Source organism: Petromyzon marinus, chromosome 7, assembly GCF_048934315.1.
Source record: "Petromyzon marinus isolate PM22_M1 ecotype Great Lakes invasive population chromosome 7, UKy_Petmar_22M1.pri1.0, whole genome shotgun sequence".
Lineage (NCBI taxonomy): Eukaryota > Metazoa > Chordata > Hyperoartia > Petromyzontiformes > Petromyzontidae > Petromyzon > Petromyzon marinus.
This window is the reverse complement of record NC_133673.1, coordinates 17,350,363-17,492,173: the sequence shown is the minus strand read 5'-3', so window position 1 is coordinate 17,492,173 and position 141,811 is coordinate 17,350,363. Positions and strand designations below refer to the sequence as shown.

Below are 141,811 nucleotides of genomic sequence, written 5' to 3'. Positions count from 1 at the left end.
ACACAAAAAGCAGAAGAGATTGCCCCATGTATATTGAGGGGGAGAGTCAGTGGTGTCTCATTATGTAGAGCTTGGTGTCATTTTCCAAGTTTCAGTTGATTGTAAAAACCAATGGGAAACCTCATGGGACACCGGGGCAGAGAGATTGCTGCAAAAAGGACAGCACTTAAATGAAGGTGTAGGAGCAGTTTGAGAATTAAGTCCTGAACTAGGAGATGCATACATAGTTATGGAGACGCTTAAGGAGGCTGCAGTGGCCAACAGTGTTGAAAGCAACAATGAGCTTAATGAGAACTGGGAGTGAGAGGGGCAAGCGGTCAGAAGAGAGGTAATTTACCACCTAGGAGAGCAGTTTCAGGTGAATGAACTTTAAATAATCCAAATTGGACTGGGTTGTAAAGAACATGGAAAAATATATGTTCAGTGGGGCGTGAAAATATAAATCTTCACGAGGGATTCTCCAAGGGAGGTTGGTGATTGGACAGTGATGTGTGGAAATGTTGGGTTTCACGTGGTTTTATTGGGGAAGGGAACGACTAAAGGAACTCCCTGTGATGTAGGGTCCTTTTTCTGTCCTCTCAGACTAATGTCCCTGGTCGCCCGTGTCTCCCATGGCTTCCGCCTCTCCGTGGTTCCACAGAGCCCCCGCCTCCTGCTGCTGCTATCCTTGTCGCTGGGCCTGTGCGCCACAGTGGGCGCCGCGCCCGAGACGCTGTGCGGTGCCGAGCTGGTGGACGCGCTGCAGTTCGTATGCGGCCCGAGGGGTTTCCACTTCTGTGAGTACCTGGGGCACGGGTCCCTCTGGAAAAGGGTCGCTGTGCTAGCTGGAATCTCTGTGTGCATGCAAGGGTCCCCATGTGTGTGTGGGGATTCCCGAGTGTAAGGGTCTGCATGTGTGTCCCAAACCATCGAGCTCATGAAGCAGACCGTCCCACTCAAACGTCAAAGTGCTCAAATTCGCATTAAGGAATTACAGCCCTGAGTCAGTGGTGGAAATTCCGCATTCCTATGACGGGGGTGAGTCTCTATATGGGACTCCCCCAAAAAAGGGTTACTCATTTTATAGACCCCCAGAAGCATGATGGGCTAAATCAACCTCCAACCCAGATATGGACTCGCAACTTTCCTATTGAGAACCACTCGCTCTACCGCTGAGCCCCTTGGCTGCGTTCCCCACCATGCGTGTATCTGATAAATTATTAAATAAAAAACATGAAAATGCTAAGAAAATTATGTTATAATATATGTTTAGGTCAGTCCAATGAAAAAGACAATATATTTATGTATGTTGAACTTATTTCGCATCGTACATAGCCAACCGTGCTAATTAGAGGTCCAGGTGAAGGACAACAAACTAAACAAGAAAAAGCAGTTCTAAAAAAATTAGTTTTCAATCTAGATTATAAAGTGCATAGCTCCAGTCACTTCCTAATATCGGAAGGAAGAGCGTTACAAACAGCCATAGAAGCGCATCTGAAAGCTCGCGATGCAGTGACCGTCTTTGTTCGATGGCTCGCCAAGCGCTTTGTGTGTAATGAGTGCAACATTAAAATGTATTCGTTCGGCAACCGGAAAAATCCAGCTCAGCGAGCACTGGGCGGACATGATCAGATCTTGCAGTACAACACGTGTCAAGGAATTTTGTACATGCTGCAGATTGGTCATATTTTCGCCAGACATCCCTTAGAGTAGTGAGTTGCAATAATTTAGCCTTGTCGATACGATGCTGCACACCACCGTATTGGCGATGTAACGACTCAATAGTGGTCGAATGTGTCGTAGAGCCCTGATATGAAAATTGCAGGAGCTGACTATTTTGCACATGGTGATTAAACAGCATTCTGGTCAAGTATGGTACAGAATCGGTCCGGAAACAAAAATATTTGATTCTTGAATTAAAACGTGAAACGTGAATGGCGGTAGTTTCTACAGCTTCATGCTTTAGGCCTCAACGGAATAGTGACCCTACAGGAGGCCTTGTGGTCCCTTCCCATATCCAGCTTCAACTAATTTACACGAGCCTGGAATTGAGACACCTCCCTGGGATCAAGTGCCTTCCTTGCAAGTGAGCCTTGAACCCATGACCAGGTTTGCATAAAAACAACTTCAGTAAAAAATGTTCATCAATTTTACATGAAATGTTTAGATTGGAAAGTAAACCCACGCTGTTTTATGCAACCTGGCCCAGATCCATATTCCCAGGGCGACTCCCATGTGCTACTCGGGGACTGTTGCTTCAACAGAGCAAGTATGAGGGTCAGGGTGAGAGTAAAGGACAGGGTCAGATCTGCAACTGTAGCCCTGACCCCAACCGGCTCCCTAAGCCCAACGCAGTAACCCCCCCCCACCCCCCGGGCCCCACGAGCAGCGTCTCACGGCCATCGCCGCCTCCGCCTGTTCCCAGTGAAGCAGAACGGGCAGAAGAGCGGAGGGGGAGGGGGTGGAGGCGGAGGAGGAGGCCGGAGAGTGCAGCGCGGTATCGTGGAGGAGTGCTGCTTCCGTCGATGCACGCTGCGCTTGCTGGAGTCCTACTGCGCCGACTCCAGCAAACTCGAGCGCGACTACTCGGGCATCAAAATCGCATCACTCAAGCGCCTAATTCGGGTGAGACCCTCCACCAGATCGCTCACTCGGTGTCGTGGGCAGCGGTGACTTCGCTCCGCCCTAGTACAGAACTATAAATAAATGTTCGTGTTTCTGTAACCTAATTTAAATATGAACCGTTTTAGAAGTAATTTGTCAGTCAACTTTCATAACAGGAAACTGATTTTATTTCATTACTGAGCCTCTCTTCTCTCCCTTCTTTTTACCACTCTCCCCTACTCCTCTCTCCACTTCTCCCCACTTTCCCCTGCTCCTCTCTTCCCTCCTCTACTCTCCCCTCCTCCACCCTCCCCTCCTCCTCTCTTCCCCTCCTCTCTCCCCTCCTCCTCTTCCTTCCTCTTTCCCCTCCTCCTCTCCCATAGAAATCCAAGGGCTCCGTGCCCGGGAAGGAGGAGTCCGGGACGCGGCAGAGCAAGAAATCCTGGCAGCGGCGTCAGGAGCAAGGTCAAGGGCAGGGTCAAGGTCAGGGTCGTGGGCGAGGTCGGGGTCGGGGCCGCACCGAGCGGAGACTCAGGAAAGCGGCGAGGCTGCGTCCTTTCGACCCTACGAGCCCAACACCACCCTGAGTGTACACAGGGGGGCCCAGGACCCAGGGGCCCAGAGCGGAGCGGCCTGTGGACCCCGCGCTTCCCATGGAGCCCCTGTGGAGCCCAGTGGGAACCCGTGGGACGCCGAACCCCCCGGGCGCCGAGGGGCGGTTTCACGGTTACGCGACACGGGCCGTATTTTACCATCTCAGTGAATTCTGTGAATTCTGCTGTTATTGCCGTTATCGTCGCTACTGCTATAACTATTGTCGTATACGGACGCGGTAATGAGCACCACCACCCTGTGCTGCTCGCCCCGCATGGGAATTGAACCCTGACCCTTGGCCACAGAGGCAAGTAGAGCTGAACTTCAGCCTCCAGGGAGGTGGAGGTTCCCTGAAAGGCTCATCCTCCTCTCATCACGGGCCTGGCCGATCCCTCCACGCTGCGTGTTACCGACTGGGGCCCCGCACTGCCTTGTGGACTCGTCGTGTGTGCTCACCGCTGTAGGCCGCTCGTCTCTATAAGGTGCATTGTATGGGTGTATATGCAGCTGTTAGTTCCTTGTATATACAGTACGTAAATATGTGTGCGTTGTGCGTGTGGACTGATGGCACTTTGAGCGCGTGGCGCACACTCGTGGCGTGCGTCCCGCCACCTGTAGACCCTTTATAAGAGCACTAAATGCACCGCGCCCCAAGAGGGACGGACAGGGGCCTCCTCGGGGATTCACGCCAATCGCGCCGCCGCCCACTGCGGCCACGACCTTGCGTGGCCTCCATGCCCCTCCCGCTTCACGGAACCTGGGGGGCAGGATGCGGCACTGCGCGCTCGGTGGCACGGGACTCGGCTCAAGTGTGGAGTCTCGGAGATGAAGAAACTTGAAAGGGTGCTGGCGACCCCACTCTGACCCCACCCCGACCGCAACTCTCCCCAAAAAAACCCAAATGACCCCACCTAACCCCACTCTGACCCCACCTAACCCCAACATCACCCCCTGAGTGCACCAGTAGTGTCTGGAAAGCTGGTCTCATATTTAAATACGGTGGTGTGTAAACGTATGTAAGCTTATACACGCCGTTGTCTGTGGAGGTTAGCAACAGCATGTTTCATTATCTTTGCATGACAGCTGCAGAGATGGTTGGCTTGAGCCATCGTGACTCTGCAAACTATCAACCAATCTCAAACCTTAAAACGATTTCAAAGGTCACAGAGTGTCTTTGTCTGAAGCGGTTACTTCCCCACGTCGCTGTGACGGGCAGATTCAACCCGTTGCAGTCATGTACCAAAAGTTCCACAGCACTGAGACGACTCTACTAAAGATCACTGATCACCTCTACAAGATCATGGATGACCAGTGTGCTGCAGCGTTGGTTGGCCTCAATCTCTCAGCCGCCTTCGATACCATCGACCATGAGATACTCATTGGGTGGCTAAGGTCAAGGTTCAGTGTATCCGGTACATTACTGGGGTGGATTGAGTTATACATACATGGTCGATCATAGTTCGTCAACCTGGGTGACGAACAGTCATCACCTATGCCGTGCCGAGTTGACGTACCACAGGGGTCCATCCTCGGACCCTTCCTATTTTCAACATACATCTCTCCGATCGCCAATGTCATCTCATTGTTCTATCAATATGCTGATGATACACAATTGTACACTGCAGTGAAGTCAAAGTTAGACATGGAGAGCCTCGGTAACCTCGAAGATTGAACCCGAGCGGTGCACGTGTGGTTTACACGAAATAAAATGCTGCTTAATCCAGAAAAATCGGAGGTTCGGTTGGTTGGCACTCGGGCTGAGGTAAAAAATTGTGGGAGGATCAGGTGTGGTGGTCACAGACTCCAGGATTCAGTTTTCTACTCGTATAAAGAGCCTCGGCACCATACTCGACCAAAATATGTCGTTCGATCACAACCTGTAAAAGTCATATCCTGCAATTTTCATATTAGGGCTCTACAACATATTCGAGCACGATTGAGTCATGACATAGCCAACATGGTGGCGTGTAGCATTGCAACTCACTACTCTACGGGACGTCTGGCAAAAACATTACCAAGCTGCAGTATGTACAACATTTTTTGGCACATGTCCCGACGGGTACTGCAAGATTTGACCATGTCTGTCCAATGCTCGCCGAGCTGCATTGGCTTCCAGTTGCTCAACGAATATATTATAAGGTCGCATTCATTACACACAAAGCGCTTGCCACAAATGAACTACAATACCTTGCTGATCTCGTCAAGGAGCATAAACCATCACGCGTACTCCGGTCATCCTCACAGCGGCTTTTGGCTAGCCAACGAACAAAGACTGTCACTGCATCGTGAGATTTCAGATGCGCTTCTCTGGTCGTCGAGAATGCTCTTCCTTCCGATATTAGGAAGCCACTGGAGCTATGCACTTTTAAAATCTAGATTGAAAACTAATTTCTTTAGAACTGCTTTTTGTGTTTAGTTTGTTGTTCTTCCTCCACACCTCCGATCAACATGGTTGGCTACGTACGGTGCGAAATAAGTTCAAGATAAATACAATCATCAAACGTAAATAAAATATTTCACAAAGGGTAGCACTGTTGCCTCCATTGCTTCCATTGTGTCCGGAGTCCCCGTTCCCCTAACCCCCCAGGGTGTGTGCTGCAAGGAGATGAGGCAGACAGCATTAACCAGGCCAAGGATCTCAAACTTGACCCTGACCATGGCCCTAACCCCATCGAGCACAAACTCTGCCTAAGTCGCTTTCCCTGACATTAACCATTAAAGCCTCTAAACATCGATGTAAAACCCTAAATTATCAGCACATCATGATATGAAACATTGACTCCAACCTGACGATGTCAAAGTGATGTCCTGCTCATATTGGCATTGAGACAGCACTCTGCATTTACAGCCCTTAGGCATCACAAGACGCTCTACCGCAAAGCCATCTGGATGATTAAATTAGGATCCTCAATTATAACCCCCAAATCTGAGTCTGCTCTTGCTAAGTGCCTCGGACGCAAAGCAGTAGGGGTTGTGACACTCACTGCACCATCTGTAAATCCCTCAGTCCCTCTTCCTGCTCTCACCTGCACTGACACTACCCTCTCTCCAACAAAGGCCTTAAGGCTGCACTCTCTCCAATCAACCCTCCCTACAACTGCGCTGCCAGCACAGGCAGAGCTCAGGGAGACTCCACGTGCAGTGATCACCTTCCCTGCCCCTCCCTCCGCTCCCTAAACGCACCGCGAGGCCACATTGCACCCAAGGGTTTTATCAAAATAAAACCATGCAGAGCTGTGCGGCTCGCAAACGGCAGGCAGGGAGGCCCGACTCCTATACGCCTTGCGTGCATGTCGCGTGACTACCGCACTGCAGGCACAGTGCCCTCTCCGATTTAGAGCACGGTTGGAGAAGCGTCGAGCATTCATGACGCCGTGGAGGCCAGGTTTCCACATCGACCCAGAGGTGGTGGCCACGGCCAAGCTAAGACCCCTAGCAGCCGGCACTCACATGCGGAAGAAGCTGGTCAGCCTCATCTGGCCTGAGAGCAGCTTGGCCTTCGTAGGTTGCCTCGCCCGACCTCGCGCCTGCCTGGACGTTGGTGCCACGGCCCGTTTCTCAACTTCGAGCCCCCGAGGATGTTTGAGTTGCGGTTCAGAGCCTGTGTTGCAACGCCTGGGTGAGGGAGGCGGCCTCTTGCCACGGACGAGCGTTCGGCTGCTTGACCCTTGGTCCACAGATGCGGCCTGCAGCTCGGCCAGCCCCACCGACAGCTCTGTCCACACAACAGCAACATTGACGGCACGCATGTCCTACCACTGAGCTTGGCACGTAATTAACAAGCCCCAGAGCGCAGCAACTTCCGTGGGCTCGTGGTGCTGGTTACCACTGCACACACATTGTCATCCACACGCTCTGTAATTTGCAAACATTCACAGCGAACCCAAATTTTGATACCAGTAGTTCCCAACCTTTCTGGACCTGTGGGCCAATGTCAACCCTGAAAGAAATGTCACGGACCACCATGCACCGTGGCGGTGGCAGATTGGGGAGGATTTCATCTAGTAGTGGATTGATTATAGCTGATGAGGATGACAGTAACCAATGCCAGCAATCAGGTTCAGTAAATAGCCAGATGTGTTGATGAGTCACGAATACAATCTAATTATCTGTGCAACAGGCAGTAAACATTACGGTGCTTTGTGAAATAAATTGTATCTGCAGTAGACCCGTGGACCGCCTCCCACAGCCTTTCAGACAACCATTGGTTTGCAGACCACTGGTTGGGAACAACTCATTTAGTTGTCCTCAGAAGTGTCTTTCTTTCTCTCTCGGCCTCTGTGTTTATTTGTCTGACCTCTCTGTGTATCTGTGTGCCTGTCTCTGTACATGTGTCCCTCCCGGTGTATGTCTGGCTTTTTGTCTGACCCTTGCCATATCTGTGTGTGCCTGAACCTCCCTGTGCCTCCCCGTGTCTGTCTCCGTCTCTCTGTCTTTTTCACTGTCTCCAGGAATCAGTGCATTAAATCCCATCCACACAGAGCTTCTCTTATCACCAACACAGTTTTGTCCGATGGTCATTGTGAGGGCCACGGTGAAGTCACCGCTCACCCCACCCGCTCAGCCACAACAATCGCACGCCGGGGGGGGGGGGGGGGTGTTAATGTGGCGAAGCGTGCGGGCATGTCCGGGGGGATGTCGAAGGCAGTCGTGTGCGCTGACCTGGGCACGACGACAACGCGGGCTCGGAGGCGCACAGGATGCGTCGTGAGGCAGATCCACAGGGCCGGGGAGGGCGCTGCTCCCCCCCTCCCCCCTCCCCTCCTTCAACCTCCTCGTCCCTCAGAGCCAGGTCAAGGCCACAGGGGAACTCCTCCCTGTACGTGCAGGCAAACTGGGAACGCACCCATCCGGGCTGGGCGGGATACACACACGCACGCACAAAGATCCTCCATGTAGCTTACATAGACTGTTGGGGTAAGTGCAGTTAGTAAGCACCTAGAGACCGGCATAGTGCATGAGGGCAGGCCGCCGCTGCCTCCCCTTGATTACACATAGCACCGGGTCATCATTTAAGGCTGACTCAACTTAGGGGAAGCCTTAGACTGTTTCAGATATGTGTTACTAACGTTGGCCGAGAGCGGGAATCAAACTTGGGTCACCGGGTTCGTAGTGCAGTACACTCACCACTGTGCTACCGCTCCAAAGACAAAGATCCTCCGTATAGCATCAGCAGACTGTTGGCGCAAATAATATTAGTGAGTATCTATGAATGCCGGCATGGCACACAAGGAGGTGGGTGGCCAGCAACATTATGGCGATGTTTACACACTACCCCAGGTACTCATTTGAGGCTGAGTAAACTTAGGGGAAGCCTTAGACTTGTGTGACTAATGTTGGCCGTGAACGGGAATGCAACTTGGGTCACCGGGTTCCTAGTCCAGTGCACTAACCACTACACAGCGGCTCCCCTCACGCACACACATGCCTATATATTGGAAACCCTCTAAAAGTCCTGCATTTTCAGAATTTGCAAATACAGGAACCTTGATTCAATGGGAAAAAAGGGTTACGTTCCTGGTACGAGTGAACATAAGAGGGAAATGATGAATGCTTAATAACAATGACTACAATAAATAAAACATTAAAAAGAAAAATGTGTTTTGTTAATTACCTTTGATGATGATGATGATTTAATGATGATGGAGGTGTTGGTGAGGAATTCAGGAGGATGACTCCTCGAGAGATGCAGGTGTTTGATAACAACAAAGAGCTATCATTTTAGCACTGTGGGGAGCGCTACCCGCAATACTTTGCCCGATTGCATTGCTGTTCTTTTTAATGGACCTCACAGTCGACTCGTTTATACCAAAATGCATAAACGAGTCGACTGTAAGAACCTATAAAGTAAATATGCACAAAAGCAAGTTCAGAGCGGGATTACTGCAAGACTTAAGGACTAAACAGGCAGCTGCCGGGGTGTGCCTAATCTTCGCAGACAGTTTCAAATCTTAAATTCTGCGTGCACCTCCCTGGTGTCGGTGGTCTGGCACATACACTCGCGAATAATGGAGTCCAGTGGGTCGCAAATAGGGAATTAGTATACATTTAATAACTAGCGGATATGTGAAACTCGCGAATCCAGAACTTGCGCAGAGCAAGAATTTATTGTATACACACAAGCATGCAATAAGGGAGGCTGTTCGGGGTCATGCGCTCGCATCCCATGCCCCCTCACGTGCTGTTACGCAAAGCTCAGTGATGTCCCGATTTCATGCACTGCAGACACGGGGGTCTGGGCAGACAGAAGCGTCCAATCTCCTCCATGCCACATGCACACACGCACACATGCCGGGTGACGCCGTCCCAACAACCAGTCAAGCACGGACCGCTGGGCTCGACTTTTGCACACCGCTCGCCCCGGCAGCACCATGGGAGGGGCGGCCAACAGTGCTGCCTCAGGGTTTCTGCCCGGCCGCTGCCTGATGCTGGCATGAACCCTGTGGGGCCGAGCGTCTGGCCGCAGCCGCTGCTGCGAGAAACAGGGCTGGGACAACGGTGCCGGGGCCCCCGTGGACGCTGCCTTTGATGCCGCTCGCGCACATTGTGAGTTACGTCCTCGTTTTTACCGCAGACCGTGAACGCGGTCCAAGCGCGGCACAGTGAATTCCATAGCTTGGGCTATTATTCATCCCCCGAGACGACCTGCTTCATAATTCTCTGCTTAAATCTCTTTCACACAAAGACGAAGATACCCCTGTATAGTCTTAACAGACTGTTGGGGCAAGTGCTATCAGCAAGTAGCCATTTGCCACTAAGTAATGGTGACAAAGCACTTGCACCAGGCTAGGGGCACATCAGGCCACGTAAAGTGTTGAAGACACACTGACAGGTCGCAAAACAATCCTATTGGGTTATGGGTTGACTGACCAAGATAACTGTCAGATGGACCACATGTGCTGCCCACTGTCCCACCTTTTATTGTTTGAGCCATCAGGTACTCTGTTCATTGCTGTATCGCTCCTCCATCCTCTACTGTTTCTGGAGGTTGAAAACCTCCAAACACCAAATAGCGTCCTTTACAAGCTTTCTCCATAGTGGCCAATCTTGGCATCACTGGTACCAGTCATCGGCAAGTCCATTCAGCTCTAAGTCCTGGTATCAGCCGTGTCAAGATCATCCACACCCATTGCACCTCCTTGGCAGATGGCACATCAGTGAGCCACTCAAAGGGAGAGGCTACTTCCTCCAATATTTATGGACCACAGAAAAAAAACCCGTATGTACATCCACACACACCCACCCTTTTCTCACACACACAAAGACACAAAAATCCCCTTTTTATAGCCTAAATAGACTGTTGGGGCAAGTTCTGTTCGTGAGTAGCACCTACGAGGGGGTGGATGGCTAGCACCATGCCCGCCCACCTTTGTCTCCTCAGTATTGATATTTACACGATGTACCGGGTACTCATTTGAAGCTGAGTCGACCAAGGGGAGGCCCAGAACCATGTTCAGATATTTGTCACGATGTTAGTCGTGAGTGGGAATCTGACTTGGGTCACCAAATTCATAGGGAAGTGCGCTAACCACTGCGCCACCGCTTCCCACAAACGTAAACACGAGACAAAGACCTCCCATCATATAGACTTTTTTGGGCAAGTGCTGTAGCGAACACCTATGAAGGCCTGCATGGGACACGAGGCGGTGGTGTGGCCAGAACCACACCCGGCCATCTTTGTCTCCCTATTGGCGATGTTTATACAGATCCGAAGCTTTCGTGACTGCAGGAATTACTCTTTGGTTCTTTCGTTAAAGTGACGTAGAAAATAAAATCAAATAGTAATAGAATACGACGTTTCGGTTGCAACACAAGCAACCATCATCAGGTAAGAATGAATGATAAAACACAGACATGGAAGCAGCATAGGCAGACACATGCAGAGAGATACACAAAGACACACCGAGCGAGACACACACCAAGGAAATACAGACACGGAAACAGCATAGGCAGACCCACAAGCAGAAAGAGACACACAACACAAAGACACAAACTTTCTATTTCCTGCTCGGTGTGTCTTTGTGTTGTGTCTCTTTCTGCTTGTGGGTCTGCCTATGCTGTTTCCGTGTCTGTGTTTTATCATACTTTACTTCTAATTTAGCAATCTTTGGAAGAACGTTAATCAACCAGGCTATGTGTTAACTGTGTGTTAACCGACCCTCTGTGTTGCATTGTATTACACTTCTTAATTTTACTAAATTTGCTTTCTCCAACTTTCGATTTTCTTGCTCTAAACCATTGTCTCTCCTCCGGCCACTGTGGTCCGGAATTCCACACTGCTCCCCTCGTCTGCCTACTGGTCCCTCGTTTTGGTCCGCCTCCGCAGTCCTCTCTCTGCCCCGGCCCCTCTTCCCTCTCTCTATTTAAGGCCTCGGCACAGAGTTGTTGTCCTTCTGTTTGTCTTGGTGTGTGTCTCGCTCGGTGTGTCTTTATGTTTGTCTCTCTCTACATGTGTGTCTGCCTATGTTGTTTCCGTGTCTGTGTTTTATCATTCATTCTTACCTGATGATGGTTGCTTGTGTTGCAACCGAAACGTCGTATTCTATTATTATTTGATTTTATTTTCTACGTGACTTTACCGAAAAAAACAAAGAGTGATGTTTATACATTGTACCAGGTACTCATTTGATGCTGAGTCGACCTAAGGGAGGCCCAGAACCAGGTTCACATATTCGTAACTGATGTTGGACGTGAGCGCAGTACGCTAACCAATGCGCGACCGCTACTCACATACACACCCATGTACACACACCCACGTGCACACACCCATGTACACACACCCACGTGCACACACTCGGGTTTGGGGTGAGGGACGCACCCGTGTGGGAGTCTGCACGCGATTGCACCGCCTGTGCACACGCTGCACCAGAGGCTCTGGGGACGGCTCGCTCGCCTGCTCAGGAGACCTGCAACACAAAGGCAAAAATCACCCGTGTAGTCTCCCCAGGCTGTTGGGGCAAGTGCTGTCAGAGAGCCCCATGAATTGCCAGCACAGCACACCAGGAGGTAGTGCAGCCAGCACCATGGTCAGCTTTGTCTTCTTCGTGCTAATATATACACTGCATCAGATACTCATTAACGGCTAAGTTGACTTAGGGGAGGCCAGAATCATTTAAGATATTCATCACTGATGTTGGCAGTGAATGGGAAACAAGACCAGTTTCTGGGTTCAGAGTGCAGGGTGATAACCGCTACACTACCGTTGCCCACACATAAAAATACCCCTTATAGCCTTAACAGACTGTTGGGGCAAGTGCTTTTAGTGAGCAACTATGAAGGCCGGCACGGCACACGAGGTGGTGGGTTGCCAGCACCACACCCGGCCGCCTTTGTCTCCTGAGTGGAAATGTTAACAAATCGCACCAGTAAAGTCACGTTGAAGGGAAAGAATAATATATATATAAAACAATAAAATATTTTATTATTTTATTGTTTCCCTTCAACGTGACTTTACCGAAAGAGCTAAGAATATGAATTACTGCAGTCACGAAAGCTTTAAATCAAAATTTAAATCGCACCAGGTACTTTTTTGAGGTTGAGTCGACCTAGGGGAGGCCCAACACTAGTTCAGATAATCGTAACTGGTGTTGTCTGTGAACTGGAATCGAACTCGGGTTGCCAGGTTCGTAGCACAGTACGTTATCCGCTACGCTGCACCTTCACAAACACACATTAACCAGCATGTTAAAAGTAAAGTCAACCCCCAAGTAAAGTCACGTAGGTAAAAAATAAAACAAAAATCACGACGTTTCGGCCACAACACAAGTGGCCTTCATCAGGTGAAGGGACCAGACTGTCTCGAGGACAGCGCTGGAGTGAACACAGCCAAGCTCAGACCGTGACCTTTAAGCTGTGTGAAAGGAATGAAGGTGCCTTGACAAAGGAATTAGCATAAAAATTAGCATTTAATTGGCAGACTTAGCATGATGAACGGTGTAGAGGGGGTGAACATGTGCAGGTCGGCGAGGGGGGGAGGGGGAGTTTACATATTGATGGTGTGAAAAGGGAATTTTAAGAGCTGCGAAAGTTTGGGGTACCACTACTTGAAAAAATATACTGTACCATTGAAAATTAGTTTAATGTTTGGTTCGATTTAGAACATCTTTCCAATGGTTGCTTAATTTGAAACCATCTTCTCGGTTGAAATTGTGTCTGTGTTTGTAAATCTGAATTAAAAATGACCCTACTAATAGCCTAACTATAAAAACCAACAAGTTCATCACAAGTTCGACCTCACTAATCGAACCAACTAAACGTCCCTCCCTAAAACCTTCTGCTGCAAGACCCCCTAGATTATGTCTACAGGAAACCCACCCACACAGATTCCTACTTGAAGCCTGATTCCCACCACCACCCAGCTCAAAATAATTCTCTCATCCAAACTTTATACCATAGGGCTCATTGCATTTCGGACCAACACCACCTGACCAGTGAATTAAAACATGTACACCTGGCCCTCAAAAGGAATGGATACTCTGACCGTACCATCCGCCAAGCTGTTTCTCCCTCCATACAGAAACAACCACTTTATACTCCGGTCAAAACCATCACACTACCATATATAGCAGGCGTTACTAAAAAGATTTCCAAAATTCTAAACAAACACAAGATCCAGGTCCGGTTCAATAGTACACAAAATTCGTGATATGATCCCATCCGTGAAGGATGTCATTCCTGACTTACAGTACCCCGGGGTTTACAAATTGAGTTGTACCTGCGGTGATTGCTATATTGGGGAGACGAAGCGACATGTCTCTGACCGAATTCGCGAGCACAAATCAGATTTGAAACACGGCAGAACGAACTCTTCTGCTGTAGCTGATCACTGTTACAACGCTGTGGGTGATCACGATATAATTTTCTCCGATACCAAGGTTCTTTGCAAACCCACGGGTTTTTATCAGAGATTTGTTCACGAGGCAATTCAGATTTACAAACACAGACACAATTTCAACCGAGAAGATGGTTTCAAATTAAGCAACCATTGGAAAGATGTTCTAAATCGAACCAAACAATAAACTAATTTTCAATGGTACAGTATATTTTTTCAAGTAGTGGTACCCCAAACTTTCGCAGCTCTTAAAATTCCCTTTTCACACCATCAATATGTAAACTCCCCCTCCCCCCCTCGCCGACCTGCACATGTTCACCCCCTCTACACCGTTCATCATGCTAAGTCCGCCAATTAAATGCTATTTTTTATGCTAATTCTTTTGTCAAGGCACCTTAATTCCTCTCACACAGCTTAAAGGTCACGGTCTGAGCTTGGCTGTGTTCACTCCAGCGCTGTCCTCGAGACAGTCTGGTCCCTTCACCTGATGAAGGCCACTTGTGTTGTGGCCAAAACGTCGTGATTTTTGCTGTTTTATTTTTTACCTACGTGACTTTACCGAATAGAACCAAAGATTATGGATCCTTGCAGTCACGAAAGCTTCAAATCTAGAATCAACCCCCAAGACTGAAATAGCGTGGGAAGGTCTTCATCCAGTGGTGGATTGACCAAGGGCACTGCACCGTTACTTGCTTGTTGTATTTTGGGCCATGTGGGATGGTCACCCGATGCTGCTTCCTCTATACGTGTGTGGCTGGAGCAGAGCATTCAGGTAGCGTCTGGATTTCACAGTGTATATGTGCATGCGTGAGGAGTGCAGGTGTACGTGTGTGCATGCGTAAGAGCAAGCGAGCAGGCGCCTTTGAGAACGAGTGAAGGAGACCAAGTGGGACCACTCTCAATCTCTACTGTCCCTCACTGTGCCTCCCTCGCCCCGCGCCCAGTCATGCTCGTTCCTTTTCCCTTCTTGCTCCCATTCACTGGAATGAACTCTGACTGCACCTAAATCAATCTTCATTTACATGCTCCCGCTCCTCCCTTGAAACCCATCTCTTCTCCCTTGCCCATCTTACTGCTACCCCCACCCCCCAGCTACGACCAGGTTTACCCTAACTCCCACCTGTCCAAACTGTCACTGAACTACACCACCACTTTGAATAACATCACTATTTATTTTAACTACTATCATCTTATGTGCAATGTTATACTTGTTGCAAAGCGCCTTGGATTAAGGCGCTATATAAATCTACATTAGATAAGAAACGAGCGAGTGTGCATCTGAGCGTGTCCCGCTTGGCTGCTCTTGTCCATCAAACTGGTTTTCGTTAGGCCCGCATGGATGTGACCCAGGAATACTCGTCTCTCACCCTCTGGTCACAACCGATAACTATTCTGTGCAGAAGTGACATCGCCACGGCTGGCGCTGGCTGGGCTCACGGTGGTGGCAACATCCTCCGGTTCGTGTGAATATTTAACAGCATCCTCGCACGAATCACCCCGTGCAGGTGAAATCTGCGTGGGCGTGGCAGCACCAGCGCTAGTTGTAGCGATGGTAGTGGTAATGGCTGCAGTGATGGTGGTGTTACAGGCAGACTTTGCTCAGCCCGCAGATGCGTACCTGGTGAATCGAATCAGCATTAATAAGGGTCATTATAGTATATTGTATATGTAGTGGGTTCTACAGAGGCACACACTTGAACTTGGAGGCAACCCAAAAGGGTAACTACATACACGTACACTGGTTAACTAGACCATAATAGGGTAACTACATAACCGGGTCAGTCAGCTAACACACTGTGTGACCCACGATGCCGAGCGTAAAGACCAAAGAGACGTAGCACCGACGGGTTCCATTTCAGCAGACAGCCACGATTGCTCTCGGGACTTCCCTTTTACGCTCCCGAGCGTGGCCTCGCTCCGCCTCACCAAAAGATTCTCGACCAAGCATCACGTGTCCCTCAAGCCACCCTTTGGGCCCCCTCACTACCCTGTCCCGGTCACGTTCCCCCTCGGGTTCACTCAGACTGTCACGTCCTTACTTGCCCTCTCTCTGACCGTCACCGGAACCATGCCCCCGAGGGCCCACTTCTATGCCATACCCACTCTGGTGCCAGAGAGGGTCAAGATGCACAATTCCACTCTAGTGACAGTAGCTGGCGCTAAACGCCATAGTGACTCCATTAACGTCACTACATATATATGTGGATGCATTCTGGACGGCGTTATTTGTTTCCTATGAGCAATATATGAGGGCTTTATTGGAGTATCAGTAATCGTGCTAATAATAATACAGGTGGAAAACATTATTTCACAAATAAAAATAATAATTTAAAACATCAGTATTATGTACTGTACTCACAAGTGCATTCTACTGCACTCCTCCTACAAGGCAGTGGTGGGAAACGAGGTTGTAGGAGCTGCTGCGCTCCCAATCCGGGTCATTCTCAGAGAAGAGCTCCAGGAAATCCATGATCTTAGTGATGCCCTCAGTCTAAATGTATGTGGTGAGGTTTCTTTTAGGTGGAGCCTGAGACTCTATCCTGATCTCGTGATTTATCACGAGACCAGGATAGAATATATAATCATGACTACGAATCATGATAATCGATTTGCGGGGATTAGGGTCTGGTTGGCTCAGAGCTGGCGTGGCTCTCATTAGCTGAGCGAATGATGGGGGTGGGTACGTTTCCTTGGCCAGCACTGCTGCGTGTTCTCACTCATAAGCACTTTGCAGATATTTGATTTTCTTAAGTTTTTTTGTAAAAGTTTCTACCGAACAAAGAGCGCGATAACGAGTGAGTGTTCTTCGGAGTCGCATTAAGTGAGGTCTGCCTGTATGTATGGGGCTGTGGTGTATGCTCCCACGACCCCCCCCAGCCCACAGGGGCCCCTGACCTGAAGAGAGCAAGGCAGGGCAGAGGTCCCAGGCCACCTCCATCCACGGGGTCCCAGCCACCATCCCTCCCATGCAGCCCCCCTGCCAGCGCAGCCTCGTAGTCCAGAAGGCTACGCAGCAGCGCCAGGGCGGCACGCCCACTCATGGCCGTGCCGTGGTTGATGGCGTGAAGTCGGGGCTATGGCAGATGGCGGCATCAGTGGTGCACACACACACATACACATGCTTTGAAAGTCAAAGGGATATTCTGCTCAATTGAGCATTGAGGCAGCTCGTATCTCCTCTTCGAGGTTCTGAGCCAGCGGTGGAAATTCCACATTCCTACGACAGAGGCAAGTCTATGCATAGAACAACCATTGTTAACTTTCCCACAAAGTGGTATCACGTTTCTCGACCACAGAAAGGTAATGAGTCAACCCCCAAATGGGATGTGAGCTCACAACCTTTCGATTGTGAGCTGCTCGCCCTGCTGTTGAGCCACTTCACCAGTTAAGGACTATAGGGCTTCAATGACAGTGGATTATTTTGGCTCGGCATAGTCTACATTCTAGCGGTAGTGATTTGTGCTGATAATGCCTATGCCAAGCCAGTCTAGCAGTGTTCTGGAGGGAGAAATTAACCCCTGGAGTAAGTAATCAACAAGGAGAAGAGACAAAACAAAGCCTTGCGGAACGCCAGAGTGAACAGCGAAGGTGCGAGTCCGTTTACCTGAGCGGGGCTGGCGCTGCCGTGCACAGCAGGCATCACCTCTGCCTCCCTGAGTCGCTCACTCAACTCCTCGGCCGCTTCGTCGAGCGCGGGACCCACGGCGTGACCCATCACGCGCAGCCGCAGTAGGCGCAGCCGCACAGCGGTGAGCACACGCTCACACGCCCGCCTGCCGCCAGAGCCGCACGTTACTCAGTGAAAGCGAGCAACGCCACTCAGTAAAATTAGCAGCTCTTATCTAGAAGCTACGCAGCCGTTTGTCTTCCAGGCTGTTGGATGCGTCGTCAGAAATTCCTCCCATGATTAACAAACAAATACTCTGAAATAATGTTCACGTCCTCTTTAGTGATGTCACTGTGGTGTGAATGTTGTGTTTTTATGTTGCTTCTGTGATGTCACCTCAGCACAAATAACGTCACTTTAAAACTTTTTTTTCATAATAAGAAAGCTTTGAGCTCTTGTGGCATGGCCATGGCACCCAGCCTGAGTGTGGATCTGCAAGAGCCGAGTGTGTTTAGGTTCTGCATCTGCCACTGCTACCACTGCTCACTCACGTCACTATTAATGCGCATCCACTCGACGGAGCTCTACATGGCCCCTCTAAAGGGTTTTTGGCCTACTCTTCCACATCTTGGAAAAAGTTAGAGTGCCCACATTTTACCTCACCATTCGTGACCCTCCAATTTACGAACTGCCGTGAACCCATATAAAACACGGGGTGAACAGAGGATGAAGAATTTAAGAAACTTGCACCGTTGTTTAAAATCAGCAACCTCTGGCTTTCAAGTCCAGGGTGTTACTCAATACATGACGGCAGCGTCCCATATTACAAATTACAATGAGAGTTATTTAAAAATTATGTTTTAATAATACCAACTGGATGTAATATTGGGCATCCAGCTCACCATTGCAACACAAAGACAAGGCTATGCGTCAATTCAACTTTAGCCATTTGGTGGATTGGTATTATTAGGGGTCATGAGTCATTTTAACAATCAATTCTCTTTTGTCAGCTTTCATGGTCGCATCTGCACCATGTCTCTCTTTTAAAGTCTCAACGGTAACCTTTGCTCATCTGGCCAGCCCAAATATAATGCTATTATCATTGTTACACTAGTTTACCCAGGAAGGCCTCACCTAGCCTCAAGGATATTTTAAGGACGGTCACCTCCTTTTGCAAACTATTGCGCTAGGGGGCGACAATTTCTACCTGTTTCCCATTCAAGCAATATTTATTTTTTCTGAAAATTTAGACCATGACGCCAGCACACAATGGCCTACACTTCTTTGAACAATGTCACAGGATCCTTAATGTGCACTGGGAAGCAGATGGTGTAGAGTGTTTTAACGTTTCTACACTATCAGTAGTAATTAGGGTGACTATTGTGGGTGATGGTGCTGTGGTTGTTGATATAGTGTGTATGATGATGCTGTGGTTATTGATACAGTATGTGTGATAATGTTGTGGTTGTTGATGGAGTGTGTGTGACAATTCGATGTTTGTGGGTGTGAATGATGACAATTCCAGTATTAACCGGGACGACCTGCTGGATTTGAACTGCAAAAGTCTGCAACAAGTGGTGTAAAACACCACCCTTGGGCCATGTCATCACCCTATCAGCATATGATTTGCACGTAATTTGCATTCGATGTAAACAATGAATTCTCACGCGTGCGATTCGACGGGTGCATTATACGGGAATGAATTGATTTGTAGTGATGAATCGACGTTACCATGTGCCAAATAAATTCCGCACATGGCCTCACTCAAGGTTGAGCAAGTGAGGCCGCGATTCTGCTGCCTCTGCGTAACGCACGAGCGATAGTGGTGCGTACATAGGTGCATGCATAGGTGCGTGCCGCTGGTCGTGACCGCAGTACCGGGGCTCAGTGTCGTGCGCTGCCAGCAGCTCCACCAGCTGGTCCAGGAACTGCACGAGGTCCCCGAACCCCTGGGCGTAGCGGAGCAGGGGGTTGTCCAGTTCCACTGCGCGACTGCGTCCGCCCAGCTCCAGGCGACGCACGAACGATGTGGCGGCCTGGAACGGCACCATGGTGCATCTGCAGTCTCCGTCCGGCTGCCCAGCCAGAACCCTTAAACGGGCTCCCTCCTGCCCCCCAGCTCCCCATTCAGCTACCAACTCAGCTTCATGCCCAGCCAGCCACAGTCACCCGCCCAGCTAACCACCCAGTCACCAATTCCAGAGCAAAACACCTACAGGCATGCGAGAGTGCGCGAGTGAATGTGCGAGCTTATGGAGCAACTGGAAGCTGAGCCACGTATGAGCAGTAGCGTGGCCGAGTATGCTAAGTTGCATTTCAGAACCCAGTACTAAGGTCCATGTTTTAGAAGTGTTCAAGGCCAATGGATCTATTGCAACTGGCCCTAAATGTTACTGGATCAAGGGTCCTTGGATATATGAGCCACTGGATCCACGGTTTGTGCCAGAAGGACCTGTAGACCTGTACGCCACTGGGACTGTGTGCCACTGCACCCACGTGTCACTGACTCGGCGGTGCAGGCATCTACATCGAATTTTCCTCCGTGCGGCCATGGCTGCGTGGTCCCGCGTGGCCACCTTGGCCCCGCTTCACCGCGCCCCGGGTAAGACCTTTAACCAGAAGCAGCTGCAGTCGAAAGGAAAATAAATGAATAAACATTTTTGTAGGGGAGAGGAACACGCGAGGTGCGTTGTGAGGTGAGCTCTGGGGCTGCCCGTGAGCTCCCGGCAGCACCGGTGAACGCACGACATTCGCTGCCAGCATCGTTCGGCCCGCAGTTCTGTCCTGGGACTGGTTTCCCAGCCACGCCGCCGCCGTGCTCCGGTGAATAATGCGCCACTATAACTTTAACCATTTCATTATTATTATGCATTTCTTTTCAAACTAAAGCTAACGTCTGCTCACTCGGCACTTTGCATATTGACACAGGCGGTGGGGCCGGTAATCCCTCCACACTCGCGCACTTCAAACCCGCGTTTCGCGCTGCCCCGGGAGCCCGCATAACACTGGGTAAACACACAACGCTCACATCTGGAAAACAATATTTTCACTCCTTAATGAATTACAGACCTTCTGGCTGGGCCGCGCATTACACCAAGAGGGACAAGCTGAGAGAGGGGTGGGGGGGGAGGGCCTGGGATGGAGGAGGGCCTGCGTGCGGGGTGGCGGTTGAATGAAGAACGTGAGGGAGAGGTTTGGAAGGAGCGGAGGAGAGCATGCGAGAGAGAGCGTGTGAGAGAGAGTGCAGGGTTCAGCAGGAGTGCAGATGTGTGATCTGTATCGAGCCCCGTACGATGCAGAGCACACACACACACCGTGCGTCATGATCACCGGCCCGTGCTTGCGTTTGCAAAAGGCAGCGTATACGGGAGTAGCAGCGCACCAAGCAAGAAATCCTACAAAATATTCATGGGAAAAGGGCAGCCACGTTTGCAGCTTGACTTAAAAACTTAAACACCAGCCATGTTATCAGCCAAGCCAGATTGGGTGGCTAAAGAGCACACGGTCTTGTTGGAAAAACAATCCACCCACACGCATCAGCCAGGGAACTCCAGAGACTCAGCCCCTCTCTGTGTACTTGGGGATGGCCTATGATGTCTGTGTGTCTGTGAGTCTCTGTGTTTGTGGGGTCTGTGTGTGTCTGTAGGGTCTGTGTCTGTCCGGTCTATTAGTCTGTGGAGTCTGTGTGTTTATGGAGTGTGTGTGTGGGGCGGGGGGGGGGTCTGTGTGTTCGTGTGACCAGTGATTTGCCGCTCTGCAAGACCTCACCAGCAGAAGAGATGTATGCTTCGCCCTAGCTGCGCGCTTGAGCGCCGTGAAGGCGTCATGGTCCAGGCCGCGTTCGGGCAGATTGAGCACCAGCGACAGGGAGAGGTCATCCTTGGTGTTGACAAGGAGGCTCAGGTAAGAGCATAGGGCACTGCGCAGGCCGGCCTAGGCGCACATCCACAAATAATAACAACTGCCACTCTTCGCCACGGGGCAATGGTCAAGTCATCACGGTGCTTATTATTTTAAACAGAGTTGCTAAGCACAGGCCCAAAAGGCCCAACAATTTTCAAGCAGCTAGCACAAAGAGTTCAGAACAAATTGAGTAACATTATTATCAGGGCTTGGGAAGAGAGAAGATGGGAGCGACATATAAAGTGCAGCAGTGTGCAGAAAGAAGCAGAAAGCGGAGTGAGGTGACCTGCGGTGTGATGAGTGGGTGAGTAAGAGGGTGTGTGTTGTTGTAACCTGCAGTATGGTTGTTCAGTTTAACACGTAGGCTTTCGCGACCAATATTATTCATAATAAAGGTTTTTGGGTTAGATCGCGTTATTTAGAAATGTGTCGTAACCCTCCATGAGTATGGTTGTTGAATAGTGTGGACGAGATGAAACAGTCAATGTGAGATGGGAAATCAACAAGTGAAGTTCACGGGAATTGAACAGTGAAAGAAGAGTGGTAAGGAGGAGACTGACCACCAGCAGCAGAGTGACTGGAGTGAATCAGTGAGTACTAGGTGCATTTAATGACAAGTGAATGATCAAAAGCTCACCGACAGGGGGTCACGGGACAGATAGAGGTGTTATCAGTCAACTGAGATGACTGGAAGATGCACCACTGTTACTCCCCACTGTACCACCTCATGTAATTTAATCCACCTGATGCTCTGCTTGTTGTTGCTGGAGGACAACTGCCTCCAACTGCCCAGTAGCATCCTGCACGAGCATCCTCCAGAGAAGCTAATCTTTGCACCGCTGGTACCAGTCATCAACAAGTGCACTCAGCTCTGCATCCTCCCATGCATATTCGTCTTTCTTCTTTCGCTCATGTCGTATCAATTTAACCCCCTCTATCTGGCCAAACAGATATTGTTTGGGCATGCGGTGACTGAGCATGACACAACAGTTGTATCCTCACATGTCAGGGGAGAGCTTACCGACAGAACTGTTACCATTTCTTTTAACAATCTGTGACTTCCTTATACAAACCAGTCTCGTTAAACTCAGGATCGATCGCAAGCAGGACAACGTAAAAAATTCAAGCCAGCTCAGGTGTTCTTGTAAGAGGGTCAGTGTTTCGCAATCATAGAAAAATGGGGTAAATATTGCAGCTGAGAAGACCCAGAGACTTGCGTGGAAAGATAGATTCGGCAGCTTTCACACAGAATTATGCAGCTAATTAAAATATCGTGGTGCTCCAATGATTTGGGGTGAGACCTCTGCTGACAAATCAGAGCAGGTCATGAGCATACCACCCAGGTATGGGAGCCTCCACAAATACCCCACTAGTTATAGACAATAAGGAGCAGGTGTTTTATTTTAGTGGGGCTGATGGCAAGGGCCCACATCTTTGTGCTAAGCTCCCATGTTCAGCGGCAGTTACACACACGAATATACATATAAACGTGCACACACATATACACGAGACTCAGTTATGGCCTCATTGACTGCGTGTGCACCTGGGTGATGTTAATGGCTCGTAGCGGGACGCATTTTTAATTTATACGCTATGTAAGTGCACATTCAGGTTTGCAACTTTTTTAGGCATGGCCTGGAAACACCTCAGTTGCTCTTCCACATGTAGAATAATCATCCGATGTTTAACTTCACGAGAGCGGTGTATGATCTGCTGTGCGTGCTCTAACAACACATGACAGCCTTTCTATTTTTAACAGTAATAGTTTTCCTGTGTGCGCTCGCACGGATTTTACACTCTCATTCCACAGGAAGCGTTAAAGATTCCCGCAGATCACTGTGTCGTGAAGACAGCTCGACTTGCCACTGCTCCAGTGGTTGATTTAGCTCCCAGTACAGTCACTACAACCCGGAGAGGAGGCCAAGCCGTCGCTACTATAAGATTTGGGTGGTGGCATGGCCAAGTGGTACCTACCGCATTTGTCACTTGTTGAAGAGGTTCGTGGTCGGAATCTGGCATGCCGCTCTGGTCAATACTACAAGTGTATTAATCATAAAATACTACAGTTGACGATACATTTCCCGTGAGTTTATTCTAAAAGAGTAGGCCATTGTGTGTGCTTCACAGTCCAACTTTTAATTTGGTTTTAATTAAACCGCATTTGGGATTACACACAGTAACATAGCCGCCTACTCCCAAACTACTGTCGACAATGTCTGAGACAAAAAGCCTTTGTGATAACCTTGTTTCTATTAGAATGGCATAAAACACCAAATGTATTTATAATTTGATTTTAAACAGTAGCCCTTGTAAGTGATAAAAGTTTTGAGATGATCCCGCTAATAAACGCCCCTCCGAGCAGATCCAACAACACTCAAATCAACCCAGTGCATGAGTTGTTGGCAATGATTCAGACAGATAACACTCCGTCTCTCCACATAAAGAACAATATTTGTTTCAGTCCATCAGCTTATTATTGGTCTTCCAGACAAATCAGAATCAGAATCTTTATTTAGACTGGAAGGATCCAATGAGCTATGAGGCTCTTTTTCACAGATTACCAGTAGGGGCGGGTCAGAAAGTTGAAACAACAAACAATACAAAAAACGATAAGATTGGAAAGTAAAGGAAAACTCAGCCAATGTAAAACAGTAGCATTTATTTAAGTTGGTAAACTCTTTACCCAGTATAAAACTTCTGGGTCTCATCAACAGGCCTGTTAAACGCTGCTGTTTGCCAGATGGTACTGGCAAGGGTCACTGGGCCTACACAATGGCTAATAAAGAGTTGGAGTGTGCACACAGAGAGACACAGCCCAACTCCAAAAGGGGGCTCAGCCAGTGTTCTCAGCGCAGGCGTGGCGGCCACCACTCTCAAATCTTGGCTTCACTACCCCCGGCAACGCTGTCATCACGTAGCACGCTCTTGACCGTGGCACGGTGAAGATCAAATCCAACTGGAGACCATGATGACAGTAAGAACAAAAACAGAATCGGATCTGGACAAAATACCAAACGGGGCAGTGAGCGATGCAAGTGGAGACACCTTGAGTCTGGAGTAGGAGAGAAGCTGGGACCCGGGGGTGGAAGGGAGAGGTCGTGAGGTCATGGCTGCTCCGCTTACAATCTCCAGGAGCTCCGTCTAAGTCACACACACACACAAATATATCCAGTATAGCTTCTAAAGGGTGATGGGGAAAGTGCTGTTAGCGAGCACCTATCATTTCAGATTACTCTTTCCTGAGGGGCCACTTTTGCCAACACCTGGAACAGGAGGGCATAGAAAGCATCTTACTCATTAGCTGTGTCTGGAGATCACGGAACAGACATGGGAGTTATGGGTTGACTGAGGTGACTGGTAGTTGCACCACCTAGTTTTCCCCCACTTTACCAACTTGTTTGTTTAATGTGAATATTGCCCAGTGCGTTTTCTTGACTCGTCTAGTGGTTCCTAACTTGTAATCCGAGGACCATTGGTGGTCGACAAGGCCATGAGAAATGGTCATAGAAATATTGCTGAGTGATTTTAATTCAGAAAAAAATGTTGGTGCATGGTGGTTGTAACTTTGTTTTGAAGGTTGACAGTCGTGCGCGGGTCCAGAAAGGTTGGGAGCCTCTGGACGAGGGAAATAGAATGCTGCAGGGTCAGCGATGTTGGCATTCAACTAAACCTGCAACTGTTCCAATTTCTGCAATGCGTATACAATATATGCACATATTCACATCCACACGCATGCACACGAGCACACACGCGTACACATGCATACATGTGCATACAAACACACAAGTCCACATTCACGTGTATGCAGGTACACGCGCACATGTATACATGCACAAAAATACACATCTCGTACACATTCCCATACTCACAGACTCGCATTCACATGTACTTGCACGCATTCACACCCACTCACGAGCCCACCAGCCACGTAGATACATTAATCACAAGCTCATGGGGGCCTCTTCAGTCTTAATATCGTTTACAAATCCCACAGTGACCCACGTCAACTGTAATTATACAAGATTAATCTTTTACACGGTTAACACTGTGATATTAATAAATAACACGAGAAAAGTTTTTGGGGGGAATGCTGACGCAGCACAAACAATAACTTCATAATCTATGGGACTTGGGTGGCATAGGGCCCACTTAAAATCCAAACACCCAATTGCGAACTATCACACCACCGGGTCTGCACTACTACACCACAGAGCCTGCATTACCACACCATTAAGCCTACACTATGGCACCAGAGACTGCACTACCATACCACCGAACCTGCACTACCACACCATTGGGCCTGCACTATCACACCACCGATCATACACTACCACACCATTGAGCCTGCAATATAGCACCACCAAGAAGCCAGTTCAGGCCACAACCAGGTAGAGGCAGTTACCACCATCCTCCCACCCCCTTCACACAAACAGCTGTGAAAACACTACAATGTTCACCCCCTCCAACCATCAGCTGAGCCAAGTGACCAAAGCGCAATAAGACCGGGTGCAGTGGCCAGTGGTGAATGGGAGAGGCGACCGCATCACGATCAGCATCATCAAACACATCAGTATCACCTTCAGAATTATTTTGTTGCTGATATACTCCACAACAGGGTAAATGATGCGATGCATATCATATGGTTTTCCATCGAAATAGGACCAATATCTAAGAGAGGGTCTTACCTTTGAACATCTCAGGGCATTTTATGAGCATTGGTGTCATAATTTTTACTCTGCTGATGACGTATGCCGAAAAGAATGCAGAATTTGTATTAAACCTAAGCTGCTGAAAAATGGCACTCCCAGGCCTGTGGCCTCCATGATGAGTAAAAATTACTTACATATTTTATGCATAGGGGCCGATATGGGAAGGAGGCAAATCGCCCACTCATTTATTTTCTCGCTATCATTGTTGGGTTTGTGCAGAACCGATGACGGCTTTGCTCTACAATTCCACCACTCTGCAGGGGGCAGCTTCGGTGACACGATCGCTGCACCGGCCCTGCACTGCATCAAATCACGGGCCTCGCCTCCGCAGGTCCACGCGGCATGGCCGTGCACACGGGAACATAGGATTAACTGCCGATACGAGACCCCCACTCGACTGCGCTCTCCGCAGGAATTCCTCTGGCAGGGGGGGGGGGCTGCCTTGGCCATGAGACGTGGGTGAGCACCTCACGCGCCCGCACCCAGTCAAGCGCCGCAACGGGCGCGCACGAAGGAGCCATCGGGCCGCACGTCAAAATGTGCGGCGTTGCTGTTCCCACGCCCAGTGGGAGAAGCAAGTGGGGGGGGTGGGGGGCGGGGGGGTTTGGTGGGGGGAGTTGGAAGCACTAATTGGAAGCCAGAACGCGAAAAGGTACGGAGCTGAAACTTGACGAGGGCGCGCACCGCTTCCAGCAGCACCATTTCCTGCATGGGGAAGGCGAGGGGCCAAGTCGCGCTCTCCAAAGAAAATGCAGCAAGAACAGGGAAACTTAAAGTGTCAAAATGTTGCTGCAATCAGCACTATATTTTTTCATCCGTTTAGTGTCCAATTTTCTTTCCAAAGGTTACAAATGTGTACCTCGTTTTGCAAAGGCCAAGATTTTCGTCAGCTGTCGTAAAACGGTTCTTTGTGGTGCTAAGCACTCCATTAAGTTTGTGTTCTCGGCAAACATTTCATTGTGCTGGCGGTGCGCGATTTATGCAGAGTCAGGGCTAAATTCTGGCTCTACGGTCAAATGTATCAAATGCTCGCACAACACCGCACATAGAATGCATGCCAAGCCAGGCCGGCTACTTACGTCAGCAGCTACCTCGCCCTGCTTGCCAGAGCACGCGGAGGCCACTCATCCACGCAGAGGCTGTGCTGCACTCTCGTATGCTGTGCTATGCAGCACTATGCAGTGCAGATCCACACGTTGCTGTGCTGTCCGATTCTAGCATACACTACTGTACTGTACTGCGATATTCTACCACACCAAATTAAGCTGCTGTCGCACTGTGCCTTTATGAAGCCCTGGACTGGTGGGCACCTAATGGGGAGGCTATGGATAGTGGTCATGCACAGGGAAGGGTAGAGCTGGTGGTCACTCACAGCGAAGGATAGGGTTGGTGGTCACTCACAGGCAAGGGTAGGGTTGGTGGTCACTACCAGGGAAGGGTAGGGTTGGTGGTCACACACAGGGAAGGGTAGGGTTGGTGGTCACTCACAGGGGAGGGTAGGGCTGGTGGTCACTCACAGGGGAAGGTAAGGTTGGTGGTCACTCACAGGGAAGGGTAGGGTTGGTGGTCACTCACAGGCAAGGGTAGGGCTGGTGGTCACACACAGGGAAGGGTAGATCTGGTGGTCACTCACAGGGAAGGGTAGGGCTGGTGGTCACTCACAGGGAAGGGTAGGGTTGGTGGTCACTCACAGGGAAGGGTAGGGTTGGTGGTCACTCACAGGGAAGGGTAGGGTTGGTGGTTACTCACAGGGAAGGGTAGGGCTGGTGGTCACTCAAGGGGAGGGTAGGGTTGGTAGTCACTCAGAGGGAAAGGTAGGGCTGGTGGTCACTCACAGGGAAGGGTAGGGTTCTTGGTCACTCAAAGGGAAGGGTAGGGTTGGTGGTCACTCACAGGGGAGGGTAGGGCTGGTGGTAACTCACAGGTAAGGGTAGGGTTCTTGGTCACTCAAGGGGAAGGGTAGGGTTGGTGGTCACTCACAGGGAAGGGTAGGGTTGGTGGTCACTCACAGGGTAGGGTGGGTTGGTGATTACTCACAGGGTAGGGTAGATCTGGTGGTCCCTCACAGGGGAGGGTAGGGTTGGTGGTCACTCACAGGGAAGGGGAGGGCTGGTGGTCACTCACAGGGGAGGGTAGGGTTGATGGTCACTCACAGCGAAGTGTAGGGCTGGTGGTCACTCACAGGGAAGGGTAGGGCTGGTGGTCACTGCCAGGGAAGGGTAGGGTTGGTGGTTACTCACAGGGAAGGGTAGGGCTGGTGGTCACGCACAGACAAGGGTAGGACTGGTGGTCACTCACAAGGGAGGGACCTGGCTGGTGGTCTTGCACAGAGTAGGATACTGGCTGGTGGTTACTCACAGGGGAGGGTACGGGCTGGCCTATGTGGCGGTCTCCTTGCTTGGCGTTTCCCTTCTGGTAGGCCAATAGCACGTCTGCAAGGTCGAGGAGGTTGCCGCCCTTCAGAAGGGCCATGTACTCCTGCCGAACGGTGCCAAAGCGCTCCGGGGGGGTCTCTGCCCCCCATTTGGCCAGCCCCCCCAGTGCTAGCTTATCCTGGAAGATCCAGCGCCGCAGCAACAATGCTTCCCCCAGTGGTGCCTCAAACTCCCCTCCAGCCTTGAGACACAGGGACACAAGAGGCACAGAGACAGGGAGATAGTGAGTGAGACATGAAAACAGAGGGACATCGGGCATGGTTCACAGGCAAACTTATAATCACCAACACACCCACCACATTATACACCCCGATACATTTACTCACACATACTCACTCTCACATAGAGAAACCATCTACACATATGCACACACCTACCAACAACCGCCATTCGCCACTAAGTAGCGGTGACGTCCCCACGGCGCTTGTGCCAGGCTATGTGCACGTTGAAGCCACGTGAAGCCTCGAACGCCCGCTGGCAGGAGGTCACGGGGCAGACCCAGGTGCCACGGGTCGACTGACTGAAATGGCTGGCCGATGCGCCACCTGTGCCCCATCCTGTACCAACTTGCTGTGCTTTAGCCACCCGGCGCTCCGCTCATTATTATGAGCGTCGCTCCTCCACTCTCTGTTGTTGGAGGGCGACTGCCTCCAACTGCCCAGCGTCCTTCACGAGCCTCCTCCACAGAGGCCGATCTTGACACCGCTGGTACCAGTCATCGGCAAGTCCACTCATCCTTCACATCCTACTAGACACACATCTACAGACAACCATACACCCCTACACACAAACCACACTACACATACATCAAATTGTTGTTGTCCACGGGGTGGTGATGATGGTATCAGTAAGAGGCTGTCATGGTGGTGGTGTCAGTAGAAATATCTTGTAGAAGTGTCAGTTGGCTCTCATGGTTGTGCTGGCTGTATTGGCCACATCTGGTCCCGTTGGCCAGCTACCTGCTTGCTGAGTTGTGCCATCGCGAGCTGCACTGCCACGAGTGTGAGCGGCGGCCCAAGCAGCGTGCAGCGTTCCCACGCGCTGCGGCCCGGGCAGCATTGACGGAACCACGTGAGAAGCGCACGCACAGACTCCTCCGGCGAACACATGCTGCTCCTCCACACTGCACGCGTGAACACGCTGAGTTCAACACGTCCATTACACCAACACTATTGCACCCGTTTAGAATTTCTGCCACAGTTGCTTGATCTTGCAGTATCATTGTAATTTCAAATTCACTTTTGTCTTTGCATCCTCGGAGGACAAAATAACAGTTCGTTGCACTTCTAATATGCAGATGCACAAGGGCATCACCATTTGTTATCGCGTGATAAGTCTGCCATCTAGTGGCATGATCTGGAAATAACACTGGTATAAATTCTTTGGGTCTTTCGGTAAAGTGACGTCGATGGTTCAAAGAAAATAACAAAAACTAGTTCCAAAACCTCGTACACATGCTGGGATTTAGGAATCGGTGAGGCTCTCTTTTATAAATAACAAAAACGTCGTAGTTTTTTGTTATTTTCTTTGAACCATCTACGTGACTTTACCGAAAGACCCAAAGAATATGAATTCCTGCAGTCGCGAAAGCTTTAAGTCAACATTGGTACAAGTATCATGGTCATGCACATTCGCTTCAACATGTTGTCCAAAATCACATTGAGACCGGTTGCAGAATCACGAAGCCTCTCCTCATTCAAGTAGATTGAAATTCGGCCAGGTGGCTTAGCAGATGGGCGTACAGCTCGCAGTCGGAAGGATGCGAGTTAAAATTCTGTTTGGGAGCTGACGCAGCCCCATCATCCCACGGGAGGTTTGTGGAATTCCAAAACCTCGTACACATGCTGGGATTTAGGAATCGGTGAGGCTCTCTTTTATAAATAAATGCCATCGTAATTATCGTGGTTTATCCATTTCTCTTTGTCACTGATCCCATGTATGCCTTTGTCTCTGTCATCTCAGCCTCCAGTTCCAATGCCTGTCTCCCTCTGTCCCCACGTCCCAAGCTGTGTCACTGTCTCTCTTGCTCTTGAAGCTCGTCACCTCCCCTCGTGCTCTCTCCTTTCACCCTTCTCGAGCTCCCTTTGTGACTGTGCAAAGTGACTATGCACAGTCAACACACAGTCACTTTAAGATGTTTTTCTTGTTCGTGTTTTTGTTGTTTTTGTTTAGTTGCGATTGCACCCGATTCAAGAGCCGAATGGCTCACCAGGGCTATACCAAAATAAAAAAAAACTGAAAACTGTCTATCCGTCTGTGTCCACATGTTCCTCTGTACCTTTTTCTCTCGTGTCTCTCAGTCACTGGGTGTCTCTAACCGCGTGTCTATGTCTCTTGTGTATTTTTCATGTCTGTATCTCGCCTTATTTTTGTCTGTGTTCCCGTGTCCGTCTCTCCTTCTGTTCGTCTCCGTAACCCCGTGTTTGTCTCCCTGTACCTGTCTCCCACCGTGTGTCTCTCTGTGTCCTCATATGTCTGTCTATCTGGACCCGTCTCTCCTTGTGTCTCTGAGCCATATCTCCCTATACCTCTGTATATCTCATTCTCCCTGTATTTGTCCTTGTCTCTCTGCGTGCCCGTCTGTCACCGTGTCGATGTAGTAGCCTTGACCCCGTGTCTCTCTGTACCTGGATCCTCTCTCTGTCTCCGTGCTTTCGGCTGCATTCGGTTCTTGGATTCAAACGCCGGCGGCTCGAGCCCTGGCAGCCAATCGCGGCGCGTCTTGCCGTCCCACGTGACCCTTTCAACCATTGTGGAGTCATATTCTTGGTTCTTTCGGTAAAGTCACGTAGAAGGGAAACAATAAATATTTTATATATTTTATTATTTTATTGTTTCCGTTCTACGTGACTTTACCGAAAGAACCAAGAATATGAATCCCTGCAGTCACGAAAGCTTTAAATCAAAATTCATTGTGGAGTCGTGGAGGAGAGGCACGTTGCCGGTCCTCGTCGCTCATTGGACAACGTGGAGGTCACGTGGCACGTACAGGGAGGAGCCTCTTGATGTCATCAGAACGCGTTTGATGCGGGGAGCGAGCACGTGAGTCTGCTGGGTTAGTTTCTCCGCGTAACCGGTAATCGATTGAGAAAACCGGTTTGCCAGGCAAGGTAAACGTTTAAAGCAATACGCATACTGTATACGGTTAAATCTTGACTTGAAGCCTTCGTGACTGCAGGAATTCATATTCTTTGGGCCTTTCGGTAAAGTCACGTAGATTCAAAGAAAATAACAAAAAACTACGACGTTTCGATCGCAACGCAAGCGATCGTCATCAGGAGGATGCGACTTTACCGAAAGACCCAGAGAATATCAATACTGTATACGGTGTTTAACGTTATAACTGAGAAACGAAGGCAGCTGCCGTGGTGCATTGTTCAGCGCGCTAGCATTGCGATCCAGAGCGCGCCGGTTCGATCCATCCTCCCGGCACGGCAGGTGAAACGATGGGGGCGCGAGTTTCTTAAACTCCCTGGCACCGCTGGCTCTGCCCATCCAACAGCATAGATGGGTTCACTGCAGGTCACGTGGAAGAGTAGGCAGAGTACCCCCAGCCCAGCAAAACGCCCTCTAGTGCAGCTCCTCCGCCAGCAGTGGCGTGAGCGACTCGAGGAAGGTGTTTTACGAATTTGTATTTCACAGAAGCGTAAACATCAACAGGAGACTAAATTTTGATTTAAAGCTTTCGTGACTGCAGTAATTCATATTCTTAGCTCTTTCGGTAAAGTCACGTTGAAGGGAAATAATAAAATATATATAAAACAATAAAAATTCTCACGACGTTTCGACCATAACACAAACGTTGGTTTTCACACCTGATGATGACCGTTTGTGTTATGGTCGAAACGTCGTGAGAATTTTTTTATTTTATATATTTTATTGTTTCCCTTCAACGTGATTTTACCGAAAGAGCTAAGAATATCAACAGGAGACGTCATCCCTGTTGCGGCGCGATCATTGCTAACAACTTGGGGTGGGTGCCAGTTCACGACAGTGACACGACTGGACGTGTTAGAAGTTGGCCAAGTGGGGTGCAGAAGTGCCTTGTTCAGGATGGCACCGAGAGACGGGAAGAGGGACGTGTGCCTTAGACATATGCAAGGCACGTTTACAGTTCTGCTAAGAAGAGTGAGGTGGGCTTGGGCAGGACGTGTCACGGCTGGAAGGGGCGATGGCCGTGGCCGAGACTAACGACGAAGTGGCAGGCAATAGAACATCCACCGGGGAGGTGGAGCAATGAAAGGATGTTTAACACGTAGCAGGTTTTCGCAACGAATATCAATCGTAATATAGGATTTTTTGGGTTAGATCGCGTAAATAAAAATGCGTTGTGAAACCCGCCACAACTAGACAGCCAATTAGTAAGGGGGGGGGGGGGGGGTCAGACATTTGTGACGAGGGGGGGGAGGTTGACAAATTTGACGTCACATCAAAATGCGCAACTTTAAAAAAATATAGACAACACGTTCTACTTAATTAAATAGACTTTTTAATAAATGTTTTCTCCTACAACATCAGAATGCAGCGCCACATTAAATACGAACTACAATGACAATAGTTTAAAGCGATTTGAAGCATGTTTGATTTTTTTTTGGGGGGGGGGGGGGTAGAGCTTTGTGACGTCATTTGAGGGGAGTCTGACTTTTTGTGACGCCGTGTGACGAGAGGGGGTCAAAAATCTGCCCAAATCACGTGACGTCATTTATGGAAGGCCCATAATTGCACTTGTAACAAATGCTATATTGGGCAGACAGGACGAATGATCAGCATGAGACTAAAAGAACACAACATAAATATGAAATACTCCCAAATACAACTGTCGGCAGTGGCGGAACACAACAGGGACACTCGATTTTGATAATGTTGAATTTCTGTCCAAAACTATCGAAATTGGGAGAATTACAAATAATTGTAACTGTTCGGACAGCTACAGGCTTAGTGCTACTTGGAAGCGAATCGTCAAATAATACATTGTTAAAATGTATGCCTATATAGGTCACCATACATCAATGGGGATTACGTGTCCGCAGCAGGGACGTGCGGTCAGGCGAAACAAGGGAGGCAGAGCCTCACCTGTCATACTCCAATGAAAACAGCTGTTACGAAAAGAAAATAATATAATAAATCTTAAGATTGTGCCACTGATCTGTGTTATAAATGTCATTTCTGTACGATTCAAATAATTTTTATTGTTAAAATCGCCAAATTTGTAGAGCTCCGCTGCAAATACAGGAAGAGACGAGAGGTGAGGCAGCGACGAGCTCAGCCTCCCCTCTGATTGTGCAACCCCTCAGTAACTGGATGGAGCGCGGGCAATAAGCCTGTTACTATCTCAGTATGTCACCAATGTAATGTTTGTAGACCCCTTCATTTCATGTCCTCGCCTTCCATACTCCAGGTAACAAGCATTTACGGCCTTCGGCCAGGAAAGTCCCGAACAACGCATTCACGCAAGCACCCGATGCTCCATTTTGAAGTTTTAAAAATAAACATCTTTGAATTGTATTATGTTTTGAATTAGATAATTGTACTTCTTCATTAAAAGCTTATATCATTTTACATCTGGAAGACTTAATTGGAAACGACATTTCGCGTGAATTTTCTCTCGTCGTTAAGTAGATGGCCTTGCTGGGGGGTTCGGTTCGATGCGGACTTTCACCTGTTTGGGATTGCGGGATCGAGATAAGGTGACATAGAGCTGGCCGTGCGAGAAGACCGCCGTCTGTACATAGATTCTAACGTGATCGAACGTCTGTCCCTGCGCCTCCGTCGTTCATGCAGGGGGCGCTTAGGTTTGCAGCGCCCCCTGCATGAAAACGACTGAAAGTGCAGCGTTCATCACAGATAAAGTTGTGCGCTATTCACGCAGCGGTGAATTAGCAAAAAAGTGGAAATTAGTTTTTAATAATGTATAATTTAACCACTTTAGGACATTTTTCGTTGCTTACCTGCCTCCTTCCCTTGCCCGTCTCTCTCCCTCGTCTGCGTGACCTGCCCTGCCGTGGGGGCGCGGCCGCAGGATGCCTGTCGGGGCAGGCGGTGCGTCCTGCGTGGTGCAGCTGGAGGAGCGCGTTCACGTCGTGGAGTTCAGTCCGTTCCCCCGCAGCGCTGGGCTCATCGCCGTGGGCTGCGGCGCTCTTATCACCCTCGGAGCATGCTCGCTGCAGGTGAACCACTGGGACGGCCTCCTCGTGAGGTGCAGCCTCTAATGGAGAGTTGGGTACAGTAGGGTACAGTATTGTTTTTTTTACAAAGTTGCTGGGCACAGTCACAAAGGCCCAATATGTCAAGTGATCAGCCACAAACGGCATGATCGCGTTCGTAATAGAAAAGAGTGTAATGCATTTTTTTAACTGATCAAGATTTTATATAAGAGTCTGTGAAGAGAGATGGTAGGAGGGGATTCACAAGTTGAGCAGTGCGAGGGAAGAAGCAGAAAGTGAGGTGACCTGCAGTCTGGTGAGTGGGTGAGCAAGTAGGTGAGTGAGTGTATAGTTGTGACCTACAGTTTCGTGAGTGAACACTTGACAAGTTATTTCCTGCTCAAATAAGCAATGAGGCAGTCCTCATCCCCGATTACATATGGTGGGGATGAGTCAATCCAGAGAACACCACAGTTGACTGCATTTTATTAACGCCCGGCTCAGAGCATGGCACGCTTCTCTAAGCGGCGAGTAGTGACCACGGGCATTAGGCTGTGTCACCCTCCCACGAACGTTCATGTCATCTTTCCCACACTCTACTTTGTGCACCCGCCCTCATACTCGCATTCATGCCCTCACACCCACGCTCACACCAGCATCCCCGGTCACAGCAGCATCCACGCTCTCCAAGTCTCACCCACGCTTCCAGACCCACGCTTCCACACCCACGCTCTCGCACCCGCACTTGCGCTCCGATAGCCACACCCGCACTCTCACACCCGCACCCATGCTCTTGCACTCTCACCTGCATGCTCACACCTGTGCTCTCACACCCGCACCTGCGTTTTCACACCCTCACCCACACTCATGCACCCGTGATTAACTTTTCCATGACCAGTGAACTGCTGAGAAGAGGGTGATTGGGCAGCGAGTCTCGTGTGTGACCTACATTTTTTTTAGTCCTGCGTTTTCTGTTATGAATTACATGCGTTTTGCGTTCGCCTGTATCCCTCGTGTGATGAGGTCATTGCTGTGGCCAAGGGGTGGTGCTTTGTGATTGGCTGGATGTGTGTGCTGTGCACGTCTCGTGTGGCTAACTGGTTTTGCGTACAGTGTGTTTCGTGTAGTTGGCTGGTTGTACGTATTGTGCGGTTGGCAGGTTGTGTATATTTTGTGTGTATTTTTTAGATCCGGCCGGGTGGCGCAGCGGAAGAGCGGGCGGCTTGCAATCGAATTGTTGTGAGTTCGTATCCTGGTTGGGGGTTTACTCGGCCCACTATTCCTCTGGGGTCACTAAAAGTGGGGAAGCAAACAGAGGTTGCCCTATGGATAGGTTCACCCCCGCCATAGGAATGTGCAATTTCCACCATGGGATCAGGGATTTAAGCAGGAAATGAGCACCAGTCCCATTCAAAGAGGAAATCACTTTTACTTTTGACTTTGATTGTATGGTTGGGTAGTTGTGTGTATTGTGCATGTTTATTTGTCTGGTTTGCATGGTGTGTGTATGACGTGTGGATTGTGTGGTGCTGCAGGAGGAAGAGGGTCTTGTGTTCACCCGCATGAAGTCCTACGAGGGTGGCGCTCGCGTGCACGCGCTCGCGTGGAGCCCTGACACGCACCTGGGTCCCCACCCCCAAATGATCAGGTACGGTGTCATTGCTCATCCTCTACCACCTCCATCGCAGTGACACTCAGACGGTGAGCAGGGTGCGTTGTGCGATGTGTGTGCCTTGTGCGATGTGGGGTGCGTCTTGCAGTGTCTGCAGTGTGTGAGTTGTGCGGTGTGCGTGCGTTGTGGGTGTGGTGAGTGTGCGGGATGTGCGGAGTTGGTGCGAGCATGGGGCCTGACAGCTGTGTTTGTGTTGGGGCGCTGCCGCCGCACTGCAAACTAATAAGGAGGGGGCGTGGTGGGAACGGGAGGGGGTGGGGGTCGACTGCAGTAACATGTGGTTTCTTCGGCTCCTCTTGATCTGGTGGCTGGTGAGGCAATAGCGATAGTGGGTGACACGGTGCGTTCATGTGTGTCCCGGAAACACCGCCGCCCTGGATATGGCATTAGTCAAGTGAGACTTGTCATAACTGATTCAGTAAGGGAGTTAAAGAAATGAAGCGGCATTAGTTAGAAGAGAGCTTGCGGGTGATCAGGACCACTCACTCTTAAGTCGATAGTAAAAGTAAAAATGTAACCGATAAGTAATAACATAACGTAATGAATACCAATAATGTAAAAATGTTTTTAATCAACATCAAAAGCAGAAATATACTTGCCTCAACGACAGACTGAAGTGCACCGAGCAATGAGAGTGATGATGTCATGCCTCGTAACCGTTGCCACGCCCACAGCGCTGCGGTCTCACAGGGACGTCCATCTTGCCTTTGAATTTTGACAATTTTTCTCTTTTTGTTTACTCTCGGATTTTACTACAATTGGAGCTGCCGGACTCATGATTAATTTTACGAACATCTGTACACGAGTTCCTGGATGTGGCATTGCCAGGGTGGGGCCTCGTAATGGTACCACCGGCACGTGGAGGCCTTGTGTGAGATCACTACACTGCTGCGGTGGTGCTTGTGATGCAGATGGACGCGTGGTCGTGTCTCTTGGTTCTCGTGGTGTCTCCTATGCCTCCTATGTTTCCATGACCAATGGGCAGAGCCTGCCATCTCCAGCACCAATGGAACATTCAGGGTAGCCCAATTGCGACTGTAGTCACCAAATCTCAAACCCTGGACTACACAGTAACGCCACTGCCGACTTTCATTGGGTGGCTGGGTGGCGAGGTGGTAACACTTGTGCCTTAGAGGAAGATATACCTGGGTTCGACTCATGCGCCTTTCTGTTGAGTTTTTATGTTATCTCCCAGTTCTGTATAGGTTTCCTCTGGATTTTCCGGTTTCTTCTCATAGTTAATAAAAGCATGCAATGTAGCTGCAGTATAACTGGTAGGGTGAAACACACAAAAGTAACTGGGCTCTTGCAGACTAGGAACGGCCCAGTTCTGGCCCGCAAACAGTACCAGGGCCCGGGCTGTAAGTTCCTTTGCTGCATGGCCCATGAGAGCCCATGGTGTTGGGACCTCCCGTCCCATCCATCTAGCCCCCTCCCCACCCTCCCTACGATCTGTATTTCACCTTCAAATACATTAATGTTGTAATATAATTGATTTTAAGCTTTCGTGACTGCAGGAATCCATACTCTTTGGTTCTTTCGGTAAAGTCACGTAGGTCGAAAAAATAATAGATAACGACGTTTCGATCGCAACACAAGCAACCGTCTTCAGGTGAAAAAGAAGGGGAATCTGCTGAGGCAGGCTGTTTATAAAGGTTTAAAAATGGGCGGGGCAGCTAATGTTAATGTAGGAGCGAGTAGGAGAGAGCGAGTAGGAGAGAGAAATTTGCTTGTAAATGTGAGCTCGGCGAGGGGCCGGAAATTTGCTTGTAAATGTGAGCTCGGCGAGGGCCGAGCTCGGCTAGGGCTCGTAAATTTGGGAGTCGGCTAATTATGGCAGGTAGAGAGGGAACATCAAAGCAGTTAAAACTTTACCTGGTTGATCACGTCCTTCCAATGATTGCTTAATTGGTATCCATTTTCTCGGTTGAAGTTATGTCTGTGTTTATGAATATGGATGGCTTCATGGACAAATCTTTGATGGTAGCCCGAAGGTTTGCAGAGTACCTTGGTCTTGGAAAAGACAATATCGTGCTTGAAGGTGGTCAGAGATGGTAGCATCGATAAACCCACATTATTTTCTCAGTTGATCCAAAACACAGATGCTGCACGCAACAATGTTTTTGAGTCTCATTGTAACGCAGCTCCCGGCTCGTTAGACGCATGCGCATCGTTCCGGACACTGGGACGCGGTCACCGTAGGAGGCGGTCAGAGGCATCGGCAAGATTGGTGCGTCATGCAGGTGATCCATCCAGAACGATCCGACTCATAAGGTTCAATGCATTTTCCATTCTCCAGCTCGGTGCATGAACCCAGTTGTCTGGAGCCCTGCGCATGCACAGATGGTCATGTGCAGACGTATGGATGTACACACACTACAACAACAACGAGCAGAGCACTGGGTGGCTAAACCACAGCAAGTTGGTACAGTAGGGGCACAGGTGGTCACGGGGCAGACTGAATGAGATGACTGGCCGATGCACCACCTGTGCCCCTACTGTGCCAACTTGCTGTGGTTTAGCCACCCGGTGCTCCGCTCGTTGTTGTGAGCGTCGCTCCTCTGCCCTCCGTTGTTATTGGAAGGCGACTGCCTCCAACTGCCCAGTAGCGTCCTTCACGAGACTCCTCCACAGAGGCCGATCTTGACACCGCTGGTACCAGTCATCGGCAAGTCCACTCACCTCCACATCATCTTGTACCACATCACGCCATCTCTTCTTTTTCCTGTGCTGGGCCCGTTTAGCCCCCTCTATCCGGCCGAACAAAAGCTGTTTAGGCATCCAGCCTAGTTAAACCCAGGATGAATCAAAGGCAGGCCAGCCTGAATGTTTATAACCAGCGCAGATGTCCCTTTAGTGGGGTCTACAGACACACACCGACACACACAGTATTACACTCACAGTCAGACACATACAGATATATTCAGAAACATGGACACAAAGACAGCACCCCACAACAACTGACTGCCAATTGGCGACGGAGAAGTCACAACAGCTCTACAGCTCTTGTGCCAGGCTAGATGCACTTTGAGGCCACTTTGAGAGATGCCTGCACACGAACGCCCACTTGTTCACCTCCGCGTGGCATGGCATTGCCGCCTTCCCAACGTAACCCTAGCCTGGCTAGCGGTCCGGAGCGCCCGTAATCCCACAGAGAATATCTTTGCTGGCCTACGAAGGACATAATAAACTTGGAATATACTGCCGCGGAGGATAAACGTGCACTGTGCATATGTAATAGCTCTTTCCCCCGCCCTTTCTAAAAGCACAATGTGCCTTTGTGAGCCATATGAAAAAGGTGCGAGTATTTTATAACTCCGGTGATTAATTTATTCAAAGCAAACACATCTGTTACACGATGGAGCCCGAACTAAACTTTTGTTTCTCCAAAGAAAACACTTTTTTTCTTGTGTTATTTTATTTTTTTATCCAGCATTAGCAACCACCGGGCCTGTGTTGTGGCCGCGTGGCGGGTGGCGTGGCACCTGCGGGAGAGGTCGGCAGGGTCAGGTGGCGCTGGTGGGAGTAGGGGGCGTGCAGGTGCGCGCCGTGGCTCCCCCGAGTGTGCACGGTTCCCAGGCTCGGAGGCCGAGCAGCACGACCTTGGGGCCAACGGCAGTGGCATTTGGGTGGCACGTTGGGAGGGTTGGGTGTGGACGTCCTTTGTGGGTGGTGGGTGATGGTAGGTGGTTGTGGTGGTCCCCATGTAGGTGGTTGTGGTAGTTCTCATTTGGGTGGTGGGTCGTGTGCGTGTGGTTGGGGGAGTTCTCATTTGGGTGATGGGTAGCGTGTCCGTGGTTGGGGTAGTTGTCATTTGTGTTGTGGGTAGCGTGTGTGTGGTTGGGGTAGTTCTCATTTGGGTGGTGGGTAGCGTGTGTGTGGTTGGGGTAGTTCTCATTCGGGTGGTGGGTAGTGTGTGTGTGGTTAGAGTAGTTCTCATTTGGGTGGTGGGTAGCGTGTGTGTGGTTGGGGTAGTTCTCATTCGGTTGATGGGGGGTGTGTGTGTGGTTGCAGTAGTTCTCATTTGGGTGGTGGGTAGTGTGCGTGTGGTTGCAGTAGTTCTCATGTGGGTGGTGGGTAGTATCTGTGTGGTTGGAGTAGTTCTCATTTGTGTGGTGGGTAGCGTGTGTGTGGTTGGGGTAGTTCTCATTTGTGTGGTGGGTAGCGTGTGTGTGGTTGGGGTAGTTCTCATTCGGGTGGTGGGTAGTGTGTGTGTGGTTGGAGTACTCATTTGTGTGGTGGGTAGCATGTGTGTGGTTGGGGTAGTTCTCATTTGGGTGGTGGGTAGCGTGTGTGTGGTTGGGGTAGTTCTCATTCGGGTGGTGGGTAGTGTGCGTGTGGTTGGGGTAGTTCTCATTCGGGTGGTGGGTAGTGTGTGTGTGGTTGGAGTAGTTCTCATTTGGGTGGTGGGTAGTGTGTGTGGTTGGAGTAGTTCTCATTTGTGTGGTGGGTAGCGTGTGCGTGGTTGGGGTAGTTCTCATTTGTGTGGTGGGTAGCGTGTGTGTGGTTGGGGTAGTTCTCATTTGGGTGGTGGGTAGCGTGTGTGTGGTTGGGGTAGTTCTCATTCGGGTGGTGGGTAGTGTGCGTGTGGTTGGGGTAGTTCTCATTCGGGTGGTGGGTAGTGTGTGTGTGGTTGGAGTAGTTCTCATTTGGGTGGTGGGTAGTGTGTGTGGTTGGGGTAGTTCTCATTTGGGTGGTGGGTAGTGTGTGTGTGGTTGGGGTAGTTGCCATTTGGGTGGTGGGTAGTATGTGTGTGGTTGGGGTAGTTCTCATTTGTGTGGTGGGTAGCGTGTGTGTGGTTGGGGTAGTTCTCATTCGGGTGGTGGGTAGTGTGCGCGTGGTTGTGGAAGTCCCTGCGCGGGTGGCACTTGGTTGGGGTAGCGGTGCCGTGGGCCCTCGCCTGCCCCCGTGCTCCCTGGCATGCTAAGCAGCCGCTAAGCTGAACCAGGTGTGCTTACAGTACGGAACTCGGCAAACAATCGTGCGCCTTCCAGCTGCCGTGTCAGCGTTTTTTAATAGTCGCAAACGTACGGGGGAATTATAGTGACGCAGGGAAGCGACGTCACGAACAGTCGATGTTTCGGCCAAGAAGCCTCCGTCAGGATGTGGAGGGAGGTGCGGGGAGCGAGAGAAGGGGGTGCTGGAAGCCGGAGTGGATGAATATTGGGCAGGGCGGGTGCATGGGATGTTAGGATTGAGGACGGGAAGGGAGTGAAAGGGAGCGTGAGCCGAGACCAGCCGAGCGGGCGCAATTTCCTGGTGAAAAGCTCCCGTGCGATGAGGCACTGCACCCCACACTGGGATTCCAGGAAAGGAGAGGCTTGGTGGGGGAGCGTGCGGAGGTCAGAGCCGTGTGTCGGTTGAGGGCGCCGCGTGGCGCGTCCATGACTGCCACTCCCACGCTGGAACCGCGCTCATCCGGAGTGGGGCTGACTCTCCATCTGGGCGGACAGCTTCCTGGCCCAGACTGCTCTTATCTGTAGATTTCCTGAGAAAGTGCAATCGTAGCCGTGTATTTTTAGGAATGAACTCCGGCGCCCGCAATCCTCCGCACGCCACACCGAGCCGTGCCCTGTCACTGTGGGGATACGGTCGAGGGATTGTGGTTCCAGGCAAGGGCCCTACTTCCCACATCTGGGAGGAGGAGGGGTGACATGGGATCCAGAGTGGGCTGGTAGCATTCACATGAATTCAGTCCACACCCCCACCAGCTGAGCGTGAGGAAATCTTCATTTCGGCCGTCGGCGCCGCTTCCATTTCCCCACCCCCATTTGCGCTGCTCGCACGCAGATCCCAAAAAACCTGGACAAACAACAGCCGGCCAAGTAGAACGCGTCCGCTGCCCGTTCTGGGCTCGCGTGCATCCATGTGAAATTTCTAAACGGCGGATCTCAAGCACCCTGGCTCTTGGGCATTAACCTCACTGCGTGGTGTCACAGCAGCTGCGTCGTGTCACGTGCGTGTGTGCGTGCACTTCAAGCATGCCGCCAGTGGGCTGCTCGCTGATCGCACGACCGACCCGTTTACACTACTGCCACCCACTGAAGAGAAATGACCTGTGGTTGATCGGTGAAATATTATTACGCAGAGCGTTATGAGCGTTTGAAAGACTGCCCTTTTTAGGGTCCCACTGCACACCAGTGTTCACGCACCCTGAGGTTGGAGGCTGTTTCACTTCCTCTACAACTCATCATGGTCACTGTCGCAGTCAGGGGCGGGGGTGGTCACTCGAGATTACGATGGCAGGAATCTCATTGACAGCGTGCTGATGAGGTGAAATGGAAATTGCAACATCCAACCTCAGCAAAATGGTTATGTTATTATACATATTACATCTGTGCAAAAAAAAACCTCAACGATATTGCGAACGTTACAACCACAATCACATCAACAGACTTTGGCTCGGCAGCAATGGCATCTTAAAAATAATTTAGAATATGAAATTAATCTGAACCAAATGCTTCGGTGGGGCGAGTTGTGTTTGGCCCGTTTCTCTGAGCACCGATAAAATATTGATTGAGACAGCTTGGCTGCACGCATTGTGTTATTCCAGGGGACCGGCGTTCTGGGCAGTCTTCCTGAACCGTTCCCAGCCGGAGCCGGCAAGGAGGCCCCAGCCTAGCATGAGCACTGCACGTGGAGGCAGCACATGACTGGTTGCTGTGCATGCAAGTGGAGCAGCTGCACTCGCGTGATGCGGCTGCAGTTGTGAGCGATAGCTGCGCCTGCGAGTGACATAGCTGCTCACGCGAGCGCTTAAACTGCTGCGTAATAAGTTGGCCTAACCATGGGGTATGCGGCTCACTCTCCGTGCAGCTGTTGGCCTTGCTTGATGTCACCGCAGACTGCAGCAGCTGTCGCTGTGGAGTAGCACTTGAGTCGTCGTGGCCCGGCAAAGTGGGGCCCCATTAGAGTCCTCCCCAGTCCCGGTCTGCAACCGCAGGAGCCATGTGGCCACAATACAATGACCTCATTGTGAGAACCGGATTGGCATGGCTAGGGGAGCCCTGCTCAATGGGTTTTATTAAATCCATGCAACTGCCAGTTCGCCATTCTCAGCACCTGCAACGTCAGCGATTTAGGAGCAAACTCTGTCGACCCGCCGATCATGCCAGCACACCTACGATGGCACCATGCCACCGGCGCCGCCAAGCCGTCGCGCCCCTCCCCGAGTCTCGTGGGCCTTGCGGGTTTTCGCCGTGGACACTAATAGCGACCGGGAAACGCCGCCTGAGAGCGGGCAGGCGAGCAAGCGACGGAGCCGGAGAGACCGTTTTGCAGAAATATTTAAAGCTGCCTCAGCATACTCAGCCGGTGTGCAGTCATTCCCACCAACATTCCCCAACGTTGCATCGAGCTCCGATTTTCTTTTCATCTGGAGGAAAAATAAAAAAAGCTGTAAAATTCTGCAGTAACGTTTTAAAGGCGCCAGAGAGCTGTAAATTGAATCTAAGTGAGAACATACATTGGCAGTGAGTCAGGAAACTCCGGTGCTCGTTGGCCAAGCCAGGTCTTGACTTGTCTGCTGGGACAGTGAATGCAATTGCAGCAGGCATGCACACAAGCACGTACAGGCAAACGCACGTGTGCATGCACGCATAGGCAAAACGCGACACATGTACGCATGGGCAAATGCACACGCACTCAAATTATTGTGTGGGCAAATGCACGCACAGACATTCGACCTCCGTAGTGGCACGGGCCTTGTGCTGCACACGTGGAGTGCAAGCAAACCCCGCAGGTTTGCACAGAGAAATCGATTGCACCAAGAGGGAATGGAACATAGGAGACAATATCTTCAAGTTTGAAGCTTATTTTGTTGAACGAGGTGAGAACTCAGTAGACCAGGATGAGTCTCTTTGGAAGAGTGACCTGGTTGTCAAGAGCATCTTGTCGTTGACTTAATGTCACGGAGGATAAACGGCCGTATTGGCTCCTCGGCAGAGCGAGCGGTTCGCAATCTGAAGGTTGTGATTTCACATCCTGGTTTGGGGTTGACTCAGACCATCATACTTCTGAGGTTGATCAAATGAGTACCACTTTGTAGGGAAGTCAACAGCGGTTGTCTTATGCATAAACTCACCCCCGCCATAGGAATGTGGAATTTCCCCACTGGGTCAAGGTTGTAAATGGAAAATGAGCACTAAATCAATGCTCAAGAACAACTCATCGTTTTTGTTGTAAGTGTTAGCTGAATTATAATCGTAATAATTGCTTAACTAAGAACGTAAAGGTAATGCGTGAGTGTAATGGTAACCGCTGTCACTTGGCTGTGAGGAATCTTCCTGCGTTGGTCGCCATGTGAATGCCCTCCCGGCTCATTCATTGGAATTCGGCATCCTGAGCCGTGGTCCTGTGGACGTTATTGCCCTGGGGACCACAGAGGAGGGAAATGGGAGTTTAAGAGAGCGGTTGTGTTCAGGGGGGACACGGAGGGGCTCCTGCCTTTGCTTCCCTGTGCTGATGGGAGCTGTTAGCGGGCGGCTATTTTGGCACCGTCGCGCTGTTTAAAATAGTCTCAACCACAGCGCCTCTGTGTGGCGGCGCTCTGCTGAGCGAGACTATGCATGCTCGCACGGGCCCCCCCAACCCCACCGCATGGAGACCATGGCCAAGTGGGGGGCTGAACCCGAGCACAGCACACCACTGCTCTCACACTCACGCCTGTGTTCAGGCGTATGTTTGTGTGTGTTCATGCGCGTGTGTGTGGGGACCGGTAGTGTCGTGGTTAGTTCGATTCCGACTCACGGCCAACACCAGTGACCAGAGAGGCCTGCTGTTCATCACACCCGTGCTGGTGAGAGAGGCCTGCTGTTTTGGGGCCTGCTGTTCATCACACCCGTGCTGGTGAGAGAGGCCTGCTGTTCAGTACACCCGTGTTGAGGGGCCTGCTGTTCAGCACACCCTTGCTGGTGAGAGAGGCCTGCTGTTCAACACACCCGTGCTGGTGAGAGGGGCCTGCTTTTCAGCACACCCGTGCTGGTGAGAGAGGCCTGCTGTTCAGCTCACACGTGTTGAGGGGCCTGCTGTTCAGCACACCCGTGCTGGTGAGAGGGGCCTGCTGTTCATCACATCCGTGTTGGTGAGAGGGGCCTGCTGTTCAGCACACCGGTGCTGGTGAGAGAGGCCTGCTGTTCAGCACACCCGTGTTGAGGGGCCTGCTGTTCAGCACACCCGTGCTGGTGAGAGGGGCCTGCTGTTGAGGGGCCTACTGTTCAGCACACCCGTGTTGGTGAGAGAGGCCTGCTGTTCAGCACACCCGTGTTGAGGGGCCTACTGTTCAGCACACCCGTGCTGGTGAGAGGGGCCTGCTGTTCAACAGACCCGTGCTGGTGAGAGGGGCCTACTGTTCAGTACACCCGTGCTGGTGAGAGGGGCCTGCTGTTCAACACACCCGTGCTGGTGAGAGGGGCCTGCTGTTCAACACACCCGTGCTGGTGAGAGGGGCCTGCTGTTCAACACACCCGTGCTGGTGAGAGGGGCCTGCTGTTCATCACACCCGTGCTGGTGAGAGAGGCCTACTATTCATCACACCCGTGCTGGTGTGAGGGGCGTGCTGTTCATCACCCCCGTGTTGGTGAGAGAGGCCTGCTGTTCACTCCCATGCTGGTGAGAGAGGCCTACTGTTCATCACACCCGTGTTGGTGAGAGGGGCCTGCTGTTCACCAATCCCATGCTGGTGAGAGGGGCCTACTGTTCAACACACCAGTGCTGGTGAGAGAGTCCTGCTGTTCAGCACACCCGTGCTGGTGCGAAGATGGCGCTGATGATGGTAGCCTCAGCCGGTCGGTGCGCCCTGTTTTGTCTTGTTTTGTCTGTCAATTCAGTGTTTTGCCAAGATTTTCGGAGTTCTCTAACAAGAGACGAACTTTTAAATATCAGGGAAACAACTCCTGTGGATTTAATTCCTACTTTTCTGCTTCCAGCGGCAGAATTAGTAGGCATTCTAGTCAATGCCGCGCTAGGCTTTGCTCAAGCAACGAAACGCCGCCCAAGGGGTAAACGGTCGGGGGCTCTAGTACGGCTACGCAGACGCGGGATCCGAACAGTGCTTCCGAGCTTTTTCCTCTCCAACGTACGTTCACTGTACAACAAAATGGATGAACTTCAGCTACTGATGGTAAAAAACAAAGACTTTCTTTCAGCTTCTGCATTGTGCTTCACGGAAACATGGCTGTGTGATTTGATTCCGGACACTTCGCTACAACTAGCAGGATTCCATCTTGTAAGATCGGATCGTGACATAGCACTCTCCGGCAAGACGAAAGGCGGTGGTATTTGTTTTTACATTAACAGTGGCTGGTGTGTAGATGTCACAGTGATTCTGCAACATTGTTCTCCACTCCTTGAATCAATTTTTATAACCTGTAAACCGTTTTACTCGCCTCGCGAGTTCGCGTCGCTCATTTTGGTCGGAGTTTATTTGCCGCCTTGTCCTCAGGTTAAAGAGGCCCAACGCATGCTCGCCGATCAGATTCTGAGTGTGGAGCGAGCAAATCCAGATTCGTTGGTTATCGTACTTGGCGACTTTAACAAAGGTAATCTCAGCCACGAACTCCCCAAATACATACAATTCATTAAATGCCCAACCAGAGAAGGGAACACTCTGGATCACTGTTACACTACAGTCAGTAGAGCCTACCACGCCGTCCCCCGAGCAGCACTAGGACACTCTGACCATGCCATGGTCCACCTGATTCCTGCATACAGGCAGAAACTAAAACTCTGTAAACCTGCTGTGAGGACATCTAAACAGTGGACCAGTGAGGCTGTGGAAGATTTGCGGGCGTGCTTAGACTGTACTGACTGGGATATGTTCACGACTGCTACCAATAGTCTGGATGAACTCACAGAGGCTGTGACGTCGTACATCAGCTTCTGTGAGGACTGCTGTATCCCAACACGTACCAGTGTGAACTTTAACAACAATAAGCCCTGGTTCTCAGCAAAGCTCAGAAGGTTGAGGTTGGAGAAGGAGGAAGCGTTTAGGAGTGGAGATAGAGACAGATTCAAGGAGTCGAAGAACAGGTTTAGCAAAGCGGTGAGAGAGGCTAAACGACTGTACTCAGAGAGACTAAAACACCAGTTCTCTACAAACGACGCTGCTTCTGTCTGGAGAGGGCTCAGGCAGATCACCAACTACAAACCCAGAGCCCCCCACACCACTAACGACTCCCGCCTAGCCAACGACCTGAACGAGTTCTACTGTAGATTTGAAAGACAATTGGACTGTCCTGAACCACCCCTTCCAACCCAAGAGGCCCCATCCCCCACCAATACTACAGAGACGACTATCTCCTTTCAGGAGGGAGAAGTTAATAGACTTTTCAAGAGGCAGAATCCACGCAAAGCAGCCGGGCCGGACTCTGTCTCTCCAGCCACCCTCAGGCACTGCGCTGACCAGCTGTCTCCGGTGTTCACCAACATCTTTAACACCTCCCTGGAGACATGCCATGTACCAGCCTGTCTCAAGTCCTCCACCATCATCCCTGTGCCCAAAAAGCTAAGGCCAACAGGACTAAATGATTACAGACCGGTCGCCCTTACATCTGTGGTAATGAAGTCTTTTGAGCGCCTGGTCCTGGCACACCTCAAAGCCATCACAGACCCTCTCCTGGACCCCCTTCAGTTTGCCTACAGAGCCAACAGGTCTGTGGACGATGCAGTTAACATGGCCCTCCACTTCACCCTACAGCATCTGGACGCCCCAGCATCCTACGCCAGGATCCTGTTTGTGGACTTCAGCTCTGCCTTCAACACCATCATCCCTGCCCTGCTTCAGGACAAGCTCTTCCAGCTGAACGTGCCATACACCACCTGTAAATGGATCACAGACTTCCTGTCTGACAGGAAGCAGTGCGTTAAGCTGGGAACACAAGTCTCTGGCTCCAGGTCCATCAGCACCGGAACTCCTCAGGGCTGCGTCCTTTCCCCTCTGCTCTTCTCCCTGTATACCAACAGCTGCACCTCCAATCATCTGTCCGTCAAACTATTGAAGTTTGCGGATGACACCACCCTCATTGGGCTGATCTCTGGTGGGGATGAGTCTGACTATAGGTGGGAAGCTGACAATCTGGTGACCTGGTGTAGCCAGAACAACTTAGAGCTAAATGCTCTAAAGACAGTTGAGATGGTTGTGGACTTCAGGAAGAATACAGCTCCACTCACCCCCATCACCCTGTTAGACTCCCCAGTAAAAATTGTAGAGTCCTTCCGCTTCCTGGGCACTATTCTCTCCCGGGACCTCAAGTGGGAATTGAACATCAGCTCCCTCACCAAGAAAGCTCAACAGAGGATGTACTTTCTACGGCAGCTGAAGAAATTCAACCTGCCAAAGACAATGATGGTGCAATTCTATACAGCGATCATTGAATCCATCCTCACCTCCTCCATAACCGTCTGGTACGCTGCTGCCACTGCCAAGGACAAGAGCAGACTGCAGCGTATCATCCACACTGCTGAGAAGGTAATTGCCTGCAATCTACCGACCCTCGAGGACCTGCACACGACAAGGTCTATGAGGCGAGCGAGGAAGATTATGGCCGATTTCTCCCACCCTGGACACTCTCTGTTTCAGCTACTCCCCTCCGGCAGAAGGCTTCGGTCCATCAGGACCAAAACCTCACGCCATAAAAACAGTTTCTTCCCATCTGCTGCTGGCCTGTTAAACAAGGCCAAGGGCTAACACTGTTTTTAACATTTGATCTACATAACGACACGTTGCTGATATTAACTATGTTTCCCTATTTGTATTTTTTAATTATATCTTAAAGCTATTTTATATTCGATATTTATTTAATTTTATATACTTCAGCCCCTTAGTGTTAGACTTTTAACCCTTATTATAGTAAGACTTGTTTAAAACTTATTTAAGATTTTAGATTCCTATATGTTGAATGTATGCACCATCCTGCCAAAGTAAATTCCGTGTCGGTGTGAACTTACATGGCGAATAAAACCCTTTCTGATTCTGATTCTGATTATCTGAATTGTTCCTGGGCCTCCCCTAGGTCGACTAAGCCTTATATGAGTACCTGGTGAAATGTGTAAAAGTATTGCAACTGGGGAGACAAAGGTGGCCGGGAGTGGTGCTCGCCACCCACCCCCTCATGTGCCGTGCAGGCCTCGCTAACAGCACTTGCCCCTCCAGTCGGTTAAGGCTATATGTTAAAAGCTATACGGGGGATCTTTGCGCTTTGTTCATGTGTTCGTTTATGCGCATGCCCATATTGGTGCCGGAGTCCATATCGATGCCTGTCTTTTGCTCATGCTCGTGTGCTCATACGTGCTCATGTGCTCACATACTGGGGTGCTCACACCTGCTTGTATACTCGCACCCACTCATGCTCACGCGCTCACGCCTGCTTGTGTCCTCACACCCGCTTGTGCCCGTGTGCTCACACCTGCCGCATATTTGTGCTTCAAGGTTCTGCTCAGCCACTGCTGACAAGAAGATCCGCGTGTACCGCTCAGACCTGCAAGGGAGCGAGGAGGTGCAGGTGAGAGCAGCCCGCTCATAGGTAACGCTGCTCGGCAACTGCGTGGCTCGGTAACCGTGTGCCTCCATGGTAGAGTGAGGGGCTCCAATTGGAAGGCTGTGGGGTTCAAAACCTGATTGGGAGTTCACTCGGCCCATCATTTTTTGGGAATCAATAAAATCTGTACCACTTTATGGGGAAGTCATCAGTGGTTCTCCTATAGAGAAAGACTCGTCCCCACCATAGATATATGGAATTTCCATTTTTCATCACTGGCTCAGGGTCTCAAACAGGCAATGACTGCTCATATGAGCAGGAAATCACGTTGACTTTGGTAATCATGTGCTCTGTAAGTTTGCAATTGGTACCGGTGTGTGCTCTGTAATTGTTCGCTTGGTAACGGTGTGCTCAGTAACCGTTGTTCGGTAACAGCGTACTCTGTGACCGTGTGCTTGGTAACGACGTCCTTGGTAACCATTACTCGGTAATGCTGTGCTCTGTAAGCGTTGCTCGGTAACGCTGTGCTCTGTAACCATGCACTTATTAACAGCGTGCTCGGTAACAGCGCGTAAGGTAACCATTACTCGGTAAAAGTGTGCTCTGTAACCATTACTCGGTAACGCCATGCTCTCTAACCGTGTGCTTGGTAACGGCGTGCTCAATAACTCTTTCTCAGTAATGGCGTGCTTGGTACCCGGTTGCTCGGGATTTGATAGTGGTGACCGGGTTGTGCCGCGCAGGAGCTAGAGGGACATAACGCGTACGTGAATGCAGTGGCGTTCGAGCCGACCGACGGGCATCTTCTCGCAAGCGTCTCCGACGACAACACGTGCCGGTACGTGGCATGGCACCCACCCCCCATGGCGGCAGCCTCACCGTCCTGAAGGGGTGTGGGGGGCACCCCAGGGAGAAGTTCTCCCCTCTGTCGTGACTCTCCCGGGGGGAAGTGCGTTGAGGAGTTGGCTTTGGCGAGCCGTTGGTGAGGGGGGGGGGGTCTGTGTTCCCACTCACGGCCGCCAAAAGCAATGACGAATATTCTAACCGGTCCTGGGTCTCCACTAGGTTGACTGGCCACCTTTCTCTAGGGAGAGAAAGGTGGCCAGGCATGTTGCAGGTCACCCACCCGCTTGTGCGCCGTATTGGCCTTCATATGTGCTACTCGCTAACAGTACTTTTCCCAACAGCCTTTGTAGGCTACACCGGGCATCTTTGTGAAGGTGTGTGCGGGGGTGTGTTTGTCTTTGTAAATGGTCTGGCAATACAACCCCCTACCTCCTTGTGGTGCCGGCCGGCAACGCTGTGGAGGCAGTGCCGTGGTGGGAGAGCCAATTTAGATTGACCATTCCTTTCATGGCATTTGTAACCACCACAGCGGCTAAATGGGGGCTCTGGATGGGTGCGAGGGGCTGGTAACCCCTCCACCTTCAATTAATTACCACAAAACCACGTATAAAATATCTAATTAATACGCTTGTGCCGAAGGCCCCGGGGGGACAGATGTCTATGATGTCTACTGACCAAACCCCATTTGGCGGAGCCAGGAGATTGAATCTTTACCCTCGGGGCTCCTCCAGAAACAACAAAAAGCCACTACGGATGGCCACGTGGAATATTCGAATGCTCACTGCGGAGGAGAGGCTGCCACTCTTCTGTCGGGAGCTGGACCGGTCCCGCCTGGATCTCTGGTATTCAGGAGATCTGGTGGACCTACTCTGGCTCCTGCCACCATGAGGGGTGGATAGTCCTCTACTCGGGGCAGGAGACCACCAAACAACAGGGAGTGGCTCTTCTTCTGAACAAAAGAACGAAGGGGCCGTGGGAGTTTGGCGGTGAGGTGTAGGAAGCGGTAAGCCCCAGACTACTTTGGGTTCGCCTTCCCATCAACCGGAGGCGAGGAGTGGTGGTCGTGGTTACTTATGCCCTCACCGAAGACGGACATCTGTGGAGGAATGCAGGCAAGGCTGATGAGTCGGATGCCTTCTATGACCTCCTGTCACAGGTGCTGCTAAAGTGTCCCCTCGGGATAGTCATCCTGTTGGGCGACTTTAATGCCCGAGTTGGTCATGATGCTGGCACCTGGTCTGGAGTGATTGAAAGGCATGGGCCAGATCAGCTCAATAACAACGGGGGGCGGCTGCTAGATTTTTGTGCAGCCTATGGGCTTATAATTACGAACACGCTGTTCCGGCATCAGCGCATCCACACAACATCATGGATGCATGCCGGGTCCAAGCAAGAACATATGCTGGACTACATAGAGACGGAACAGCGGATGCGGGCCCATGTCCTTGACACCAGGACCTACCGTGGAGCTGATCTGCCCACTGACCATCGACTTTTCATCTGTAAGATGCACCTGCCATTCTTACACTCCGGTGGTGGGTGTACACCCAAGACCCCATTCAAACCCAAGGTGGCCTGGTCTCAGCTAGCTGATGAAAGTTGCAAGCGAGAATTTAATCATCGTTTGCAGCTGGGGTTGTGACTCATGCAGCTGCGATGGCTGCTTTGAGTACACGGTCCAGACCTCCCCAGAGACCCTGGCTGACAGAGGAGGTGTTCAGGCTGGCTGAGAAAAAGTGACAGGCCCACTGTCATTGTGAGGCGCTGCAAGGATGGGTGGTGGTCGCGGGTTGCTGAGACGATGGAGTCTGCCTCAATGGCCCGCGATCACAAATCACTTTTTAACTCCATCAAAAAAGTTAGCTGCAGCGCCACACCTATTACCATCATTAGGGGAAAAAACGGTGATCCAATCTCCGACCCCCAGGAACAGGTTTGGAGATTTGCTGAGCATTTCTATGAAGTCCTGGGGGAGGGGAAATCCCTCGGTATGGAACACATCGTGGGACAAAGTGGGGATGACCCTGCTGAGGCTGTTGTGTCTCAAATATTAGAAGAAGTCACCACCTGTTAGTGGCTGTCTAAGGTGCCATCTGTTGAGGGAGTACTAAAGGCAATCCGGAGTCTGAGACCAGGAAAGGCACCGGGCAGAGATGATCTCCCAAGCGAAATGCTGAGGGAGGGTGGCGTTTGTGCACAGACTGCCCTACATGACATCATAACAACAGTCTGGACCACCGGATGGGTTCTACAGGATTGGAAGGATGCCCTCTTTCAGAAGGGGGACCGCACAGACTGTAACAACTACAGGGGCATCTCACAACTCAGTGTGCTGGGAAAGGTCCTGGCAAGGATTATTCAACATCGCCTTGCTAGGCACGCTGAGGAGAGGCTTGCGGAGCCACAATGCGGTTTCAATAAAGGGCGGTCATGCACAGAAGCCATATTTTCTGTCCGTCTGCTACAGCAGAGGTGTAGGGAATTGCAACAAGACCTACATCTCTGCTTTATTGACCTGGTCAAGCCCTATGATAGCATCAGTAGGTCTGGGCTCTGGGTTGTTCTCCGTGCTTTCGGAGTCCCTGACCCCCTGCTCACAATTATTAAGGACCTTCATGATGGTGAGCAGGCCCGGGTAAAACTACGTGGTCGGGAGTCGGAGCCATTCCTTGTTCACCTTGGGGTGCGACAGGGATATCCTCTGGCTCCCACATTATTTAACATATTTTTCGACCATGTAGTTCGTGAAGCCTTTGATGGCTGTACCAGAGGAATTTCCATCTGGTACAGATACAATGGGAGGCTGATCGATGCCCGGGTGCGGTCAAGGGATGGCTCCCTATTGGTCAACCACGTTATGTATGCCGATGATCTGGTAATTGCCACTAACTCAGAGGAGGAGTTGGAGGCGCTGCTGCTGAACCTGGAGCGTGCCACGAAGAGGTGGGGCCTTACCATCAGCCCCACCAAAACTAACCACCTGCCTGGGTATTATGTACCATCGGGCACTCCACCCCCACAACTCCCAATTGGTGATGGAGCAGTTGTGGAGAGAGTGGAGAGTTTCCCATACCTGGGCAGTGTGCTTATGACCAGTTCCGGTTTTGACAGCAGAGGTCTCCGAATCAGTCGAGCGGCATTATCTTTTCATCGGTTGCGTAACGTTGTGTGGAACCTGCCTGGTATGTCGCTCCGCATGAAGCTTCAGGTCTGCTCGGCCACGGTCATTCCCTCCCATCTCTACGCTTGCGAAACGTGGACCCCCCTAATGGAGCATCTTCGCCGGTTGGAAACATTTAGGCTGGCCTGCCTACGCTCCATCCTGGGTTTAACCAGGCTGGATTGTGTGAGGAGCTCACAAACCCTTGAAAGAGCTGGACAAAGTCCCATCGGTGAGCTCCTCCGGCAGGCAAAGCTGCGTTGGCTGGGTCATATAAGCCCCCATGCCCAGGCACTGCATGCCTAAACAGCTTTTGTTCGGCCGGATATAGGGGGCTAAACAGGCACCGCACGGTCTAGAGAAGAGATGAAGTGATGTGGTACAGGAGGATGTGGAGCGGAGTGGACTTGCCGATGACTGGTACCAGCGGTGTCAAGATCGGCCTCTGTGGAGGAGGCTCGTGAAGGACGCTACTGGACAGTTGGAGGCAGTCGCCCTCCAACAACAACGGAGGGCGGAGGAGCGACGCTCACAACAACGAGCGGAGCACCGGGTGGCTAAAACACAGCAAGTTGACATAGTAGGGGGCACAGGTGGTGCATCGGCCAGTCATCTCGGTCATCTCATTCAGTCGACCCGTGGCACCTGGGTCTGCCCTGTGACCTGCCAGCGGACGTTCGACACTTCACGTGGCCTCAGCGTGCACATAGCCTGGCACAAGCGTCGTGGTGACGTCACCGCCACTTAGTGGCGAATGGCGGTTGTTGTTGTCTTTGTGTGTATGATGGTGTGTTTCATGTATGCTGTGGACAGTGATCATGCATGTTGGTGTGCACGGTGAGTTATTGTCGGTGAGTGAATATGTTGGTGAGTTATTGTTGGTGTGTTGTGGTGAGCGCTGTGCCCAGGAGCCCATATTTATGGCCGGCAGCTGTGCACCCAGGGGTAGACAAGTCTGGGCACGCATGGGGAGAGTGCAGTGGGAATGTGGAGAGAGCCACACAGAGCCAGGGTAAGGAGCCTGCAGTCAGAAACCTGACTGCAGGATGTCTCTCTCAGTAAGCAGGGTGTCTCTCCCAGTGAATCAGAATATTTATTTATACTGGAGGAATCCAATGATCTCTGAAACTCTTTTTCACAGATGTCCAGTAGCGGTGAGTCAGAACGTTACAATGACAATACAAAATACGATAGAAGTGCAAAGTATAGGGAAGGTAAAAAAAATCACTTAAATATATACTAATAAAACTAAACTGCTGAAAGCTGAGTGCTGTGGGTGTCCTTTCCATAGAATCCAACCCATGCCCTGGACCGGGTTTTGCTGCTGGGTGTCCGGTAACCCCAATGCAGGGAGCTGGGGGAAGCATATTTTATTCCGAGTGGTGATGAGAGCCCTGGCTGTGCCGTCAGCTCCCCCTAACCCTCCACTGTGGTAATTTCACATGGCACGAGACAGCGGATGTGTTCGCCGAGGGTCTCGCGTGGGATTCATGGGGGTACCCCACCCCACAGGGCGGTGCCCCACTTCCCAGGGGGTACCTCACCTCCCAGGGGATATCCTGACCCCACACTCCCACTGGCAGGGAGGGACTATGCTGTAGAGCCACTCGCCGGAGCAGAGTAGGGGTCGTTTAAAACTTATAATGGAAACGTCTGCGTGTGCCATTGCAGGGCTTTATGGATGTATATTTAATTGACTTCCGCTGCCTCGGGAATTAAATATTTATGGTTCCCGGCCGAGTCCTGCTGAGGCTGCAGAGAAGAGAGGAGGAGGCCGCCCCTACAGACCCTGGCGTGACGCGAGAGTAGTGATGGCACCGTGCCTGAGTGAGCAATGTATGACGTGTGATTGACATGTGATTGATGTTTGATTGACGTGTGATTGAGGGGTTGCGAGCTGTGACGGGGGCCCCCAATCTTGAATGCTCTCTGCAGGGGGAGGGGTGCCCCACAAGTTAAGAGCCACTCGTTTAGAGGAATCAGGAGCTTGGGACAGAGCAGCTATGTGCACGCACCTGGCTGTGTCACCTATCCAAGTTTTTATTTTGTTTTATTCATCAATATATTTCACCTGAATGCCACACCCTTGAGATGGAGCTTCTCATTGGAGGTGCAGCTACACAAAGCAGCTCCAGAATGAATGTCAGTGCTGTGGGGGGAGAGACCCTCACACCCTACCTAGAGCAGACGCTCATCATCACCCTTCACATCGCACACGGTGTGTTTGTCTACGCAGCGCTACGTGCCTGCTATGTGTCTGGGACTGCTATTTATGCGTCTGGTTGGTAGCTCAGCGATAGAGCGTGGCACTCACAATCGGAGTTTAAATTATAGTTGCGGCTGATTCAGCTCATCGCTCTGCAGTTGATGCAGTTGGTACCACTTTGTGGGAAAGGAAATTCCCCTTCTGGCTCAGGGCTGTATGTATGTATGTTGAACTTATTTCTTACCGTACTTGGCCAATTGAGCTGATCGGAGGTGCGGCTGTGACCAGGAGATAAGCACCGCCTCAATGCTTATCTGAACATGAAATCACTCGGACATACAGCTCGGCCTTACAAATGTTCTTCTTTTTGGTCTCCTTGCCTCTGCCTTCACTCCCTTCCAACAAATAAAAAAAAGCCTGTGCATGAGTTATTTTGAATCTCCCATTTAATTCTCAAAATTTGCCTCTCGTCCCGTCAACTCCACTGGCTTGTCGTTCACTCTACCGCTGTCTGTGAGAATACCTTCACACTCGTCTCTACATCTCTCCATGGCCTCGCTCCACCTTCTTAACTCGCCTCTCTCATTTCCTTCTATGTCCCCCCTCGTTCCTCTTTGTTCACAGTCTTCTCTTTGTCCCTCCTATATTTCTGACCCAACTATCCTGGACATCTGTAAAAAATAGCCACATAGCTCATCGGATTTCTCCAGGATAAATAAAGATTTTGATTTCGATTCCCCGTGCCCAATCCTGTTGCTGATCTTTCTCCCTCCTTGCACCCCTCCACTGGAGTTAACTTCCCCTGTGCATTAAGTAGTCCCCTTCATTAGCTTCCTTTCATTCCTCTATTAAAGCTCAGATATTCTCTGTTGCGACTTTAACAAAGGTAATCTCAGCCACGAACTCCCCAAATACATACAATTCATTAAATGCCCAACCAGAGAAGGGAACACTCTGGATCACTGCTACACTACAGTCAGTAGAGCCTACCACGCCATCCCCCGAGCAGCACTAGGACACTCTGACCATGCCATTGTCCACCTGATTCCTGCATACAGGCAGAAACTAAAACTCTGTAAACCTGCTGTGAGGACATCTAAACAGTGGACCAGTGAGGCTGTGGAAGATTTGCGGGCGTGCTTAGACTGTACTGACTGGGATATGTTCACGACTGCTACCAATAATCTGGATGAACTCACAGAGGCTGTGACGTCCTACATCAGCTTCTGTGAGGACTGTTGTATCCCAACACGTACCAGGGTGAACTTCAACAACAACAAGCCCTGGTTCTCAGCAAAGCTGAGAAGATTGAGGTTGGAGAAGGAGGAAGCGTTTAGGAGTGGGGATAGAGACAGATTCAAGGAGTCGAAGAACAGGTTTAGCAAAGCGGTGAGAGAGGCTAAACGACTGTACTCAGAAAGACTAAACCACCAGTTCTCTACTAACGACTCTGCTTCTGTCTGGAGAGGGCTCAGGCAGATCACCAACTACAAACCCAGAGCCCCCCATACCACTAACGACTCCTGCCTAGCCAACGACCTGAACGAGTTCTACTGTAGATTTGAAAGACAATTGGACTGTCCTGAACCACCCCTTCCCACCCAAGAGGCCCCATCCCCCACTCATACTACAGAGACGACTCTCTCCTTTCAGGAGGGAGAAGTTAATAGACTTTTCAAGAGGCAGAATCCACGCAAAACAGCCGGGCCGGACTCTGTCTCTCCAGCCACCCTCAGGCACTGCGCTGACCAGCTGTCTCCGGTGTTCACCAACATCTTTAACACCTCCCTGGAGACATGCCATGTACCAGCCTGTCTCAAGTCTTCCACCATCATCCCTGTGCCCAAAAAGCTAAGGCCAACAGGACTAAATGATTACAGACCGGTCGCCCTTACATCTGTGGTAATGAAGTCTTTTGAGCGCCTGGTCCTGGCACACCTCAAAGCCATCACAGACCCTCTCCTGGACCCCCTTCAGTTTGCCTACAGAGCCAACAGGCCTGTGGACGACGCAGTTAACATGGCCCTCCACTTCACCCTACAGCATCTGGATGCCCCAGCATCCTACGCTAGGATCCTGTTTGTGGACTTCAGCTCTGCCTTCAACACCATCATCCCTGCCCTGCTTCAGGACAAGCTCTTCCAGCTGAACGTGCCCTACTCCACCTGCAGGTGGTTTACAGACTTCCTGACAGGAAGCAGTGCGTTAAGCTGGGAACTCAAGTCTCTGACTCCAGGTCCATCAGCACTGGAACTCCTCAGGGCTGCGTCCTTTCCCCACTGCTCTTCTCCCTGTATACCAACAGCTGCACCTCCAATCGTCTGTCCGTCAAACTCTTGAAGTTTGCGGACGACACCACCCTCATTGGGCTGATCTCTGGTGGGGATGAGTCTGACTATAGGTGGGAAGCTGACAACCTGGTGACCTGGTGTAACCAGAACAACCTAGAGCTAAATGCTCTAAAGACAGTTGAGATGGTTGTGGACTTCAGGAAGAATACAGCCCCACTCACCCCCATCACCCTGTTAGACTCCCCAGTCAAAATTGTAGAGTCCTTCTGCTTCCTGGGGACTATTCTCTCCCGGGACCTCAAGTGGGAACTGAACATCAGCTCCCTCACCAAGAGAGATCAACAGAGGATGTACTTTCTACGGCAGCTGAAGAAATTCAAGCTGCCAAAGACAATGATGGTGCAATTCTATACAGCGATCATTGAATCCATCCTCACGTCCTCCATAACCGTCTGGTACGCTGCTGCCACTGCCAAGGACAAGAGCAGACTGCAGCGTATCATCCACACTGCTGAGAAGGTAATTGCATGCAATCTACCAACCCTCGAGGACCTGCACACGACAAGGACCATGAGGCGAGCGAGAAAGATTATGGCCGATTCCTCCCACCCTGGACACTCTCTGTTTCAGCTACTCCCCTCCGGCAGAAGGCTTCGGTCCATCAGGACCAAAACCTCACGCCATAAAAAGTTTCTTCCCATCTGCTGCTGGCCTGTTAAACAAGGCCAAGGGCTTACACTGATTTTAACATTTTATCTACATAATGACACCTTGCCGATATTAACTATGTTAACCTATTTGTATTTTTTATTTTTAAATTATATCTTAAAGCTATTTTATATTCGATATTTATTCAATTTTATATACTTCAGCCCCTTGGTGTTAGTTAGACTTTTAACCCTTATTATTATAGTAAGACTTGTTTAAAACTTATTTAAGATTTTAGATTCCTATATGTTGAAATTATGCACCATCCTGCCAAAGTAAATTTCGTGTCGGTGTGAACTTTCATGGCGAATAAAACCCATTCTGATTCTGATTCCCTTCCCTCACCTCGCCCCTCCGCTCCTTCCCGTCCCTCCTCTGCCCTTTCGTGACCCCGTGTGCCCTCTGTTACGGTCACTCATTCCTCGGCCCTTGCACACCCCTGCCATCTAAATCACTATAATTTTGATTACGCTTTTAAATTATGTAAAACGCTTTGAGCTACGGTGCTCTATAAATATAAAACAAGATAAAATATTGCTAACTCACTGTGGAAGTTAGAAATTGAAACTGTGGCACGCTTAAGATGTTACCACCCCATTAAAATGCGTGCATGCTGTCACCGCCACTTAGTGGTGAGCGGCAGTTCTTGTTGTTGCTCTGCGTAGGTCGATGGACACACCCTTGGCTGCCTTGTGAGCGAGAGGTTCCATCTCAAGGGACCACCCGAATGAAATACTTTGATCAATTAAAAACAAATTATTCCAGGAGTCACCACGTGGGGTAGTTACATCGGTGGCCAGGAGGGGGCGCCACATGCCGACTCTTGGGCTCTCATTCTTTGGGTCTTTCGGTAAAGCCACATAGACAGAAAAAATAACAATATCGACATTTCGATTGCAACACAAGCGGTCGTCTTCAGAAAAAGGGGGGTTAGCTTCTAAAGACAACTGCTTATAAAGGTTTGAAATGGGCATAGCCCAAATGTCAACAGCCAATGCAAGTGGATGGGCAGACACCGCGGCGGTGGTGGGCTTTCCACCAATCAGAGGGCTGCCAGGCATGGCAATGCAAGATCGCCGAGCCTTCTACATGGCGAGTGCGCCAAGGTGGCTATGTTAATGTGAGAGATTAGCATGTGAATGACAGATCGCCAAGCATCCTCCATGGCGAGCGTGCCAAGGTGACTATGTTAATGTAATGGATTAGCATGTTAATAGAAGATCGTGAAGCAGCTCTCGTGGATGGCGCGCGAGGTAGCTGTGTTAGTGAGACATTTTATCTGATAATGTAAAAAATCAGAGAGCCGAAAATAATAACTAACATTGGAAGGTGGTAGGCTGGGAACATCACCAGCCAGTTATGACTTAAACTGGTTAATAACGTCCTTCCAATGATTGCTCAGTTTGTACCCATCTTCTCAGTTAAAATTGTGTCTGTGTTTATATATCTGGATGGCTTCATGAACGAATCTGTGTTGATAGCCAGTGGGTTTGCAGAGTAGTTTGGTCTTCGTGTGTGCCCACAGCATTAAAACAATGATCAGCCACGGCTGAGGTATTGGTCCTACCGTGTTTCAGATCTACCTTATGTTCACGAACACGGTCCGGCTTAGTTTGTAGATGCCGGAGTATTGCATGTCAGGGATCACATCCTTCACAGATGGGATCAGACCACGAATTGTATGTACTGTGTAATATTTTTGGTGACCCCTGCTATGTATGACAAGGTGATGGTTTTGATTGGGTCCTCAGATGGTTATTTCCCAACTGTTGGGGTGATAGCTTTACAGATTGTGTAGTTTTAATAGCCATTCATCTTGAGAGCTTGGTGTATGTGTTCCAGTTCACTGACTAGGTGGTGATGGTCGGAAATACATCGAGCTCTATGGTGTAGAGTTTTGATGAGGGAATTATTCTGGGATGGATGGTGGTGGTAGTCAGGTTTTAGGTAGGCATCCGTATGGGTGACTTTCCTGTAGACAGTGTCCCATTGAGCCATCTGGTCTCTTTTCGATTAAGACATCCAAGAATGGTAACTTGCCATCCTTTTCCACCTCCATGGTGAATTTGATGGCTGAGGGTATGGAATTGATGTGGTTGAAGAATTGGCCCAGAGCTGGTAGGCCATGTGGCCAAATCACGAACGTGTCATCTACGTACCTCTTCCACAAGAACATAGGGTGGATGCCTGGATAGCATCTGTCTCAAATTTTTCCATCTAAACATTGGCTACAACTGGAGATAAGGGAGAACACATTGGGGTACCTTGTTTGTAAAATGTTCCATTCCACGTGAAGTAAGTGTTGGTGAGGCAGTGTCTAACCAGGGCCGGTACATCAGCATTCAGATTGCAATGGTGTCAGGCACAGGAACTTTGGTAAACAAAGAGACCACATCTAAACTGACAAGCCAATCACCTGGAGATAGTGAGATGTCCTTAATTAACGATACCAAGTAAGCTATGTACAGCTGTGGTGGTCTTACCAGTGAATGGTTGTAAGGTCTCAGACAAAAATCGGGGCAGTTTGTAGGTGGGTGAGTCAATGGTGGAGACGATAGGACGAAGGGGTATACCGTCTTTATGGATTAGTTGGTTCGATTAAAGATGTCTTGGGCTCTCGTCTACAAAGTATGTGTGGTTGTGGTGCTCTGTATATGGTTGTGGTCGTGGTATGGTGTGGTGTGCGGTTGTCGCAGTGCATGTGTGATTGTGGTCGTGTGTGTGCGGTTGCATGTATAGGATCTGGGGAGCGGTAGTGCAACAGTTAGTGTGCTGCTACGAACCTGGTGACCCGAGTTCGATTCCCGCTAATGGCCAACACCAGTGACGATTATCGGAATCGTTCCTGGGCCTCCTACTAAGTCAACTTAGCTCCAAATGAGTACCTTGTGCGGTGTGTAGACATCGCCACTGGGGAGACAAAGGCGTCGGTCCTAGTGCTCGCCACCCACCCGTGCCGGTCTTAATAGGTGCTTGCTAACAGCACCTGCCCCAAAGTCTATTCAGGCTATAGGGGGGATCTTTGTCTTGTTTTCGTAGGATCTGGGATGACTCTGGTGACCAGCAAGTCTGCCTCCCGCTGCTCTCCCCTGGCGCCAGTGTGTGCTGGAGTTCCGCAGAGCCTGACAAGGTAAGGCACCTGCACAAGGTCCACCAAGGCAACACATGTAGACATGGCTTATGTGTGTGTGCGCCAGTCAAATCAGTTAGCCCTTCCTGCACCGATCAGAAGTTGACACGCCACGGCTGATGTCCAGAACTTGATTATTTTGGAAACGTGTGGCACATACTCTTCTTGATGCGAATTTCAGCATTGAGATGGCACAGACCAATGAATGGGCTTCGGGCAGCGTGCCCAACAAACACCTGCCCAGCGACCGCACCTTCACACTGTCCGGCTTGCATGGAAACACTGGACAGCACTTAAACCGGATCTGCACAAACCACACCGAATGCCCAAGTAGAGAATAAAGGAACTCTCCTTGTGTGGGATTGCGGCAATGAATGCCAAAGCATGGATCACCTAACATCCCACTGTCCCAAATCTAATTTTGCAGGCGGTGTATCTGCATTTCACCAACTCTGGGACAAAGCAACTGAATGGCTAAATAACTTAAAACTTAATCTTTAATCGTCGCCCTTTATTGGCCTTAAGACATCATAAATCATCATTCAACTCACAACACTGGGGTCCATCACTTGATCTGCCAGTGAGCCTTCCATATATCATGAGATGACTTCAAAGTGCACCCAACCTGGCACACAAGCACTGCGGCGACATTACCGCCACTTCCCGTTGAATGGGGGCTTTTTTTGCTGCTGTGCGTGGCGCAGCTGCTGGTGGGCGAGCGTGGCGGCCGCGTGCAGGTCTACAGCACGAGGAGCTGGGCCACGCTGCTCTCCCTGGACTGTGGGGCCCCCAGCCGACCCCTCATGATGGCCGACTGGAGCCCCCTGGACCCGGTGTCTGTTGGCGCCGTGGCAGGGGCCGACTGGCTCCTGTGGGACTCGTCACGTGGCAGGTGAGCGGGGTGAGTGGAGTGAGCGGCTCAGGCAGTTGCATCTTGGAAGGAAGTGGTCTGCTCCGACTTTGTGTTCGCCTGCCTGTCCAAGTGGCGTCACGAATGTGTGCATATGTGTGCTCCTATCCTGTTACAAATGTAGTGAGTCCAACCGAGTCGCAGACGTTATTCTTTAGAGGCAACAAAGGGTGATGACCACCTAGCTAACTACACTATATGTAGGAGTTACAGCTACGAAGGGTCAGACCCTCACTCAGGTCCCGGCCTTGTGTTGATGCCTCATAGGACGTAGAGCTTCCAGCTTGTTGACGTAGAGCTTCCAGCTTGTTGACGTGGAGCTTCCAGCTTGTAGAACGAAGAGACCCCGGTCCCTCTCAGGGACCCACCTTGCATCCTCCCAGTTCGGGGCTGGCTCCGCCCAGGCCCCGCCCGCCTTCTCGAGCGTTCTAGCTCCCTCTCGATCCCTTTCGAGAGCTCTCCCCGGACACGTGGTCACCCCCTAGCCCCCCCACTTGGGCCCTGGACACTCCGGATCACGTGTCTGCGGGGTCAACCGGAGTGCCATGGCCCGGGGCAACCCTACCCCTGGGCTGACACTCTCCCGCTCCCCCTTGTGGGAGCCCGTACCACACGCTATGCGTGGTGCCCGCGTTATCCCAGCGCTCACCAAGCCCCGCTAGGGCTGGTACTACACCCATCTCCGGGGTGTACGCGATGACGGTGAATCGCACGCCATGCTATAGTAAAGCCGGCATCACACAGCAACCCACCCGGTGCTGTCCGCGACGTAGAAACATCGCATGCCACGACCCTCCCGGGCCGGCACCATACAGTGACATCCCCGATGTCACTCCACGAGCACCTGGACGTCACGGTTACCGTTTGGAATATGGCTTGTGGTGTTGTGCCGCTAGGTCACTCTTGCAATGAGGTCTTACCTGTGTAGTGGGTACAACCTAGAGGGAAACTTCTCTTTAGAGGCAACACGTTTATTTTACAAATAACAATACAGAACACGAAGGGGTATGGACCCTTCCACCCGCTACACTAGGGAGGTACGTCCTCCTCACTGGCGTGCCCTATACACTCGGGACCAATCTGTATAGAGTCCTCCGCTATCGGGGTCTAGGGAGGCTACACTGACCCCGACCCAGCCAAGGTCCTCGGGTCCTATCCGCCGGGCTGCTCGGACCCGACCCAACCAGGGTCCTCGGGTCCGGCTCCAGCTCCTAGGTCTTCAGGGCAGCTTCTTGATCTTCGAGTGGACAACAATTGCCGGTCCCGTTCAGGGGTCCGGCTTTTATACCCAGTTCCTGGCTCACTCCGCCCCTAGCCACTCCTCTCTTCTGGAACCATCTCGAGGGGCTTGGAGTGTGACGTTATCCCCCAGCCCCCCTCTTGGGGGTTTGGGGTCTGCACCTCTGGTCACGAGCTACCTTGGCCAAACGGCCCGACTCATCCCATCAGCCTTCCTTCCGCCCTTGTTGACCCAGGGCCGTTACTACAGGCTGCGAGTAGTGACAATCGCACACAGCGCTCAACAATGCCGCTACACCAGGATTGTGGTCACAGATTCATGCAAGTGGACGCAGAAACATCCACATGTCCGTTCACGCTGACACAGTGCAGACCCACATTCTGAGAACAATTTGAGTCTCTCTGCTGCAGGAGTCACATTGCACCTGTGCTACTGGCACCATCTTGTGCATCAACGGAACGTTCAGTTGCAGCTCATTCAGAAAGTGCTGCAACATCACCCATTGTCTGAGCAGGCTGAGTAAGCTGATGCTACAATCTGTAATTGTGGAATACTTTGATGCCTGCCGGCCAAGTCACTCCCTTGAAAAATATAACTTCTTCCCTCAATGGGCTTTACTTGGGTAATACATTTCTGATTCTTCTGAAATAGTGTTCGTTACATGACAATCAAGCAAGGCATTCATCGTCCTCAGATCTGAAGAATGCTGGATGCAGTGAAAACCAAATTTAGTGCAATACTTTTTTTGTGGTCTTTTTCGACTGGCTTGAGACCACCCCTGCAATTGAGAACCCAGTTTCATCATCCGCGCCTTAAACCTGGATTTTGAACCCAGAATCTCGGCGGTGGCAGCTCATCAGTGCTCTGCCCCGGCATATTCGCGTGTTAACTCATTGACACATGCACGCACGCTTAGGCGTCACACGCGATTGTGCCGTCTGTCCCTACAGCTGGCCCGTGGAGCGTAAGCCAGCGCACCTGGAGGGCGCCTCCCAGTTTCGGTAAGTCCTCCCTCCTTCCCAGCCCTCCGCACAGGCAATTAAACATAACCGGTCGCTGCTGTCGTAGTTATCTCATGCAATACAGAAAACCCTTGCCCATCGCGGGGGTTACGTTCTCTCATACGAAACCCCCTCCTTTTGTTTTATGTTACTCTCCATCAACCCAAACATTAAACAAAGTATTTTTAACGTAAAATATAAATATTTTCTAGTGTTAAATATAACTTATATGGTAAATGTATAGAATGAAAACAAAAATGAGTGTACAGTAGTGTACAGGAAGAAAAATCATGCGGCTGAACCTCTCTACCTCCTCACTGGAGGCTGGGAATGCCACGTGACCTGGGACCCATGATTGGCTGCTTGGAAGAAAAGATGGAGAAAAAATGGCGCATGCGTTCTTCTGCGGTAGCATCAGTGCGAGCAGTTATGATGCTTACAAGAATCTCGCAGTCAGTCACAATTGGCAAACTGTATCTTAACACGTTACACAAAACGCGACAACTAAACCCGTGAGAGGGAAGGGTTTGCTGTATTTATTTATTATTTATTTACTTACTCCAGTGAACTTCACTGAGGCTCAAAACTCTTTTTTTCAGGAGGGTCCTGCCAAGTTCGTTGCAGTAGGGGGGCAACAATTGTGATGTGTTTCCCAATTAAGTAATTTGTGAGTACTCTTTGTTTTTTTCGGTAAAGTCACATATAAATAAGAAATAATAAAATAACATAATAGCGTACGACGTTTCGGTTGCAACACAAGCAGCCATCATCAGATACAGAAGAGCTAAATTTACGAGAGAGGAAACACGTAACCCCAGATGTATATACAGACACACAACCACCTCTACGGGGAGGTATGAGGTCTGTGTCTTTGTGTTGTGTTGTCTCTGCTTGTGTCTGCCTTTGTGTCTTGGCTTGGATTTGTGTCTCTGTGCTCTCTGCCTGTGTGTGGGCCTTGGTGTTTCCGAGTGTGTGCTGCTGCGCCCCCCTTTGCTCCATGCATACCTCATGCTAATTTGTCCCATTGTCTCTCAGCCTTACCTTCTCTGCCTATTTAAGGCGACTTCACTGTGTGCGTGTCTCTGTGCTGGTTCGCTCTACTTGGATGTCTGTGTGTGTGTGCGGTCTCTATTTTAAATTTCATACTTAACTTGCAATTTAGCAATCTTTGAAATAGCGTAATCAACCAGACTATGCGTGAATTGTGTTTTGACTGACTGTCTGTGTTGCTTTATATGGTTTCCAAATTTTGCTAAACCCTGTTTGTTTGGTGTGCTTCTCTGTGTCCCCTGTTGTATCTGTGTTAGTTCCCCCTACTTGGGTGTCTGTATATACATCTGGGGTTATGTGTATCCTCTCTCTCGTAAATTTAGCTCTTCTGTACCTGATGATGGCTGCTTGTGTTGCAACCGAAACGTCGTACGCTATGTTATTTTATTATTTCTTATTTATACGTGACTTTACCGAAAAAAACTAAAAGTAATTCCTGCAGTCACGAAAGCTTCGAATCAAATGTGAGTAATTATAAAAATTTGATCAATTTAAGCTGTGTTGCCGGCACACAACGGCCTACTTTTCTTGCACGGATATCACTGGATCGATAACGTCCACTGTAAAACAGCAGACATCACGTAATATTTCATGGTTAATATGCTGCAGTATTAACTAAGGTGGCCTGTCGAAATATAACCATGAATCTGCAACAAGCAGCGAATGCGCTACGGCTGAGCCATGTCACTGATGGGTATGGTTGCAGCAGTAGTTGTAGTTATAATTTTGACAGTGGTGGTGTTTGTGCTTGCAGTGTTGATTGCGGTAGTTGTATTATTGCAACGGTCGTGTCATATCCACCCGGTGCAGTTGGTGCCGTACGGTGGGGGGCGTATTTGCCACCACAAGTCCCCCTGGACGGCTGAGTGGAACGCTGCTCATTCACAACCTGGCACACGTACAGGTAAGGCTCTGGTCACACGCCCGCGATGCCACGACCAAGTAGCTTGTTGTTGTAGTGTATATTTGGCCATCAGCTCGTGTCTCGCCTTTGTGGGTGAATGCGCCAGTAGGCCACTCGTCCTTCTGCGATTATGTGTGTATACGCTGAGCGACGAAAACATAACAAGTTGGCACAATAGGGGGGATAGGGTGGTGCATCGGTCAGTCATCTCAGTCAACCCATGGCATCTGGGTCTGTCCCGTGACCTGCCACCGAGCCTTTGACGCTTCACGTGGCCTCGGGGTGCACCAAGCCTACCGCAAGCGCCGTGTGGCAACACTGCCACTTACTGGCGAATGGTGATAACTGTTGTTGTCTTTGTGTTTCTGTAGCCGGCGCTGGAGAGCAAGGTGCCAGCGCTGTCGGGCCTGAGCTGGCACCCACAGCTGCCTCTGTGCGCCTGTGGTTCTGACCGCAGCCTCTGCTTCTGGCTGCTGGAGCTGTGAGCCCTGGTGGCCAAGGCCGGGCGCCTCACGTAGAATCTGCTCAACGAACGATCGCCCGTGAAACAAGAGCTTAGCAGCACGTGGCTCATGCTTCCTCTTGATCTCTTCTCTGAAACCAAACCTGAAAAGTTAAGAGCCTCAACCAGAGGTCAAGTGAGGGGGTTAGTTGAAGGGCTAGCTCTAATTGCCTAGTTGATAAGGATTAAAGGTAGCAATCGTACCAGTGGCCGGTTGAGTTTGTTTGGGGTAAAGCTGATTGGTTGGCTCATGGGTAAGTGTTATGCATTGGGGAAAATGTTGACTTGGTTATCATGCAATCCAGCTGGCTCAATGGTTGAGTAAGCAGCTGGAAGGTTGTGATTTCAAATACTCTGAGCGTTGACTCCGGCCCTTCATTCCCCTTTGGACCAAAATGAGCAACACGATGTGAGGAAATTTTGATTTAAAGCTTTCGTGACTGCAGGGATTCATATTCTTGGTTCTTTCGGTAAAGTTCTTTCGGTAAAGTCAAATAATAAAAATATTTTTTTATTATAATTTTTATTATTATTATTTTATTGTTTCCCTTCTACGTGACTTACTTTACCGAAAGAACCAAGAATACGATGTGGGGAAGTTAACAGTAGTTGTCCTGCGGAGGAGAGGCTCGCCTACGACACTGGGAATGTGGAATTTACGCCACTATCTCAGGGCTCCAATAAATGGCGTTTTCATTTTCAGCTGCTTTTCATTTGCCAGGATTCGGATGTTGCCAAGTGAGCCAAAGCACGCCGCCATGCCTGTTGCCCAGGTTGTGTTTGTGATAAAGGCCTCGGTGCATTTCTGCCAAAAATCCGACAAAGAGGAACATTTTCCAATGAATTAATCGTGTGACCCTGTTCGTGTGCAGTGCCTTCACTTTGTGCCGTGTTTTCAATAAACGCCAACATTTCTATGGGACCATTTTTGCCGGTATCAAAATTATTAAAAAGAATAGGCTTTACCCTTTCTGGGAATAATATAGGTGGTAAGATGTTCATTACCAAATAGACACCTATTGCAAGGCATCAAGTCTGAATTAACCACACATCATGCGTGTGGTAAAACATGCAAACATTCTTTAAGAATGTCTGCTCCGTCTTTGAAACTTATTGGCCTACACCACACACAGCCTCCTTTATGGCCTTGTCTCACCAGTGTTTGACCAGAGAACACCATAACGTGAACAGCCAACATTTGTATATCGGGTTTATCAGTTTATATATACGGTTAATAGTTTATTTTTATTATAGGGTTGTTAAATGGTAACCAGTCTACTGGCAATTACTTTCATAATCGATTACTGATTCCGAAAGTCAGGAACTGGGAATGGTGTCCAGTGGAATGTTACGACTGCAGAGATTTAAGAGATGTTTCCACTGCCGTGTCGGGAGATGGAATTGAACCGGTAAACTCTGGATTGCTCGTCTAGTTTGGCAACCATCGTGCCACCACTACGGCAGCTATCTTCGTTCCTCAGTTGAGGTGAATGCATTTACCGCTGGACATTTCTGTATGTGCAGTAACTCAGTAACTGGTTTTGTACTCGTCTTTTTTATGTGACTAGCAGTGATGCAAACACAAACATTTTAACAACCCTTTTTACATATCTCCTTTTAAGGCAAAGCTTTCACAATTCTCAGGGCCCAATTAACCCAAAGGCCATATTTTGTAGGCCCTCCTTTAGGCTCTTCGTTCCACATTGAAGTTACAGCTGAGCGAAGGTAGTGCGGCCATCGGAACATATTTGCCTTTGAATTATGACAGCATTTGTGACGTTGCCACAGCTAATGCTCAAAATAAAATTAGTGTAGTGATTTAATGATTAGTTTCATATAGACATAAATATAATGTTTGATGACTACATACACATTTTTGAAACATGGAATCGTTTCTTAGGCCCTTCCTTCCTATCATAACCTTAGTCTGGCCCTGACAATGCCCCACAACTTATGAACGATTTGAATATAAGCGCTCCCTGAGCCACTCTAGTCTCTTGCTCACCGGTGGTTCGTCACCTCATCACCCTTCTGTCACTACTATGGTTATTGATCCTGTGATCTTCACCGACTGAATCATCCACCTGTGTTGCAGGTGTGTGCTCCACCAGTCACTGTGTTTCCTCTCATCCAGTGTTCAACCATTAAACTGCATGTCATAACTCAATCGATCACTCAATCACCCACCAACCACACTGCAGGCCACAACAAGACAACAACACCCACCATTCGCCACGAAGTGCCGATGACGTCACCATGGCATCTGTGCCAGGCCAGGTGCACTTTGACACCATTTGAAGTGTCGAAGGCTCGCTCACAGGAGGTCATGGAATAGACCTAGGTGCCATGAGTTGACTGAGATGACTGGTTGATGCACCAGCTTTGCCCTCTTGTGCCAATTTGCTGCATTTTAGCCACCCGGCACTCCACTCGTTGTTGTGAGCGTTGCTCCTCTGCTCTCCATTGTTGTTGGAGGGCGACTGCCTCCAACTGCCCAAGTAGCATCCTCCACGAGCCTTCTACATAGAGGCTGATCTTGACACCGCTGGTACCAGTCTTTGGCAAGTCCACTCAGCTCCACAAGCTCCGGCACCACATCACTCCATATCTCTTACAGCCCCTGTCGTGCTCACTTATCCCCCTCTATCTCGCCTGGGTGGGCATGCGGGCTACATTGTACAACCCAGCCAACACAGCCTTGCCTGCCGAAGGAACTTTGATGGGAATGTGTCCAGATCTTTCAAGGATTTGTGAGCTCACACAATCCTGCCTGCTTAAACCCAGGATGGATCGTAGGCAGGCCAGCCTGAATGTTTCTAACCTGCGTAGATGTTCCAATAGACAAGGCACCTACTCACCCACCCACTCACCACACTGCAGGTCACATCACTTCTCCTTCTGCCTCTTCCCTTGCACTGCTATACCTTGGAATTCCCTCCCTACTGAATAAACTGGAACTCCTATCTCTTGCAAATTTGATGGTGTTGTTTGTTGCTGACCACTTGATGTTTTGGGCCTTTGGAGTTTTGCTCAGCAACTGATATTAAAATAAGTAAAATATATATAGTAAATTTCACATGAAGGCTTTTACGACCGATATTACGATATAGTAACTCTTAAAAAATACATCATAGTATTTTAAGATATCAACTACTAATTATATTTTGATTTAAAGCTGTCGTGACTGCAGTAATTCATATTCTTAGCTCTTTCGGTAAAGTCACGTTGAAGGGAAACAATAAAATAATAAAATATATATAAAACAATACAAATTCTCACGACGTTTCGACCATAACACAAACGGTCGTCATCAGGTGTGAAAAGCAACGGCAAGAAACATTTGAAAGAAGTGGTGGTTTGCATTTATTTATTTGTGGTAGTAGTTACATTGGAGAAACCAAACGACATGTCTCGGACCACATTCGTGAACACAAAGCAGACCTTAAACACGGTAGGACCAACACCTCGGCCGTGGCAGATCATTGTTATAATTCAGTAGGCTCACATGACATTGACTTCTCCAAGACAGAGGTTCTTTGTAAGCCATCTGGCTACCATGAGAGATTCGCTCATGAGGCTATCCACATATACAAGCACAGAGACAATTTCAACCGAGAAGATGGATTCTGGCTTAGCAATCATTGGAAGGATTTGATAAACCATTTCAGGTCTTAATTGATTGTTCACGCTTACGGTGGCTTTCAGACAGCATACATTAATTTTTCGTCTCCCCCCTCCTCTTTTCAGAACATATATGGACTTTTCCTTCTAAATAAACTGTCAAATCGCTGCTCGTGGCGCAAACGTTTTTTTATAAATACACCGTTTTTAAATAAATAAATGCAAACCACCACTTCTTTCAAATGTTTCTTGCCGTTGCTTTTCACACCTGATGACGACCGTTTGTGTTATGGTCGAAACGTGAGAATTTGTATTGTTTTATATATATTTTATTATTTTATTGTTTCCCGTCAACGTGACTTTACCGAAAGAGCTAAGAATACTGTAATTATGTTACACGTAACATCCCTTTTAAAAAGACGTATTCACGTGTGATTTAAAACTGTACAGGATTTTAGTTGGGTGAGAGTATCCCAGGTGAAGAAACAGGAGCTTAGTTGGGCGAGAGAGCATGAGTCATTCCGTGCCTTTGGGGTTAAAAGCAGAACCTCGCGGTTTACTAACGCGCTCGGAAGCAATGTCGCGAGGCGAGCATCGGGGGATGTGTGGGTATGTTTTTTTTACGTGAACCTTCTGTAAGCTGTAATGGGAACGCTGTGTCGCAGTATGGCATGGTCGATCCTCGGTGGCAAAGGGGCTGCACCTAAGTCCACAAATGTAAGTAACTTCCCCAGGTTATTGATGAAGTAATCGACTATCCAGAGAAGGTACTTTGTTATCATCTGAGCAGAATCATTGGCAGCCAGAAGTCCTGACCCCCGACTGAGACCACCCACTCCAGGTGCCCCGGCTCCATCTGTACGGGTTACCCCCCTCGCATGCGTCGGTTTTCCTCTCGGTGCACCCGCATGTATTATCATGAATCGAGTTGGCCATACATGACAATATATAGGGCCACAAAGCCTGGACATTTGTTTGCAACGCCGGTTTTGACTGCCATCCCGATCGTCTGTTTTCCCGCACGTCCTTGCGATAACTGGACGCATTACAAATTTGTACATTAAAAGTTTTAATTTACGCGACTTGGTTTTCAAACCACAGAACTCCTCGACAGAATAGTCGACAGTTTTAAGTGAGAGGCAGCTGGCGTTTGCTCAGAGATGCTGGCAATTAAAGTGGAGAGAGAACATTGGAAAGAGGAACTCAATTTTCGTAATTCTAAACGATGTCACGGGGCTACTGCCTGGAAAGGGGATTTTTTTTATATATATGGTATAGAAATCTTTAAACTGGTTGGTTCGGTGAGATGGAACATCTCACTTGCGAGTCCAGCGTGTCCGTGTACTGTACACGCAGTTTAAATCTCTTAACATGCACAGAACGCAACAAGTAAGGTTGAGCTGTAAGTCAAAGCTACTTCCTGTTCACATGACCATTGAGGCTCTGCTCATCTCCCGTTTACAGCTCCTTGCCAATGGTGGAAGTTCCACGTTCCCATCGTGGTGGTGTTTAGTTTGTTGTCCTTCCCCTGCAGCTCTGATTCGCACGGTTGGCTACGGTACGGTGCGAAAGAAGTTCAACATACATACTAATATATTTGTATGGCAAACCATTGCTGACTTCTCCACAAAGTGATGGGCTAACTCAACCAACTTCCAACTTATTATGAACTGCTGATTTTAGTGAATGGAAATGTTACTCTAGTTTTCTGTAACCGTGGGATTCTAATGTCAAACAATGTTGCAAAATAGTTTGTGATGGCGATGTGAGTTGGAGAAAGGGGAGAGACTGAGACTTTGAGTAATGCCACGTGTAAAACATAGCTGGCCTTTATGTGTCAGACCTGTAATGTGTTGGGAGAGGCGAAGGTAATCCAATAATTGCACGGAATTGCTCGGCACTGGGTTAGGCTCAGTCAACATGGGTGTCAAATCGTTGGTGGTTCCTGTTTCCAATATTTCGGGACCAAATAGACCAGAGTGAACCCTCAAAACATGTATACACCACGCACCACGCTTGTGTCGCTACCACCACCATGGTGACTTCCCATGAACCTCACTCGTTAATCCACTCACCCACCCACTCACTCACCCAGCACTCAACCCCCATCCTGCAGGTCACTACAAAACAAAAAGTCCCCCGTACAGCCGTAACAAACTTTTGGGGCAAGTGCTATTAACGAGCACCTATGATAGGACCTTCCGTGTTACAACTGTGATTAGTGCTGCTTGTTGCTAGTCACTTGGGGACTTTGTGCCTGTGCTCAGCAACTGTGTTGAAAACGCCCCAATATTTTTTTCTAATCTGTAAACGACTGTACTCATCAGTAACCAATGCCAGAAATCCTCAGATTAGTCATTACCCAGCTGTGTTTGAGTAACGAACGCAATCTGAATGGCGGAGCAGTACGCGGGTGTTCTTATCCAAGTGAGTATTGACGCGGTGCCCATCAGTTTACAGCCCTGATCCAAAAGGGGACATTCCACGTTTCTTTGGCAGGGGCGAGTCTATCCATAGGACAACCACTGTTGACTTCCCCACAAAGCGGTACTAATTTTTGGTGACCCCGGAGGGATTTGAATTCGCAACTTTCCTATTGTGGGCCGCTTTCTCTTCTGCCGAGCCACGACGTTGTTGCGCAATGGGCAGTACAGGTAGTCCCCGACTTACGATGGAGATGCGTTTCGACGACCCCATCGTAAGTCGAAAATGGCCTAGCCTACCCAAGAGTCTTAAAGAATGGTGATAATTTAGCAAAACAGAGCAATTTACAGTACCATACTGTATAAACTATATACTCTATGTATTTATTAATTACAATACTGTGTTGCAGTCAAATTCAAAGTCAAAAACAAGGTAAATTCTTAGCCTACCTATATGAATTGCAATTTCATAGAAAGTTTTTTTCAGGAAACAATCCTATCTGCTATAAAAACTTTGAACATGCATTGAACGTATGTATCGTATCGTGGTAACCTTAAAATTAAATCGCTAAAGCTATGTATCATACATGCATTGAACGTATCGTAACGTATCATATTCTACTGTACTCACAAAGATTCTGTCCGTCGTCTGCATACTTGAACGATGTTAGGTTGTTGATGGCTACATTAACTTAGTTGTCAGAAGAGGAGGATGGCGATGATAAAGTACAGTATTGTACCTCGTACGCTGCTGCGTTTGCCTGCCGCGCGAAATAAAAAATATTTTATAATTTTGTCATATCGCTATCGCCATCTAAGATCGAAATATCGTAAGTCGGACCATCGTAAGTCGGGGACTACCTTTATATACAATGGTATCTGCAACAGTTCCGCAGACCACGTGCCAAGGCCTGAGGAGCACAGGTCAGGAACCACTCGTAAAACTGCTAAAAAAGACAAAATCATAATTTACATTTTTCAAGTGCCACATTTCATCTGTAGATCCCAATGCGCACCGTGTATGGAAAGCAGGAAAAAAATCAACCAGCTGGACAAACGACCAGAATTAGGTGTGAGTAGAAGCCAGTTTACCCGCTCGCTCACCCACTCAACCTCACCTCCTCGCCCACTCACTCACCCACTCGTTCACCTGCTCACCACTCGCTCCGAACCAGGGTAAACGGCCAGAACCAGATGCGGGTAAAGGCCAGTTTAAAGAGATGAGTCTTTTCATACAGACTTGAATATATTTAACGATTCTGATTGTTAAATTTCGATTTAAAGCTTTCGTGACTGCAAGGATTCATCTTCTTTGGTTCTTTCGGTAAAGTCACGTAGAATGAGAATAAAATAATAAATTGATAAAATAAAATAACACAATAAAATTCTCACGACGTTTCGGCCACAACACAAGCGGCCTTCATCAGGTGAAGGGACGAGACTGTCTGGAGGACAGCGTGGCTTTGTTCGCTCCAGCGCTGTCCTCCAGACAGTCTCGTCCCTTCACCTGAAGGCCACTTGTGTTGTGGCCGAAACGTCGTGAGAATGTTATTGTGTTATTTTATTTTGTCAATTTATTATTTTATTCTCATTCTACGTGACTTTACCGAAAGAACCAAAGAAGATTCTAATTGTCTTATTAGCAAAGGCAAATCGTTGTTCTAAAGCTTGGGAGCTGTACTGGAAGAAGCCCGATTATCCTGCAGAAAATGAGCCTTATCCTCCGAGTAGTCAGAAGAAGGCGATCCGAAGATCTAAGGGACCTCGTTGGAGAATACACATGGATCAGCTGCTGGGGGTCAAGTACCGGCCGTGCGAGTCTCACAACCCCACCAGGACCCTGGGGGGGCCCCCTCTCAGCTCCCTACCGCCCACTGCCATCATCTTTCACCATCCCCTCCCCCCAATGCAAATCAATCACCAGTGATGTCACACTCCTCACCCCCACCATAATTAGTGCAATTGAGGGTCATCATTGTAAATTGGGTGATTAATATAATTAAGGGCTCTTGTTAAACAAGCAAGTTAACACTGTTGGCTTGCGCGGGAGGAGCCGCTCTTGAGTCGGGCCCTGGGACCACCCTGGCCCCGGCTGGAGACTCAACCCTGGGCCCCCACAGCACCCGCTGATAATTGGGCCATTACTCATTAATCGCCGTTAATTAACGGATCACGAGCAATGAGCATGGGACCCCGCCTCGAGCCGCCCGGTCACGATATAAATCCCGGGACACGAGCACCGACCAGCCACAGCATCCGTTCGTTGCCTCTTCCATTCTTCCAGATCCACGTGCGTCTCCAGACCCGGCATGAGGTATGGTTCTGAAGCGCTCTCATCCACATTACGTGTGGCTCTGTGTGTGTGTAAGAGCCTTGAAGCAGTTACAATTGCTCTGCCCGTTTGTGTCGGTGTGGCTTCTGTGAGTGTGTTAGCGTGTATATGTGTCTGCCTGTATCTATCAGTGTGTACCTGTGTGCCTGTTTAAGCGTGGGGAGCGTTAGTGTAGCGGTTCACATGCTAGGCTACGAACCCAGCGACCCGGGTTTGACCCACTCACGACCTATAATAGTGGCGAATATTGGAACCGGTTCTGGGCCTCCCCTAGATCTACTCGGCCTCAAATGAGTACCTGATGTGATATGTAAACATCGCCACTAGGGCTTGGTGCTGGCCACCCCACCCCTCGTGTACCTTGCTAGCCTTCATAGGTGCTCGCTAACAGCATTTGCCCTAAAATGCTGTTAAGGCTTTCAGGGGTATCTTTGTGTTTGTTGTCATGTGTACCTGCGCGCCAGTACACGCCTGCCGTGTGTGTGTTGTGCATTCACTGTCGTCAGTTCAGGCCATCGCTTTACCGGCCTTCCGGGAAAATGCTCCAAAGCAGAATCGAATTGCACCTTTGTTGTTGGTGTTTTAATGCAGTTGCTCGCCTGAAGCACATGGCCACAAATTCAGTTAGTATTTTGATCTGGTTGTGGATAAGGCTGAGAGTGTTTGTAAACGCAGTGCGCCTCTCTCTATATATTGTAGTTAAATGGAGGTGCCTGCTGTTAAACACGTGTGCGGAATGTAGCAGTGTCGGTGGACTGAGCTGTGAGTTGCGGTGAAGTTGAGCCCCTCGGTGTATCGCCATGGCCGTGAGTCGACACGTGTGTGCACGTTGTGTGTTATCCCTCGGCAGCTACTCAGACCATCAGCGCCCATTGAGCGATCCTTCTCACTGGCCCTGCAAGCCGCATCCCTCGCCGTGCTGCCCGTCGCCCCCGCGGTGTCAGTGGGTGTGCAAGTCGCACCCGATGTGGCCCCAGCCCAAGCCCTACCCAGCGCCGCCGCCGCATCCCTACCCACCGCCTCAATGGCCCTGCAAGGTCGGGGCCAGCGGGCGTCCTCAGCTGGAACAGCAGCAGCAGGAGGAGGAGGATGAGGAGGAGGTGGGGTGCGGCTCTCTGTGGAAGCGGTGGGGCCATAGTTCCAGGGGCGGTTCCTCAAAGGGCCCTCAGTGCTGCCAGACGCAGCAATGTTGCCAGCGGCCCGTGAAGCAGTGCTGCTTTGGAAAAGGAGGAAGCAACGGCGGCATGGGAGGAGGTAACTACGGCTACAAGTGAAGCGAGAGAGGTCGGGGCCCCAGCACCCACGGTCTTCTGGCTCCACCTCAGTGGCTGCTGTCTCTGAGCGGTGTGCACCGCTCTTGAGCGCTCCCCCGTGCCCCCACCCCCCTCAATAAAAACCCGCATCTCGCAGTGACCTCGTGTCTGGTACCTCCGTGAGTCAAGTCATTTATTCACGTGGTTATTCAATATAAGTGCAGCGCGATTGGTATAAAAATAATTCAATATAAAAACGCGATCAACACTATATCATTGTCATGGCCTCCACTGTGGGATCCGCGGGGATGGGGACGGAAACGAGGTCTGAGAGGAAAGGGTTGCATCTCGGGTGAGGCTCGGAATGACGCGTGTTGAGTCCTCGCAAGGACCTCACTGGGGAAGAAGTTGCCTCCTCTCGTCCAGCAAACCCTGATGCTCCGGACTCTGCTCCGCGATTACACGGAATCTCATGCCCTGCGGAGGTCAGGGGGGGGTGAGGGTCCAGCCGAGTCTGAGTGTCTGTCACTGTGTGTGTCCCTGAGTGGGAAGCGGGAGTGCGCTACGAACCCGGCTATCCGAGTTCAATTCCCGCTCACGGGCTACACCAATCGCGATTATCTGAACCTGCCCTGGCCCTCCCCTAGGTCAACTCAGCCTCAAACGAGTACCTGGTATCAAATGTAAACATCGCTACTATGGAGACAGGCAGTCAGGCGTGGTGCTGGCCACTGACTCCCTCGTGTGAAGTGCCGACCTTCATAGGCGCTGCTACTTGATTAACACGGTTGGCTACGTACGGTGCAAAAAAAGTTCAACACTCGTTCACAGCACTTACTTCTACAGTCTGTTAAGGCTATGAGGGATTTTTCTTTGCCCCTGAGTGGTTTCAAATGCGCTTCTTCGGCCATCTGGAACGCTCTTACGATATTAATAAGCCACTGGAGCTATGCACTTTTAAATCTCGATGGAAAACTAATTTCTTTCGAACTGCTTTATTATGTGTTTAGTTTTTATCCTTCCCCCGCACTTCCGATTAGCGCAGTTGGCTATGTACATCGCGTAACCTCCTGCCAGAGAGCCTTCGACACTTCACGTGGCCTCAAAGTGTCCATGGCCTGGTGCAAGCGCCGTGGTGACGTGACTGCCACTTAGTGGTGAAGAGGCTGTTTTTGCTACAATGTCACTGTGCATGGCAGATAACCACCCACTCCCTCATGTGACGACCTTCATCGGTGCTACAAACGTCTGTTAAAGGCTACACAATGGGTGTTTGGGGTGGGAGTCACACCTGGAAGTCGCGGATGAAGGTGAGGAAGAACGTGAGGAAGGAAACCCCGAGGCTCCACTCGGCCGCGGCGGACACTCGGAGCAGAGTCTTAGTCTGCGGGGTGAGGTGTGGTCAGCCATAGGTGGTGGAGGCGGTGGTGCCGTAAGGGTGGTGCTGGTGGTGGTGCCTTGAAGGTGGTGGTGATGCTACGAAGTTGGTGGTGGTGGTGCCTTGAAGGTGGTGATAATGCCACGAGGTTGGTGGTGGTGGCGGTGCCATGAGGGTGATGGTGCCGTGAGGGTGGTGATGGTGTGGCGGGCGGGGGAGGCACCTGGTACTTGTACGTGAGGTCCCAAGTGGCGAGGCAGACAGCGACCACCACTGCAGCAGTTACTGGGTTAAGGTTACACAGGGAAGGTGGTAACAGCCACCCACACCACTGCACCACCTACCCTCAGCACCGACCCTCACCACTTCACCACACACTGGTACACACACGCGTGTACACAAAATCAAAGATATCCCATATCGCCTCACCACTAAACGCACGTGTACACACGCAAATAAAGACAACGATCCCCCATATAGCCTTACCGACTGTTTTGGAAAGTGCTGTTGGCGAGCACCGATGAAGGTGGACACGGCACACGAGGGGGTGGGTGGCCAGCACCACGCCCTGCCGCCTTTGTCTCCCCAGTGGCGATGTTTACACACCGTACCATGCACTCATTTGAGGCTGAGTCGACTTAAGAAGGCCCAGGATCGGTTCAGATCATCGTCACTGGTGTTGGCCATGAGCGGGAATCGAACTCGAGTCGCCGAGTTCATGGTGCTGCACGCTAACCGTGGCACTTGCCGCTCATAAATGTACACACCAATACTAATCCCCGCTATTCACCTTCACCACGAAGTGACAGTGAGTTGACCATGGCGCCTGTGCTATGCCAGGTTCACTTTGTGGCCACGTGAAGTGTCGAAGGCTCGCTGACAGGAGGTCTCGGGATAGACCCAGGTGCCTTGGTTTGGCTGACTGAGATGACCGGTAGATGCACCAGCTGTACCCCCCACTGTGCCAACTTGATGTTTGAGTGTCCGCTCCTCTGTCCTCCATTGTTGCTGGATGGCGACTGCCTCCAATTGCCCAATAGCGTCCTTCACGAGCCTCCTCCATCGAGGCCGATCTTAACACACATATTGTAAAATGTGTACAAATATTGTACACACACAAAGATAACAAAGATCCCCCGTGTAGCCTTAACAGACTGTAGGGGCAAATGCTGTTAGCGAGCACCTATGAAGGCCGGAACGGTACACGAGGGGGTGGGTGGCCAGCACCACGCCCGACCGCCTTTGTCTCCTTAGTGGCAATGTTTACACACTGCACCAGGTACTCATTTGAGGCTGAGTCGACCTACACACACACGTGTACACACACATGCACGTGGGATGCTCGTGACGCCACTGGCGAGGCTCCATACGCTGAGGGCGGTACGCGCACACGCGAGCCCCCGGGGCTCCGTGCACCACGAGAGGAGCGCGTGCAGCGTCGAGTAGAGGGCGCCCCCCGCGAACGCCAACCCGGCCCCCGTCATGTGCACCTTGAACTCCGTGGTGTTCTACACGTGGGGGGTCGTGACGGATTGAAACCCCCACCCTCTCCTCCATCACAACCACCTCGTCATCACACCCACCCTCTCCTCCATCACAGCCACCTCGTCATCACCCCCACCCTCTCCTCCATCACAGCCACCTCGTCATCACCCCCACCCTCTCCTCCATCACAGCCACCTCGTCATCACTCCCACCCTCTCCTCCATCACAGCCACCTCGTCATCACCCCCACCCTCTCCTCCATCACAGCCACCTCGTCATCACCCCCACCCTCTCCTCCATCACGGCCACCTCGTCATCACCCCCACCCTCTCCTCCATCACGGCCAACTTGTCATCACCCCCACCCTCTCCTCCATCACGGCCACCTCGTCATCACCCCCACCCTCTCCTCCATCACAGCCACCTCGTCATCACCCCCACCCTCTCCTCCATCACGGCCAACTTGTCATCACCCCCACCCTCTCCTCCATCACGGCCACCTCGTCATCACCCCCACCCTCTCCTCCATCACAGCCACCTCGTCATCACCCCCACCCTCTCCTCCATCACAGCCACCTCGTCATCACCCCCACCCTCTCCTCCATCACAACCACCTCGTCATCACCCCCACCCTCTCCTCCATCACAACCACCTCGTCATCACCCCCACCCTCTCCTCCATCACAGCCACCTCGTCGTAACCCCCACCCTCTCATCCATCACAGCCACCTCGTCATCACCCCCACCCTCTCCTCCATCACAACCACCTCGTCATCACCCCCACCCTCTCCTCCATCACAACCACCTCGTCATCACCCCCACCCTCTCCTCCATCACAGCCACCTCGTCGTAACCCCCACCCTCTCCTCCATCACGGCCACCTCGTCATCACCCCCACCCTCTCCTCCATCACAACCACCTCGTCATCACCCCCACCCTCTCCTCCATCACAGCCACCTCGTCATCACCCCCACCCTCTCCTCCATCACAACCACCTCGTCATCACCCCCACCCTCTCCTCCATCACAGCCACCTCGTCATCACCCCACGCTCTCCTCCATCACAACCACCTCGTCATCACCCCCACCCTCTCCTCCATCACAGCCACCTCGTCATCACCCCCACCCTCTCCTCCATCACAGCCACCTCATCACCCCCACCCTCTCCTCCATCACAACCACCTCATCATCACCCCCACCCTCTCCTCCATCACAGCCACCTCGTCATCACCCCCACCCTCTCCTCCATCACGGCCACCTTGTCATCACCCCCACCCTCTCCTCCATCACAGCCACCTCGTCGTCACCCCCACCCTCTCCTCCATCACAGCCACCTCGTCGTAACCCCCACCCTCTCCTCCATCACGGCCACCTCGTCATCACCCCCACCCTCTCCTCCATCACAACCACCTCGTCATCACCCCCACCCTCTCCTCCATCACAGCCACCTCGTCATCACCCCCACCCTCTCCTCCATCACAACCACCTCGTCATCACCCCCACCCTCTCCTCCATCACAGCCACCTCGTCATCACCCCACGCTCTCCTCCATCACAACCACCTCGTCATCACCCCCACCCTCTCCTCCATCACAGCCACCTCGTCATCACCCCCACCCTCTCCTCCATCACAGCCACCTCATCACCCCCACCCTCTCCTCCATCACAACCACCTCGTCATCACCCCCACCCTCTCCTCCATCACAGCCACCTCGTCATCACCCCCACCCTCTCCTCCATCACGGCCACCTTGTCATCACCCCCACCCTCTCCTCCATCACAGCCACCTCGTCGTCACCCCCACCCTCTCCTCCATCACAGCCACCTCGTCGACACCCCCACCCTCTCCTCCATCACAACCACCTCGTTATCACCTGGAAGTTGGCGACCACGAGGAGCCCGAGGCAGCTGATGAGGCCGATGGCGAACCCCGTGCGGTTGACAAAGATGGCGTAGCTGCGGCCACACGTCGCGTACGCCACCAGACGGTAGCGTACGAACATCGTGAGAGCGGCTGTACACGGTGCACACGCGGAGAACACGGCAGTGGCGTGCGGTGAGGTCAATGGCTGGGGAGGCACTGGCTAGTGTCAGAGCCAGAGTTACACACTGAGGGGGCGTGGCCTCACGGAGAGGGGCGTGGCATCACTGAGGGGGGCGTGTTATACACGTCTCCCTCAGTGAGGCAGATGTGATAGCTGCCTCCCCTGGTGCTTTTTCATTGCAGTTTCATGACGAGACCAGCGAGCCTAAATATCTTTATACACATACGTGAAATAAGTTACCTGGAGTATGGAAGGCGAGGACATGAAATGAAGGGGTCTCCAAACATTACATGTGTGACATACTGAGATAGTAACAGGCTTATTGCCTGCGCTCCATCCAGTTACTGAGGGGTTGCGCAATCAGAGGGAAGGCTGAGCTCGTCGCTACCTCATCTCTCGTCTCTTACTCTTGATTATTTCGGTAAAGTCACGTAGGTATAAAATAAAATAAATCACGACGTTTCGGGCGCAACATAAGCGTCCGTCATCAGGTGGGAAAGGCTTGGTCTGCTGCTGAGGCAGACTGTTTTAAAAGGTTTGAAATGGTTGTAGCCCAAGGGTCATAAAGAAGTGGGCGGGGCTAGTGATGTTCATGTGAGAAATTAGCATGTTGTTAATGTGAGAAATTAGAGGGCACGGAAGTGGCTATGTTAATGTGAGAGATTAGCATGTTGTTAATGTGAGAAATTAGAGGGCACGGAAGTGGCTATGTTAATGTGAGAGATTAGCATGTTGTTAATGTGAGAAATTAGAGGGCACGGAAGTGGCTATGTTAATGTGAGAGATTAGCATGTTGTTAATGTGAGAAATTAGAGGGCACGGAAGTGGCTATGTTAATTTGAGAGATTAGCATGTTTTTAATGTGAGAAATTAGAGGGCACGGAAGTGGCTATGTTAATGTGCGAAATTAGCATGTTCATGTAAGAACGAAAAGTGATGCAATCCAAAGGCATGTGAGTGCAACCCAAAGGGTGCAATCCAAAGGGCATGTGAGCATGAGAGTGCAATCCAAGGGCATGAGAGTGCAATGCAAAGGACATGTGAGCATGAGAGTGCAATCCAAAGGACATGTGAGCATGAGAGATCTAAGAGAGAGGCATAAAGAGAGAGACACACAGAGAGTCAGAAATAACAGCTGACATAGACAGGTAGGATGGAAACATCACAGTCAGTTAAGACTTTACCTGGTTAATAACGTCCTTCCAATGATTGCTCAGTTTGTACATATCCTCTCGGTTGAAGTTGTGTCTGTGTTAAAATATCTGGGTGGCTTCATGAACAAATCTCTGAGGGTAGCTGGTAGGTTTGCAGAGTACCTCCGTCTTGAAAAATTTTATTTCGTGTGAGCCCACAGCGTTAAAACAATGATCAGCAACAGCACAGGTATTGGTCCTACCGTGTTTCAGATCTGCCTTGTGTTCACAAACGCGGTCCGAGGCATGTCGTTTCGTTTCCCCAATGTAACTGCTGCCGCAACCACAACTCAGCTTGTAGACACCAGGGTATTGCATGTCAGGAATCACATCCTTTACAGATGGGAATAAATCACGGATTTTGTGTACTGTGTTGAAACGAACCTGGATCTTGAGTTTGTTTTAGATTTTGGAAATCTTTTTGGTAACCCCTGCTATGTACGGTAACGTGATGGTTTTGGTTGGATTCTCAGAAGGTTGTCTCCGCATGGCTGGGGAGACAGCTTTGCGGATTGTACGGTCCGAGTATCCGTTCATCCTGAGGGCTTGGTGTACGTGCTCCAGCTCACTGGCTAGGTGGTGCTGGTCAGAGATGCAACGGGCCCTATGGTGTAGTGTTTTGATGAGGAAAATCTCGTCTCTTCTTGTATTTGCAGCGGAGCTCCGCAAATTTGGCGATTTTGACTATAAAAATGATTGGAATCGTACAGAAATGACATTTAGAACACAGATCAGTGGAAAAATATTAATATTTATTTTATTATTCTTTTTTTTTACTTTTCGTAACAACTATTTTCATTGGAGTATGACAGGTGAGGCTCTGCCTCCCCTGTCTCCCCTGACCGCACGTCCCTGGAACGCGGTGCACATGGGAACACCGCTCACTGCCCTCCCTTCAAAGCCACGGGACCTCAGTGTGGTGGTGGTCGTAAATGTCTGCGAGTGATCAGCGGTGTAGTGAGTGGTTGTCTGTGAGTGGTGAGCAGGTTAGTGTTACCTGCCAGCGCTGATATGCTCAGCATCAGTCCAAACACGCAGCTCTCTGGGGGGCGCCCAGCCGTGTCACTGCTCACACGGACATGTAAGTAGGCAGACGAGTGAGTGGGCAGGCGAGTGAGTGGGCAGGCGAGTGCTGAGCACGGAGGCGGGTGAGTACGCAGGCAGATGAGTGTGTACCTAATATAGGGCAGTATGGGATCCACGTCCCCGCGCAATGCGGCCGTGAGGTAGCTGGTTCCGAAGGTGGCGGTGGTCCAGCACACCACGAAGAGCGGCATCGCGGAAGCGCCCTCCGTGAACGACCAAAAGGACGGCATGGAACTGAAGTGGCACCGACAGCCGCCCCGAGACACGCCGCACGAAGCGCCTGTTGCACCCTGCACCACGGAGTGTACATAGACCCATGTGCCGTGTGAATGTGTACACGAACCGGTGTAAACGCGTGAATGTGTATGTACGCAGACCCGTGTGAATGTGTACCGTGCACAAACCCGTGTAGCCGTGTGCGTGTACACACTAGCGAGTACACGCACTGAGCTCCCCGATGAAGACATCTCACGGAGCGGACCTACCTGCAAAGCGTGCCCCAGCGAACTGAGCACGAGGAAGTGACCACTGCGTCACTCGCCTCCCAAGCAGCGCGTGACTAATCCATTATCACAGAGAGATAAGGGGAGAGAGAAAGACACGGGGAGAGAGACAGGGATATAAGGGATAAGGGGAGAGAGAAAGACACGGGGAGAGAGACAGGGATATACAGGGGCGACACAGAGAGAGACACTGGAAGAGGCAAATGCAGAGAGAGAGGGTCACGGGTAGAGAGAGACAAACACGGTCGCTTTAATAATAGGAAATGCTGCCCCGAACAGAGCCCAGAGCCGTGACATCCGGACCAAATAGAGAAGTTGAAACAATCTGCAACTTCAGCGCCAATCCACCCCACTCCCCTCCCACTCCAATCCACACAACTCAACTCCATCCCACACCACTCTAAACCACTTAGGGGCCGTCCATAAATGACGTCACGCGATTTTAGACGATTTTTGACCCCCCCCCCCCTCGTCACACGGCGTCACAAAAAGTCAGACCCCCCCCCCTCAAATATGACGTCATAAAGCTCTGCCCCCCCCCCCCAAACCATATTTCCATTTTGAAAATAAAACATGCTTCAAATAGCTTTAAACTATTGTCATTGTAGTGCGTATTTAATGTGGCGCTGCATTCTGATGTTGTAGGAAAAAAACATTTATTAAAAATTATATTTTATTAAGCAGAACGTGTTGTCTATATATATTTAAAGTTGTGCATTTTGATGTGACGTCACATTTCTCACCCCCCCCCCCCTCGTCACACATCGTCACAAATGTCTGACCCCCCCCCCCACCAAACAACTCAAAACCACTCAACTTTACCCCAATCTACAACACTACACTACATTGCACACCAATCCACTCTACACGGCTCCGCAGCACTCCAATCCACTCTGGACCATTCCACACAAATCCATTCCATTTTACACCACTTCACTGCACACCACTCCACAGCACATCACTCTACCCCACTTCACACCTCACCCCTGTTCACCACGCTACTCAACACCACTCCACACCACTTCCTATATTCCCCTCCAGACCTCACCCCTACACACCACACCATTCCACAACACATCACTCTACACCACTACGTTGCAGACCACTCTACTCCTCTCTACACCACGACATTAAACTGCATACCATGCCACACCACCCCACACCACACTATTCAACTCCACATCAACCACTGCACAGAACTCCACTCCACCCGACTCCACTCCGTACGGGGTTTGTGGTCTGGGATTTCCCCGGTGTTGCTCGTGTCCCAAGGCTGGACTTTCCGTCATCATAGAAAATCGTAACAAACACACATATATACTTCGCTCGTCTCTGTTCCTCCACGTAAAACAAATCAAAATACATGTTTTACACATCCTAGCAGCTGTCTTTTGAGAATGAATAATTTCAGCATCATTGATTCAATGCTAACTGTATGTATGTTGAATTTCTTTCGCACCGTACGTAGCCAACTATGCTAATCGGAGGTGACCTTTGGCCGATTTCGACATGAGAATATATTGTCGGCAGTCACGCGTGCTCGTGTAGCAGTGCTGTAAAGTTGCTCGATGTTTATCTGGGGGGAAAAAAAAACCGGTTCACAGTTGTTTCCTTATATTTAAGGAATGCTGCTAAAATGATGCCCTCTCAAAGGCCGTGCGACTGATGGCATGTATAAAACACACGCATGTTTTCCGTGGACAAGAGGAAATGTATGTGGAGGATGCGTATGTAGTTTACTACATTCTCCACTTGCATGATGGATGTGTCTTACACTGCCAGCCAGGCTAAGCCTGGTTACTGCTTGAGTGGGAGGCTGCGTAGGAGTAAACAGGGTTGTTGCTGGCTGCGAGGTGGCCAGGAGATGGCAGCACAGCCATGAATTCTTGAATCTATCTGTGCAGAGATTTGAGTGTCACCCCTTCCAATATGTGGAGAGTTTTCCCCGGGTTCTCCGCTTTCCTCCCACGCAAAGCCAAAGTCTCATTATTGGAATTGGCCAAAAATCCCAAAGTAGCAGGGCCCTCCTGAAAGCGTCTTGAGATTCAGTGAGGCAGTCCAAGGTAAAATGCATCATTATAGAAAATTGCGTAACGCATTGAAGCCATATTATGCGCCTTACATTTGTTCAATAATCTTCAGTTACAAGTTTTATTTGAAATGTAATATTACCTACACCAAATGGGGTATCAAAACATTGTACAAATTCAAATATAAAATACTAGCTTCTTTGCCCGTCCGAGGACGGAAGCTGTAATATTTACGAAAAAATTGAGCAGAGTATAATTGTATCTTGTGTCAATTTAATGGCAGTGAATCTTGCACGAAAGTATATCATCAAACACTTCACTGCAGTTCACTGTAGCACTGTATATAACTGACCCTGATGAAGGCCGCTTGTGTTGTGGCCGAAACGTCGTGAGAATATTATTGTGTTATTTAATTTTATCAATTTATTATTTTATTCTCATTCTACGTGACTTTACCGAAAGAACCAAAGAAGATGAATCCTTGCAGTCACGAAAGCTTTAAATCGAAATTTGACCTTCAATTTGTTCAAATTCACTGCTCTGATACTTTATTCTCTTCTGCTTTTGGTCGCGGGGTTGAAATAAATTGTAAATCGATACAATATCTGGAAAATCACCGAGAAATGTGTATTTTACCATAATGTAGAAGCATAAATTAGACTTACCTTTTGTCTCAAGTGCTGAATAAATAAATAAAGACACCAAATCCACTTTGTTACTGCGTAGAATTATTTATTAGCTTCACTTTCAATAAAGAAACGTCAAACTTATTGCGAATTTGCGAAAAAACCCATTTCCGCTCGACCTTCTGCGTGATTGTAAAAATCCACCCGCTCATGAATATTAATGACGGGGGGTGCGTCATGTGGAGTGATGTCACGTGCGGGACACACAGACATTCTTGGATCACAGACATTCTAGGACGGGCAAACAAGCTAGTAGTAGTAATAGTAATGGAACGATGATCTGCATCTAAAGGAAAACTGGGGAAGCAATGAGTAATTCATTCCCTCCAGAACACGCGGAGGCGCGGAGCGCAGCTGGCCGCAGCCGGCAAGGCTTTGCAGGTCCGAGGAGCGGCACTCAAGAAGGGCCGGCCACCCAGCATGCGGTGCAGGATCCGTGTCTGGAACAGTAGGCCCCGTTCTGAATATCGTAACACATAGGCCCCAGTCGTATGAGGGACCAACCGGACCCGCAGGTATGTAGGTCTAAGACCGGGCAGAGTTTTAAAGGTCAAAATAGCCGTCTTGCAGTCAATACAGAAGCTGATCGAAAGCCAATGCAGGGGGGTGAATGCGCTTGAAGCGGGGCAATGCGCCTCGGCATTCGAGCTGCTGTGTTCTGCCATGGCTGAAGTTTCTGAACCAGGACACGTAGGAGATTTGCACACAGTCCATTACCATATACCAAGAAGCGTCAATACGAAGGCATGGATCAGTGATTCAAGGTCGGCAGCTGACAAGAGAGAGCACAAACCAAGGAATTGGTGAAGATGGACCCCCCTGCCCTACAAATTTATACCACAGCTGCTACCTTGGCACGCACGTTCAGGCTACTGACTAATAAACCCCTTGAGGATACACACTCTGGGCAAGGTGCAAAGTTAGATCCCGTTTATGCGCGGAAGTTCAACCTCACCCTGGCCAAACCTAAATCTCGCATCAGAGGCCATCATCATTTTCTCTGTTTTGTCGGACAAACTGACAATGCAAAGTCGCGACTCGGATGCGCTGGTAAATGGGACATAGATCTGTGTTGCCATCAGCAAACTGATGGTAACACAGACCATGCCTCCAAGTGATGTTTCCCAGTGGCTGAACATATAGCTTGAAAAGCAGTGGTGACAACACAGACTAGGGTTGAACGATTAATCGATTTCAAATGGAAATCGCAATTTGAAATCGCAAAGGCTGCGATTTGAAATGTCCTATTATTTCTTATTGGAATTGTTTTATTTTTTTATGATTAGAACTTTATTTAACTTAACAATTGTTCTATGTTTGATTGTTAAATTTCAATTAAAATGTTTAATAAATACATGTTGGAAGCAATTCATGTTTTTAAGTTATCATCCTTGCATTAGAATATATAGAACAGTTCATATCTTTCGATTTAAAGCTTTCGTGACTGCAAGGATTCATCTTCTTTGGTTCTTTCGGTAAAGTCACGTAGAATGAGAATAAAATAATAAATTGATAAAATAAAATAACACAATAATATTCTCACGACGTTTCGGCCACAACACAAGCGGCCTTCATCAGGTGAAGGGACGAGACTGTCTGGTAGGACAGCACTGAAGTGAAGAGCCACGCTCAGATCACGACCTTTAAGCTGTGTGAGAAGAAACAAAGCGCCTTGACAAAGGAATTAGCATATAATTTTAGCATTGAAATGGCTGAGTGATTAGCTTGTGACTGGTCACAGAAATGGCTATGTTAAAGTTGAAGCATACACATCCGCAGAGGCACCCCTTGACAAAGGAATTAGCATAGAATTTAGCATTGAAATAGCTAAGTTAAAGCATACACATCCGCAGAGGCACCCCTTGACAAAGGAATTAGCATAGAATTTAGCATTGAAATAGCTGAATGATTAGCTTGTAACTGGTCACAGAAATAGCTATGTTAAAGTCAGAGCATACACATTCACCGAGGCACCTAGTACAAATCAAACAGGAGAATTTAGCATTGAAATAACTAGGCGAATTTAGCATTGAAATAACTGAGTGATTAGCTAGTGACTGGTCACAGAAATGGCTATGTTGAAGTCAAGGCCTACACATCTGAGCTATTCACAGTAACTGGGTATACAATACAATATATAATGAATACTATATAGTGAACCAATAAAAAACTAAAATATAAATTACCTTAATGTTATCAATAAACTCTATATTCTCCAATCAGCTAAGCTACCAATAATAAGTCGTTATATATCACAATGCTATATGGCGAAAAAATGGGTGGATTCTTACCCTCAACTTTAGCAACACGGATAGCTATGGGCCCCGTTCAGACGGACGAGTTCATCCATGGTCGGAACAGAGGAGGGGGAGAGAGACAGCTGCGAGGCGCTGTTATACTCCATGTTGTAAACCATACCATTAACCGTGGTGTGAGAGGTATTAAGAGTCAATGCTGGCGAAAGAGCTGCGGTCTGAAGGTCATCGTAAAATACAATTAATTAAGAACAGAAATGGTTTAAAACATCTTTCCAATGGTTACTAAGCCAGAATCCATCTTCTCGGTTGAAATTGTCTCTGTGCTTGTATATGTGAATGGCCTCATGAACGAATCTCTCATGGTAGCCGGTTGGTTTGCAAAGAACCTCCGTCTTGGAGAAGTCAATGTCATGTGAGCCCACTGAATTATAACAGTGATCTGCCACGGCAGAGGAGATCGTTCTACCGTGTTTCAAGTCTGCTTTATATTCGCGGATGCGGTCCGAGATATGTCGTTTGGTTTCTACAATGTAGCTACTACCACAGAGGCACTTTAGTTTGTAAACGCCCGGGTACTGTATGTCTGGAACAGCATCTTTTACAGATGGAACTAAATCACGGATTTTATTTACTGTGTTGAATCGGACCTGGATCTTGTGTTTATTCAGGATTTTGGAGATCTTTTTAGTGACCCCTGCAATGTAGGGTAAGGTGATGGTATTGAGTGGCTCCACAAGAGGATCCTTCTTCATGACTGGAGTGATGGCTTTGCGGATTGTGTAGTCGGAGTAACCATTAGCCCTGAGAGCCTGGTGTGCGTGCTTGAGTTCACTGGTAATGTGTTCCTGGTCGGAAATGCATTGGGCTGTATGGTATAGAGTCTTGATGAGGGAGTTCTTCTGGGATGGATGGTGGTGGGAATCCGGTTTCAAGTAAGCATCTGTATGGGTAGCTTTCCTGTAGACAGAATGGCTCATTGAACCATCATGTCTCCTTTTAATTAAGACATCCAAAAAGGGTAGAGAATATAGAGTTTATTGATAACATTAAGGTAATTTATATTTTAGTTTTTTATTGGTTCACTATATAGTATTCATTATATATTGTATTGTATACCCAGTTACTGTGAATAGCTCAGATGTGTAGGCCTTGACTTCAACATAGCTATTTCTGTGACCAGTCACTAGCTAATCACTCAGTTATTTCAATGCTAAATTCGCCTAGTTATGTCAATGCTAAATTCTCCTGTTTGATTTGTACTAGGTGCCTCGGTGAATGTGTATGCTCTGACTTTAACATAGCTATTTCTGTGACCAGTTACAAGCTAATCATTCAGCTATTTCAATGCTAAATTCTATGCTAATTCCTTTGTCAAGGGGTGCCTCTGCGGATGTGTATGCTTTAACTTAGCTATTTCAATGCTAAATTCTATGCTAATTCCTTTGTCAAGGGGTGCCTCTGCGGATGTGTATGCTTTAACTTTAACATAGCCATTTCTGTGACCAGTCACAAGCTAATCACTCAGCCATTTCAATGCTAAAATTATATGCTAATTCCTTTGTCGAGGCGCTTTGTTTCTTCTCACACAGCTTAAAGGTCGTGATCTGAGCGTGGCTTTTTCACTTCAGCGCTGTCCTACCAGACAGTCTCGTCCCTTCACCTGATGAAGGCCGCTTGTGTTGTGGCCGAAACGTCGTGAGAATATTATTGTGTTATTTTATTTTATAAATGTATTATTTTATTCTCATTCTACGTGACTTTACCGAAAGAACCAAAGAAGATGAAGTTCATATCTTGATGGTATCATGTAGTAATGCTTCATCACATGTTTTCAATCTATTACACAGTGAATATTGAACTGAAGCTTGACTTAATTTTTTTTTATGGCAAATCAAATCGCAATATGTCAGAAAAATCGCAATTAGATATCTTCCCCAAATCGTTCAGCCCTAAAACAGACCACTGCGGGCCCTGGCACGAATTGGCGGTTCCTTCCAGGGCCGCAAGCGTTGCAGCAGAACTGCACGAGAATTTGTGTCGAAGGCCGCCGAGAGGTCCAGCATAAGGGCAGAACGCTGTCCCCTGTCCATGGACCGCACACACGAGAGCCTTCTCAGTGCTATGTCCGGCTTCAAAGCTGGAGTGGGTATATTCTTTCAGAAGCCACCGGTCTCAAGACAATCTTCCAACTGGGATGTGACCACATTCTCCAACAACTTCCCAGGCAATCAGAGCTTGGATATCGGGCGTGTTTGGAATATTGTCTTTTGAAGTACCATTTGCGGTGGTGTATTAAGGTATGGGTGGCGTGTTGACGTGTGTTGAATTAGCGTAGTGGTTAGCGCGCTGCGATGTGAACACAGTGACCCGAGTTCGATTCCTGCTCAAGGTCAACACCAGTGACGAATATATTAACCGGTCCTGGGCCTCCCCTAAGTCGACTCAGCCTCCAATGAGTACCTGGTGAAGTATGTAAACATCGCCACTCGGGAGACAAAGGCGGCCGAGCGTGATGCTAGCAAACCACAACCCCGTGTGCCGTGTCGGGCTTTCAAATGAGCTTTCAAACAGCATTTACCCTAACAGTCTGTTCAAGATCGTGACTGCAGGAATTAATATTCTTTGGGTCTTTCGGTAAAGTCAATTAGATAGGTTCAAAGAAATTGCAAAAAATAACAAAAAACTACGACGTTTCGATCGCAACACAAGCGGTAGTCATCCCCTTTTTCCTGATGATGACTGCTCGTGTTGCGATCGAAACGTCGTAGTTTATTTATTATTTTTTGCTATTTTCTTTGAACTTATCTACGTGACTTTACCGAAAGACCCAAAGAATATGGTCTGTTCAAGGCTATATGGGGGATCTCTGTCTTGTCCTCGAAGGGTAAACATGTTTGTTTAACACGTAGGCTTTCGCGACCAATATCATCCATAATTGAGGTTTTTTTTGGGTTAGATCGCGTAAATATATACATGTGTCGGGTGGTGGCGGGTTTTAACGACACATTTCAGCCCTAAATACAGATAATACAGATAATACAGTAATACAAAGTATTATCTGTATACAGATAACACAAAGTATTATCTGTATTTTGATTTAGCGTGCTGATCTTAAAGGTGCATTGAAAAATTTGATACTCCGACCGATGCTTCTGTTGTTGTGGAGTAACTCATGCAGCCAGCTATGGCTCTAGGGTTTGGTGTTACATGTTATTTATGTAGTTTATTGTAAAAATTCGGTCGCAGTCCTTGTGATCACTGTAACGTTGTAATTATGGCTTTATTTTTTGGTGATTTGGAAAAGTTTTTTGGTTTGGACATGTTTGTTTTGTTGTAGTACGGAGTTAGACTGATGGCCTTAATCTAAGTTTTTGTGGTTGTTGTTGTTATTTGACTTGCATCCCACTGGGATTTTATGCACACAGCGTTGGTGTACGGTGCTTTTTTTTCAGGAATATTTTTGCTGTTTTTTTCCATGGATTTTCTGTTTGCACAGTCACATAGTCACTTTAAGATGTTTTTCTTGTTCGTGTTTTTTTTGTTTGTTGTGGTTGCACCCGATTCAAGAGCCGGATGGCTCACAGAACGCAACTGAACATTTATATATTTACGCGGCCAAACCCAAAAAACCTTTATTATGGATGTAAACATGTTGTGCGGCAGGGGGCGCTGTGTTCACATGAATTGACTCCTGAGGCAGAGAAACGAAAGCGAAAGAGAATTCACGCAAAATAAACGGGTTCAGTGAAGCCAATTCCACGAGATCAACTGACTCGGCGAGAGCGGTTTTATTCCCAATTCCCAGTGTCCCTTGCTCGTGACAACCCATCTCGTTGAGGTATCCAGTGTTTCATTTATCATGGAATAATATGTATGTTCAACTTCTTTCGCACCATAATAAAGTTTTTTTGTTAGATCGCGTAAATATAAATGTAAATATAAATGCCACCACCTGACAGCCCATTAGTAAGGGTTGTCACGTAAATAAAACAGGGTAAGTAGTGACTTCAGCACACCGGTGTGTGAGAGAGTAAACTCACAACATTATAAATGCGGTTTGTCAATTTTCTGCTCACGTCACGATTGGTGTAAAAGCGTCCACTCGAGGGAGTTGTCGGAGTGACTTGGTCTCCTCTTCCAACTTTCGCCAGACGTCCGCCACACGCCATCTGCTTTTGAGCGACTGTGGTGAACTCGATTTACGCTGCTGCTGGGTGGACAGAGGCGGTCGGGGAAGGGGGGGGGGTAAGAAACTTGGGCTCCGTTGTTTTAACTGCCGCTCCGGGAGATGGATTAGAATCCGCGACCTCTGGGTGTCAAGTCGAGTGGGCTCACCATGACTCCAACCGCACACAGTGTCCAACCCGCCACCCTGCAGGTCGCAACGCTGCTGTTATGCTCCTTCCCTCGCTCTACTCAATCCCTTTGCCTCTTTTCCCTAGCTGTGAATAACCTTGCTCAATTCAAGAGCTGTATTAACTGTTATCTATTATGACAATAATCGTGCTGTTTGTTGCTGTCCGTTTGGCCTTTCGGGACCTTTGCGTCTGTGCTCTAGAAACATTGCTATAGCGAGAGAAACGCCCTACTACGTGAGCATCGATCATTGCATCACTCTGTTTTCGTGCGGTTTTGATGTCAACCGGTGGATTTCCCCATTCCCAGTGCCGCAACACGCGGCATTGCATGTGTAATGCTTTCAGCCTTGTCCAGACCACCAGCTCGTGAGCTGAATGTGTTATTGTTTAGCTCCATCTACCAAGACGAGTCGAAAAATGCAGCCATTATGAATCATCAGCACCGCACAGGTATCTCGCTGTGTTCCGTCTGCACGCAGGAACCCATCTTGATTAACTCTGCTGATGAGACACTGAATGTCGAAACTGGTCCAGCGTTTTGTGTTGAATCGATGTTACTAAAATCATACACTCACAGAAGGAGGACGTGTGTGCTCATGAAATGGGTAAACAATTATTGTTTGTTTATGTGAAGGGACAGACACGGGGAAAGGGGAGTGTGGACTGTTAAGGAGCACTGGGAGATTGAGCTCAGGGCTCGGCTTGCGAATGATGTCAGAGAAAAGGTTTCCAAGCGAGCGCCACAGCTCCTCATCGCTTTTACTTCTCTTTCTAATCTCGTTTCCTCCTTTTCCCGTCTTCTAATTCTCATCCCGCCTCCCACCTCTTCCTTGTCTCCTCCTCCCCCAATCCCGCCTCCTCGCAACATCATCCTCCTCCCTGTTCCTCTCATCACGTTCGCTGCAAATTGATTATTTTTACTTCCGTCTCCTCTCTCTCTCTGTCTCCCTCGTGTCTCCTCCTTCCCCTGTCTCCCTCGTGTCTCCTCCTCCTGTCTCCCTCGTGTCTCCCTCGTGTCTCCTCCTCCTGTCTCCCTCGTGTCTCCTCCTCCCCTTGTCTCCCTCGTGTCTCCTCCTCCTCCCCTGTCTCCTTCGTGTCTCCTCCCCCTGTCTCCCTCGTGTCTCCTCCTCCCCTGTCTCCCTCGTGTCTCCTCCTGTCTCCCTCGTGTCTCCTCTCTCTCTCCCTGTCTCCCTCGTGTCTCCTCCTCCTCCTCCCCTTGTCTCCCTCGTGTCTCCTCCCCCTGTCTCCCTCGTGTCTCCTCCTCTCCCTGTCTCCCTCGTGTCTCCTCCTCTCCCTGTCTCCCTAGTGTCTCCTCCTCCTGTCTCCCTCGTGTCTCCTCCTCCCCCTGTCTCCCTCGTGTCTCCTCCTCCTGTCTCCCTCGTGTCTCCTCCTCCTGTCTCCCTCGTGTCTCCTCCTCCACCTGTCTCCCTCGTGTCTCCTCCCCCTGTCTCCCTCGTGTCTCCTCCTCCCCCTATCTCCCTCGTGTCTCCTCCTCCTGTCTCCCTCGTGTCTCCTCCTCCTCCCCCTGTCTCCCTCGTGTCTCCTCCCCCTGTCTCCCTCGTATCTCCTCATCCCACCGTCTCCCTCGTGTCTCCTCCCCCTGTCTCCCTCGTGTCTCCTCCTCCTCCTGTCTCCCTCGTGTCTCCTCCTCCTTCCCTTGTCTCCCTCGTGTCTCCTCCTCCTCCCCTTGTCTCCCTCGTGTCTCCTCCCCCTGTCTCCCTCGTGTCTCCTCCTCCTGTTACCCTCGTGTCTCCTCCTCCTCCCCTTGTCTCCCTCGTGTCTCCTCCTCCTCCCCTTGTCTCCCTCGTGTCTCCTCCTCCTCCCCCTGTCTCTCTCGTGTCTCCTCCCCCTGTCTCCCTCGTGTCTCCTCCTCCTGTCTCCCTCGTGTCTCCTCCTCCTCCCCTTGTCTCCCTCGTGTCTCCTCCTCCCCTTGTCTCCCTCGTGTCTCCTCCTCCTTCCCCTGTCTCCCTCGTGTCTCCTCCTCCTCCCCCTGTCTTCCTCGTGTCTCCTCCTCCTGTCTCCCTCGTGTCTCCTCCTCCTCCTCCCCTTGTCTCCCTCGTGTCTCCTCCTCCCCCTGTCTCCCTCGTGTCTCCTCCTCCTCCTCCCCGCGTCTGGCCCCGCCCCGTGCTCCGCCATGAGGCCGCCCCCCGCACCCCGCGTATCCGCGCCGCGTTGAGGTCGAGCGGCCCGATCCAGGAGGACCCAAGAGCAGGGAGCGAGGCCCGGGCCCTCGGGGCCGCGATGTCTGGCGGCGGCGGCGGCGGGGACGAGGAGGACGAGGATTCCCTGGCCCAGCTCAGGTCTCGCTGGGAGCTCCCGGCCATCGCGCACTTCTGCTGGCTTTTCCGCGACGCCTTCGCACTCCCGGCCGCGGCCATCGAGGTGTGAGATGAGCCCCTCAATAAGCGATCCTCCTAGAGGGACCCACAGGGTCCTACGGGTTCCTAGTAGAGGCCCAGGGGTCGGATCCGGTGCGGGCGCCGACAAGGTCCTATGCCTCCGAGCGGGGCCATTGTTCGCGCGGCGGGGTCTGGGGTCCCCGGGCCTGTCGAGGCGAGGACGCGGGAACAAAGCCCGACCCGGGACCCCTGGGACCCCAAAACAATGTGGACCCCCAAGAGCCTGGGGGTCCAGGGGACCCTGCTCTCAACTTCGCGGGCCCAGAGCGCAGGCTTCGCTTCGTGCTACCCCCGCGCGAGAAGCCACAGGACAGGGATGTACAACATCGCATTTAGTTCAATGGCCTCCCCACATGAGGGTTCTGGGGGTTAGCGTGGACCGGTTTGGGGTGGTTGGTCACTGGGGCCCCCGGAGGGTCACGGCTGCTGCAAGGCCTGCGCAGGTCATGTCGTAGCCTGCCTGGCTGTGGATGCGTGCGAGTGTGTGTTGTGTGTGAGTTGTGTATTATGTGAATGTGTGTAACGTGTTTTGTGTGTATACTGTACAAGTGTATTGTGATGTATATGCGAGTATGTACGTATACACTATACATTTGTGCCAGTGTATGAGTGTGAGTTGTGCTCATTGTGTGTGTAATGTGTGAGTACTGTACTAAAAGCACTTGCCCCAACAGCCAGTTATTTCTATACGGGGGATCTTTGTCCTTGTGCTGTGTATGTGTAGGTGTGATATACACGTGTGTGTGTGTACAGTAGGAGTATGCGTGATGTGGTGTATAAACATCGCCACTAGGGAGACAAAGGCGACCGTGCGTGGTGCTGGCCACCCACCCCCTCGTGTGCCATGCCGGACTTCATAGGTGGTGTTACTCGCTCACATCACTTTACCCTACAGTCTGTGAAGGCTATACGGGTGTACTTTGTAGCGTTAACTTGCATGGTGGATCGGTGAATGTGCCACTGTAGTTGCCAGCTACGGGTGGGGGGGGGGCACCATGATGCGTGTGCTCGTGAATGTCTATGTTTGTGTGTCCATGCTAGTGGCACGTTCCACTGGCTGGCGCTTGAAGACCATAAGTCTATTTATTGGGGGCCGTCTTTGCTCATCGCAACCATGCCCGTGGTCGTCTTCGCGGGGGTCTCAAGGATGCAGGAGGCCCCCGATTGATGAGGACGCCAGGAAGGGGGGGGGGCTATGGCCTCTCTGGAGTAGGCCAATCTCGGGCATAGCACAAGCAGCAAGCGGCTGAAGCTTTGCTTCTTGCGCCTGACACCACAACCAGAGGAGCAGCAGCAGAAGCCCATTAACATGACTTTATTGCCGTCAGAACAAATATTTTTTGGGGTCTGCAGAAGCGTTCTCCCACTTTTATTGGGGAATTGGTCTGTCAAGATGGGGGCAGTGCGAATACAAAACTTGTAATCGCAAGTGTTTTTTGCTGGGATGTGCTGTTGCGGCATGCGGGCCCTGTGCCGCCTCCTGCCGGGCCGTTTTGTTTTCAGGGCCATCGTCCCTTCCCCCTTCTCCCCATGTCCAAGATGCGGGGGCAGTGGGGAGTGGGGGAGGGGTGACCCTTTACGGCAGCTGGGGCTCGGGAGAGGCCATTGACTTCTGGTCGTTGCTGCAGTGATGTCTACAGCTTAAAGAGTGTGCAAGATTATTGGCTGCCTATTTTTTTGTTACCGCTCCCATACTTGAACCGCTTGTTTTCATTTGGGGGCAATTGTGGAATAACAGTCGGGTGTGAATTATCCAATGTCACTCATGCAAATGAGACCGTCCTTGTCTCTTTAGTTCCCGCTTGGTTAAAAAACTAAACTTGACGTGACCCCGTGGTGGAACCATGTGTGCTCAGGATGTGGAGGGCGCTTTGCTGAGGAACGAGACGGAGTTTGAGGAGGAGCTGCTGGTCGCGCTGCTCCAGGGCTGCTACCAGCGGCGTGACATCACGTGAGTCACGCACGTCTGTGCACCTCGCCAAACAAGCATCGCACCACTACACCTTCGGATCGCCACGTCGTCCTCTGCCAGAAGAGTTCGCCTTGCCACAGATGAAAGCGCATGGGCAGCTAGCGAGCGCCGTGCGCAGATTCGGACGTGCAAGGCTTTGGAGCTTCAAAATATGTTCTCAAGTCTGCTTCGCCAATGTTGCTGTGTATGTACGCTTGTGCGCACGCTTGTGTGCGCAGGAGAGAAAATTATGGCTATTACCTCCACGACATCGTGCGGCATCGCTGGGAGCTGGAAGAGGGCCGGGAGAATCCCCTGGATGCTGATGGAGCGGACCGTGTGTTTCTGGAGCTACCCTTGCGCACACGTGTCACGCTGCTGCAGCGGCTATGCGATTACCGGCTGGACGCCGCTGACGTTTACGACGTTCTCAAGGTAAGCGGTGGGGCCCGTGTGGATAGTGAAGATGAAGGCACTGGCGGACTGGCGGGACAGATCCAAGTTATTTTAGTGAACTTCACAAATGGAATGGGGAGACTTGGGCTGAGGTGGAGCTCTGAGAGGCGCTGATTTCCATGCTTGCGTGTCGCCCAGGGTTGGGAGGCCGAGAGTCTTCGTCTTTGTCCGATTGGTGAGGACTCCACCGGCGCTCTCTATTGGTACTTCTACGGCACGCGGCTTTACAAGGAGGAGCCACCACCGCCGCCACCGCAACCTGTGGCCGCCGGCCGGGGCAAGCGGGGCAGGCGAGGGGGCCAGCGAGGGGCCCAGCGTCGGGGCCGGCACTTAGGGCAGTCCGAGTGCAAGAGAGAAGGCCGGCAATTGGGCCGGCCGGTGGGAAAGAAGGGGTCAAGGTGAGGTCCGATTTTTTGTTTCTCTGCCCCAGATACCAACCAGAACAACTATAACAACATACATCAATAATTTGCTCATAATGTAACAAACTTCTCACAGAGCAGACAAGAGGACATCCCAACAGTTTTAAACGCATGTCGCAACAGCACATCCCAGCAATAGAATCGCTGCGTGTTTATTACAGGGGAGCTGCCACAGTGTAATAGCTAACATACTGTACTTTCAATCCAGAGGTTGCCGATTTGATTTAATCTCCTTTTGGTCGGCTGATGAAACTATGGGGCGAATTTATTAAATTCCTCCCACCCTCCACTGCCTGTGTCCATCTAGCAGTGTAAATGTGTTCACCAAAGCTCGTTGATTGGTAGGTCACGTTTGGTGGGTTAAAGTGTGGGTACTCCCACCCCTTTCAATACATCTGATAAAATGTCCTCCAGAGTTTGCTCTTGTGGGGGGAGGTCATGCTACCCGCAGGGGTGTGAGCGAGCCATTGCCGGTTTATAACAGACTCAATGCGCGAGCATCACCGAAATTTATTTTGCCGATCAGGAAATTAAAACAGCGAGAAAAGAAGAAGACCAGGAGAGGTGATGGGAAGAGGGGGAGACGAGGGCGTGCCTCCCGGGCAGACACCGGCCGGGAGCAACAAGAGGGCGCACACAGCGCCCGCGATTGGAGGTTCGTCCTGGCTCCCTCTGCCTCACCCAGGGCTCTTCATCTGCGCGACAGTGCACCGGATAACGCATGTTGGCGCTAATTCCATTACATCAATGTCCTTGGTTTGCTCCTCCATATTAAGCACATTTTGATGGGTGTTAACCTGCCGATTCTGTGAAAACTTCACTTATTGTTTTTGACATGTGTCCTTGTCTATTTACATACCAGTGTAATAATCGCTCTGAATTTGTTCCCGTGGTTCTGTAACAAAAACATTCTACGAGTGATTTAAAGCTTTCGTGACTGCATGGATTCATATTCTTGGTTCTTTCGGTAAAGTCACGTAGAAGGGAAACAATAAAATAATACAAATATAAAACAATAAAATTATCACGACGTTTCGACTGCAACACAAGCAATCATCATCAGGTGTGAAAACCATAGTAAGAAAATTTGAAAGAAATAGCGTTTTTTTTTTAAGTTAGCACCACGGAGAGCGATTTGGCAGTTATTCAGATGGACGAGTCCATCTATGTTCGGAAAAGAGGAGAGGGGAGACGAAAATAATGGATGCGGTCTGAAAGCCACCGTAAGCGTGAACAATCGATTAAGACCCGAAATGGTTTATCATATCCTTCCAATGATTGCTAAGCCAGAATCCATCTTCTCGGTTGAAATTGTCTCCGTGTTTGTATATGTGGATAGCCTCATGAACGAATCTCTCATGGTAGCCAGATGGCTTGCAAAGAACCTCTGTCTTGGAGAAGTCAATGTCATGTGAGCCTACTGAATTATAACAGTGATCTGCCACGGCCGAGGTGTTGGTCCTACCGTGTTTTAGGTCTGCTTAGACGCCAGGGTACTGTATGTCCGGAATCACATCTTTTACAGACGGAACCAGATCACGGATTTTATGTAATGTTTTGAATTGGACCTGGATCTTGTGTTTATTCAAGATTTTGGAGATTTTTTTTGTGATCCCCGCAATGTAGGATAAAGTGATGGTTTTGAAAGGCTCCTCAAGAGGGTCCTTCTTCATGGTTGGAGTGATAGCTTTGCGGATTGTATAGTCGGAGTAACCATTAGCCTTAAGAGCTTGGTGTACATGCTTGAGTTCACTGGCTATGTGTTCCTGGTCGGATATGCATTGGGCTCTATGGTGCAGAGTCTTGATGAGGGAATTCTTCTGGGATGGATGGTGGTGGGAATCCGGTTTCAGGTAAGCATCCGTATGGGTAGCTTTCCTGTAGACAGAGTGGCTCATTGAACCATCAGGTCTCTTTTTTATTAGGACATCCAAAAAAGGTAGCTTGCCATCTTTTTCGACTTCCATGGTAAACCTTATGGCTGGGTGTACACCCAGCCATCAGATTTATCATGGAAGTGGAAAAAGATGGCAAGCTACCTTTTTTGGATGTCCCAATAAAAAAGAGACCTGATGGTTCAATGAGTCACTCTGTCTATAGGAAAGCTACCCATACAGATGCTTACTTGAAACCGGATTCCCACCACCATCCATCCCAGAAGAATTCCCTCATCAAGACTGCACCATAGAGCCCAATGCATATCCGACCAGGAACACATAGCCAGTGACCTCAAGCATGTACACCAAGCTCTTAAGGCTAATGGTTACTCCGACTATACAATCCGCAAAGCTATCACTCCAACCATGAAGAAGGACCCTCTTGAGCCTTTCAAAACCATCACTTTATCCTACATTGCGGGGATCACAAAAAAGATCTCCAAAATCTTGAATAAACACAAGATCCAGGTCCGATTCAACACATTACATAAAATCCGTGATCTGGTTCCGTCTGTAAAAGATGTGATTCCGGACATACTGTACCCTGGCGTCTAAAAACTAAGTTGTGTCTGTGGTAGTAGTTACATTGGAGAAACCAAACGACATGTCTCGGACCGCATTCGTGAACACAAAGCAGACCTAAAACACGGTAGGACCAACACCTCGGCCGTGGCGGATCACTGTTATAATTCAGTAGGCTCACATGACATTGACTTCTCCAAGACAGAGGTTCTTTGCAAGCCATCTGGCCACCATAAGAGATTCGTTCATGAGGCTATCCACATATACAAACACAGAGGCAATTTCAACCGAGAAGAAGGATTCTGGCTTAGCAATCATTGGAAGGATTTGATAAACCATTTCGGGTCTTAATTGATGGTTCATGCTTACGGTGGCTTTCAGACCGCATCCATTTTTTTCGTCTCCCCTCTCCTCTTTTCTGAACATAGATGGACTCGTCCATCTGAATAACTGCCAAATCGCTCTCCGTGGTGCTAACGTTAAAAAACCGCCACTTTTTTCAAATTTTCTTGCTGTGGTTTTCACACCTGATGATGATTGCTTGTGTTGCAGTCGAAATGACGTGAGAATTTTATTGTTTTATATTTTTATTATTTTATTGTTTCCCTTCTACGTGATTTTACCGAAAGAACCAAGAATATATATTCTACGAGTGGTTTTTAAAAAAGGAATATGTCCAAGCCAATTCTAATTACAGGAAAGTGATTTAATGTAATAATTAATGTTTGCGCATTATGTTGATTTTTTTTTCTGCAACGTGGTTGTTTTGCTCTGATTCCTATTTGATTGCTCATGTACTGATTTCCATTTGCTCCATTGTTGTACTGTTGTTTTATACGATTGCTTTAGTAATTTTTGTCGACACCGGTCACTCTTGCATATAAGAGACTCGTCTTGGTCTCTCTCGACTTCTCACATCGTTAGACAAAATAAACCTGAATTGTGCATCGGTGAGCTTGCGTCATCAGCTGCTGTCATGCGCGCGTGAAGCAGCGACACTCCTCTGGAGAGCGATGCTGACTCGGAGCACTCTGACTGGAGGGAGACGACCAGAGCCAAACCGCGCGCTCGCAAGCGGAAGAACTCTGGTAAGTGACTGGCCACTGCAGGCACTCGTTTGCGGTTCAAACCCAGCGGGCCATCCTGATTTATCAATGTGTTGTATTCACCATTAAATAAGTGCCGTCTTCTTCACCGTGGCCGTTGAAAAATCCCGTTATGTCAAATGTGAAGAGTGTTCTGGTGTAATGGTCCAAATTTGTTGTATTTGAAACATCCACTGCAAATTGCCCAATTAGAAGACACAGACAACATTGCCCCATACTGTAAAACTACTGCATACTGTCTGTGAAACATAGCAGTGTCTTCACGACATCCTTGGGCTATAAGAATGGCACGATACCACGAGTACTTAACGTTACATTTTTATTACGACACCGGGAATTTTACTGCTGCTCATTGGCAGGTTTTGCATTGCGTAGAGATAAGGCAGGGCAAATTTGCTAAGCGTGCACGTGTGCAGGACCTGTGCCCATGGCTCGTCTCGGCGCCTGGTCCCTGGTGTGCGAGTATCTCCCCGAGTGGCAGGCGCTCGCTGATTCCTTGCAGCGCAGCCGCTCTTTCAAGGAGCGCCACCTCTACCGTACGCTGGTCGGGTCTCTCATTCCCCACGTGACGGCCACTGCCGCCGAGAAGGTACGCAAACTTGTGGGTGGGGTGCGGCGCGATAGCCAGGGTGGGGTGGGCCATGTGGGCCTCTCGAATGGCTCGCCGGATTGTTGGGAACAAAGTGAGCGGTGGCAGCCAGTGGCCCTCTGTGGGCGAATCCCTCGCGGTTTTCTTGTGGTGTTTGTGCGATTATGTTTTGCTCTGCTTCACCGTAACGCACGTTTGGCTGTGGTGCGCGAGCGCAGGAGAAGACGCTGCACAAGCAGTTGCTGGAGATGGCTCCTCGCCGTGCATCTGACCGTCTCACCGTCAAACGTGTGCAGCAGGAGGAGGAGGCAAGAGGAAATATTGTTCATGCGCACGTGCGCCCACACATATACAACAAAGACAAAGATCCCCTGAATAGCCTTAGACTTTTGGGGCAAGTCCTGTTAGCGAGCACCTAAACAGGCCGGCATTGTACACAAGGGGGTGGATGGCCAGCACCACGCTCGACCGCCTTTGTCTCCCTAGTAGCGATGTTTACACACTGTACCAGATACTAATTTTAGGCTGAGTCGACTTAGGAGAGGCCCAGGACCGGTTCAGATAATCGTCACAAGTGTTGGCTGCGAGTGGGAATCTTATTCAGGTAGCCAGGTTCATAGCACAGTGTGCTAACAGGTATACTACCACTCCAAAGACATACACGCATACATGCGCATGCCAAATGCTCTGAGCATAGACGCAAGTTTTTCACTGCCGTGGATTCACCAAGATGGTTATGTGGTATGAAAGTGATACAATATCAAGATGTCATCATGGCCGAAGGTAATGATGCTGCCACACCTCGTTAGCTCTTTCTCCCCTCCGATCAATCCTGCAGCTGCTGCACAGTAGAACAAGATTTGCTGACAATATTTAACCATCTGCTCTTAAGTCTGTCTTGGCAATCAGCCCTTCCCCATCCTGCACAAATGTCTAACCCAGCACGCCTTTTTTTCCTCGTATCTATGTGGTGAGAAAGCGAAACAAAGCGTGTTTAATGGGAAAGTGTGTGCGCCGCGTGTTGCTGGATCTGTGGGGGTGCAGGACCGACTGTTGGCCATCCGCGAGGTGGAGCAGGAGAAGGAGCGAGAGCGGCGGCGCGCCGAGCGGGAAATTAGGAAAGCTGAGAGACGTCGCAGGGAGAAGGAAGGTACTCGCACGTGGCGCGGCCGCTCTGGTGTCTGTCGCGTGAGCCTATCGTGTTCCGTACGCTGAGCTCTACGTGTCGCACACCGTGTGCCATGCGTCGTGCATCATGCTCTTGTTTGTCATGCACTTTGTGTCAAGCGCTATGCGTCAGTGCTTTTTGGCAGCGCTGTGTGCCACGTTCAAGTCGTGGTGAGTGCTCGCTCACCGCATGCGGTGGCCTTGTGTTGCAGGGCGGCCTCACCATAAACACCGGCGAGAGGAGCAGTTCCTTGTGGAGTCACAGGGACAGAAGCCAGTTCCAGAACTCGGTGACACGGGCTCCCAACCCGTGTCCGTCACTCCACATCCCCTAGGAGACACGTGGGTCTCGCACACTAAGTCGTACACACGAACATCCGCACAGCTGCACTAACATCCTGTGTGGTCGTGTCACAGCACAGCGGTGCTTAGACGTGTTTGGGGCAGTGACATGGCTCAGCGGTAGCACGTTTGCTGCTTGTTGCAGATGTTTCTGAGTTAAATGCGGAGGCCGCCCTGGATAATATTGTGGATGTACTAACTGTAAAATACGCACCGTCTGCTTCGCAATGGACATTCCGGATCCCGTGACGTCATTCAAAAGAGAAGTAGGCCATTGTGTTGCTGGCGTTTCAGTCCAAGTTTTGTCAAATTTGAAAATTTACCCACAAATTACTCAATGGAAATTACGCACACACAGCACCATTGCCTCCTGCTGTGAAGCTACTGCCGACTGTGTCTGTGAAATACATGAGCGCTATAAGAATGACGTGAACACTGATTGTATTAAGTTGTTAATTATTATTATTATTATGCTTGATTTGCCATGCAGGTTTGAACTGGATGAGGAATATATATCCATGTTTAAAGGTACGAATTTTGCATTTCTCACACATTTCGATCATCAAGCGTGTGCATTGTTTTAAAAACATCTTTGCTGAGCACAAAGATCCCCCCATGTAGCTAAACATACTTTTGGGGTAAGTGCTGTTTGTGAGTAAGAGGCTGGCATGATGCACAAGGGGGTAGGTGGCAAGCACCACGCCCGACCGCCTTTGTTTCCCTACTGCCGATGTTTGCGCACCGCACCAGCTACTCGTGTGATGCTGAGTCAACATAGTGGAGACCCAGGACTGGTTCAGTTTATGAAGTTCACAGTGCGTAGCGATAGAAGAGTGAATAGGAGGCAACTGATCACCAGTGAGCGAGTGACCGGAGTCAATCAGTGAGTGCTGGATCATCAATCACCTTGTGACTGCTGCTCTCTGGTCATCTCGATTAGGTGCAGCGATGTAGGGACTGGATGCTCCACCAAGACATGACAACAGGACTCCATATTTGGCTGAATTTGTGAGTTGTATACTACTGTTTGACAAAGGAGTGGTTGCTGATGAATTTGTTCATTGCTCAGTGCTCGAGGCCGTGAAGGCGCACAAGGATGCATGGCCATTTCTGGAGGCTGTGGACGAGGCCTATGCTCCGCACTACTACGACATCATCAAGGTGAGCAGTGTAGCTGCCGCTGCCATCACTAGCGTTCTCTCCTGCCTTACAAGCTCCAATCGCTGTAAAGGACCATATTCGCAGTTATGGCTCGGCTCGGCCTGGCCTCTGACACGGCTTGGCTCAGGTGCGTGAGAGGCTCTGCTGTGGCTCGGCTGTGGCTGGGCTCAGCCTTGGCTCGTGGAAATCCCGAGTTCGATTGGGACCAGGCTCCGAGCCGGCTCGGCTCAGGCTTGGCTGAGCCGAGCCGTGACGAAGATTACGGGGCCTATTCGCTCTGGTGTTTATGTGACTCGGTTTTCCGTGTGCCGTGCAGAGCCCCATGGACCTGGCGAGGATCGAGCGCAACCTGAGTGCCCAGCAGTACCAGTGCAAGGAGGAGTTGGTCGCTGACGTGAAGCTCATGTTTGAGAACTGCCGTCAGTACAACGGCGAAATCAGCGGTACGGGTGCCACGCATTCAAGGGGGTGACAGGATGAGGCGAGGAGCAATGGTCATTGAAGCTTTGTTATTGGTACCACCCAGGATGGCACATCATAACATTGATTTTTGTGAAGAATGTTAGCTCTAGATCGCAAATATGTATGATAGCATGGCTACTGTTAGCTTTGTAAGAATTTTTTTCATTATGTGGATACCATGACGTATAGAATTTGATGTTAAACGTTTGCGGAATGTTAAAATAAATAGGAAGTGTGCAGTGTGAAACGGACTGCATGTACCCTAAGCTTCTGCCCATGGTGGCTACTGATAGCATTAGCCACCTCAGGTGATACCGAACAACTCCCCTTTGCCTCCTACCCGGATCACCCAGAGTGCCATCTATCTGTTGCTATAATTATCTAGGTCAGAGGGGATGGGGGGGGGTGAAGTTGGTTAAGGGTTGCAGGTATGGGGGGAGTGGGAATGGGGTTCAGGAAAATTGGACATTTTTAGTCTGTGGGGATGCGTACATCCGGTGTTATACATTTTCTCCGAGCTGGATACACATTTGTACTTGAGCGATGCGTGATGGAGACTGCATGCTGTGCTGTGCTGTGGGTGGCTGGCGAGTGCAGAGTACACACAGATGGCCGAAAGCCTTGAGAGCGTGTTCGACCGCGCGATGACGAAGCACTTCCCCGGAGAGAGCGGGGAGAGTGCAGACGAGGCCCTGAGGGGACCCTTGGGTCACCGCAACAAAAGGGGCGGCAGGAGGGGTCGCGGCGGCGTGCGCGGGGCCCGTGGGAGGGGCCGCAGGACCGTCGCCGCCCGGAGGGAGGAGGACTCTGAAAGCTCCGACTCCAGTTGGGATGGTGAGGGGCCTCCCTCCGGCCCATACCGCGACAGCGACGGCGCCAGGGGGCGCAGTGACGAGTCGGAGGAGCGCGCGAGGCGCTGGACCCGTGCGGCGCCTTCGCGTGACGGACACGGGAGAGGCGCGTATGGGACGGAGCGGCCACGTGCCCACACGAAGCGCGAAAGGGATGCCCTCAACTCCAGCAGCGAAGACACGCGCGGCTCTGAGTCAGAGTCGCGATCGGCATCCGAGTTGGAGGAGGAAGAGGAGGAGGCAAGGGCCGAGCCTGTCAAGCACGAGAGGGAAGCGTCTGTGGAGCACGGGGATGTCTCGTCGCCAGGCAGGGAGCAGAGCAGGGCCGAGCTGCACCGCGGGGCTTCCCCCACCCTCCCCTCCGAGTGGACACCCACCCCAGTGAAGGTGAGATCCCTACAGCCCGTGGGTTCCTCAGTCAGACCCCTACAGCCCCTGTGTCCCTCAGAGTTCCCGTCTAAACATAAGTGCATGACAGCTGTGAGCGTGAGCACACAAGGCCGTGTGAATGTGAGTACACGCGAGTACACGTGTAGATGTTTTGTGGACAGAAGCAGCCGCTGGTGGATGGCGTGGGTGCGGAGGAAGTGAACGCTGCGCGACCCCGCAACCCCTACTACTCGCTCTCCAGACAGGTGGGACCCACACTCCTCTTGCCGCCATGAGCGGTGGCACGGTGGTAACGCCTGTGTTTGTATGTACAGTGAGGGAAAAAAGTATTTGATCCCCTGCTGATTTTGTATGTTTGCCCACTGACAAAGAAATGATCAGTCTATAATTTTAATGGTAGGTTTATTTGAAAAGTGAGAGACAGAATAACAACAGAAAAATCCAGAAAAACGCATGTCAAAAATGTTATAAATTGATTTGCATTTTAATGAGAGAAATAAGTATTTGACCCCCTCTCAATCAGAAAGATTTCTGGCTCCCAGGTGTCTTTTATACAGGTAACGAGCTGAGATTAGGAGCACACTCTTAAAGGGAGTGCTCCTAATCTCAGCTTTTTACCTGTATAAAAGACACCTGTCCACAGAAGCAGATTCCAAACTCTCCACCATGGCCAAGACCAAAGAGCTCTCCAAGGATGTCAGGGACAAGATTGTAGACCTACACAAGGCTGGAATGGGCTACAAGACCATTGCCAAGCAGCTTGGTGAGAAGGTGACAACAGTTGGTGTGATTATTCGCAAATGGAAGAACACACAAAAGAACTGTCAATCTCCCTCGGCCTGGGGCTCCATGCAAGATCTCACCCCGTGGAGTTGCAATGATCATGAAAACGGAATCAGCCCAGAACTACACGGGAGGATCTTGTCAATGATCTCAAGGCAGCTGGGACCATAGTCACCAAGAAAACAATTGGTAACACACTACGCCGTGAAGGACTGAAATCCTGCAGCGCCCGCAAGGTCCCCAAGAAAGCACATATACATGCCCGTCTGAAGTTTGCCAGTGAGCATCTGAATGATTCAAAGGATAATTGGGTGAAAGTGTTGTGGTCAGATGAGACCAAAATGGAGCTCTGGCATCATCTCAACTCGCTGTGTTTGGAGGAGGAGGAATGCTGCCTATGACCCCAAGAACACCATCCCCACCGTCAAACATGGAGGTGGAAACATTATGCTTTGGGGGTGTTTTTCTACTAAGGGGACAGGACAACTTCACCGCATCAAAGGGACGATGGACGGGGCCATGTACCGTCAAATCTTGGATGAGAACCTCCTTCCCTCAGCCAGGGCATTAAAATGGGTCGTGGATGAGTATTCCAGCATGACAATGACCCAAAACACACGGCCAAGGTAACAAAGGAGTCGCTCAAGAAGAAGGACATTAAGGTCCTGGAGTGGCCTAGCCAGTCTCCAGACCTTAATCCCATAGAAAATCTGTGGAGGGAGCTGAAGCTTCTAGTTGCCAAACGTCAGCCTCGAAACCTTAATGACTTGTAGAAGATCTGCAAAGAGGAGTGGGACAAAATCCCTCCTAAGATGTGTGCAAACCTGGTGGCCAACTACAATAAACGTCTGACCTCTGTGATTGCCAACAAGGGTTTTGTACCAAGTACTAAGTCATGTTTTGCAGAGGGGTCAAATACTTATTTCCCTCATTAAAATGCAAATCAATTTATAACATTTTTGACATGCGTTTTTCTGGATTTTTTTTGTTATTCTGTCTCTCACTGTTCAAATAAACCTTCCATTAAAATTATAGACTGATCATTTCTTTGTCAGTGGGCAAACGTACAAAATCAGCAGGGGATCAAATACTATTTTCCCTCACTGTATATTGAACTTTTTTCGCACTGTACATAGCCAACCGTGCTAATCAGAGGTGTGGGAAAAAATTGGAGGTTCAGTTCCTGACTGGGGCAGCTTTCTCCATGGAGTTTGTTCTCTTCCTCTGTTCTGCATGGGTTTCCTTCCTCCGCATTCTCCAAATTCTTCTCGTAGCTAAAAAAAATCTAACAATAAATGTAACTGGTCTTGATTTAAAGCTTTCGTGACTGCTAGGATCCATACTCTTTGGTTCTATTGGGTAAAGTCACGTAGGTGAAAATAAAATAACAAAAAATCACGACGTTTCGGCCACAACACAAGCGGCCTTCATCAGGTGAAGGGACGAGACTGTCTGGAGGACAGCGCTGGAGTGAGAAAAGCCACGCTTAGATCACGACCTTTAAGCTGTGTGAGAAGAAAACAAAGCGCCTTGACAAAGGAATTAGCATATAATTTAGCATTTAAATGTTTCATTGAAATAGCTAAGTTAAAGTATACACATCCGCAGAGGTACCCCTTGACAAAGGAATTAGCATAGAATTTAGCATTGAAATAGCTGAGTGATTAGCTTGTAACTGGTCACAGAAATAGCTATGTTAAAGTCAGAGCATATACATTCACCGAGGCACCTAGTACTAATCAAACAGGAGAATTTAGCGAGACACAACCACGCTCAGACAGCGGACCTTTAAACTGTGTGCGAGCAAACAAGGTGTTCTGACATTTTTATGCTAATTTCTTTGTCAGAACACCTTGTTTGCTCGCACACAGTTTAAAGGTCCGCTGTCTGAGCGTGGTTGTGTTTCGCTAAATTCTCCTGTTTGATTAGTACTAGGTGCCTCGGTGAATGTATATGCTCTGACTTTAACATAGCTATTTCTGTGACCAGTTACAAGCTAATCACTCAGCTATTTCAATGCTAAATTCTATGCTAATTCCTTTGTCAAGGGGTACCTCTGCGGATGTGTATACTTTAACTTAGCTATTTCAATGAGCCATTTCAATGCTAAATTATATGCTAATTCCTTTGTCAAGGCGCTTTGTTTTCTTCTCACACAGCTTAAAGGTCGTGATCTGAGCGTGGCTTTTTCACTTCAGCGCTGTCCTACCAGACAGTCTCATCCCTTCACCTGATGAAGGCCGCTTGTGTTGTGGCCGAAACGTCGTGATTTTTTGTTATTTTATTTTCACCTACGTGACTTTACCCAATAGAACCAAAGAGTATGTAACTGGTCTTGGCCAAATATCCCAAAAACGTAAACATTTGGATATAAAATTTTGATTTAAAGCTTTCGTGACTGCAAGGATTCATAGTCTTGGTTCTTTCGATAAAGTCACGTAGAAGGGAAACAATAAAATAATAAAAATATAAAACAATAAAATTCTCATGACATTTCGACTGCAACACAAGCAATCATCATCAGGTGTGAAAACCACAACAAGAAAATCTGAAAAAAGTGGCGTTTTTTTGCGTTAGCACCACGGAGAGCGATTTGGCAGTTATTCAGATGGGCAAGTCCATCTATGTTGGGAAAAGAGGAGGGGGGAGACGAAAATAATGGAAGCGGTCTGAAAGCCACCATAAGCGTCAACAATCAATTATGACCCGAAATGGTTTATCAAATCCTTGCAATGATTGCTAAGCCAGAATCCATCTTCTCGGTTGAAATTGTCTCTGTTTTTGTATATGTGGATAGCCTCATGAACGAATCTCTCATGGTAGCCAGATGGCTTGCAAAGAACCTCTGTCTTGGAGAAGTCAATGTCATGTGAGCCTACTGAATTATAACAGTGATCTGCCACGGCCGAGGTGTTGGTCCTACCGTGTTTTAGGTCTGCTTTGTGTTCACGAATGCGGTCCGAGACATGTCGTTTGGTTTCTCCAATGTAACTACTACCACAGAGGCAACTTAGTTTGTAGACGCCAGGGTACTGTATGTCTGGAATCGCATCTTTTACAGACGGAACGAGATCGCGGATTTTATGTAATGTGTTGAATTGGACCTGGATCTTGTGTTTATTCAAGATTTTGGAGATCTTTTTGTGATCCCTGCAATGTAGGGTAAAGTGATGGTTTTGAAAGGCTCCTCAAGAGGGTCCTTCTTCATGGTTGGAGTGATAGCTTTGCGGATTGTGTAGTCGGAGTAACCATTAGCCTTAAGAGCTTGAGTTCACTGGCTATGTGTTCCTGGTCGGATATGCATTGGGCTCTATGGTGCAGAGTCTTGATGAGGGAATTCTTCTGGGATGGATGGTGGTGGGAATCCGGTTTCAGGTAAGCATCCTTATGGGTAGCTTTCCTGTAGACAGAGTGGCTCATTGAACCATCAGGTCTCTTTTATTAGGACATCCAAAAAAGGTAGCTTGCCATCTTTTTCGACTTCCATGGTAAATCTGATGGCTGGGTGTATGGAATTGATGTGGTTGAGGAATTGGTCTAGAGCAGGCCGGCCATGTGGCCAGATGACAAAAGTATCATCCACGTACCTCTTCCATAAGGTTGGGCGCAGAGTGGCAGTCTGGATGGCGTCAGTCTCAAATTTCTCCATGAAAATGTTGGTTACAACCAGAGATAGGGGGGAGACCATTGGGGTGCCCTCAGTTTGTTTGTAGAAAGTTCCATTCCAAGTGAAGTATGTATTGGTTAAGCAGTGTCTCACCAGGGGGGGTACCTCAGTGTTTAGTCCTTGATGAACCAAGTCTTCAATGATTGCGATGGTGTCAGGTACAGGAACTTTTGGTGAATAAGGAAACGTCGTGAGAATTTTATTGTTTTATTTTTTTATTTTTTTTATTATATTATTGTTTCCCTTCTACGTGACTTTACCGAAAGAACCAAGAATATTTGGAAATTACTCAATTTGGATTACACACAAAACGTGACAGGACCCTCGTGAAAAAGTGTCTTGAGACTCAATAGCGAGGTTCTCCTGGGTAAACGGAGCGTAATAGGAAACCCCAGCTGTGTCCTCTGTGATCTAACCCCACCGTCTGTGCTCTAACCCCACTGTTTGTGATGCAGCAGCCAGCGGCGCCAGAGCCTCGGCCCTTCCCCTTGCCTACTTCCCCCGGCGCGAGCTCCGCTTCTGCCCTCCACCTACCACAAGGCCCGGTAAGGCGCCGGCTCCCGCTGTTGCTCACCGGGGCACCAGCAGCGCTGTGGTGCAGCACATGTGCCATGCACATCGCACAGGGAACACAGATCCCAAGCGTCACAGTTAAATAGTTAATACTTATCATTATTATGCATGTGTAACCGGGAAAGCCTCGCTGAGTCTCTAAGACTTTTTAAAGAGGGTTCTGATAAGTTGTTGCAGTCGGGGGCGATGTTGCTGCTGTGTGGAATCTCAATTCACTAATATGTAGGGAATTTTTCAGCATTAGTATGTTTGGCCAACACCAATTACACTGGGGCGCTACGATGGCGAGATATGAACTACCTTGCCCGGTATACAGGAGGTTGTGGGTTCTATCCCAACCCTGACGCCTATTTATTTGGAGTTTGCTTGTTCTCCCCATGGTCGCGTGGATTTGTTTCCACGTCCTCCAGTTTTTCCCTCCACATTTAGAAACATCCGTATAGCCTATTTGGCTGCTATAAATTTCCACATGAGCCAATTTGTTGAGCTGTCATTTGTGGCCAGGTCGCTTCTGAAAAAGAGCTATATAGAGCTCAGTGGGCTGAAACTGGTAAGATATAATTCGTTTTTAATAGTTTAGTTTTTTATTGTGTGGTTTTGTTAGCTATGGTAGGAAAGCAGAGAATACAGAGGAATTCTAGATTTGAAGCTTTCGTGACTGCAAGGATTCATACTCTTTGGTTTTTTCGGTAAAATCACGTAGGTAAAATAAAATAAAAGAAAACAACTAAATTAAATCACGATGTTTCGGAGGCAACACAAGCTTCCGTCTTCAGGTGGAACAGTTACAGCAGAATATCTGTGTCAAGTGGACAGCTCTGAGACAGCCGGGATTATATACAGGTTAAGGGGGGGGGAGGAGCCAGGAAGGGACGTGGGTGGGGGGGAGGGCTGAGTTAAGCCGCCTTTTGTTATGCTGCAGGGGGTTCGGGGGTAGCGGTGGTGCACTGCACGAAAACGGGTAAAACACCATTTTGTTATGCTGCAGGGGGTTCGGGGGGAGAGATGCACGAGTACACGTAACCCACTGAAAGCAATGAAAATGACTGTACAATTACAAGGCAGCCAAATTTTGACTTGGTTTATAACATCTTTTCAATGGTTGATGCTGTAGGGGGTTCGGGGGGAGAGATGCACGAGTACATACAACCCATTGAGAGCAATGGCAATGGCTGTACAATTATAAGCCAGCTAACGTTTGATTTGATTTATAACATCTTTCCAATGGTTGCTCAATTTGAAACCATCCTCTCGGTTGAAGTTGTGTCTGTTTGTATATCTGGATGGCTTCATGGACAAATCTCTGGTAATAACCGGGAGGTTTGCAGAGAACTTTGGTATCAGAGAAGACAATGTCATGAGAACCCGCTGTGTTGAAACAATGATCAGCCACGGCCGAAGAATTCGTTCTGCCGTGTTTCAAATCTGATTTGTGCTCGCGGATTCGGTCAGAAATATGTCGTTTCGTCTCCCCGATATAGCAGTCACCGCAGGTACAACTCAATTTGTAAGAGATATGTGGATGACACTTTTGTCATTTGGCCACATGGCCTCCCAGCATTGAACCATTTCCTAGACCACATTAATTCCAGACACCCATTCATCAAATTCACCATGGAAGTGGAGAAAGATGGCAAGCTGCCATTCTTGGATGTTCTGTTTGAGAGGACTGATGGCTCTTTGGGACATTCTGTTTACAGGAAGTCCACCCACACAGACTCCTACTTGAAGCCTGATTCCCACCACCACCCGACTCAAAAGAACTCTCTCATCAAAACATTATACCATAAGGCTCATTGCATTTCTGACCAACACCACCTGGCCAGTGAATTAAAACATGTAATCTGGCCCTCAAGATGAACGGATACTCTGACCGTACCATCCGCCAAGCTGTTTCTCCCACCATAAAGAAACAACCACCTGATACTCCGATCAAAATCATCACGTTACCATACATAGCAGGCGTTACTAAAAAGATTTCCAAAATTTTAAACAAACACAACATCCAGGTCCGGTTCAATACAGTACACAAAATCCGTGATCTGATCCCATCCGTAAAGGATGTCATTCCTGACTTACAGTACCCCGGTGTTTACAAATTGAGTTGTACCTGCGGTGACTGCTGTATTGGGGAGACGAAACGACATATTTATGACCGAATCCGTGAGCACAAATCAGATTTGAAACACGGCAGAACGAATTCTTCCGCCGTGGCTGATCATTGTTTCAACACAGCGGGTTCTCATGACTTTGTCTTCTCTGATACCAAAGTTCTCTGCAAACCTCCCGGTTATTACCAGAGATTTGTCCATGAAGCCATCCAGATATACAAACACAGACACAACTTCAACCGAGAGGATGGTTTGAAATTGAGCAACCATTGGAAAGATGTTATAAATCAAGTCAAACGTTAGCTGCCTTATAATTGTACTGCCATTGCTCTCAGTGGGTTGTATGTACTCGTGCATCTCTCCCCCCGAACCCCCTGCAGCATAACAAAATGGTGTTTTACCCGTTTTCGTGCAGTGCCACCACCGCTACCCCCGAACCCCCTGCAGCATAACAAAAGGCGGCTTAACTCAGCCCTCCCCCCCACCCACGTCCCTTCTTGGCTCCTCCCCCCCCCTTAACATCTATATAATCCCGGCTGTCTCAGAGCTGTCAACTTGACACAGATATTCTGCTATGACTGTTCCACCTGAAGACGGACGCTTGTGTTGCCTCCGAAACGTCATGATTTAATTTAGTTGGTTTTTTTTATTTAATTTTACCTACGTGACTTTACCGAAAAAAACAGAGTGAATACGGAGCAAGCCATGCGGAACAGCAGGAGAGCTTATAAAAAGCTAGTCCAGGAACTGCTTACTGTAAGGCACCAGTGTCGTCACCACTGCGCCACCTTGCAGCCCTGTAATCCGAGTTAAATAAAATTATTATTGCTTATGGCTGAGTCATTAGCGACACATATGGAGTACTTGCAATTTCGATACCTGTACAGATGTTAGTGTCACCATATGGCGTGTGTTTGTGTCTGTGTATTCAACAGCATTCCCATCACACAAATGGATTTCCCAGCACTGGGCTTCACGGTCTGCACTCCCTGGCAGCCGCCTATGCAAAAGTACCCAGAGGGGCGCCATCGTCCTCGGGGCCCAACCCTCCAGCCCAAACGCCTGTCACCTCCCCACCCAGCCTTCGTGCCCCACAGGCCGACCACATTCCCGCCCTCCCATCCTCTAATTCCTCCCTCCGCTCGGTGTGGCGCTCCTTTGGCTTCAGAGACGGCCCTCTCACACCCGAGAGGCGGGTTGGCCACAGCCTTCCTGTTGTGCCCCCTGCAGCAGTGGACCCTGGCAATGCCAGAACCCCTCCAGAGGGGCCCTCGCAGCCCACCATGCCTGCCTGTGCCGCTGGGAAGCCAACCGCGGCCGAGCGGCCGCAGATGGAAGAATCCACATCTGTGCTGCCAAAACCAAAACCAAAACCCGGTGGTGAAGATGAGCCGACTGATTCTGGAAAAGCTGCCACAGAAGTAAACAGGAGAGAGGGGGTCGACGGCCACCTGCATCAGCACAAGGGACGATTGGGAGTGGAGGGCAGTGGCTTAGAGGGCCCTCGATGTCAGCAGCGAGCACCTTCGGAGGAACCACCATGGCCCAACAGGAAATGGCCTTCGTTACAGACACCATCGTCGGTCATGCGCCACGACGAGACACAGAGGGCGCCGCTCCACCCACCACCCTTCCGGCACGCGGCAGCACCCTCCATCTTGGAGAGCGGACGGTCGCCGCCTGTTCCGGGCAGGATGGAGCTGGCGCCGTATCCGCCGCTCTCTCCGTCAATGGTCTCCACCACTACGCAGCGACCCCCAGGGGCTTCCAGCCCGAAGCCATTCGTCCATGGAGTGCCGCCGTTCCTGCAAGCTGCATCCAGCAGCAACTCCTCGGGGATATCCGCTGAAGCGAAACCACGTGCCGACAGTTCGGAGGCCTTCCTCGAGTCCAGAACGTGTGACAACAGCATTCTCGATCAGTCCCATGGCAGGAATCCCCCCGAATCCCCATGCCCTAATCCACACGTCACGGCCATTACCCATTCGTCAAATGTGCCCTCCAGGGAGCTGCCTACCGCCCATTTCTCAAGTGGTTCCTGGCTCAAAGTCTCTTCGACAAACCCAATAGGCAGCCAGGGCGTGAGAAGTCTTCTGCTTGAATGTCTGAAACCACCCCCGCAGCTCGGATCCACGGTGGCGGAGGCTTCTCCTCGCGTGCCAAGCCTTGGTGCCTCAGGGGTACCTGGAGGTGAGTGACAGTGCGATCGGTGTCAATCCAGGCAAATGTGCAAAAACATTGCTGATTTATTGTTTAAACTACCATTTTACACAGTCAAATTGATCTCGTTTACAGCCCAGAGCCAAGGTGAAAATTACACATTCCCATGACAGGGACGAGTATATCTATAGGACAACCACTGTGGATTTCTATTATTAGGAAGCCACTACAGCTATGCACTTTTAAATCTCAATTGAAAACTCATTTAATTTTGTGTTTAGTTTTCATTTCGTTTTTTGTCCTTACCCTGCACCTATGGTGCGAAAATAAGTTCAAGTTCACCATACAAAGTGGTTGCTATTTTATCGACCCTGGAGGGATGATGATGGGTTGAGTCAACCCCCAATGAGGATTTGAATGCACAACCTTTCAGATTTGAAGCTACTCGCTCTCCCTCTGACCCGAGACACCATCTCACTACTGAATCGACTTTAAAACATCTCATTCCATTATTCTACCGCGCTCTCCATGTTGCCCTTGACGCCCCCTATAGAACGCATCATTGCAACCTGTACGTGAACTTAAATCTTTCCCCACTGGATATCCGGAGAGACCACCACTGGGCTGTGTTCATCCTAAATTGCCTCTTAAACAAATTTTCCAATTCTCTGAAGGAACACTTAGTTCCTCGAACTCCCTCACATAGCTTCAGTAGTACCTCATTCCCACTAAAAATACCTTTTGCTAAAACTTTGGTAAAAAGTCTTTCTGCGTTGCTGCTTTAATTTCTTGAATACCTTTGCCACCCATCTACAGCTTGGTTCCCTTTCTTCACTGCCCCTCTTTATTTTCATATTAAACCGAAACACAGAGCTTCCTTGCACCTGCATCTAACTTTTTCTGGCACTGCTTGCCCCCACACGTGTGTGCTGTAATCTTCGATTCTCGTGTGTTTCATTTATGACTGTTACCTCATTTGTGAGTTGTGCAATATTCCTTTAGGACCCTGTGCTCGTTCTCTGCAATATTGAAGTTTTAGTTTTTTTTGCACTGCTGCTGCGGTCACGGGCCACGGATCTCACTTCTAAAGTAACCAGGCACCTGCCAAAATGGGATCAGCCATGTAACAAATCAAATTAAATTGAACTAAATTAGCTTTGATGTTTGCTATACCATACTTTTTAAAATTCCCTGTCAGTCTGTGCTTAAAGCTGTTTTTTTCTTTGAAGGCGGTGAACATTTGCTCGGAGCTCGGTTCTGTTGAGATTCAGAAATATGCAATTGTGTTGATTTACAGGTGGTGGCTTCAGCCAGGGCCTTGGCGATGGGGAGGATGCTGGCAACGAAAGAAGCAGCCTCGCTCCACAGCCGCCACCAACGCCGTCGCTGCTCCGTGCCGTTGAGACAACCCAAAGCTCTCCTAATATTGGGCCCTCGCAGCACAAAGTTGGGCAGCGCAAGCGAGACAAAGCTGGAAAGCACAAGGCTGTCGAGTCGGAGCTAGCAGGCTCTGGGAGAGAGGGGGATGGTAAGAAGGAGGCGAAGAGAGAGGAGCGCAGTGACAGGGAAAGACTCAAAGCAGGGAGGAAGGCCAGGTTGTCCGGGAAGGACGAGTACCAGCGGCCAGAGCCTCGCATTACTGACGTAATGTTCAAGCAGAAGGAAAGCGGAGACTGCGCGGACGAGAGGGGATGGGGTGATATCAACGGCAAGGCCGGTGCTTCGGCTGCACACAGCGGAGTCAGAAGCCAAGAGAGGTCGAAGGACACGGGTGCGGCAGGACAGACTAGAACGGGCGCCAGCGATGTTGCCACCGCCCGGAACTCCGTGCTGCACATGTTCTCCGACACACGACACGCTGCCAGCACTGTGAACGCCGTCTCTCCGGCCAGCAGCCAGCCGGCAGTGTCCTACGGCACTGCCTACGGCCTGCAGCATGGCATCGGCCACGGCTATAGGATGAGTCCGGTGCAGTACCAACAAGTGCAGTACCAGCAGCACCTCCTGGGGCAGATGTCACGCCACCCCTTTTACCTGTACGAGCAGCACCGCCCAGCGCAGACCGGGCCTGCCCCCCCCCCCGTGAGCCTGGCCTCTGCCCACCCCCTTGGGTACCTGAGCCAGCACGTGCCCCCCATGGAAGCGCATGGGGATCTGGGGAACAGGATGCCCCTTGCCATCAACAGGGAGGCTGACCCCTTGCTCTCCTACCCCCTGTCCTCCGCTATGGCCTCCGCCGTGAGACTGGACTCCAGCAAGCATCCGGCACAGGAGAGGGGAGTCAGTGACAAGGGGCCAGAGTTTGACAAACGCCGCGGGGAGAACGCTGGCTCGGATGGCGGCGGCGTGGCCGCGGAGGATGACGAGCGGCCCGACAGCCCCAAGCAGATCCTGGACCTGGACAGCCACGCGGCACACACACGCTGGCAGAGGGCCATGGCGGCTACCACAGCCCAAGCCGGCGTCTCAGCCATCGCGTATGGGCCCGCCGTTGTGGCGGCCAACAAGCAGGTGGCCCTCGGCCGCCCTCACCACGCGGCGGCTCACCGCCAGCCCGGGCCTTCGCCTCACCAGCACCCGCCTCAACGGGGGCCCGCACCGCCGCAGTTCTACGGGAGCCCGCCGTACGGCCACCTCCATGCCCACCCGTCCCACCACCCCCACCATCCCGGTTTGCACGTGGCCGGCGGGGCATCCGGAATGCCGGGCCCGCACTATGGCATGCTGAACCCCCCCCCCCACGTGGGGCCTGGCCAGCCGGGCTTGCCGCGGATCCCCGTCTCATACGGGCAGCCCACGGGGCGAGTGAGCGCATTGGAGCAAGCGGACGGGCGCATGGGCCATCACCTCCGCATGCTTATGCAGCAGCAACAGCTGCCAGGGCACAGCCCAGTCAGGCACAGCAAGCATGACCAGGGGTGAGTCGTCTGTGGTGCTGAGTCTGCCAAACAACTCCCCAGATGGGGGATCTTTATTTTTGTATACGCATGTGCGTTAGCGGGTGCCTGTGTGCGTGTGGGGGACTGTAGTTTAGCAGTGTGAGTGTATCAGGGGTAGCGGTTAGTGTGCTGCGCTATGAAACCGACGAACCCATTTCCACTCCTGGCCAACATTGGTGACGAATACTTGAACCAGTCCTGGGCCTCCCCTAGGTTGACTCAACCTCAAATGAGTATACGGTGCGATGTCTAAAGAATCTCCACGAGGGAGACAAAGGCGTCCAAGCGTGGTGCTAGCCACTCACCCCCTCGGGTGCTGTTTCAGGCTTCATAGGTGCTTGCTATAACAGCACTTGCCCCGACACCTTGTTAAGGCTATATGGGGGATATTTGTCTTTGTGTCTGTGTGGGGAGCTGTAATATAATGGTTATTGTGCTGTGCTATGAAGCAGACAACTAGAGTTCGATTCCCTCACAGCCAACACCAATGTTACGATTATCTGAACAGGTCCTGGGCCTCCCCTAGGTTGACTCAGCCTCAATTGAGTATCTGGTGCCCCCTCGTGTGCCATGCCGGTCTTCATAGGTGCTCACTGACAGCACTTGCTTCAACAGCCTATGTCGACTATATGGGGGATATTTGTCTCTGTGCCTGCCCCAGACTGCCGCACAGAGAGGTGGAGCGGGCGGTTGGTGGCTCCATGGGGCCCGTGGCTCGCGGCGCGGCCCCCACCGCTCAGGTCTGTGCTGCTTCTTTCACATGCACACTCTGTGGTTGTTCAGTTGTAACTACCAAACCGATAACCGTTAAACTGGTAACTGTTTTCAAAATCGATTACCGTTTCCAAAAGTCGGGAACCGGCGATTGTTTCCAGTGGAATGCGAGTGATGAACGCCCCTGAAAGGTCAAGGTGCAGCCCTGCAATTATTTGCTCACTTATGCCTTCACTCGTGTGAACTCTAAAGGGTAATTGATCTACTCTTCCACACTTGACCAGACGTTTTGGAAGAAGTGGGAGTATCCACACATTAGCCCACTACACGTGACGTGCCCATTGGACTAACTGTGGTGGTACCCATTTATACTACTGGGTGGACATAGGCGGAGTGGATTGAAGAAAGCTCTGTATTGTTGTTTGTTGGGAGATATTTGTGGCAAGTCTCGTTTGCAGGAGTAACCTGGGGGCATTAGTGTGCTGCCAGTAGGGAGGGGGTGATGATTGCTCCTGTGTGATCCCAATTGAAAACGTTAATTCACAGGACACACAATGGTCTAACTCGACTGAATAACGTCATGGAGTCTTTAACATTGTCCATTGTGAGTAGAAACAGACGGCACGTGGTAACATGGTCAAGTGTTACACGTCATTGTTAGTTTTAATGTTAGGGTTAGAAACACTTAAGTTTGTGCTTTATAGTTACCTGGATGAAAAGTGAATTAAGTTTTGGCCCAATCCTGGCCAGCTGGCTCAAAACCCTAATAAACTGAGTAGATAACTGTTTTTTTCATGCGGTTACCAATAATGACTTTTTTTTCACAACCCTCATGCAGTCTCTCTCTTGAGTTACCCTCTGCCAAGTTGCTGAAGTCAATGCATGCTGCGATGCCGCGTCTCGCCCTCGTCTCAACCGTTCTTATTATTCAGATTAGTTTACCCGAGAGCCTCTGTCTCAACACTTTTTCAGGAGGGACTCACAAAGTTTTTGCAGTAGGGGGCGATGCTTGCTGTTTTCCACCAATTAAGAAATTTGCTGTCATTTTTTATTTAAACCATTACGCCAGCACACAATGGCAACGCTTTTTAGAAAAATATCATGTGATCTTTAACATCTGCTGTAAGTACACGGAGCATAAAATTTAGTGGATTTGTCTGCCGTGTTTACCAAGGTGACCTGCCAGATTCAAACCTCTGCAACATGCGGCGAGTGTGCTACCGCTCGTCCATGTCACCGCATTTTATGCAGGTTCCTGAAATTTGCGTGACTTTGATACATGAGCCTGCAGATTCGTTGTCATGGAAGTGTTTGTTATGACTTGTTCCACAGCCCTAATGGTGAGCGGTGAGGAGTGACCCAAAGCGGCTGCGACAACACTGGAGTACATAGGGGGGGTTGTTAACTGGGCAAGATCTGCACGGGAAGACTCCACAAAGCAGCAACGGAGGCTATGAGAAGACAGAAGCTCACTCTAGTTTGTCCTGACATGGTGTCTCCCCGCAGCACCTCTCACGCACTCCCTCTGCTGCGTGCCCCAAAATTCCTTGTTTTCTCAGGAAAATTCTGACTGTGTATAGTAGAGTGAATTCGAGGTCACGCCACTGTCATTTTTCCTCGATGCTCTGCTACAATTTCTTCAGGTATCTCATGTTGGTCCAATATTCCATGAAACGTGCATCTCGAGGTGAAATAGCCCCTCGAGTGGTTGATTAAGGGCATTTTTACTGGCCAATTGCCATTGATATTTTGCCCATGTGGCAGTAATGCAATGCTAGTCTAGTCTGTGGTAAACTAGCCGAGCATTTGGCTGTGTGGACACCGTCCAGTAGCGTACGACAAGAGAAGAGTTGCCACTGTAGTTGTCAACGGTCCATTGAAACCAGATCAGTTGCATGTCGGTGTCCTCCCAAGATGCAGCAGCCCAGTAGCCCCTGCACTTCGACGCAGACTCATAGACAGGACTCATGTGCTCGACACATCTCAGGATCATTGTACCGTCATATTTAAGCAATAAGTGGTGTTGGGGCGACGGGATTTTGTGCTGCCATTACCAGCGGCACCCAGCAAAGGCCTTGACCATCGCTATCACAGAGTGAAGCTGTAGCTGGGCATTTTGTAATTTTAACAGCTGTCACCACGCAAACCTCTTAAGATATTTAAACATTACATGTTTGAGTCTGAGTAGATTCTCAAGAAGGAAGCAAAGCCTTACATGGGCATCTTTGTCAAAAGGGACTCTTGAATGTGTGTGTCCTTGTGCTACCGTTACTGAGGAGAACAAATAGCGCCCACGGGTCTCTATGCAAAGCCAGGGAGAGGTTGCAGGCCCTGCGCGACCAAGGGCCCTGGCGCAGGTGGCGCCGCGCGTCTCTGGCAGACAGTGGCCCTCACCCTTAGCGGCAGTGCCGCACTGGCGGTTTCCCGCTGACCATTATTTAATAGATGTATTACAATGACGATAATCCTTTACGAACAAACGTCCGTTTTTACAAGTAGCGCGTAGGACAGCATCTGTGTGCCTCCTGTGAGGGGGCATCCAGCTGTGAGTTGGCGTCCGCGTTCGGTCCCTGTTTTTATCTCGGGTTATCGTCGCTCAGGGACCCAGGGGCACAGCGTGCTCGGAGAATATGGCCAAGCAACGCTGATGGTGATGGGGCCACGCGGTGGCACTCTTGCCTGCGAACCCATCCGGCAGCTTCGGGCCTCTGGAAATGTGGCCACCAACATGCGCTTTTCTGTCTCAACTTGTCCAGCGGATTCTCTCGTGCGTCGTGGTTTATGCAGGTGGCACGGTCCAGTAATATTAATTCCTCACTCGAGTTATGTGTTATTTATGCGGCATGCAGAGGCAGCTGTGGTTTTAATATTTTTTTTTCCAATTTCGGGATCTCATTCCCGATGGTGTTACGAGCATAATAAAGTACATAGCAGTGAGGCAGCAACTGGAAAGATTAAGTCTTAGAGCTCCTTACAGGATGACCACTCCAGAGTGCATGTGTGTGAGCCTCATGCTGGCTGTTAGCACACACAGCATGAGGCTTTCTTTTGTGATAATTTTAATGCAGTTTAGTCAACCTTAGTTTACTGTAAAAAATGTCTTAAATGCGAGAGGTTTCCTTATGAAATTCCTTAAATTTTTGTAACATATGCCTTGTAACTACAATAGACTGCAACGTGGAAATAGGAGAGAGTCTCCACGTGAACTGACAAGTGTGGCGCAACTCGCCCTGGGTAGCCGGGTGGTGCACTGGTAACACTGGCGCCTCACAGAAAGGACCTGGGTTTGATTCCCGACTTAGGTGCCTTTCTGTGTACAGTTTGTATGCTCTCCCCATGTTCTGCATGGGTTTTCTCCGGGTTCCCCGGTTTCCTCCCATAATTTAAAAACCCATACAATGTAACTGGTATTGCTGAAATGTCACTTAACCACTGACTGTCGTGGCTAAAAAGCAAGAACAAAGACACAATGGAATTGTACAGAAAAAAACGAGTGACCGATAACCTTGCATATATTAACAAGCTTAGCCATCTCCTTACCTCTAAAAAGATGAGTCGATGCTCTAGCTCCTTAACGCTAGCAGGTCTGTTTAACTCTAGCAGGTCTGTTTAACACGTAGAGTTTCACACCCAATGTTATGATTTATTATTTGAGTCAGATCACGGGGGTACAATGCCCATTTGTGTCGTACACCCTTCTTCACCCGACACAGACAATGGGCGTCCCGGCCTTTTCTCATGTGGCCCCTTTGGCTGTGAAATTCACTTCTATGAGATATTCAGTCTGCCGAGTCCCTCTTTATTTAAATCTTTCCTTAGGACCCATTATTTCTCAAAGGCATTTTCACTTCACTAATAATCATGTATTTTCACCCATGGGGTGTTCTCATCACGAACATGCATGGCTGTTATTATGTTTTCACTATTTGTTAAGTTATTTATGTTTATGCTCCATACAACACCTTGTCACCTCAGGGTGTAAGGTTCTTTACAAGTGTAAATTATTATTAAACGTGCCAATTTGTATTGAAGAGCAGGTCCTCAACATTTTACAATTTTATTCACAATGTTGAGCGTTGTGGGTTGTTCTTCAATACACCATTGCACTGAAGTTATAAAAATAGGTGCGTTTGTTCATGTGACAACTTTATTTGGCAATCGATTGGAGGAGGGTGTACGACACACATTAATATCACAATCGTTGGATCTGACCCAAAATATTCAATTGTGAATCTAACAAGTCTGGCCCTTGTTCTCGTCGCAGACCTCAGGCTAGCCTACCTTTCTAGGTCTTGGTTTGCACCGGGGGTCGAAGTAAGGCTGGACACAGTTCCACGCCGACCCGTGCCATGGCCACTGCTGCTCGCGGAGCCTGGTTTCTCGGGTGACCCAAGTGCGACCACCGCTGTTCTACCTCACCCTGCGTCCACCCTCCCTAATCCCTGCCCGCCAGGCTGTTTTGGTTTGGCAAGGTTAACTCGGGCTCATGGACGTTTACAACGCAAGAATGCGATCGCTGACCGAGCCTGGCTGCGTGTGGACAGAACCACGGGTCACCTCATCTCACGCGTCACTTCATCAAGGGAGGGCGGGGGGGCGCATCGGGCACAGTGTGTCGCTGAGCTGTTGTCTTTAACGAAGAGTGCTGTAGCGGTTACACTTGTCAGGAATTTAGAATGTTACATGTAACTTTTCGTTTTAAACTGATGTCAACTTTGCTTTGTCAATTCGGTTATGTGTTTGTATGTCAGGGACGCTGTACAATAAACCTTTAATTAAGGCTGGTGACATTGCATGACTGACACTGCGGGGGTATCGGGGCAATGCATGGAGTCGGATGGAAGGGGGGGGGGGCAGGTTTAGGCGGCCGATGGAGCATATCGCCCCGATTCCCAGATCAGAAGGGGTGCAAGTGTGGTTTGCCTCAGCCCTCCCAGTGGACATGAATGCAATCCTGGGAATGAGTTTGTGGTCGATGGAGCGCCAAACCCTTCTACTTTCACCCATAGCACCGCAGCCCAGCAGGAGGCCCAACACCATCCCTATCCCCAAGCTTTATCCCAAGCCACAACTCTTATCTCTAACCCAACACCACCATTAACCCTATCCATGTGACTACTATCTCCAAGGCTCCCTATTACTAGCACTAACCCCAACACGAACCCTATCCCTGATTTTATGATAATTTTACCTTATATCACGCACAATATTCAGTCACTTTCGCACCTACGATTAGCACGGTTGGATATGTATGGTGCGAAAGACGTTCAACATACATAAATTAGGTATTTCGTAATCGTAAATGAAATGTGCGGATCGAAAATAAAATTGCAAACTGTGAGAGCACGAGGTTCCAGAAAATGTGATGTACATGTGCAAGCTCTGCTTTAATAGCAACATAAATAGGGGGACTGAAGGGAGGGAACCAAGCTGTAGTTGAGAGGCAAGTGTATTCCTGAAAATTGAGCAGCAAAGCAAAAATGCTTCTTACCAAACAAAGTTTTAACAATTGAACATTTAGTAGGAATAAGGAGGCACTTCTGATGCTATGGAAGGGAGTTGAGGAAGTGGTAATTGGCGGATTTTTTTTGTAAGAGGACGTTTAGGATGAGCACAGCCCAGTGGTGGTTCTGTATTTTTCCAGAGTGGACAGTGTTAGATTCTACAAGGGGCAAAATAGAAGGCGGAGTCGGCGTCAATCCGGAACTGTCCGGGGCTGAGCCCCAGAATATATCCCCATCCCTCCGCTGTCAGCATAGTGGGGGAGCGTTGTCTGGCGGGGTGGGGGGCGAAGGAAGATGCATATTGTTGGGATCTCAACCCCAGGCAGCTCTGGATAAAGTTAAGTCGTGACTTGCATACGACATTTGTTGAAGAGGAATTAATTTGTAACTTTCTGCTCCTAAAAATATTCCACGAGAAAGGCACCCCGGGTGGAGGTCGCCAATGACGGCGCCTCACGCGGTTGTGACGAATATAAATGCCGCGTCCATAATTACATATCACGCTTTTCGTCAAGGATCTCAAAGCGATGTACAGGGCACAGCAGCAAACACTCAGCATAAAAAAATATATAAATACATTTAAAAAATAAATTACTCAAAATCCATGCCGGAGGGGTGGCTCACGGCGGGGTGGGGCGTCCCTCGTCTGCTCTCAGACGAGAGGGACGCCCCACCCCGCCCCTTAGTCACGTGCTGCCGCCCGCATTTGCTGCAGTGGAAATAACCGATCACGCCGCGATCACGTGAACATATCGCTCTCATTGGCCCACGCACAATCACACGATCACTTCTTATTGGCTATAGTGTCGGGTGCCCGCCCTCTTTCCCCGCGAGCCGCGCCCTTATTGGTTACTTGGAGGGCACGGCCCCCGAATACGCGCTTATAAAAGCGCGTCTCGTTGGGCGAGGCGACCGAAGCCAGGCGGATATAGCAGTGGAAAGTCTGTGTTAATCTGATTCAAATTTATTCATTCATTATTTCTGAATTAATTACGACTGCTATAAGAGACTTCGGTCGTGTTGGCTTCATTACCAGGCGAACAGCGCAGACGGCGTTACTAAGTACAAGAGAGACAGGGTTTATACGGAACCATATAGTGCACAGGGAGCATAGCACAGCAATTAACTCATTAAGTAAGGGTTATTAGTCTATAAGACAGAAACTAAGTACGTGTACTGCAGATTAGATTGCAAACTACTTCCGATCAGCACTGTTGGTTACGTACGGTGCGAAAGAAGTTAATCGTACTTAACAGACAGGCTACTGGCTGCACTCGACACGGTGACTTGCAGAACCAGAGTACAAAAGAGACGGTGATTATTTAATTTTCATTTAAGAGTACGGCACGAACGCAGATACCGAAGTAGCGTAGACTGGGTTACTCTGTATCCAGAGCAAGTACTACAGACGAATACGAAGACCAATTAGTTATAGAGTATATTACTTCGTATTCTAGACTCCAAAGCAAAAGCCACTGAGTGCACGCCACACGACGACTTGCATCTGAGTAGTAGTTTGAGACGAAACATTGAGGGTAGCTGGACAGACCTCATTGAGTACTGGGACCATTCGAGTCGAGACTCGACCCGTCACAGCAGACCCCGACCGCCGCTTGAGAGGACTGCTGTGGACATCGTCGACTAAAGCCGCCTCACAACCTCGGTGATGAGCCACCTTGCATCGCAGGACATGTCTTTAATATTGCGTTGTGCTTGTGTAGTAGTTATGGTTTATTCCGAAACGTGGCTGTTTTTGTTTTTATCAATTTGTTTCATTGTGCTTTACAGTAATGTATTTTGTTATGGTGACGCGTGACGCTTTCAAATGAGCCTCGTATCCTGGTCTCTCGAGTTCTCACCTGGGTAAACAAACGTGTGGTTTGAAGCAAGAGTGGTCCCTGTGGCCAGTAGCAGAAACGCTTTAAAATATCTCTTAATAGCCGTTGATTGAAATCGGAGCGTAGGGGGTTTGTGTTTGGTGTGACTGTATCCATGGAGAGGCTTCAAGTTTGTTTTGTCTAACGAGGGTAGAACTCAAGAGACTAGGAGAGTCATTGGCGTGATCTGGGTCATCACAATCACGAGCAATCGCGCATAGCGATGCACTCACTGACCCCAAGTGAGCCGAAGTAGGGGTGCTGAGCTGGATGAGAGACGAGGGGTACCCCCAGGGTGATTCCGTAACACGATACAACTCTGGCAAGTACTTACGGAGTTACTGAACCTGGCACGGAAACGCGAGGCGGCCATTTATTGTGATGGGACAGAGCTGAGAAGCGAGATCCGAGATGCGGTGCCTCTTGGCTCTTAAGTGAGGTCGCCACAGTTTGTAAACGTTACAGAATCATAAGTTTATTTCCCGACTAAAGGTAAAGCTAAGAAGCTTTTCAAGGGCGACTCGGCAGGCAGACATCAAGTCATTCCGCAATTACATATTTAAAGAAACTTAATAGCAATTATGTTATAGAAGACACCCTTCTGTGTTTAGTGTTCGTGTTGCCCGCGTATGGATGATGGCATTTAGCCATTGCGTAGCGTGGAATGTTCGAGACGGCGGTCTCTGTGGTGCAGGGTGGGATTAGGTGTGGAGGGGGGGCTTGGAGGACGTGGTGAAGAGTGCAAGAGGGGTGGTGGTGGAGAGGTGAGTTGGTAGTGGTTATGGTGACGTGTAATAGTTTGCAATGCAGTTGGTGGTGGAGGATATCCTGGATGGGGTTTTGGTCGTAGAAGGATGTTGGTGTTAGTGGTGGAAGGTTCGGGTGATATTGGTAAATGTAGGGTGGCTTCGATTGTTCTGGAATGCGGTTGGTAGTGGAGGCTTTGACCGATTGTGAACGCGTAGTTTGATCGCTGAACCGATCACTGTCCACTATCCCATTCCATGGAATACGGGAGCCCCTACAAACCCTGCCAAGCCCCATCAAGCAACGCCTCGTTCTTTATGACCTATGACGCACAGTGGAAGTGGCACGACGAAAGTCGACTCGTTTAGTGCGCTTTGTATAACGGGGGCATGGCCTCTTGTGCTGATCATCAGAGAAAGTTTTAAATTGAAAGCTAGAGAGATTGTGACTATTAAGGGTGCATGTGGCAGGGTAACGCGAGACGGGCAATGGTGTGCCTTCTGAGGGTGGGGGGGATAGCCACATTCCTGTGGGTTCGTGACCACCTTGTGTGCTGGAGCAGCTCAACTTTAGCTTCGTATCACTGCGTCTTTACGTTCACATTAACATACACTTTTTTACATTAGTTGTTTTTGTCAGGTGAGAACTCAAGAGACCAGAAGTTTTACATTTTCACGAGTGACGCGGGTAACTAAATTTAAGGAGTTGTGACATTTGAACCCTTATTGGTAGAATAGATGCACATCCACATGCTCGGTGGTCAAAAGTTGCCGCATTGATACAAGTAGTAGGTCCATGTATTTAATATTTGTTATCGCTGGCTGTGGTGGTGCCGCTGGTGTATTAGGTCTGTTTAGGTCAGGAATGTGTTTGGGTCACTGCTCGTGGTGACACAGGATCTTATTAGTCTCTCAACTTTAATCTGGTGGCTTTAGCGGCAGACCGTGGTGATGTCATAAATTCCATGTGAATGGAGCGATGCGTTTCCGTTGTTTCCACAGTATCTTGTTTCCACAGTCTCATACTTGTTAGCACATGCCTTGTGCCAAATGCTCTTGAGTCACGCTTCAGACATGAACCAATAATGTGGTCGGTACCTGATTCGAGTGGTGGTGATGTAATGCGTTGGAAATGTAAATAACCGCACTCGCGTGCAGTGCTATATATCCATTGTGGGAGTTCAATTTACATGCAGTGCCGAAGATGTTGACATACGCTAGGGGATGCGTGTGTTTAGAAGTGGTACCTCCCTGCAGCGCAAGTGAATCGGCTGGAGAAGACTGGCAGTCCACTGTAGTTTTCTGTCTTCATCAGTGGACTTGGGTAGGACGCGTTATGAGGATAAGGGACACGATGGTCAAGACTAATAATGGAGTGGCAGCCATGGAGTAAAACGCAGATGGATTGTTGCTTCGCAAGATCATGAAAGCTTGCGGGAACTTGGGGGTACGTCTTCATGCAGCAGAGGGCTTGATCATGGCTTATGATGAATTCCATTCGTCCAAACTTTTTTTGGGTTAGGTCGATCTAACACAAAGAAATACCTCGTGGATAATATTGGTGGCGAAAGCCTACGTGTTAAAATTCCATAAATGTTGAGCTCATCTTTCTACTGTCCATCGTGATTTAAGCACCCTCGGTTTCTGACTACAGTATGCATCTAGTTTTAAGTGCAATTCAAATGGTATGGTAAACGCATTTAGTACCGTTTTAAAACCTGTAGATTTACTACCTTTGCGTGCTGGTTGTAACAATGGACTTGCAAACCAGAGGTCTCCAATTGTATTCCAACTCCCATTGTGGCATTTGAAACAATGGTGCAGGTTTTTCAGGTCCCATCTTTGTCCACGCAGCAATATATAAATTGGTACGCCACAGTCAGTTGGTGGGCATGTCGTGTGTCGTGGGGTCAATTGTCGGTACGTACATCGCTTCCAACGCTTAGTCAACGTAGAAGAGTCGACCAAATACCCTCTAGGGTTCGCTTTGGTGGAGGCCCTTCTGTCAGGAGTGGCATGTGAGGGATTGCAGGGCTGATCATGTATATTTTTGTTACATTTGACGTGCCATTAGCAGAGTAGAAAACCTAAGTACGGTAATCCCTCCACATGTCACAACGAAGAGAAACCGCATGACGCCAGTGTGGCGACAGACTTACAGAAGTGACTGTGTGTGTGTATGGCCCAAGTGGTGACGAGTTGAGGGGACAGTGTTGCATCAGCTTGGGTGAAAGATATTGTGGACAGGACGAGGGTGGCCCCTACACCCAGCCCTGCTGCTGATGCCCTTAAGCAAATACAGTAGAGGGAAGTTAAGCGTTTTGCGCATAGTGACGGCTATATTATCTAAATAAAGTAGCGGGTATTGGTTTCCTGTCTAGGTTTACGAGTGGGTTTCTGTGTCAAGGCTTGCCGTGTGAACGCGAAAGAGTTATGAGGCAGTAAATATTACATTCATGGCTCGGTATGCTGAGGGTTGTGTACCTTGTGTCTACTGTGCCGTCCTTGAAGCTTGCATTTGTTTCGTTGATATTCAGCTAATGGTCTAACTTTCTTTTTACAGATTTGACGCATTTTCCAACGACTAGCTTCTACCCTTCAATTGACTTCAATAGCATGGCGGACAAGCAAATCAGGTATGTGGAATACGGTTCTGGATGCACGTATATTTACGAGTTGGGTCCTACGCTTGCTAATGCTGCTTTGTTCATTTAGTGGTTCAGTGCAGAATTTCCATTTTGGATTTTTTTAAATGACTTTTTCCTTATTTCAGTGCCTTCAAAAATGGCAGCTCACTTACATTGCCACTCATGGTCTCTGCGAGCCAACCCATTGTGAAGAATTTGTTCACTGATAGTTTGGAAGTATTTCGCAGCTTTTTTAATATTTATGGTATCACAATCAAGGAAGGCAATTGGCCATTTCTCATGGGAATGTTTAGAAAACTGCACAAGATGGTTAACGTAGTAAAGCTGCTCCACTCTGCGCGATGCCTGTCTTCACAGTTTGCCAGCGAAACTCATTAATGGTGGCGTGGCGGGCTTGATTGGCGTGACGTGCGTCTTCCCCATCGACCTGGCCAAAACCAGGCTCCAGAACCAGCGACAGGGCCAGCGAGTATACCGCAGCATGTGAGCGATTGCCACGCACCCATTCACTGCTACCCATACACACCCAGCGGCAAAGACAAAGATCCCCCCTGTAGCCATAACAGGCTGTTTGCGCAAGTGTTGTGAAGAGAGCGCACATGAAGGCGGTGGGTCGCCGGCACTACACCTGGCCGCATGTCTCCCTAGTGGTGATATTTACACACCCCACCAGGTACTGATTTGAGACGAAGTCGACCTAGGGAAGAACCCAGGACCGGTTCAGATAATCGTCACTGGTGTTGGCCGTGCCGGGTTTGTAGTGCGGCGCGCTAACCACTACACTACCGCTCCACTCCACTACCTCCACACACCCATCCACACCAACCTACACCCATACGTACCTAGTTTCACACCCCCATCCACCTGTCCATCTACAACCACCCTCATCCTGTTGGTATTCTTCTGGGAAATGTATCCGTCGCACGCATTTACAGTGGGTCTAGAAGCACTATAAATAGAGGATGTGTTGCGTGAGCAATGTGTGGTTTCTAATAGCGTGATTTCTAATTGCATAGGTTTGATTGCCTGGTAAAGACGGTGCGTAGTGAGGGCGTGTTCGGCATGTACAGAGGTAAGCTTTTAAGTTTTCATCCTAAAGCTCAAAACTATATTGGAAGGGAAATTGATAACCAGAATTGGCTGCAGAGAATCTTGCTGCCTATAATAAATGGGATGCTAACAGATACAAACGTGAGTCGTGAATAGCATTGCTAAGCAAGTAAACTGTCACTGTGGAAAGTGTTTTTAAAGATGATTTTAAAAAATATGACAGTATAAGCTTTGTTGGATACTGGGCTTTTGCCAGCTTAGCTGGCTCTGGAGAGGAGGTATTTCACTGGACACCTCACAAATGAGATGCTCCATCTCGAGGGGTTTTCCAGTTGAAATATTTATATATTGAGGATGGGGAATTGCATGTATGGGCAGTCAAACGCGGTTAACACGATCAGCACGGGTTTCTTGATATGATACTTTTTTCACCGATTTATTTGGGATTATGTTGAAATCTTAGTTTGACATGGAACATGGCATTTACCAACCCGGCCTCGTGGTCGTGGTGTGGGGCTGGCTGCACTTGTAAGATGCAGAAGGCCCAGAGACCTCGCTGACTGAAAAGGTAGAGGCCGTGCGCAGTCCACGTGGCGCGCACGCAGAGCCCGGCTGGGAAATGTGCTGACTGTGTGGCCGCGTGTGGGCGAGCCGCTTTGTGTGCTTGTTGCAACTGTGTTTTTCATATTGCAGACACTGGGATCAGTTGATTCCTTTGCTCACTGGTCTCCATGGGACTGACGGCTAGCCAATCAGGCGAGGCCCCCAAGGATCATACTGTACTGTTTTTATTAATGGATTTGTCTCCCACTCTCTCTGCCGTACGAATTGCGGCGATGCCTCTTGCTCAGTTTCCCTGCGATCTTCTTTCCTCTGTTCCTCCCTCGTTAACGAGCCCTGGCCTGGGTTCGTTCTCCTGAACCCTTGCATTTCAGTCCTGTACTTGATGGTCATCATCAGTTTACTTTTCTCTCAGCTAAAATCTTAAGATAATTTTCTGTTCAACGTTTAATTTTGAGTTTGTATTATAACATTTTCTAATAAGTAATCCATGTTAACTGCAGTAATGCTGTGACATTAATTGCACATTTATAGTTTTGATTTTGCGTACATAATGGAGAATGTTTAAGGTTTTCATTTAAAATAATGTTTCACTCTTTTATGAGGCTTACGTAAACCTTTGCACAGTGGTGTTTTGCTAAGATTTGTAATTTCCCCTAGCGCCGTCTCAACAGTTATGAACGCCTTTGACTACTCGACCTTGGCCTCCTTCTGGCTCACACACTGCACTCATCCGGTTATGTGTGGCTGCCTCTCTGAATCTTATTTTTTTCTTGCATGCTCTTTCTTACAGTAAATGGCTGTAGTTGACTGTTTATCTAAATAAGGGTGCACGCAGCTCTGCTGGCGTGTGAACACAAGGGGGTATGTGGGGTATCTGCCCATGGCGGTGTGTGCTCACACCTGTTTTGTTTGTGCCCACGCAGGAGCTGCTGTCAACCTGGCGCTCGTTACTCCTGAGAAGGCTATTAAACTCGCCGCGAACGACGTCTTCCGCCAGTTTCTCTCCCGTGACGGGTGAGCAGAAATTCGCCTTAGATTTCCACAAGCGGCCTATTCAGGAGTGGTGACAGAACCTCCGAAATGTAAAATTGAGAGGTTTCATTGGTTCAGTGTTAAACGCTTCATTGAGCTACTTCAGTGCAATGGTAGTTTTTAATGAGCATTATCTGCTGTCGGTGTAGGAAAGGCCTGAGCGTGTGGCGGGAGATGATGGCAGGCTGTGGTGCCGGCGTCTGCCAAGTGGTTGTCACCACTCCCATGGAGATGCTCAAGATCCAGTTACAGGACGCAGGCCGCCTGGGCAAGTACCCCACCCCCCAACTTGTGATTTCACTCTCTCAGTCATGCTCTCACAAACATATTGCACATCTATATTGGTGGATTTTTTATGTGTAGCGGAATACACATCTATGTACTCAAGTACATGGCCCACGGAGTACTTGCAATAGGCCAACACTTACAATATTCCACATGCGGGCTTCGGTTCTGGCTCCAGTTTCCGCCAGTGGACGTTCCGTGCCTTGTGCTGTGCCAGCCTTGCTCAAGTGCATGGGGGTGGGTTTTGGTTAATTAAACACGATACACTGGATGGTAAATCCACACCAAATGAGCCACACCTAGATAATGGAGTTCCAGTCTATGCACGCAGACTAACTGACACTTGCACAAACATGCTTTGCTCAGCACCTGAGCCATTGTTTTTATTTGTCTTTAAAAATCTCAGACAATGTTGTTCAGCACTTGGTGATATATTAAACGTTTTAACTGTAAAAGTAATGATGTGGGAGGCCTGTATTGTCCCAATGTGTTTACACACATAGTTAACTCATTGTTTGAAAGTAGACTTACATTTTAAAATCTTGTTTGAACATAGATTTTGATCCTATGATTTGGGACAATGTTAATTTTGCCCAAGAAGCATTGCAATGTGTGCACACTTTGGGTTAACGTTTAGTGACTGCTTCACTACAGTGGCACAGCAGAAGCTGTCTGCAAACATCTCTTCAGCTGGACTGGGGAGCGCAAAAATGGGTGCCGTCACCCCAGTGCTAAGCCGGGCCTACGTCGCACACTCGGCTCCGCCGCCACGCTCTGCGGTGACCATCGCCCGTCACCTGCTGCACACGCAGGGCCTGGGTGGCCTGTACCGTGGACTGGGCGCTACGCTGCTCAGGTAGTGACAACTTCAGCACATTCGTCAATAACACCGCTCTGTAATGGAAAATACACGTGTGTGTGTAAAATAGGTGACGTTTCGGGAAATTACCATTCTTAATGGCGCATAGGGAAATCGGAGACATTGAATAATAGTTGTAATCTGCACTGTATACCATATATATCACGGGGCCCTAATTTAATTATAAAAATGTTGCCAGTTGAAGTCTCAAATTGGCAAATGAATGTGTTACCCTTTTTTGGTATTTACAAACCCTTCACAAATCGAAAAGTACGCATACATTCAATTGTATTGAAAGTAAAACCCCACAGCAGGCTGTGAGGCGCTCGCTGTCACGCTTATTAAATGTGCCCGAGGTTAAACCTATCGTTAACTCTGTTAGGTTCTTATCTGTTGTACTCGAGCAGGAACTGCAGTGGTGGTGGAATGGTTGGGTCCTTGCAATTTGGAGATTGCCATTTCATTCTATATTCTGGCACGACAGGGAAAAAATGGTTCAGGTTTCTCAGATCCCCATCAACCGCTTGTCCACCCAACAGTATAAATGGGTACACCACAGCTGATGAGCAGGCCATTCATGGTGGGGTAAAGCGTAGGTACGGTAAGATATCTGGCATGCATGAAAGAGTAGGCCAAATACAGCAAATCCTCATGAAAAGTGCCACGTTAAGCGGAAAACTCGGAAAGCATAAATAAATAATGCGCCAATTAAGTTTGACAAGATATGATATACGCACACACAGTAACATGACGGGACAAGTCGGGGTATGCCACAGCATTACTTTATCAGTCTGTATACTGTATCACTCCGCTCAGCTGCGCAGCTCGAGAAAGTAGTTTGTTGTCGACTTAAAAAACCGCGTTATAACGGTGCGCGTTCCACGTTATAACGGGAACATTCAGCGTGTGTGTCCTCATGGAAGAACTGCATAGTGTGAACACGCGTTAAGCGAGGTCTCACCGTATCCTCTTAAGAGTTCACTCTAGTGGAGGCCAATTCTGCCAGCAGCAGTGTGAGCGTGCAGGTCGTACCTTTACCTCTTACTCAAACAGTGAAATTGTTGTCAAACATTCATGCTGCATTTAATTACAGTGTGGTAACAAACCCTCTGCTGTGCTGTGCTTTTCTGTCTAGGGATGTCCCCTTCTCTATCATCTATTTCCCACTGTTTGCCAACCTGAATGAGCTGGGCCGGCTGGCTTGTGAGACTGGTCTGGAGGGCAATGCCCCTTTCTACCACTCGTTCCTGTCGGGCTGCCTCGCCGGTTCTGTGGCGGCCGTCAGCGTCAGCCCCTGTGACGGTGAGGGCCGGCCACACTCCTCCAACTTCGGCACTCGTTCTCAGCCCACGGCTCGGCTCACAATTGGCTCTGGCTCAAATGAGCTGGTTCACAGCCATGCTTAGATTGAGCTGGCTCTGAGCCCTACTGCTGAGCCAACTGATGAAATGTGTTTAGATTTGATATGTAATTAAATATTTGTTTTTTCAAAATTACCTTATAATCCAGGTCACCCTTAAAACAAAGAATGCTGTTGAACATTTGTGTCTCTTACTTTTTACATAAATTATAATGTGGGTGCTGCTAAAAACAGGCTGCCCCAAAATTCATGAACATCACAGTGCACTCATACAGGCTGTTTCACTTACGATCACAGAAATGTTAAATACCATTCCATGACATCAAAATTACTTTGAACACCATTTGGGTTTGGTGCAGAATATGATCAAGTAAGAACTGAATGTCCATGAATTAAGGAGTCTGGATTACTGTAGTTGCACCCGTATGAAACCCTGCTCTGTATTTGGTGTGCAGTTGTGAAAACACGCTTGCAGTCTCTGCACAAAGGTGCCAGTGAGGAAACCTACAGTGGCATCGTTGACTGCGCCAGGTCAGTCGCTGCCACCTCCGCATGGTGACGTTTGCAGTATTTTCTTTACTTGCTGCAAAGTTGCTACCGTTATTGAATGTGTTTTAACGCGTTATAGTCGTCTCAAGTTGACCGTCTGTTTGCGTCGCTGTCATCCGCAGGAGGATCTGGGTGAACGAAGGACCGGCGGCCTTCCTGAAGGGTGCCGGCTGCCGTGCCCTGGTGATCGCGCCACTCTTCGGCATCGCCCAAGTTGTCTATTTCCTGGGGGTCGGAGAAACCCTGCTGGCTGCGATGAACGAAGCTCGCGTGTAGTTGACGCTCGTGAGCGGTGTGAGGGGCGTAGATCCTTTCTGTGGTGGTTGTGTGCATGAACGCCTGAGCTCGTATACTTCTGAACGTTGGGGGAATGACGTGGATGCGTACGATCGGCGTCATTGGTGGGCCGTGAGTGCCGGCAGGTGGCCGGTGAGTTACGGACACCGCGCTGTTACCAAAGTAGATGCACTGCTCTCGGAGGGACGAGACGTTCTCTTCCCGAGGTCCCCGTCTCAATCGTCAAACTCTTGGTTGCACCGGCACCCAAGAGGGCACAGATGCCCTGACGTTCGGAGGCATGGCTACCAAGTGCAAGTGCTTGGATGGTGTACCCCAGAGGTGTGGAGAGACCACCATACAGGAAAGATGTTAGCTACACAAAGTGGGATTCTAGGAATATTGAAAAATACGTTATTTATATTTATGTCTGTCAATACTTGTATTTATCTGTGTTCAAAAGTTGTGTTATATTCTATGGTACCGTGAAGCTGAAGACAAACGCATCCAAAGATGTAGACAGTGCGAGGACCAACCCATGAGAGTTGCACTGCGTTGTGGTTGAAAGTCAAGCCAAAGAGTGAGTGACACATGGTGCTGCTTAGAAACCTGCTTCTAGCCCAGCAGCCAAATGCTGTGTATTACTTGAAAGCACCGTAGGGAACATGAAAACGACTCCAAAAATTGGGACATATGGATAATTTAACCATTCCTGAAGTAATGTGCAGTGATGCATTACGAGTCCGGATTGAGTTATGCAGGAGGAGCCTTACCGGACCCCACCTGGCTTGTTTGCAGTGACACCGTCGCTAAAGAATATCTCAGTATTTGGTCAAATGTATCTGCCATGTTGGATTGTTTGGGGACCAGTACTTGTTTTACATGACCCTCAAGCTTGAATTGTAAAACCAAAAGTCACCCATGTGCACCTGCTCGATTGAGTGGCGGCGCCGACATTGGCGCCGAGGCCTTTGGACCTCTCGGTGTCAACTGGACGAGTGCAGCCATCCCTGTCATTGTACCCGCAGCCCTAAGCGCCATGTGGGTGGCGATCCCTTGACCACTGGAATATTTATCATTACTGAAAAATAGGAACAGTTTGGTGCTCTAAATATCTCCAGGGCAGTCTGATGGTAATATTGGCCAGATGCTGTGGCTGAGGGATCCCCGTGCCAATCCACGCTGTGGATTGCCCAGTTTGTAATTACTAACGTAGCATGTACAGGAATATGGAAATGTGCTGGCTGGGGGCCTCAGTAACCATAGGACTGTCACTAATTACACAGCCCATTACTATGATGAAACGTATGTTAATTTGCATTACAAAAACTGGTATTTGTTATCGCTGCTGGGAAACTAATAATGAGACCGAAGGTGAAGTGTTGTCAGGCCACCTTGCTGTAGCTGATACCAAGCCACACACTTCTTTCCCATGGTAGACACTGGCGTTCACACTCCCAACGGTCGGTCTCAGCCTTCTCTGACTGCCCGTCTGCCGTAGGGGTGGGCGGCTGCCCCAGTAGCACTGTCGTGGGTGCCCTGTCGGTCCCTTGACGTGGCTTGGCATAACTTCTATGGTAGGATGGCCTTTCTGGGTCACCAAAGCATGTCCAGCCCAGCGGCCCGCACTGCTGGCTTGGGTTAAAGGATCCATACACCTCCAGTCCCACATTCTAGGTATGGCTCAGCTCCAGCTTGGTTCCCAACTTGGCACAACCATTGCATGAGCCGCTGGGTTACTCTTAAAGACATGAGCGGCCAGGCTCTGCTTACCCGAGGAAGAGCCAAGTCTGAGCCGTCCGTGCCTAAGAATAGGGGCCTCGCCAGCGTGACTGGACAAGCTGGTGCAGAGCGGTGATCGTGTAGATGCACAGTCATATAAGCTTTAATACAACTTTATATGTAAGTGATGACGCTTATTACACTTGAAAGGGTTACACTGACATTGCTGCCCTCAGGGCCGTCTCCTGCCCTTGTTTACCTGTGTTACACCTGGAGGAAAACCATTTGAAATGCACTGCGACCTCGATCAGTTATTCTGTTTTCACATTTTGCTTGGGTGCCCTTGCGCGATTTTCCTCTGTAGCCTGTCTTGTCGCACTGTAATTTGTACATAGTCTGTGACCTTTTATATTCATACCTTATTTTGTATTTCTTTTCTGTACATGTTGAGTGCGATTTTGCATACGTGTTGGAATAAACGCTCTGTCACAATGTCTGCAGCGGTGGGCGTTCTGTTGTAAAGGAACTCCGCATGGCGTCGGTGGAAAACCAGATCACGTGGTTCATGTCGGCGCAGTGTGTACACGCAGCTTTGTCAAAGCTTTTGCCTTCACGCATCCGGCTTCGCAATACACATGAGTCTGGCTTGTTTTAAGTTTAGAAGTCGCTGTTGCAAGTGGCATATTAGCGCACTACTAAATATACATTCTAAGGCCACGTGCATTATCTTTAGTGACGGGGAGTACAGTCAACTGTCCTGTAATGCTGCGGTGGGATGTGGGTCCCAGGAGCGTCTGTGGTAGAGGGAACCCAAAGTGAGAGACATGTTTGGATGCAAGGAAGTACAACCTTCGTGCTACACTACATCCGAGTTGTGCACATCGTGATTGGATATTTTGCATAAACCTTGACAGACTTCCAACTGCCACGTTTCTCCAAAATGTCTTGCAACATTTAAAATATTTTAAAAGGTTTATTGTACCCTAGATCTTTAAGCAATCCTGGGTCCTAGCTGCTGCTGCTCTATAGATCCACAGCACAATTTTATTTGCTTACCCAGGTGAGAACTGGAGCCAAGTAGAGTGTTGCTGTGGTGACGGTTTGGCCTGCGAGGGGAGTAGCTTTCCTTGTGGCCTTCCTGTGCGGGCGCTGATCGTGTGATGAGAACAATGGCTGAATTCAACGAAAGGATGGAAATCCGTAAATGCTTTCTGCATGAGATGATGCTTCACAGGCTGCTGTTGATTATATCTCGGGTTATGTGCAAACTGTGAAGTGCAACATTTCTAATTATCACTCCGTATCGTAGGGTACATTCCCCACAACTTCATCCCCGCGCGCATTCGGCCAAACGCTGTCAACCGACAAACACGTAGCTGTGGTGACGTCTTTCTCAAGGAGAAGTCCGTTCCTTGTGTGCCGATGTGGTTCTACAAATTCCCCACGTTTGAAAAACTATCGGCTGCATTCGGCCGCCTTATTCGAGGTCGTTTCAGTTTCATTTATTTGGTATAGCCCTGTGAGCCATTCGGCTCTTGAATCGGGTGCAACCGCAACAAACAAAAACATGAACAAGAAAACATCTTAAAGTGACTATGCGCAAAGAGAAAAAAAACAGCAAAATCTTCCAGAAAAAAAGCACCGTACACTAACGCTGGGTGCAAAAATTCCAGTGGGATGCAAGTCAACAACAACCACAAGACAGCTTAGATTAAAGCCATCAGTTTAATTCCGTATTACAACAAACAAACATGGCCAAACTTGTTTTGGTGCTTTCGTGACTGCAGGAATTACTCTTTGGTTCTTTCGGTAAAGTCACGTAGAAAGATAAAATTTAATTTATTATTTTTTTCTTTCTACGTGACTTTACCGAAAGAAACAAAGAGTAAACATGGGCAAACCAAAAAACGTCGTGCGTAGGGGTTCTCAGCGCCTCGCCCTTCACCCCCACTGATGGATATCCTCAGACCGAAATGCTCGAATAATTTAGTTGACGGGCAAGCGAAACGCCGAGCTGTTATAATAGATTCCTCGTAAACTACTCAATTGGGATTACACACACAACGATATCGCCGCCGACTGTGAACCTA

At 49.5% G+C, this 141,811-nt stretch overlaps 6 protein-coding genes across 20 annotated transcripts in view; 4 read left to right on the top strand and 2 right to left on the bottom strand.

The window, feature by feature from the left end:
- Window positions 1–5,705, top strand: part of IGF1 (insulin like growth factor 1) — a 9,399-nt gene extending 3,694 nt beyond the window's left edge. Inside the window, exons 2-4 of one of the 2 annotated variants that reach the window (XM_032949386.2) lie at window positions 641–776; window positions 2,405–2,604; window positions 2,967–5,705. In XM_032949386.2, the coding sequence (XP_032805277.1) occupies window positions 641–776; window positions 2,405–2,604; window positions 2,967–3,170 (540 nt within the window). In that variant the 3' untranslated portion in view covers window positions 3,171–5,705. Of the gene's footprint in view, window positions 1–487; window positions 777–2,404; window positions 2,605–2,966 lie in introns of those variants that run through there. The other variant, XM_032949385.2, reaches the window with a different exon arrangement.
- PARPBP (PARP1 binding protein) lies at window positions 1,265–31,502 on the bottom strand. Its single transcript, XM_032949384.2, has 11 exons — window positions 31,290–31,502; window positions 29,622–29,802; window positions 28,586–28,843; window positions 24,564–24,659; window positions 21,384–21,548; window positions 19,494–19,651; window positions 17,613–17,781; window positions 16,904–17,082; window positions 11,996–12,083; window positions 7,840–8,032; window positions 1,265–6,892 (listed from the first exon to the last, which is right to left on the bottom strand). The coding sequence occupies exons 2-11, from the start codon at window positions 29,769–29,771 to the stop codon at window positions 6,624–6,626; spliced, it is 1,725 nt and encodes a 574-aa protein (XP_032805275.1). The 5' UTR covers window positions 29,772–29,802; window positions 31,290–31,502; the 3' UTR covers window positions 1,265–6,623.
- A 97-nt stretch (window positions 31,503–31,599) lies between these two features.
- On the top strand, window positions 31,600–68,822 carry NUP37 (nucleoporin 37). 6 transcript variants are annotated; one of them, XM_032949378.2, is made up of 11 exons: window positions 31,600–31,704; window positions 34,682–34,829; window positions 35,994–36,044; window positions 36,341–36,453; window positions 49,904–49,976; window positions 50,696–50,790; window positions 62,203–62,293; window positions 62,998–63,185; window positions 65,394–65,444; window positions 67,305–67,398; window positions 67,770–68,822. In XM_032949378.2, exons 1-11 carry the CDS (start codon window positions 31,688–31,690, stop codon window positions 67,881–67,883), a joined length of 1,035 nt encoding a protein of 344 aa, XP_032805269.1. In that variant the 5' UTR covers window positions 31,600–31,687; the 3' UTR covers window positions 67,884–68,822. The 6 variants fall into 6 exon arrangements, with proteins under 6 accessions (XP_032805269.1, XP_075921606.1, XP_032805273.1 ...); XM_076065491.1 differs by having other exon boundaries at window positions 67,249–67,398; XM_032949380.2 differs by having other exon boundaries at window positions 31,617–31,717.
- An 8,869-nt stretch (window positions 68,823–77,691) lies between these two features.
- DRAM1 (DNA damage regulated autophagy modulator 1) lies at window positions 77,692–85,582 on the bottom strand. The gene is made up of 8 exons (XM_032949376.2): window positions 85,198–85,582; window positions 84,803–85,002; window positions 84,624–84,691; window positions 82,263–82,402; window positions 80,250–80,415; window positions 79,131–79,180; window positions 78,821–78,913; window positions 77,692–78,006 (listed from the first exon to the last, which is right to left on the bottom strand). The coding sequence occupies exons 2-8, from the start codon at window positions 84,940–84,942 to the stop codon at window positions 77,923–77,925; spliced, it is 741 nt and encodes a 246-aa protein (XP_032805267.1). The 5' UTR covers window positions 84,943–85,002; window positions 85,198–85,582; the 3' UTR covers window positions 77,692–77,922.
- A 9,589-nt stretch (window positions 85,583–95,171) lies between these two features.
- Window positions 95,172–126,029, top strand: CECR2 (CECR2 histone acetyl-lysine reader). 7 transcript variants are annotated; one of them, XM_076065489.1, is made up of 20 exons: window positions 95,172–96,929; window positions 98,803–98,897; window positions 99,137–99,332; window positions 99,492–99,751; window positions 100,302–100,430; window positions 103,225–103,322; window positions 103,742–103,929; window positions 104,148–104,237; window positions 104,974–105,079; window positions 105,309–105,438; window positions 105,929–105,966; window positions 106,508–106,599; window positions 106,916–107,042; window positions 107,659–108,299; window positions 108,464–108,547; window positions 113,208–113,297; window positions 116,372–117,626; window positions 118,894–120,514; window positions 121,197–121,275; window positions 122,582–126,029. In XM_076065489.1, exons 1-20 carry the CDS (start codon window positions 96,789–96,791, stop codon window positions 122,585–122,587), a joined length of 5,466 nt encoding a protein of 1,821 aa, XP_075921604.1. In that variant the 5' UTR covers window positions 95,172–96,788; the 3' UTR covers window positions 122,588–126,029. The 7 variants fall into 7 exon arrangements, with proteins under 7 accessions (XP_075921604.1, XP_075921603.1, XP_075921598.1 ...); XM_076065488.1 differs by having other exon boundaries at window positions 95,441–96,929; window positions 103,228–103,322; window positions 103,757–103,929; XM_076065483.1 differs by having other exon boundaries at window positions 95,441–96,929; window positions 103,228–103,322.
- A 1,659-nt stretch (window positions 126,030–127,688) lies between these two features.
- LOC116940072 (mitochondrial glutamate carrier 1-like) lies at window positions 127,689–138,850 on the top strand. 3 transcript variants are annotated; one of them, XM_032949372.2, is made up of 10 exons: window positions 127,689–128,416; window positions 131,940–132,012; window positions 132,382–132,507; window positions 133,041–133,096; window positions 134,562–134,652; window positions 134,820–134,938; window positions 135,610–135,811; window positions 136,950–137,116; window positions 137,630–137,705; window positions 137,846–138,850. In XM_032949372.2, exons 2-10 carry the CDS (start codon window positions 131,993–131,995, stop codon window positions 137,997–137,999), a joined length of 1,011 nt encoding a protein of 336 aa, XP_032805263.1. In that variant the 5' UTR covers window positions 127,689–128,416; window positions 131,940–131,992; the 3' UTR covers window positions 138,000–138,850. The 3 variants fall into 3 exon arrangements, with proteins under 3 accessions (XP_032805263.1, XP_032805265.1, XP_075921596.1); XM_032949374.2 differs by lacking the exons at window positions 127,689–128,416; window positions 131,940–132,012 and adding an exon at window positions 133,768–133,830 and having other exon boundaries at window positions 132,424–132,507; XM_076065481.1 differs by lacking the exons at window positions 127,689–128,416; window positions 131,940–132,012; window positions 132,382–132,507; window positions 133,041–133,096 and adding an exon at window positions 133,661–133,830.
- The last annotated feature ends 2,961 nt before the right edge of the window (window positions 138,851–141,811 follow it).

Bases quoted from the DNA above. Each gene is read 5' to 3' on its own strand.
- PARPBP (XM_032949384.2), bottom strand. From the start codon at position 29,771: ATGTGTTCGCCGGAGGAGTCTGTGCGTGCGCTTCTCACGTGGTTCCGT. The intron at 21,549-24,563 runs GTGTCTCCACTT...ATGTGCGCCTAG, and splicing joins TCTCCTACTCCAGACTCAAG to GCCGGCCTGCGCAGTGCCCT. The intron at 19,652-21,383 runs GTGAGGTCTTGC...GTGCCGTTCCAG, and splicing joins AGCATACATCTCTTCTGCTG to GCCGCCACATCGTTCGTGCG.
- LOC116940072 (XM_032949372.2), top strand. From the start codon at position 131,993: ATGGCGGACAAGCAAATCAG. The intron at 133,097-134,561 runs GTAAGCTTTTAA...GTGCCCACGCAG, and splicing joins CGTGTTCGGCATGTACAGAG to GAGCTGCTGTCAACCTGGCG. The intron at 137,706-137,845 runs GTCAGTCGCTGC...TGTCATCCGCAG, and splicing joins GGCATCGTTGACTGCGCCAG to GAGGATCTGGGTGAACGAAG.
- NUP37 (XM_032949378.2), top strand. The intron at 34,830-35,993 runs GTGAACCACTGG...TGTATTTTTTAG, and splicing joins TCGGAGCATGCTCGCTGCAG to ATCCGGCCGGGTGGCGCAGC. The intron at 67,399-67,769 runs GTAAGGCTCTGG...GTGTTTCTGTAG, and splicing joins ACAACCTGGCACACGTACAG to CCGGCGCTGGAGAGCAAGGT.
- CECR2 (XM_076065489.1), top strand. From the start codon at position 96,789: ATGTCTGGCGGCGGCGGCGGCGGGGACGAGGAGGACGAGGATTCCCTG. The intron at 103,323-103,741 runs GTAAGTGACTGG...AAATTTGCTAAG, and splicing joins TCGCAAGCGGAAGAACTCTG to CGTGCACGTGTGCAGGACCT. The intron at 117,627-118,893 runs GTGAGTGACAGT...GTTGATTTACAG, and splicing joins TGCCTCAGGGGTACCTGGAG to GTGGTGGCTTCAGCCAGGGC.
- DRAM1 (XM_032949376.2), bottom strand. From the start codon at position 84,942: ATGCCGTCCTTTTGGTCGTTCACGGAGGGCGCTTCCGCGATGCCGCTC. The intron at 84,692-84,802 runs GTACACACTCAT...CCGTGTGAGCAG, and splicing joins CCCATACTGCCCTATATTAG to TGACACGGCTGGGCGCCCCC. The intron at 80,416-82,262 runs GTGATAACGAGG...CCCCACGTGTAG, and splicing joins TCGTGGTCGCCAACTTCCAG to AACACCACGGAGTTCAAGGT.